A 144,179-nucleotide genomic window follows, 5' to 3' on the forward strand; every position below is an offset into this window, starting at 1 on the left:
ACCGAGGGGCAGTTTCGCTTCCAGTGACCAGTTCCTTTGCAGTAGAAGCACTCAGTCTCAGGCTTAGGTCCAGACTTGGGCTTCTTCACTTGAGCAGCAACTCGCTTGTCGTTCTTCTTGAAGTTCCCCTTCTTCCCTTTGCCCTTTTCTTGAAACTAGTGGTCTTGTCAACCATCAACACTTGATGTTTTTCTTGATTTCTACCTTCGTCGATTTCAGCATCGTGAAGAGCTTGGGAATCATTCCCGTTATCCCTTGCATATTATAGTTCATCATGAAATTCTAGTAACTTGGTGATAGTGACTAGAGAACTCTGTCAATCACTATCTTATCTGGAAGATTAACTCCCACTTGATTCATGTGATTGTAGTACTCAGACATTCTGAGCACATGCTCACTAGCTGAGCAATTCTCCTCCATCTTGTAGGCAAAGTACTGCCAGAGGTCTCATACCTCTCGACACGGGCATGAGTATGAAATACCAATTTCAACTCTTAGAACATCTTATATGCTCTGTGGCGTTCAAAACATTTTTGAAGTCCCGGTTCTAAGCCGTAAAGCATGGTGCACTAAACTATCAAGTAGTCATCATACCGAGCTTTTGTCTAAACGTTCATAACATCTGCATCTGCTCCTGCAATTGGTCTATCACCTAGCGGTGCATCAAGGACATAATTCTTCTGTGCAGCAATGAGGATAATCCTCAGATCACGGATCCAATCCGCATCTTTGCTACTAACAGCTTTCAACATAATTTTTCTCTAGGAACATATCAAAAGTAAACACAGGGAAGCAACAACGCGAGCTATTGATCTACAACATAATTTGCAAAATACTATCAGGACTAAGTTCATGATAAATTTAAGTTCAATTAATCATATTACTTAAGAACTCCCACTTAGATAGACATCCCTCTAATCCTCTAAGTGATCACGTGATCCATATCAACTAAACCATGTCTGATCATCACGTGAGATGGAGTAGTTTCAACGGTGAACATCACTATGTTGATCATATCTACTATATGATTCACGCTCGACCTTTCGGTCTCCGTGTTCCGAGGCCATATCTGTTATATGCTAGGCTCGTCAAGCTTAACCTGAGTATTCCGCGTGTGCAACTGTTTTGCACCCGTTGTATTTGAACGTAGAGCCTATCACACCCGATCATCACGTGGTGTCTCAGCACGAAGAACTTTCGCAACGGTGCATACTCAGGGAGAACACTTATACTTTGATAATTTAGTGAGGGATCATCTTATACTGCTACCGTCAATCAAAGCAAGATAAGATGCATAAAAGATAAACATCACATGCAATGAATATAAGTGATATGATATGGCCATCATCATCTTGTGCTTGTGTTCTCCACCTCCGAAGCACCGTCATGATCACCATCGTCACCGGCGCGACACCTTGATCTCCATCGTCGCATCATTGTCGTCTCGCCAATCTTATGCTTCTACGACTATCGCTACCGCTTAGTGATAAAGTAAAGCATTACAGGGCGATTGCATTGCATACAATAAAGCGACAACCATATGGCTCCTGCTAGTTGCCGATAACTCGGTTACAAAACATGATCATCTCATACAATAAAATTTAGCATCATGTCTTGACCATATCACATCACAACATGCCCTGCAAAAACAAGTTAGACGTCCTCTACTTTGTTGTTGCAAGTTTTACGTGGCTGCTACGGGCTTAGCAAGAACCGTTCTTACCTACGCATCAAAACCACAACGATAGTTTGTCAAGTTGGTGCTGTTTTAACCTTCGCAAGGACCGGGCGTAGCCACACTCGGTTCAACTAAAGTGAGAGACAGACACCCGCCGGTCACCTTTAAGCAACGAGTACTCGTAACGGTGAAACCAGTCTCGCGTAAGCTTACGCGTAATGTCGGTCCGGGCCGCTTCATCTCACAATACCGCTGAACCAAAGTATGACATGCTGGTAAGCAGTATGACTTATATTGCCCACAACTCACTTGTGTTCTACTCGTGCATATGACATCTACGCATAAAACCAGGCTCGGATGCCACTGTTGGGGAACGTAGTAATTTCAAAAAAATTCCTACGCACACGCAAGATCATGGTGATGCATAGGAACGAGAGGGGAGAGTGTTGTCCACGTACCCTCGTAGACCGAAAGCGGAAGCGTTAGCACAACGCGGTTGATGTAGTCGTACGTCTTCACGATCCGACCGATCAAGTACCGAACGCACGGCACCTCCGAGTTCAGCACACGTTTAGCTCGATGACGTCCCTCGAACTCCGATCCAGCCGAGCTTTGAGGGAGAGTTCCGTCAGCACGACGGCGTGGTGACGATGATGATGTTCTACCGACGCAGGGCTTCGCCTAAGCACCGCTACGATATTATCGAGGTGGATTATGATGGAGGGGGGCACCGCACACGGCTAAGAGATCAATTGTTGTGTCTTTGGGGTGCCCCCTGCCCCCGTATATAAAGGAGGAAGGGGGGAGGCGGCCGGCCTAGGAGGAGGGCGCGCCAAGAGAGGAGTCCTACTCCCACCGGGAGTAGGACTCCTCCTTTCCTTGTTGGAGTAGGAGAGAAGGAAAGAGGGGGAGAGGGAGAAGGAAAAGGGGGCTGCACCCCTTGTCCAATTCGGACCAGAGGGGGGTGCGCGCCTCCTTCCTTTTGGCCTCTCTCCTCTATTCCCGTATGGCCCAATAAGGCCCAATACTTAACCCCGGCGAATTCCCGTAACTCTCCGGTACTCCGATAAATACCCGAATCACTCGGAACCTTTCCGAAGTCTGAATATAGTCGTCCAATATATCGATCTTTACGTCTCGGCCATTTCGAGACTCCTCGTCATGTCCCTGATCTCATCCGGGACTCCGAACTCCTTCGGTACATCAAAACACATAAACTCATAATAAAACCGTCATCTAACTTTAAGCGTGCGGACCCTACGGGTTCGAGAACTATGTAGACATGACCGAGACACGTCTCCGGTCAATAACCAATAGCGGAACCTGGATGCTCATATTGGCTCCCACATATTCTACGAGGATCTTTTATCGGTCAAACCGCATAACAACATACGTTGTTCCCTTTGTCATCGGTATGTTACTTGCCCGAGATTCGATCGTCGGTATCTCAATACCTAGTTCAATCTCGTTACCGGCAAGTCTCTTTACTCGTTCCGTAATACATCATCCCGCAACTAGCTCATTAGTTGCAATGCTTGCAAGGCTTATAGTGATGTGCATTACCGAGTGGGCCCAGAGATACCTCTCCGACAATCAGAGTGACAAATCCTAATCTCGAAATACGCCAACCCAACAAGTACCTTCGGAGGCACCTGCAGAGCACCTTTATAATCACCCAGTTACGTTGTGACCTTTGGTAGCACACAAAGTGTTCCTCCGGTAAACGGGAGTTGCATAATCTCATAGTCATAGGAACATGTATAAGTCATGAAGAAAGCAATAGCAACATACTAAACGATCGAGTGCTAAGCTAACGGAATGGGTCAAATCAATCACATCATTCTCCTAATGATGTGATCCCATTAATCAAATGACAACTCATGTCTATGGCTAGGAAACATAACCATCTTTGATCAACGAGCTAGTCAAGTAGAGGCATACTAGTGACACTCTGTTTGTCTATGTATTCACACATGTATCAAGTTTCCGGTTAATACAATTCTAGCATGAATAATAAACATTTATCATGATATAAGGAAATAAATAATAACTTTATTATTGCCTCTAGGGCATATTTCCTTCAGAAAACCCTCCTGATAATGATAATGAAGTCTCTATCTCTGATGTTGAAACTCAATCTTGTAGTGAACACTCACCTTCTAATAATGAAAAAGATAATGATGAGGTTCATGAAGATACTCAAACAAATAATAAAGAACCAGACAATGATGTTGAGATAGAACTAGTAGTTGATCTTGATAACCCACAACCCAAGAATAAAAGATATGATAAAAGAGACTTTGTTGCTAGGAAACATGGTAAGGAAAGAGAACCATGCATGGGTTCAAAAATCTATGCCCTTTCCACCTAAGTCAACTAAAAAGAAAGATGATGAAGAATTTGAACGCTTTGCTGAAATGTTGAGGCCAGTCTTTTTGCGTACTCGCTTGACTGATATCTTAAAAATGCCTCCTTATGCAAAGTACATGAAAGACATCATCATCAATAAGAGAAAAATACTGGAAGCTGAAATCTCCACCATGCCTGCTAATTATACTTTTAAAGATGGAGTACCTAAAAAACTTGGAGATCCGGGAATACCAACTATACCTTGCTCCATCAAAAGAAATTATGTGAAAACTGCTTTATGTGATTTTTTTTTGAAAGGAAAGGGATGGGGACGCCCGCCACAGTGAGTTTTTTTAATAATAAGAACCCAAATTCGCGCCCGCGAGGACTTGAACCTGTGTGGCTGGGTTGTACATCCACTCCACTAGCCAAGTGAGCTACGCTCACTTCCTTACTGCTTTATGTGATTTGGGAGCTGGTGTTAGTGTTATGCCTTTCTCTTTATATAAAAGACTTGATTTGAATAAACTCACACCTACTGAAATATCTTTGCAAATGGCTGACAAATCAACTGCCATACCTATCGGTATTTGTGAGGATGTGTCCGTTGTTGTTGCTAATGTTACTATTTTGACTGACTTTGTTATACTTGAGATGCCCGAGGACGACAACATGTCGATCATCCTTGGTAGACCCTTCTTGAATACTGGAGGGGCTATTATTGATTGCAATAAAAGCAAGGTCACTTTTCATATCAATGGTAATGAGCATACGGTGCACTTTCCGAAGAAACAATTCCAAGTGAATGGTATCAATGTTATTGAAAAATCTCCGACAATCACTATTGGAAGTTTTCAGCTACCTCTACCTACTGTTAAAAAGAAATATGAAATGCTTATTGTTGGGGACATTCATATCCCCGTTGAGATAACTTAGTGATTTACGAAAGTTCTTCGGTTTCATGCTAATCGAAAGTGGTTGTTAATAAGACTTGATCAACCTTATTAATGAATCATTTTTTAGAGGTATGAAGTTGATGAATTTAGTGAGCACTACCTTCTATCCCTACCTTTTGTCTTCTGTTTTTATTAGTTAAATAAAGTAAAATGTCATGCTTTATCTGTTTTCTAAGTTTCCCGTACAATAAAAAATGACCCAAAAATAAAAGTTCTCAGAATGCTCTGAAAAATTAATATGATTTTTTTGAATATTTAAGATTTCAGGTGCAAATAACATCAGAGGGAGGTGCACTGATGTCGCTTGAAGCTACGTCGGTATTTCGCCAAAGAGGAAGGGATGATGCAGCACAATGGCGGTAGGTATTTCCCTCAGATATGAAACCAAGGTTATCGAACCAGTAGGAGAACCACGCAACACAACGTAAACAGCCCCTGCACACAGATAACAAATCCTCGCAACCTGACGTGTTAAAGGGGTTGTCAATCCCTTCCGGGGTACGGCGCCTCAAGATAGGCAAACGGACGTGAGATAAATATGTAGTAAATTGATAGATCGAACACCAAATAAAATAAATAAGAATAAATTGCGGCAAGGTATTTTTGTATTTTTGGTTTAATAGATCTGAAAATAAATGCAAGGAAAAAGTAGATCGCAAAGGCAAATATATGAGAAAGAGACCCGAGGGCCGTAGGTTTCACTAGTGGCTTCTCTCGAGAAAAATAGCAAACGGTGGGTGAACAAATTACTGTTGGGAAATTGATAGAACTTCAAATAGTCATGACGATATCCAGGCAATGATCATTATATAGGCATCACGTCCAAGATTAGTAGACCGACTCGTGCCTGCATCTACTACTATTACTCCACACATCGACCGCTATCCAGCATGCATCTAGTGTATTAAGTTCATGCAAAAACGGAGTAATGCAATAAGAACGATGACATGATGTAGACAAGATCTATCTATGTAGAGATAGACCCCATCGTTTTATCCTTAGTAGCAACGATACATACGTGCCGGCTCCCTTTCTGTCACTAGGATCAAGCACCGTAAGATCGAACCCACTATAAAGCACCTCTTCCCATTGCAAGATAAATAGATCAAGTTGGCAAAACAAAACCCAAATATCGGAGAATAAATATGAGGCTATAAGAGATCATGCATAGAAGAGATCAAATAACTCAAATACTTTCATGGATATAAAAAGATAGATCTGATCATAAACTCAAAGTTCATCGATCCCAACAAACACACCGCAAAAGAGTTACATCATATGGATCTCCAAGAGACCATTGTATTGAGAATTCAGAGAGAGAGAGAGAGATGAAGCCATCTAGCTACTAACTACGGACCCGAAGGTCTACAAAGAACTACTCACGCATCATCGGAGAGGCACCAATGGAGGTGGTGAACCCCATCCGAGATGGTGTCTAGATTGGATCTGGTGATTCTGGACTCTGTAGTGGATGGATGGATATTTCATCGATTGCTTTAGGGTTCTGGAAATATTGCGGTATTTATAGAGCAAAGAGGCGGTCTGGGGGAACCCGAGGTGGGCACAACCCACCAGGGCGCGCCTGGGCCTCCTGGCGCGCCCTGGTGGGTTGTGCCTCCCTCGGGGCACCCCCAGGCGCAGCTAGGGCCCATTACGTTCCTTCTGGTCCATAGAAAATCTCTGTAAAGTTTCGTTGCGTTTGGACTCCGTCTGATATTGATTTCCTGCGATGTAAAAACATGCAAAAAACATAAACTGGCACTTGGAACTATGTCAATAGGTTTGTACCAAAAAATGATATAAAATGACTATAAAATGATTATAAAACATCCCAGATTGATAATATAACAGCATGGAACAAGCAAAAATTATAGATACGTTGGAGACGTATCAGCATCCGCAAGCTTAACTCCTACTCGTCCTCGAGTAGGGAAGTGATGAAAACAGATTTTTTTTTTGATGTGGAATGTTGCCTATCATATCATATCATATTCTTTTTTTTATAGCATGAACATTTGGACTTTTATATTGTTCAAAGCAATAGTCTAGTTTTGACATGATAATTCAAATACTCAAGCATATCAACAAGCAACCATGTCTTTCAAAATATCAATGCTAAAATAAGTTATCCCTAGCCCATCATGCTCAACCATTGATCCATTCATGAAACACACTCGCATATTAGTTACACCCAATACTTAAGTACGATCATATTGCCTCCTAGTTGGTGCTTTTGTAGAAGAATATGGAGACTCAAATTGAAAAATAAAAATTGCATAAAGTAAAAGAAAGGCCCTTCACGCAGGGAAGTAGGGATTTGTAGAGGTGCCAGAGCTCAAAGCGAAAAACTTAGAGATAAAAACATTTTGGGAGGTGTATCCATCCCACCAATGAAAACGACTTAGAGTTCCCAACACCTTCCATGATAGATATATCATAAGCGGTTCCCAAACATAAAATAAAGTTTATTCCTTTTTCAACCATACTTTCACTTTCCATGGCTAGCCGTATCCACGGTTTCCCTCCATACCAACACTTTCCAAGGAATTTATTATTTGACAACATAAAGTAAATTCATTTTTCATTTTGGGACTGCGCATCCCTGATACCTTTGCCTTACTCTCGTGCAATGACATGTGAATAAACACTCATCTTGAGAATAACACATCTAGCATGGAAAATATTAGCCACTCCTCACCGCTCCGCGAGCGAAACGAACACACAAAAGAGAAGTTTATTTTGAAAATTAGAGATGACACATACAAATTTGCTTAGAACGGCAAAAGAATACCGCATATAAGTAGATATAGTGGACTCATGTGGCAAAACTGGTTTAAAGGATTTTGTATGCACAAGTAGAGATCATACATAGTGCAAAATGAAGGCTAGCAAAAGATTGAGAAGTGACTAACCAAGAAACGAATAATCTCATAAGCAAGCATTAAGCATAAATAACACTGAATAATGCACCACAAGTAGGATATAATTTCATTGCATGACTATTGACTTTCGTACTTGCATAGGGAATCACAAACCTTAACACCAATATTCTTACTAAAGCATAATTACTCATCAACATAACTCACATATCACATCATCATATCTCAAAACTATTACTAAGAATCAAGTTTATTTTGTCCAATGATCTTCATGGAAGTTTTTATTATATCCTTCTTGGGTATCTATCACTTTGGGACTAATTTTTATGTGTTGCTTTTGACAAGCTCAAACAAATATAAGTGAAGATCATGAGCATAATATTTCTTTCTTTCTCTCAAATTAATTTAAGTGAAGCAAGAGAGAATTTCTTGAAAATTTTACTAACTCTCAAATAAATCTAAGTGAATCAAGAGAGCATTTCTTCAAAAATACTAAGCACACCGTGATAAAAAATATATAAGTGAAGCACTAGAGCAGGTCCATTGCTCATAAATATTTAAGTGAAGCATAGAGAGCAATTATAACAAGTCATGACATAATTTTGTCTCTCTCAAATAGGTGTGTCCAGCAAGGGATCAAGACTTAAAACACAAAATAAAACAAGCAAAGACTCATATCATACAAGACACTCCAAGAAAAACACATATTATGTGACGAATAAAAATATAGCTTCGAGTAAAATACCGATGGTCGTTAGAAGAAAGAGGGGATGCCACTCGGGGGCATCCCCAAGCTTAGTTGGTTGCTCATTTTTGGATAATAGCTTGGGATGCCGGGGCATCCCCAAGCTTAGGCTCTTCTATCCTTTATTCCTTCATCCATCGTAAAATAACCCAAACCTTGAAAACTTCAATCACACAAAACTCAACAAAACCTTCGTGAGATCCGTTAGTGAAAGAAAGCAAATCACTACTATAAGTACTGTACCAAACCAATTCATATTTTGTTTTCGTATTATATCTACTGTATTCCAACTTTCCTATGGCAAAAAATCATCAAATAAAACCATAGAGCCATCAAAAGAAGCACACAACGCAAAGAAAACAGAATCTGTCAAAACAGAACAGTCTGTAGCAATATGACTATTTCGAAAACTTCTGGAACTCCAAAAATTCTAAAAAATTAGGACGACCTGGACAATGTGTACATTAATCTTCTGCAAAAAGAATTGGTATTTTATCACGCTCTGGTAGAAAAGGAGAATTGTTTTCGTGAGCGCAAAAGTTTCTATTTTTCAGCACGATCAAACAACTATCACCCAAGAAGATCCTAAAGGCTTTACTTGGCAGAAACACTAATTAAAACACGAAAAACACAATCATAACAGTAGCATAATTGTGTAAACACTCAAGAACAGAAAGCAAAAAGCAAAAATACATTTTATTCATTGGGTTGCCTCCCAACAAGCGCTATGGTTTTACGCCCTTAGCTAGGCATAAAGCAAGGATCTAAGTTTTATCATCCTTCTTCTTAATTTTCTTAGAGGTATTTTCATCATGGGGTTTTGTGAACACAACCTAAAACATATTATCCATAGAAACCTTAGAATTTCTAAGTTGGTGTTCATCATAACCTTTTTGGTTCCCCACAACAATCCAAGAGTAATATTGATTAACAACATTATTGAAAACTTGTTGGATTATATCTAAAACGGGGACTTCCTTTTTGAGATTCTCATCAAAAAAATTATTATCCCCAAGAAAATGTCTTAAAGCATAGTCACTATTGTAAAGAATTTCATCTATCACAAGTTTTTCATGATTCATACCATAAAAATCAAAGATTTCCCTAGCTTCCCATATTACGTAGTCAAACTCATTCATAAGAACAAGAGTGGCCAACTTTTTAGCCCTAGGATTCTTTATAACAGGAAGCTCAAAAAACAATCTTTGCAAAGTAGGATGGGTACGAATAAATTTACTTTCAAGTTTTAGAACTAGTGCTGAAATAGCATCCGCATAAGATCTAGCAGTTTTAAGTATAGGAGCATCATCAAGACTTAGATTCCCAACACAATTGAAAAATTCTTGGATACGTTCTTTTCCCATAATGTTCCCTTGCCCCAAGATAAAAGTTTTAGCATCCAGATTGCCCATACGTCCAATCTTAGGAGTAAGGCCATCATCTGTTGGTGCCATACCAAAATCACTCATGGTTGCAAACAAAAGATAGATCTGACAAGAAAATGGCAAACGAAAAAGAGAGGCGAATAAAATGGAAATTTTTTGTGAAATGGGGGAGAGGAAAACAAGAGGCAAATGGCAAATAATGTAAATTGCAAGGAGATGAGATTTGTGATTAGGAACCTGGTATATGTTGAAGATCCTCCCCGGCAACGGCGCCAGAAATTAGCGAGTTGACGGGAGACTATCTTGACTTGATCCTCCCCGACAACGGCGCCAGAAATTCCTTTTGATGTCGCTTGAAGCTACGTCGGTATTTCCCCAAAGAGGAAGGGATGATGCAGCACAGCGGCAGTAGGTATTTCCCTCAGATATGAAACCAAGTTTATCGAACCAATAGGAGAACCAAGCAACACAACGTAAACAGCCCCTGCACACAGATAACAAATGCTTGCAACCCGACCTGTTAAAGGGGTTGTCAATCCCTTCCGGGGTACGGTGCCTCAAGATAGGCAAACGGATGTGAGATAAATTTGTAGTAAATTGATAGATCAAAAGCCAAATAAAATAAATAAGAATAAATTGCAGCAAGGTATTTTTGTATTTTTGGTTTAATAGATATGAAAATAAATGCAAGGAAAAAGTAGATCGCAAAGGCAAATATATGAGAAAGTGACCCCGGGGCTGTAGGTTTCACTAGTGGCATCTCTCGAAAAAATAGCAAACGGTGGGTGAACAAATTACTGTTGGGCAATTGATAGAACTTAAAATACTCATGAAGATATCCAGGCAATGATCATTATATAGGCATCACGTCCAAGATTAGTAGGCCGACTCCTGCCTGCATCTACTACTATTACTCCACACATCGACCGCTATCCAGCATGCATCTAGTGTATTAAGTTCATGGAAAATGAAGTAATGCAATAAGAACGATGACATGATGTAGACAAAATCTATCTATGTAGAGATAGACCCCATCGTTTTATCCTTAGTAGCAACGATACATACGTGTCGGTTCCCTTTCTGTCACTGGGATCAAGCACCATAAGATCGAACCCAGTACAAAGCACCTCTTCCCATTGCAAGATAAATAGATCAAGTTGGCCAAACAAAACCCAAATATCGGAGAAGAAATATGAGGCTATAAGAGATCATGCATAAAAGAGATCAAAGAAACTCAAATACTTTCATGGATATAAAAAGATAGATCTGATCATAAACTCAAAGTTCATCGATCCCAACAAACACACCGCAAAAGAGTTACATCATATGGACCTCCAGGAGACCATTGTATTGAGAATTCAAAGAGAGAGAGAGATGAAGCCATCTAGCTACTAACTACGGACCCGAAGGTCTACAAAGAACTACTCACGCATCATCGGAGAGGCACCAATGGAGGTGGTGAACCCCATCCGAGATGGTGTCTAGATTGGATCTGGTGGTTCTAGACTCTGCGGCGGCTGGATGAATTTTCGTTGATTGCTATAGGGATATGGAAATATTGGGGTATTTATAGAGAAAAGAGGCGGTCCGGGGAGCACCCGAGGTGGGCACAACCCACCAGGGCGCGCATGGGCCTCCTGGCGCACCCTGGTGGGTTGTGCCTCCCTCGGGGCACTCCCCAGGCGCAACCAGGGCCCATTACGTTCCTTCTGGTCCAAAAACAATCTCCTTAAAGTTTTGGTGCGTTTGGACTCCGTCTGATATTGATTTCCTGCGATGTAAAAAACATGAAGAAAACAGCAACTGGCACTTGGCACTATGTCAATAGGTTAGTACCAAAAAATGATATAAAATGATTATAAAACATCCAAGATTGATAATATAACATCATGGAACAAGCAAAAATTATAGATACGTTGGAGACGTATCATGCACCAGGTGGGGACAACCCACCTGGGCGCGCCAGGACCCCCAGGCGCACCCTGGTGGATTGTGGTCCCCACGTGGGCCCCCTCACTTATCCCTTCATCCCACATCACCACCTACCTCCAGAAAAAAATCACCATTGCTCTCTCTCTCGTGTTCTTGCTCCCGAACCCGCGGATTTCAATCTCTTTGCTCGAAGCTCCATTTTCGAAACTGTTTCGGGGGATTGTTGCTTGGTATGTGACTCCTCCGTTGGTCCAATTAGTTTTTGCTTTAGTGGTTTATATTTTGAATAATTAGTTACTCTTGGTGGTGCTGTAGATGAGCTTGCATGTTGAATTCTTAGAGTTCTAAGTAGTCTGAATGCTTGCTATGGCCTCTATGCATCCTTATGAGTAGTTGCTTTCAATCTTGTGAAGTCTTATTGAGAAAATTTTGTGGACTAAAAATTTCAGAATTTTTTTCATAGGAAAAGGATGAGTATCTTTAGGAAGTTTGCTTCCAAGAAGAACTCCAACGGAATTATTGGGGAGTCATCTGACAATGATCTCCATACCCAGAGAATGGCGGAGGTACGGCCGTGCGAATGGCCGCATAACCGTTCATGGAAGGGGCCGGAATCCTTCAGGAGTTTGCACAATATGCTGCTAATGTCGGCCTCACCGATTTCATCGCAGCTGAGTATGAACAGCATCATCTCCTCACAAATTCCTTTGTGCAAAGTTTTAATTTCTTGAGTAGGAATAATCCCGTTGAGGTGCAGTTTAACTTATATGTTGAACCCCATCAGATACCTCTTACTAAATTTTGTGACATATGCTTGCTTCCTTCTGATGGTAGTTTAGTAGAGCCTAGGCCCGCGGAGTTTGATGGTTTTTACCGTACTCTGACAGTGGGGGATGAGAGAGGGGTATCGGGTGTCACTGCCACTAGTTTACACTTTCCGGCTATACATTATTTTGCTCTGTTTATTACGAAGTGTTTGCTTGCTAGAGAGAAGGTAGGTGCACTCAGTGCTCCAGACTTCGTTGTTTTATGCCGTGCACTTTACGGTGACAACACTTATAGCTTGGGAGCTATTGTGGCACGTCGCCTCCACATTAACGGATCCAAGGGCAAAATACATGGTGGTATTTACACTACTCGCTTGGCGACTCATTTTAATATTCACATATGCCAGCATGATTATCCTTTGCCCAAGGTTTACATAGATCGCGCGGCTATGGCACACCACCACTTTATTGATAGTGAGAACACCACTATGGATGTACCATATAACTTGGCCTTTAGTCAGATTACTCGTGATGTTATTCTGTTGCCTGCACCTGCTTTGTTTGATCCTATTGCAAGGGGCGGATACATGATCATGCCTGAGGACATCGTCGCCTACCAGAACAACCTAGTTGCGGCACAAGAGGAGCCTCAGGAGTGGGACCCTCAAGTGCCCGCTCCCCCGCACTTCAACATAGGACCCCATGATACGTCTCCAACGTATCTATAATTTTTGATTGTTCCATGCTATTATATTACCCCTTTTGGATGTTTATGGGCTTTATTTTACACATCTATATCATTTTTGGGACTAACCTACTAACCGGAGGCCCAGCCCGTATTGCTGTTTTTTTGCCTATTTCAGTATTTCGAAGAAAAGGAATATCAAACGGAGTCCAAACGGAATGAAACCTTCGGGAGCGTTATTTTTGGAACGAATCGGATCCAGAGGACTTGGAGTGCAAGTCAAGAAGCGAACGAGGCGGCCAGGAGGGTGGAGGGCGCGCCCCCCTACAGGGCGCACCCCCTGCCTCCTGGGCCCCACGTGCGGCCACCGACCTACTTCTTCCTCCTATATATACCTACGTACCCCGAAAACATCCAGGGAGCAACCGAAACACAATTTCCACCGACGTAACCTTCTGTATCCGCGAGATCCCATCTTGGAGCCTTCGCCGGCGCTCCGCCGGAGGGGGAATCGATCACGGAGGGCTTATACATCAACACCATAGCCCCTCCGATGAGTTGTGAGTAGTTTACCACAGACCTTCGGGTCCATAGTTATTAGCTAGATGGCTTCTTCTCTCTTTTTGGATCTCAATACAATGTTCTCCCCCTCTCTTGTGGAGATCTATTCGATGTAAACTCTTTTTGTGGTGTGTTTGTCGAGATCCGATGAATTGTGGGTTTATGATCAAGTTTATCTATGAGAAGTATTTGAATCTCTGAATTCTTTTATGTATGATTGGTTATCTTTGCAAGTCTCTTCGAATTATCAGTTTGGTTTGGCCTACTAGATTGATTTTTCTTGCCATGGGAGAAGTGCTTAGCTTTGGGTTCAAGCTTGCGGTGTCCTTACCCAGTGACAGAAAGGGTTGCAAGGCACGTATTGTATTGTTGCCATCGAGGATAAAAAGATGGGGTTTATATCATATTGCTTGAATTTATCCCTCTACATCATGTCATCTTGCTTAAGGCGTTACTCTGTTCTTATGAACTTAATACTCTAGATGCAGGCAGGAGTCGGTCGATGTGTGGAGTAATAGTAGTAGATGCAGGCAGGAGTCGGTCTACTTGTTGCGGACGTGATGCCTATATACATGATCATGCCTAGATAATCTCATAATTATTCGCTTTTCTATCAATTGCTCGACAATAATTTGTTCACCCACCGTAATACTTATGCTATCTTGAGAGAATCCTCTAGTGAAACCTATGGCCCCCGGGTCTATCTCTTATCATATTTGCTTCCGATCTACTTTTATTTGCATCTTTACTTTTTGCATCTATAATATAAAATACCAAAAATATATTTACTTTATCATATTATGTCTATTAGATCTCACTTTCGCAAGTGGCCGTGAAGGGATTGACAACCCCTTTATTGCGTTGGTTGCGAGTTCTTTGTTTGTTTGTGTAGGTACGAGGGACTTTTTGTGGAGCTTCCTACTGGATTGATACCTTGGTTCTCAAAAACTTAGGGAAATACTTACGCTACTGTGCTGCATCACCCTTTCCTCTTCAAGGAAAACCAACGCAAGCTCAAGACGTAGCAAGAAGGATTTCTGGCGCCGTTGCCGGGGAAGCTTTCATCAAGTCAAGACATACCAAGTACCCATCACAAACTCATCTCCCTCGTATTTACATTATTTGCCATTTGCCTCTCGTTTTCCTCTCCCCCATTTCACCCTTGCAGTTCTATTTGCCCTCTCTTTCCCAATCCTCTCTCTCTCTCTCTTTTTTGTTCGCCTTCTTCTTCCTCCTCGCTTTTATCCTCCGTTATGTCTGAAATTGGGGAGACTATCATCGATATGGACAACCATGATAACATGGAAAATTCTAATGCTCTTGCTGAAGAACCCCCCATCTTATATACTAAAAAGTTTCGAATCGGTAGTGGTAATATTATTGGAAAGGGGATTATTCAAGATTTCTTTACTTGTGCCGGTGCTTTACCTTCTATGGGTAGTTCTATTTTGCATAGGACTAGTAGTCTTGCGGATGCTATTGCCATGCTTATAGTTGAACTTGAAAGACAATTTATGCACATGCATCCTTGCATACAAAGAATCTTCCTAGAATTTTCTAATATTGAGCATTCTTCTGTTAAGCGCGCAACTACTATCTTTTTGGCACATGAATTTAGATTTATAATAAAAGAAGCCAAAGAAATCTTCGCTCACTATAGGGTGGACGCCGGTCGTCCTCCCATAGAGGCGATCCTCTTTGATCAAGAGGAAATCATGCGTTTTCAATCTTTGGACTATATTGCTTTTAATAAAAACCTTAGAAAAAAGGTTCCTACCAATGTTCTAGTTGATAAAATTTCCGAACTTAATAATGATTTTGCTATTCAAAACAATGAGTTAGGATACTCCCTTGAGTATAGGCTTACGAATTTCTGCCAAAAGAATGCTTATAATGATGAATTGATTGTGCAATATGAAGGGCCGAAGGAGGAACCTATACCTCCCGAGATTGATCTTGGGGATTTTTGTCCCGTTAAATTTAGCCCTTTTGATTACTTTTGCTTGCCTCAAAGAAAACTTTCTGCTGAACGTAGAGAATATGAAATGAGTTTCCGTGATCTATCTTATTACTATGGCACCACTTAGATCTATCTTCGCTTTTATGCCTAGCTAGGGGCGTTAAACGATAGCGCTAGTTGGGAGGCAACCCAATTTTCTTTATGTTTTTGTTTTTTGTTTCTGTTTAGTAATAAATTTATCATCTACCTTCTGTTTAGATGTGTTTTTATGTTTTAATTAGTGTTTGTGCCAAGTAGAACCTATAGGATAACTTATGGTGATAGTTGATTTGATTCTGCTGAAAAACAGAAACTTTGCGCGCACGAGAAACAATTTAGTAAATCACAGAAAAGTGATTTTGCGTTGATTCTTTTTGCTGCTGATCAATAGACAAATTTCCTAGGACGTCCTATTTTGGTAGAATTTTCGGGGTTCCAGAAAATTGCGTTAGTTACAGATTACTACAGACTGTTCTGTTTTTGACAGATTCTGTTTTTTCGTGTGTTGTTTGCTTATTTTGATGCATCTATGGCTAGTAAAATAGTTTATAAACCATAGAGAAGTTGGAATACAGTAGGTTTAACACAAATATAAATAAATAATGAGTTCATTACAGTACCTTATGTGGTGGTTTTGTTTTCTTTCACTAACGGAGCTTACGAGATTTCTGTTGAGTTTTGTGTTGTGAAGTTTTCAAGTTTTGGGTAAAGATTTGATGGACTATGGAATAAGGAGTGGCAAGAGCCTAAGCTTGGGGATGCCCAAGGCACCCCAAGATATTCAAGAATAGCCAAAAGCCTAAGCTTGGGGATGCCCCCGGAAGGCATCCCCTCTTTCGTCTTCGTTTATCGGTAACTTTACTTGGAGCTATATTTTTATTCACCACATGATATGTGTTTTGCTTGGAGCGTCGTGTTTTATATGAGTCTTTTATTTTTAGTTTACCACAATCATCCTTGCTGTACACACCTTTTGAGAGAAGCCTACTTGATTAAAATTTGCTAGAATACTCTATGTGCTTCACTTATATCTTTTGAGCTAGATAGTTTTTGCTCTAGTGCTTCACTTATATTTTTTAGAGCACGGTGGTGGATTAATTTTGAAGAAATTGTTGATCTCTCATGCTTCACTTATATTATTTTGAGAGTCTTTTAGAACAGCATGGTATTTGCTTTGGTTACAAATTTGGTCCTAGAATGATGAGCATCCAAGTTGGGTATAATAAAAACTATCATAGAAAGTGAATTGAATGCTATGATCAATTTGATGCTTGATAATTGTTTTGAGATATGGAGGTAGTGATATTAATGTCATGCTAGCTGGGTGATTATGAATTTAAAGAATACTTGTGTTGAAGTTTGTGATTCCCGTAGCATGCACGTATGGTGAACCGCTTTGTGATGAAGTCAGAGCACGATTTATTTATTGATTGTCTTCCTTATGAGTGGCGGTCGGGGACGAGCGATGGTGTTTTCCTATCAATCTATCCCACTAGGAGCATGCGCGTAGTACTTTGTTTTTGATGACTCCTAGATTTTTGCAATAAGTATATGAGTTCTTTTGATTAATGTTGAGTCCATGGATTATACGCACTCTCACCCTTCCACCATTGCTAGCATCTCTTGTGCCGCGCAACTTTCGCCGGTACCATACACCCACCATATACCTTCCTCAAAACAGCCACCATACCTACCTATCATGGCATTTCCATATCCATTCCGAGATATATTGCCATGCAACTTTCCACCATTCCGTTCATATGACACGCATTACTTTTGTCATATTGCTCTTTGCATGATCATGTAGTTGACATCGTATTTGTGGCAAGGCCACCTTCATAATTTTCATACATGTCGCTCTTGATTCATTGCATATCCTGGTACACCGCCGGAGGCATTCATATAGAGTCATATCTTGTTCTAGCTTTGAGTTATAAATCCATAAAAGTGTGATGATCTTCATTATTAGAGCATTGTCCCAGTGAGGAAAGGATAATGAAGACTATGATTCCCCCACAAGTCGGGATGAGACTTCGGACTTTATAAAAAAGAAAAAAAAAAGAAAAAAAGAGAAAAAGGCCAAAAGAAAAAAAAAGAGGCCAAAGAAAAAGAAAAAAGGAAAAGAAAAATAAAAAAATAAAAAAAATGAGAGAAAAAGAGAGAAGGGACAATGTTACTATCTCTTTTTCCACACTTGTGCTTCAAAGTAGCACCATGATCTTCATGATAGAGAGAGTCTCCTATGTTGTCACTTTCATATACTAGTGGGAATTTTTCATTATAGAACTTGGATTGTATATTCTAATGATGGGCTTCCTCAAATTGCCCTAGGTCTTCGTGAGCAAGCGAGTTGGATGCACACCCACTTAGTTTCTTTTGTTGAGCTTTCATATATTTATAGCTCTAGTGCATCCGTTGCATGGCAACCCCTACTCACTCACATTGATATCTATTAATGGGCACCTCCATAGCCCGTTGATACGCCTAGTTGATGTGAGACTATCTTCTTCTTTTTGTCTTCTCCACAACCACCATTCTACTCCACATATAGTGTTATGTCCATGGCTCACGCTCATGTATTGCGTGAAAGTTGAAAGAGTTTGAGATTATTAAAGTATGAAACAATTGCTTGGCTTGTCATCGGGGTTGTGCATGATTACATACTTTGTGTGATGAAGATAGAGCTTAGCCGGACTATATGATTTTGTAGGGATAACTTTCTTTGGCCATGCTATTTTGAGAAGACATGATTACTTTGATTATTATGCTTGAAGTATCATTATTTTTATGTCAATATGAACTTTTATTTTGAATCATTTGGATCTGAACATTCATGCCACAATAAAGAAAATTACATTGAGAATTATGCTAGGTAGCATTCCACATCAAAAAATTTGTTTTTATCATTTACCTACTCGAGGACGAGCAGGAATTAAGCTTGGGGATGCTTGATACGTCTCCAACGTATCTATAATTTTTCATTGTTCCATGCTATTATATTACCCCTTTTGGATGATTATGGGCTTTATTTTACACATTTATATCATTTTTGGGACTAACCTACTAACCGGAGGCCCAGCCCGTATTGCTGTTTTTTTGCCTATTTCAGTATTTCGAAGAAAAGGAATATCAAACGGAGTCCAAACGGAATGAAACCTTCGGGAGCGATCTTTTTGGAACAAACCGGATCCAGGGGACTTGGAGTGCAAGTCAAGAAGTGAACGCGGCGGCCAGGAGGGTGGAGGGCGCGCCCCTGCCTCCTGGGCCCCACGTGTGGCCACCGACCTACTTCTTCCTCCTATATATACCTACGTACCCCGAAAACATCCAGGGAGCCACCGAAACACAATTTCCACCACCGTAACCTTCTGTATCCGCGAGATCCCATCTTGGAGCCTTCGCCGGCGCTCCGCCGGAGGGGGAATCGATCACAGAGGGCTTCTACATCAACACCATAGCCCCTCCGATGAGTTGTGAGTAGTTTACCACAGACCTTCGGGTCCATAGTTATTAGCTAGATGGCTTCTTCTCTCTTTTTGGATCTCAATACAATGTTCTCCCCCTCTCTTGTGGAGATCTATTCGATGTAAACTCTTTTTGCGGTGTGTTTGTCGAGATCCGATGAATTGTGGGTTTATGATCAAGTTTATCTATGAGAAGTATTTGTATCTCTGAATTCTTTTATGTATGATTGGTTATCTTTGCAAGTCTCTTCGAATTATCAGTTTGGTTTGGCCTACTAGATTGATCTTTCTTGCCATGGGAGAAGTGCTTAGCTTTGGGTTCAAGCTTGCGGTGTCCTTACCTAGTGAAAGAAACGGTTGCAAGGCACGTATTGTATTGTTGCCATCGTGGATAAAAAGATGGGGTTTATATCATATTGCATGAATTTATCCCTCTACATCATGTCATCTTGCTTAAGGCGTTACTCTGTTCTTATGAACTTAATACTCTAGATGCAGGCAGGAGTCGGTCGATGTGTGGAGTAATAGTAGTAGATGCAGGCAGGAGTCGGTCTACTTGTTGCGGACATGATGCCTATATACATTATCATGCCTAGATAATCTCATAATTATTCGCTTTTCTATCAATTGCTCGACAGTAATTTGTTCACCCACCGTAATACTTATGCTATCTTGAGAGAATCCTCTAGTGAAACCTATGGCCCCCGGGTCTATCTCTTATCATATTTGCTTCCGATCTACTTTTATTTGCATCTTTACTTTTTGCGTCTATAATATAAAATACCAAAAATATATTTACTTTATCATATTATCTCTATTAGATCTCACTTTCGCAAGTGGCCGTGAAGGGATTGACAACCCCTTTATTGTGTTGGTTGCGAGTTCTTTGTTTGTTTGTGTAGGTACGAGGGACTTTTTGTGGAGCTTCCTATTGGATTGATACCTTGGTTCTGAAAAACTGTGGGCAATACTTACGCTACTGTGCTGCATCACCCTTTCCTCTTCAAGGAAAACCAACGCAAACTCAAGACGTAGCACCCCATGGCTTCTTCGAGTGGTGATTACCAAGTTAGGCCAAAAGCCTAAGCTTGTGGGATTACGTATTTCCACCGACATTACATTCATGTTCACAGATTTCATTCCAGTTGTCGGTGTCCACACTTTTTCATTGTATTATCCATGGATATTTATTTTCTCGCCTTCTTCTTGTGTGTTTGAAAAACTTTGAGAAAATACAAAAATATTTCCTGCTTCTTTTTATTTTTCTTTCTAGCGTAGTTAGTTGTAGTATTTAAAAAGAAAACTTGTTCTTCTTTTGCTTGTTGGGGGCTTTCCCGTGTAAATATTTTTTCTCGTTTTTGTTTTTCCCATTTATTTGCTCGTTCAAGAAAAACCAAAACTCCAAAAATATTTCAGTGTGTTTCTCTGAATTTCTTTTTCTTTCTTTTGAGTCATACCGAGGAGAAGACCATGATGAAAATGCTGAGTGGCTCTCATATGCATTATTGTTGATCTAATAAAGAGCCCATATTACCTTGTATTCTCCTTTTGAATAAAATGTTTGCAGATTCCAGCTTAGTCCACCGCACTCTTGCACTATTATTATTTTCATGTCATTCGGTCATGCAAGTGAAAGGCAATAATGATGACATTTGATGAACTGGCTGTGGGAGAAAGAAACGGGTATGAACTCGACTTGTTCTGTTTTTGTAAATATGTTTAACCTAGTATCCATGATTCAGCCTATTATGATCAAACATATTTGCAATGACAATTAGAGTTTATAGTTTCTCATGCCATGCATAAGTAGCTAGGAGTGGATAATGATTTATCTTGGATGTCAACATTGCGTTAAAATGATTGTGATGTAGTATGATGATATGGTATCCTCCTCTGTTCGAGTGGCTTGACTTGGCACTTGTTCATGCATGTAGTTGAATCAAAACCAAGATAGCCTCTATGATGTTTATGTTCATGGTGTTCATATCCTACTCATGCTAGTATCCAATGTTACTTATGCATAATGCATGTTCAAGACCATTTTCGCTCTCTAGCTGGCCGCTACTCAACCTAATTGGTAGCCTTCGCCTGTACTACGCGGGAATTCTGTTTGTGCATCAAAACCATGAAACCCAAGTTATTCCAGATGAGTCCACCATACCTACCTATATGCGGTATTACCCTGTCGTCCTAAGTAAATTTGCACATGCCACCTCTAAAAACTTCAAATAAATATCCTTTTGTGTGCCTGGATTGTTCATAGAGCGACAGGAGGTAGTCAGTATCTTCCATGCTAAGCAGGTTATTCTCATGATGAGTGTTTATTCACTCGTCCTTGCACAAGAGGGGCGGTCATAGGGATTCCCAGTCCCGAATTCAAATTGCAAATAATTAAACAAAACTCCCCCCGGACTATTGTTGGTATGGACGACACTCGTTGTTTCGGACAAGCCGTGGAGTGTGATTGTTGGTGGAGGGGGAGTAAACATTTACTTTTATCGCTTGGGAACCGCCACTAATGTGTTTAGCATGGAAGATATCGATAACTAATGGTCGTGAAGTAAACAAGAAGTGTGCATTTCTCAAAATTTCATTTACCTCTGTTTTAAAAACTGGAGCTCTGGCACCGCTGCAAATCACTGCTTCCCTCTGCGAAGGGACTATCTATTTACTTATATGTTGTGTCATCACCTTCTCAAATAAGCGCCAGAACCTGAGAGCACTATTGTCATCCTCATGCATTATGTGTAGCTAATGTTGGGTGCATCATGACTGGATCTTTTCTACCATCAATTACAATGTTTAGTCGCTGCTTGAACTTTGGAGGTGCTCTGCATTTATGTTTCGCGGTCTCAGAAAGGGCTAGCAAGATACCACTATTTTCATATTATATCATGGTTGTTTTGGCAACGAGTTGTTGTTTGAGATATCTTATTATTGCTCGCTAGCTGATTATGTCATTGATATGAGTTAATATAATTTTTAAGAGTTATTGTCAACATGGTTAGTTATAATCTTGGCTGAAAACCTGGGTGCTACTTAAGCTTATTTATGTAAACAAGAGCAAAAGAGTTCATAAAAGTTTTTCTTTTTCACTTTCAGTTTATCAATTGAATTGCTTGAGGACAAGCAAAGGTTTAAGCTTGGGGGAGTTGATACGTCTCCATCGTAGGTACTTTTCCTAATTCTTTTCCTCTTGAATGAAACTAACCTGGACTGACACTATTTTCAGCAGAACTACCATGGTGTTGTTTTGTGCACACTACAGAAAAAGACACATCCGTGACATTTTGGGCCGAACGAATTTTTTTCTATCATACTTATGACACTTCTATGACGATAATTGTGACAAAACCCGGTATCATCATAGATGTGGTGGGCTCCTACTTCTATGACAAAAAATCATGATAGAAAATGGGCTTTTCATCCTGGGCGGGCCGGAGACGCAGCTGCATGACATTCTTTGGGTCGTCCATGTGTAACATCCCAAATTTTCAATTTGAAATGTTATACATTCGATCATCATTTGCATATCATATTTCATTGCATTTTGGCTTGATCCTGGAAATTCTACGCAACTCAAGGACCCACGGAGAGAGTTGGGCATTTCGTTATTTTCATATTTGAGTTTTCTCAAATTTTGAAAAAGAGAATCGTTTGATTTTAATTATTTTCTCTTCGAATATTTCTTAAAAAAATAAAAGAGAGGGGATAAAATGACTTCCTCAAAATAAAGAAATATTGGAGATTTAATATTAAAATCAAATAAGATTTTTATTCTGAGTTTTATCGCTATTTTATTTAAATTAGGAAAAATAGGCGTTTTTCAAAATTGCATTAGCGGCCCAAATAAATGTTCACTTTGTCCGCTATATTTTTAGAGGACGGGAAAAATTTATTTCAGAATTTTTGGAGTCCGTTTAGTATTTCTTTTCTTTGTTTTCTGCTCGTGGAATTATTTAAAGAAAATGAACTGACCTAGACGGGCCGTGCCCGACTAGGACTCTAGCCCGGCCGGCCTTTATAAGCCGAAGGCCCGCCCGAGCCAAACCCTAGCCGCCGCCGCCAGCCTCCGCCGCCGCCCGCCCGCCCGCGCCGCCAGAGCCCCGCGCCGCCGATCCCCGCCACCACTCGACCCCGCCGCCGTCCATCGCCGCCTGCGGCCAACACCGAAGCCGCCGTCATTCCGCCGCCTGCCGTCCCGCCCGACCGAAGTAGCCGTCGAGTTTTGCTTCAAAAACCATTCGGTTTTTACTCGAAAACCTAGATGCGTTTTTTTTTCAGATCGGCTTTTTTTGATTTTCCGGTTTAGTTATTTAGCGGACGTTCATCCGTATGTTCGTTTTAACGAACGGTTTTCACCGTTTAGCCGCAGACAGCGAACGTTCGTTCGTTAGTCTGTTCGTCAGTTTTTCTTTTTCCAGGGTTTTTCCGCGATTATTTTCAATTGCGATTTCTGACCCGATTTTCGTTTTAGTGTAACTTTTCGCTCGTTTATCGGAATCAGGCGATTCAAGCGCCTAGAGTTTCGTCTCGAAGCCCTCTTTCTGTTTAACCAACTTGAACAAGATTTTGCTACTGTAAAATTTGACTTAAGTCCAAATTAGTAAACGGAGTTTCTTCCTTCGCAGTTTGAGTTTCGTTGCTTCGTTTGATTTGATTCTTTTTGCAAATCGGAGTTCTTAAGTTGAACTTTCTGGTTAGATCTCTTATTTGAGTTTTACCCGTGCTTCTAGTTGAGTGCTTATTGTATGCTTGTTTGTTTGCGATAGAGTACCCGGAATGCGAAGCGTGCTACTACGAGTCTCTAGGTTTCACGGATCATCAGCAAGGCAAGTAACACTTTGATCATACCTCTTCACTACCCAGTTTTATTGCATTAGATCAATCCTCAAACAATTGCATGATTAGGATGTGATTAATATGTGGGTTTTGGGATGTAGATGAGGTAGTACCTATTGCCCTGTTTTATTATCAAACCCTTGGGAGTTACTTCTACGTTGCTTTTATTGCTATGCTATGCTAGTAGACGTGGATTGGGTTTGAGTGATATCATGATAGACGTGAGATTGTTAATTAATGGTTTAACTTAAGGTGGCTACTTAAATACACATCTAGGTGGACTGAGGCACCTGGGGAACCCAGTGATTGCCTGTTTTTTTTGGAAATCCCGGGGTACCATGTGATTTTCCTATGGACCGCCACCCAGGCTCAAAGGGGTCATAAGATTATTCATGCTAGAAACTTCCGTGTGCAGCCACAAGCTTTATGGGCTCTAGCATAGTTGATCAAGTCATGTGAACTCTTACAGTGGTAGACTAGCAGATGTAGGGGAAAGTAGGTGTAACTGTCTACCCATCGTAAGGTGCTAACGCTTCTGAAAGACTGTGTCTCGGTCATCCGTTTCTCAAACACCCTGAAGTGCGAGAAATCCAACGGAGGAGATCGAGTCTTGTGGGGAAAAGTGTGCAAACCTCTGCAGAGTGTACAAACTAATCATGGTTAGCCGTGTCCCCGGTTATGGACATCTTGAGTATCTGGTTCTTGGATTATCATGTGGATCTCATCACTTTTAATTTAACTTGATTGGGTTTAATGATGATGCTTAATTGCGATTGAGTTGGGTGAACCTTCTCAATGTTTAACAACCACCATGATAGTTAAATAAAACTTATTCCTTTGTTGTAGGAAAAAATTGGCTTTACGCAAAACTATAACCATGGAGCTTTCCACCAGCCATATATGCATGTAGTTGATAGCATTATTATGTTCATTACTCTCTTGTGTTACATTGCCAGCATATTCCATGTGCTGACCCGTTTCGGGCTGCAACGTTCATGTTGCAGACTTTTCAGACGACGAGTAAGGTGCCATAGGTCGTGGTCTTATACTCAGTGGTGTTGTTGGTGTTGATGGACTCACTTTATCTTCCAAGCCTTCCGCTGTTATCGTATTTAGATGGCCTTAAGCCATATTTATTGTAATAAGTTCTCTTTTGAGACATTCGATGTAATAAGTGTGTGATTGCTACTCTATTATAAATCCTTCAAGTACTGTGCGTGTCAGCATTACCGATCCAGGGATGACACTGATGCACAGAGATCGGACTGTTTGAGGTCTGGTCGCTACAAGATGGTATCAGAGCACACGCTGACTGTAGGACACGACCACTAAGCTAAAACCCTAGAATCACTACTCTCTTCTCATTTTCTAACTCCTCCCCTTTTCTACTCATTAGGATGGCTGATGCAAGGAACAAGTTCACGCAACCGGATGAAGATACACCTCTTGGACGCCACTTGAAGGAAGTTACTAGATACCTGAACATCGGAATACCAAGTTTCACCGGGACCTACAACGCCACACTACCAGAAGAGGACCGTTGGATGATTCGAGTTCAAGTTCCGGGAAGGACGTTCATGCCAGTCACGGAGCCCATAGAGTTTTCCTTTGATGCACCAACCTGGAGTCTAGGAAAGAGCATGGCAGCCCACATCACCATGGGACGCATTGGAGAAGTTTACCACAAGGATCTCAAGGATACTATCTACCAGATGTGTGGGCGCCGAGATGAGCAATGGGAGATGATCAACACCAGGAAGGATAGATCTATTGCAGCTTTCATCCAGGAGTTAAACCAGCACATTCGTCGCCAGGAGAACCAAATGTGCGCCGGCATGACAGATCTAAAGAAGGCAATGACCAAGATCACGGAGCTGGAGGAAGAACTCAAGTTTACACGCGACGGATATGAGGAGGAAATAGCAACATTATTGGAGAAGAATGACGACCTGATAAAGAAGATCGGAGTATTCATGGGAGACCCCGCGCCAGGAGGAGAAGACGATGATTCCACTTGCTCGGAGAACTACATCATCATCGATGACACCGACTCGGACCCCAGTGATGATGATTTTGTTGATGAAGCTGGAGCAGATATCATGGAGTCTTCCACTGATCAAAATTTCTAGTAGACCACCATATCAGTAGTAGTATTTCCCCCATGTATATAGTATAGTCCGAGCACTTTTATAACGATAGTTAGATCGATTGTATGCCTTGTTTGAAATTGATTGGAGTGATATGTTTGTGTTTGTCTCATGTGCATATGGGTAGTGTTTTCCCTCTAGACCTCATTCTATTCTATTTTCTCATGTTTTCTAAACTCCTTAGATGCCTCCGAGACGCGACAATGGATTTGCTTTTCCACCGGAGCTCACCCAGTTGTTTTAGCAACAGAATGCATTGATGCCGTTACTAGTCCAGAATCAGAATCAGGGGAACAACAACAACAACCCACCACCACCACCTGTTGATCATTTAGCCCGTTTCCTAAGGCTGAATCCGCCGGTGTTCTCCAGTAGCACCGAGCCGATTGTTGCAGATGATTGGCTCCGCAAGGTTGGAAGGGAGCTGACCACTGCAGGATGCACAGATGCGGAGAGAGTGTGTTTTGCCGCACATCAGCTGGATGGACCCACATCATCATGGTGGGAGAATTACATAGCCACTCACCCCATCGACACTGTCACATGGGACCAATTTCAGCAAGCTTTCCGTACTGCCCATGTTTCAGCAGGAGCTATGGCCATGAAGAAGCGTGAGTTTCGCAACTTGCGCCAAGGAGGACGCACCGTTGGCTAGTATGTGGAAGATTTTAGTAAGTTAGCACGTTATGCCCCAGATGACGTTGCTACAGATGCAGCCAAGCAGGAGAAGTTTCTGGAAGGACTGAATGATGAGCTGAGCATGCAGTTGATGGTGGCAACCTTCAACAACTACCAGGAGTTGGTAGATAGAGCTCTCATGATTGAAGGGAAGCAGCAGCAGATTGACAGCCGTAAGAGGAAGTATGGACAAGGGAAGTACAATTCTGGAGCTCAACAGAGGCCCCGTTTTACCCCTAACTTAGGAGGACACCTTCAACATAACCATGGAGGTCACAACCACAATGGAGGAAGTTCGCACAACCATAGTGGCCCCAAGAACGGGAATGTTAATGGAGGAAGTAATGGCCAGAACTGTTCCAATCCAGCAACGCCTGCCAAAAGGGATCTAAGTCAGGTTACTTGTTACGAGTGCCAGAAGACTGGACATTATGCCAATGAATGTCTTGAAGCCAAGAATGGAAATGGCAATGGAAGCTCTGGGAAGAAGCCCAACCCTTTCAACAGGGGACAAGTGAACCACGTTAACGTGGAGGAGGTTGAAGCCCAGCCTGATGCAGTAATAGGTAAGTTTTTGGTTAAGTCATTTTCTGCAATCGTTCTTTTTTATACTGGTGCATCGCATTCATACATATCAAGGGGATTTGTGGATAAGTATAAACTGCCCACCAAAGTTCTTAGAACACCTATGTTAGTAAGCTCACCAGGAGCAGAGTATATGGCAAGCCAAGGATGTTTTCAGATGCCATTGGCCATAGGTAGGCATGTTTTCCCCTCAGACCTGATAATTTTGGAGTCGCAAGGTTTGGATGTTATTTTGGGTATGGATTGGCTATCGATGTATGGAAGAAACATCGATTGCGCCAGTAAGACGATTTTGCTCACCACCCCAGAAGGAAGAAGGATTAAGTATGTATCCCAGCATGTGCCGAAGAGGACTCAAGTGAATTCCTTATCAGGAGTTGTACAGGAGGAAGTACCAGTGGTGAGGGATTTCCCCGACGTATTTCCAGAAGAGTTGCCAGGCATGCCACCGGATAGAGACATTGAGTTTTTGATTGAGCTTTTGCCAGTCACAGGGCCAATATCTAAGAGACCGTACAGGATGCCCGCTAAGGATTTGGAGGAAATTAAGAAGCAGATTAAAGAGTTACTGGATAAAGGCTATATTTGCCCAAGTTCGTCACCTTGGGGATCACCAGTACTTCTAGTGGAGAAGAAGGATGGATCGTTGAGGATGGTTGTTGATTATCGTGGATTGAATGAAGTGACAATAAAGAACAAGTACCCACTGCCGATGATCAATGATTTGTTTGACCAGTTGCAAGGAGCTAAAGTATTTTCCAAGATCGATCTGCGATCAGGATACCACCAGCTGAAGATTCGAGAGCAGGATATACCTAAGACAGCTTTTACCACAAGGTACGGGCTATATGAGTATACCGTTATGTCATTTGGTCTGACTAACGCACATGCTTATTTCATGAACATGATGAACAAGGTGTTTATGGAGTTTTTGGATAAGTTCGTCGTGGTGTTCATTGATGACATATTAGTCTACTCGAAGAATGAAGAGGAGCATAAGGAGCATTTGCGTTTGGTACTTGGGAAGCTCAGAGAACATCAGTTGTATGCCAAGTTCAGCAAGTGTGAGTTTTGGTTGAAGGAAGTTGGATTCCTCGGACATGTTATATCAGGAGATGGAATAGCAGTAGATCCCACCAAGGTTGTCACTGTGACAAATTGGGAAGCACCCACGTCAGTTGGAGAGATCCGGAGTTTTCTTGGACTCGCAGGATACTACCGGAGGTTCATAGAGAACTTCTCGAAGATTGCAAAGACCATGACGGAGTTGTTGAAGAAGGACACCAAGTTCAATTGGACTGAGGAATGTGAGGCTAGTTTTCAGGAGTTGAAGAAATGCTTGGTTATAGCGCCAGTGTTGATTCTGCCAGATCAACGCAAGGATTATCAAGTGTATTGCAACGCTTCTCGTCGAGGAATTGGAGCGGTACTTATGCAGGAAGGAAGAGTTGTTTCCTATGCCTCACGACAGCTTAAACCCCATGAGTTGAATTATGCTACGCATGATTTGGAGTTAGCAGCCGTAGTGCATGCTTTGAAGACTTGGAGACATTTTCTCATCAAAAACCATTGTTGAGGATATAGACCTTGGAGTCACCCGCCAGGAGGGCCAGGTTACTTGTAGGGTCATTGCCAGAAGCCCGGAGCCAGGTTCCAAGATAATGGGCCAGAGATGGGCTGAGACCCGGATATGGCTTAAAGCCCGTAGTACAATCTTTATTGTTATAGGAGAACTTGTAGTATAAGGCAAGTATTGTTTAGAGTCCGAGCCGGACACTCTTATGAGCCGGCCGGGACTCTAAGGGCCACTGGGTGTCAACCTCCCTATATAAAGGGACGACCCGGCAGCGGTTTAGGGGCGACAACAATCTGATCGAGAGCCGGGCAAAGCTGTTTAGCTCCCTGGTTATCGAAACCCTGGTTAATATCACCTCAACTGGACGTAGGTTTTTACCTTCACCGTAAGGGGCCGAACCAGTATAAACCCTCGTGTTCCTTGTCCCACTTAACCCCTTCAAGCTTCCTAATTGCGATGGCTCCACGACTAAGTCCTAACTCGAGGACATCTGCCGTGACAATTCCACGACAGTTGGCGCCCACCGTGGGGCCGGCGCACGGTGGATTTGAGTTCTTGAAGGGCAGCTTCGAAGGGCTCAAGGGATACGCTGTGGGCCGGATGACCAAGAGTCGTCGCGGCAAGCTCTACATCGACGATGCGGACTGGGGCCCCGACGCCGGCTCAGTGCAGTACGGGTACCGGGTCCCCTTCGGTGGAATTCATGTCTTCATCGGCAAGATTGGTGAGCCGGGCCCCGAGCCGGATCCCCGCGCCGATCTCATCGAAACGGCTCAGCGCGCACGACCCGCCCGGGCCCGGCCTGCCTTAAGGCGCGCTTTTGTGGGATGCATCCACGGAGGGCCCTCTGATCCATCCGGGTCTGGTGATGAGGCGGCCGCCGGCTCTGACGGCGAGTCGGCCGCTGATGAGTCAAACTCGTTGTACCAACTTCAAGATGGCAGGCTCATGAGTTATTCCGATGGCAACAGTATTCCGGACCTTTTTGAGCCGCCAAGTCAGGTCGGAGTTTTTATGGCTGGTGCGCAGCCTGTTCAGAACCCCGTTGCCGGATCGGAAAACCCGGTGCCTTCCCCGGCTCAGGTGCTGATGGATCTCACGGATAAGATGACGGCCCTGTTAACCGCCACGGTCGACCCGGCGGATCAAGTTCAGCATGATGCGGCGGTGGCACAGCTAAAATTGGATCTGATAAAAGCTAAAGAGGACCTTGCAGCGGAAGGGATCAGGCTGGCTGCGGAGCGGGCGGCTCTCGATGCCCAGACCCAGCTGATTCAGGCGCAGTCCTTCCAACTCACGATGGATCAGAACGCGGCCAATGAGGTCATGAGAAGGAGGCATCAAAAGGCTCAATCTCGACTCCCGCCGGTCTACGATCCGCGCAACCTCTTCAACACGCCAGGTGCAGGGTCTAGTCACCCGCCAGGGGTCGTAGCACCCGGGTCTGGACCCCTTATTCAACCACGAGTGATGGGGCCTCCCCAGGGGCCCCCTGCCCCGCCTCAATATGTGCCAATACCCCCGGGCCATTATAATAACCCGCTGGAGAACATGGTCGCCGCGGCGGCACGGCTGGCGGCTCTGCCCGTTGATGGCGACTCTCCGACGGCTATTGAGACCCGCCGGGTCAGAGAACTCCTTCATACAGCACTGGCGCAACAAGAGGCGTACTCCTACAGCCGGGATAGGATCCACTCAACCCCTCGTCCAGGGCAGAGCCCGAGTTACAGCCGGCACATGGTCTCGGCGACCGGCTCAAGTAATGTCCGACGCCATGACCCGCCCCCTGGTCATGGCCCGGCTCATAATGGAGCCTTCTACGTAGCAGACCAAGCACGCCAGGAGGCGGAGCAGGCGCCTCAATTGACGGCTTACCAGACCCCCCCGGCTCATCCCCAGTCCAATGGTCAAGCTGGGAGAGCTAACCAGGAGATTCTGAAGGGCATCAAACCCCGGCTTTTGGTCCCTTTGCAACGGACGCCGGGTTGTTGGGTGGAGGAGTTGCCCTCCGTCTTATGGAGCATCAACACTACTCCTAACAGGTCTACTGGCTTCACGCCTTTCTTCATGGTTTATGGGGCCGAAGCGGTCCTCCCTAGCGACATCCGTCACGATTCACCTCGTGTGGCGGCTTATGTTGAAACGGACAATGAACAGGCGCGCCAAGTTGCTCTGGACTTGTTGGATGAACAGCGTGATGTGGCAGCAGCCCGTTCAGCGATTTACCAACAAGACCTGCGCCGTTATCATAGCCGCCGGGTCAAATCCCGGGTCTTCCAGGAAGGCGACCTTGTGCTCCGGCTCATCCAGGATCAAGCAGATGCACACAAATTATCCCCACCTTGGGAAGGGCCCTTTGTGGTCAGTAAGAACTTGCACAACGGGTCATATTACCTCATTGATGTTCGGGAGCGTAAAGATTCGCGTAAATCTGAGGAGGAGACCCGTCGGCCGTGGAATATCGCTCAGCTTCGGCCTTATTACACTTGAGCTACCGGCTCTTGTGGTGTACATATTTATCTCAGACATATATGTATTATGATAAGCAATAAAGCAGGACCTCTGTCCTTTTTTCTCCTCCAAATATACGTGTCATACTAATTTGAAAGGAGGATCCGGCTTATGATCGCATTCGAGTCTAGCCGTAAGCAGTAAGATCACTTGGGGGCTTCCTGTTCAAACATGGGTCGTATTCGAACCAAAGAGAACATAGCTGTCGATACCCATTTGATTGGCAAAATGCCGAGCTCATTGGGAGGTTGCCTTTGGTCACATTTGAATCATAGTGTAACCCCTCTGAGAACCGACGTGGATCGTATTCGAATCAGCGTCGTTAAACAATTTTCAGAATCACTTGGGGGCTTCCTGTTCAAACATGGGTCGTATTCGAACCCAAGAGAACATAGCTGTCGGTACCCTCTTGATTGGCATCGCCGCACCCATTGGGGGCTATATGATCGTATCCGAATCTTGGCTTAACCCCTTTCGGGCCGGGTCTCTGGTCGTATTCGAACTGGAAGCCCCTAAGTTCTGATTTATCACAAAGTCTACTCTGATTATGACAAAGTGTGCATGGCCGGATTTCGCTTGCCGGCTTAATTTTGGATTTATCTTGATAATTGAACATCATGGATGTCATCAAGACAAGTCAATTAGTTTTAAGATACCAACCGTGCTACCCGGATTATTTAATCCGGAAGTATGTTACAGGCCGTTAAGTGTGTTATCATGGCTATGTTCAGAGTGTCACTAAGGACCAGTCCTTTTTTTGAGTCATATTCCGGGTTATCCATCTCAAACACCTGATTCTCAGGGTGGTAAGCCGCCTTGAGACTTGTGATTTGCCTTTCTATGCAGATACTTAACGGCACCTGTTAAGGTTGAGAAGGACAAAGGGATAATTATGACCCGGAGGAACACCAAAAGGATAACATTAAGGGATTGCAGCATTCATTACATGCACGATGGCACGGCAGAGATAAATTGTTGCACCTATTCTATTACAAAATTCACCAAGTCTCAAGGACGGAGCGTTGTTCGGTGAACCGCCAGCCGTTTTATGACGCTTGTTGAGTTGAAGTCCCCGGCTCGTCTTCTGCTCCGGCTGATCCCAAGACTTCGAAGGTTGACGACTTCCAGTCGATGCCGCTGAGAGCCTCGAACTGGGCTTCTTCGTCAATTAACCCGGCCGGGTCAATTTCGGGGGCGAAGGTGTGCTGGCGAGCCGGAGGAATCAGACTGAGAGCTTCATAGCGAGCGGTTGGAATTCTCTGATTCTCCGCGTTGTACCCCGGCTGATACTTGGTTAAGTCGGTGTCGTTCCCGATGATGGTGGCCACCGGGCGTACAGCCTTCACACATGCCGCGAAATCCTTCTGGTCGAAGGCTAAGCCGTCTTCCTTCAGGCTCGGGTAACCCAGGGCGATGTCTGCCGGGTCTAGCTCCGGCAGGAATGCCTTGGCCCGGCTCAGCGCGGCAATTGCTCCGGATCTTGCGGAGGCTCGGCGTAGCTCCTGGATCCGTTGTGGCAGAACAGCAAGCCGGCGCAGGACTTCGGCCAGATGGGTTGGCACCTCATTGGATAGGGCCACCACGGCTAAGGCGCGCTGTGACCCGGTGTAGAGTTGTTCCACCAGGGTGTACACGGCCTTTAACTTGGTGACCACGCTCTGGTTCAGGTTGGCACTCCTGGGACCTGTTTAAATAAAGATCAGGTAAGCCGGTGACAAGGATGAATTATAACATATACAGACTTGATGAAAGCCGGCGAGGTGACTTACCAAAGATAGCAGCCACCATCTGGGAAACCTGGCGCTTTAGGCTGGAGAGCTCAGCGGTTTTTTCATTGAGGGCCTTCTCCGCCTGTTCTGCCCGGGTCACCAGTGCGGCTTTCTCCTCAGCCCAGGCCTTCCGCTCAGCGTCGAATTCAGTCTTCAATTTCTCCTGAGCGGCGATGCTGGAGACAAACTTGGCGTTCGCCTTCCGGGTCTCCATCTCTTGAGTTTTTAACCAGTTCTTGAGACCCACAAGGTCCGACTCAAATTTCTTGCCAGTAGCCTGCATATATTTCCGGGTTATTAAACAGTCATTATATAAGTCCCAAGCACTTTCCAAGCAAAGACACTTGGCACTTGGGGACTAGTGCATGTTGAACGTGTCTACGTACTGCCGGTTCAATTAAGTAAGCCGGACTCTAAGTCTACAACATATTCCAAGTATAAGTCATAGACTTGGGGGCTAGCGTGACAAGGATCACTATGCGGAAAGTAAGAAGACAGCAGAAGGTTACCTCAGACTTTTGATGGATCTGGTTGACCATGGCGATCTCGGCGTCCTGGCTCTTGTGAACCTGGCTGATGTAGCTAGAAACGAGCTCTCCAATGCTCAAATCGGTGTAGCCCGAGAGATCCAGATTCACCCGGTGGGGTTGCAGCAGCTCCCCCTTTGCGGAGCATTGGGCCAGTGCGGTCGGCCTCCCCGGCTCAACATACTCCGTCCGGGTAATTACCACGTCCGGGTCGTTAGCCGGTGGGGTTGAGCCGGAGGCCTCCGGATTAGCTGACGCTTCGGTCGTTGTCTTGGTGGTCGGGGCAGGGGCTTCAGGCACCGTATCCATGGGAATGGTGGCTTCGGAGGCAGTTGGCGGCTCTTGAGCCGTCGTCTCTGGCTCCGGCAAGTCTGGCACTCCGGCTGACCTGGTCTTCTTTGCTCTTTTGGTGAGCTTTGCTTGGGCACTGAAAAGACAGAAGTGTTAGGCATACAAAGAGTAAATACAGACAGATAATGTAAGGTGATTGTTATTACCCGGGTGCAGTCTTGAAGGCCGGCAGACTTGACTGCATGGAGTCACCTGAAGAGGGGGAGGTCTCCTGGTAATTGGAGTCAGAAGAATTAAGTGGTTGACGGATAACACCCGCCAACGGATGAAAAGGGTACAAGTGAGAAAAGACCTCGGTGCGACGCTTCCTTGTCGCGTCGGGTAACCCGGCGGAGAGGTCGGTGTCCTTGCGGGCCCGGGTGAGACGCCGGCTTTCGTGAACCTGCTGCTTCAAAAGAAATTGAGGGTCTTGATGAGCTAATGGATGAGAAAAGCTTACTTTCCGGGTTACCCTTCGGACTTTCAGCTGTGGCAAAGGCTCCGAGTCGGAGGAGAGTAATGTTACCTCTTCAATCATCGGGTTACTGGCGCCGGTGTCATCCTGTCAATAAACAAAATGATGGTAAAGTGGACAGCAGCAAACAACAAATATGGCAAGAGTTTAAAGGTTTAAGGGTTACCTCTGACTCGGAGCTATCGCTTAATTGCAGCAGCTCCGAAGCAGTTGGTCTGCTTCCCTTTTTGCGAGGGGCGGCTCTCTTGGCGGCTTTCTTCGCCTTCCTGGCCTTCTTGGCCGCCTCATGGTCATACTTGACCCGCCAGAATTTATCATCAGCCTGAGAAATACAGTAATGAATTCTTAGCAAGATGGCATGTAAAAGAAGTTGAAAGGTTAAAGGTCAGCGGTTTACCGCAGGGGCCGGATTGGTCATGCAGAACGGGGCTAGCCCGGTCCTTCCACAGTCTGCCAGGCTCTCGTTTAACAGAGCCTTGGTCTCTTCTTCAGCAACGTCTTCTGGAAGATCATTGCGACTGTGTCTCTGCGGGTCATCCTTTCGCCCGGTGTACTCACACATTAAGCTGGGGCGGCGGCTCAATGGGATCACCCGCCATGAGATCCAGACCCGGACCAGGTCTATTCCGTTCAGACCGTTGCCTAGCAGGGCCTTGATCTTGTTGATCGTTGGAAGCAGAGGCTGGCGTTCTGCGGCAGTCAGTTTGTCGGATAATGGATGAGTTGGCTCCAGGCGCGTTGGGCGAAAGCCGGGCAGCGGGCTCTCATCAGCCGGGGACGTGTCTTGGCAGTAGAACCAAGTCATGTTCCAGTCCTTGGGGTGACTTGGCGGTTCTGCGTAAGGAAATAGACAGTCCCTGCGCCGTTGGATGGAGATGCCGCCTAGCTCTAGACTTGGACCGTTTGCGCACTCATTTTGGCGGTTCAAATAAAACAGCTCTCTGAAGAGCAGCAGACTCGGCTCTTCTCCAAGATATACTTCACAAAAAACTTGGAAGTTGCAGATGTTGGATATGGAATTGGGTCCTATATCCTGAGGCCGAAGGTCAAAGAAGTTGAGCACGTCCCGAAAGAATTTTGAGCCGGGCGGTGCGAAGCCCCGGCTCATATGGTCTGCAAAGATCACTACCTCCCCGTCCCTTGGCTGTGGTCTTTCTTCTGACGGATCAGGGGCACGGTAGGACATCACTTCCTTCTTGGGCAGATATCCGGACTTAACAAAGTTGGCCAGGGTCTCATCAGTGACGTTGGATTTCATCCAGTTGCAAGTGATGGGAGTCTTGGGAGGCATGGTGACGGTTGGTGGTCTATGAGGAAGAGAAAAGTGTCTGGGTTAATTATAAGCCGGGGATTATCATTCAAACTACAGTGACGACTTATGAAGGGAACTAATGATATATATTGATACGATGAGTTATCTAAGCCGTCGGAGTTTTCAGGATAAGTTGGTCATCTACGGCTTACTGCAGTTAAGTCGGAGGATTCTACGGAGCATGGTTCTCTTTAAACCGGAAAGTTCTACGACGCGTGTTTTCTTTAAGTCGGAAGCATAAGCCGCCAAGATTCAAGGGTTGTAGTTTTTACTAAGTATGGTAAAACGGATTTCACATATTGCAGTAACTTTTTCGGATCAAAATGGTCGGGCGAGGTGAAAATTTTCTAGACCTAAAAAACAGAGGCAGAAGAAGTTCTTGAGGTTGAACACAGTTCTTATGCAGTAAAAAGAGGGTTTTCTTATAGATGAAATGGGTCTCAAACCTCTACCGCAGTGGTTCTACGCGAGGTTAAAGATCAACTAACTACAGTGGCAACAAGAACTACCGAGTCTGTGGGCAATGGTGATGAACACGAAGAACTGAAAGAACCCTACCGCAGATCTGTTCTAGCAAGGCAGAGGAGACTCACCAGAGTTGGAAGGAGCGGAGGTCGCCGCCGTGAGTCTGGTCCGAATCAGGGTGATGCAGCGGCCGGGTTGATGAAGACCAGGGGCGCGACGGCGGCGGCAGTGGCGGAGCTCGAGCAAAGGAGCAACGGCGCGAGGAGGAAGAGGGAGAGCGTGAGGAGAAAGTGCTGGGCCCGCCTATTTATAAGGCAAGTCATAAGTGGGCGCGATATTCAAGGAGACCACGGCGTGGTTAGCTCCCCCTCACGACGCCTCGATTTTCGGAAAGACAATAACAGCAGAGATCCGTTGCGGATCTGGCGGAGTAAAAAACGGACTTAATGGAGGATGACGTCACGGCGGATTATCCGGAGTTCGGAGAATGATGTCACACCGGGTTATGGCCTTCACACGAACGGTAAGCCGGAGATTTTTTCTGTCGGCAGAGTTGAAGATTGACACGAGCCGGCTCAAGTCAATCTGGGGCCTAATGTTGAGGATATAGACCTTGGAGTCACCCGCCAGGAGGGCCGGGTTACTTGTAGGGTCATTGCCAGAAGCCCGGAGCCAAGTTCCAAGATAATGGGCCAGAGATGGGCTGAGACCCGGATATGGCTTAAAGCCCGTAGTACAATCTTTATTGTTATAGGAGAACTTGTAGTATAAGGCAAGTATTGTTTAGAGTCCGAGCCGGACACTCTTATGAGCCGGCCGGGACTCTAAGGGCCGCTGGGTGTCAACCTCCCTATATAAAGGGACGACCCGGCAGCGGTTTAGGGGCGACAACAATCTGATCGAGAGCCGGGCAAAGCTGTTTAGCTCCCTGGTTATCGAAACCCTGGTTAATATCACCTCAACTGGACGTAGGTTTTTACCTTCACCGTAAGGGGCCGAACCAGTATAAACCCTCGTGTTCCTTGTCCCACTTAACCCCTTCAAGCTTCCTAATTGCGATGGCTCCACGACTAAGTCCTAACTCGAGGACATCTGCCGTGACAATTCCACGACAGTGAGGTGTACACGAATCACAAGAGTTTGAAGTATATCTTCATGTAGAAGGAGTTGAATCTCAGGCAAAGGAGATGGTTGGAGCTCATCAAGGATTATGATATGAGATTGCATTATCATCCCGGAAAGGCTAATGTAGTAGCTGATGCATTGAGTCGCAAGAGCCATGTCAATACACTCATGACCGGACAGTTACCCAGGAGTTTGCAGAGGATCTTCATGAGCTATGTTTGGAGATAGTCCCGAGAGGCTATGTAGCAGCTTTAGAGATTCAGTTTACCTTGATGGATAAGATCAGAAAAGCTCAGAAGACGGACAAGGAGATTGCCGAGATAAAGGAGAGGATGAGGAAAGGAAAAGCTAAGGGATTTCGTGAGGATGAGCACGATACCTTATGGTTTGAGGACCGCGTATATGTGCCTAATGACCAGGAGATCAGGAAGTTAATTCTGCAAAAAGCCCATGATTCACCGTATTCGACTCACCCAGGAAATACCAAGATGTATCTGGATTTGAAGGATAGTTTCTGGTGGACCAGAATGAAGAAGGATATTGCGGAGTATGTAGCAGTTTGTGATGTATGCCAGAGAGTAAAGGCAGAGCATCAGAAGCCAGCAGGATTGCTACAGCCATTGCCGATACCCGAATGGAAGTGGGATAAGCTAGGCATGGATTTTATCACGGGATTGCCCAGGACTCATTCAGGCTATGACTCGATATGGGTTGTAGTCGATCGTTTGACGAAGGTAGCTCATTTCATCCCAGTAAAGACCACTTATACCAGTGCTAAGTTGGCAAAGATATACATGACTAGGATCGTATGTCTGCATGGAGTTCCGAGGACCATTGTATCAGATAGAGGAACCCAGTTTACCTCAAAGTTCTGGAATCAGTTGCATGAAACTTTGGGTACCAGGCTAGAGTTCAGTACAGCTTTTCATCCACAGACAGATGGACAGACCGAGAGAGTCAATCAGATTCTGGAAGACATGTTGAGAGCTTGTGCGCTAGATTATGGATCTAGTTGGGATGACAATTTTCCATATGCAGAGTTCTCTTACAACAACAGTTATCAAGCAAGTCTGAAGATGGCCCCTTTTGAAGCTTTGTATGGAAGGAGGTGCAGGACACCGTTGTTGTGGGATGAAGTAGGAGATTGTCAGTTGTTCGGACCAGATTTGATTAAAGAGTCTGAAGAGAAGGTTAAGCTGATTCGCGATAGACTCAAGGTAGCCCAATCCAGGCAAAAGAGCTATGCGGATTCTAAAGGCAAGGAGACAGTTTACGAAGTCGGAGACAGAGTTTATCTTCGTGTGTCCCCACTTCGAGGAGTTAAGCGTTTTGGAATTAAGGGAAAGTTAGCACCACGTTTTGTGGGACCATACAAAGTTTTGGAACGTATGGGAGAAGTTGCTTACAAGTTGGAGTTGCCTGAAGGATTGTCAGGAGTACACGATGTGTTCCATGTTTCTCAGTTGAAGAAGTGCCACGCGAAGATGGCCGATATCCCTCTGAGAGATACAGTGCCGCTGGAAGCGATTCAGTTGGATAGCGATTTGACCTACGAGGAGAAACCAGTGAAGATTCTCGAGTTTGCCAGCCGAGTCACACGCAGCAAGGTTATCAAGTTCTGCAAAGTTCAGTGGAGCCACCACACTGAAGATGAAGCCACCTGGGAACGAGAGGAAGACCTACGGAAGGACCACCCTCACCTATTTTCTAGCCAACCCGAATCTCGAGGGCGAGATTCATCTTAAGGGGGTTAGGTTTGTAACATCCCAAATTTTCAATTTGGAATGTTATACATTAGATCATCATTTGCATATCATATTTCATTGCATTTTGGCTTGATCCTGGAAATTCTACGCAACTCAAGGACCCACGAAGAGAGTTGGGGATTTCGTTATTTTCATATTTGAGTTTTCTCAAATTTTGAAAAAGAGGATCGTTTGATTTTAATTATTTTCTCTTCGAATATTTCTTTTAAAAAAATAAAAGAGAGGGGATAAAATGACTTCCTCAAAATAAAGAAATATTGGAGATTTAATATTAAAATCAAATAAGATTTTTATTCTGAGTTTTATCGCTATTTTATTTAAATTAGGAAAAATAGGCGTTTTTCAAAATTGCATTAGAGGTCCATATAAATGTTCACTTTGTCCGCTATATTTTTAGAGGACGGGGAAATTTTATTTCAGGATTTTTAGAGTCAGTTTAGTATTTCTTTTCTTTGTTTTTCTGCTCGCGGAATTATTAAAAAAAATGAACCGACCTAGCCGGGCCGTGCCCGACTAGGATTCCAGCCCGGCCGGCCTTTATAAGCCGAAGGCCCGACCCGAGCCAAACCCTAGCCGCCGCTGCCGCCGCCTCCCACCCGCGCCGCCAGAGCCCCGCGCCGCCGATCCCCGCCACCACCCGACCCCGCCGCCGCCCTTCGCCGCCGCCGGCCATCATCGGAGCCTCCGCTGTTCCGCCGCCCGCCGTCCTGCCCTACCGAGGTAGACGCCGGGTTTTGCTTCAAAAACCGTTCGGTTTTTACTCGAAAACCTAGATGCGTTTTTTCAGATCGTTTTTTCAGTTTTTCGGTTTAGTTATTTAGCGGACGTACATCCGTACGTTCGTTTTAACGAACGGTTTTCACTATTTAGCCGCAGACAGCGAACGTTCGTTCGTTAGCCTGTTCGTCAGTTTTTCTTTTTCCAGGGTTTTTCCGCGATTATTTTCGATCGCGATTTCGGACCCGATGTTCGTTTTAGTGTAACTCTTCGCTCGTTTATCGGAATCAGGCGATTCAAGCGCCTAGAGTTTCGTCTCGAAGCCCTCTTTCTGTGTAACCAACTTGAACAAGATTTTTCTACTGTAAAATTTGACTTAAGTCCAGATTAGTAAACATAGTTTCTTTCTTTCGCAGTTTGAGTTTCGTTGCTTCGTTTGATTTGATTCTTTTTGCAAACCGGAGTTCTTAAGTTGAACTTTCTAGTTAGATCTCTTATTTGAGTTTTACCCGTGCTTCTAGTTGAGTGCTTATTGTATGCTTGTTTGTTTGCGATAGAGTACCCGGAGTGCGAAGCGTGCTACTACGAGTCTCTAGGTTTCACGGATCATCAGCAAGGCAAGTAACACTTTGATCATACCTCTTCACTACCCAGTTTTATTGCATTAGATCAATCCTCAAACAATTGCATGATTAGGTTCTAATTAATATGTGGGTTTTGGGATGTAGATGAGGTAGTACCTATTGCCCTGTTTTATTATCAAACCCTTGGGAGTTACTTCTACGTTGCTTTTATTGCTATGCTATGCTAGTAGACGTGGATTGGGTTTGAGTGATATCATGACAGATATGAGATTGTTAATTAATGGTTTAACTTAAGGTGGCTACTTAAATACACATCTGGGTGGATTGAGGCACCTGGGGAACCCAGTGAGTGCCTGTTTTTTTGGAAATCCCGGGGTACCGTGTGATTTTCCTATGGACCGCTGTCGGTGTCAAAACCGGCGGATCTCGGGTAGGGGGTCCCGAACTGTGCGTCTAAGGCTAATGGTAACAGGAGGCGGGGGACACGATGTTTACCCAGGTTCGGGCCCTCTCGATGGAGGTAATACCCTACTTCCTGCTTGATTGATCTTAATGATATGAGTATTACAAGAGTTGATCTACCACGAGATCGTAGAGGCTAAAACCCTAGAAGCTAGCCTATGATTATGATTGTTCTTGTCCTACAGACTAAACCCTCCGGTTTATATAGACACCGGAGGGGGCTAGGGTTACACATAGTCGGTTACAGAGAAGGAGATCTACATATCTGAATCGCCAAGCTTGCCTTCCACGCAAAGGAGAGTCCCATCCGGACACGGGACGAAGTCTTCAATCTTGTATCTTCATAGTCCAACAGTCCGGCCAAAGTATATAGTCCGGCTGTCCGAGGACCCCTTAATCCCGAACTCCCTCAGTAGCCCCTGAACCAGGCTTTAATGACGATGAGTCCGGCGCGCAGATTGTCTTCGGCATTGCAAGGCGGGTTCCTTCTCTGAATACTCCATAGAAGATTTTGAACACAAGAATCGTGTCCGGCTCTGCAAAACAAATTCCACATACCACTGTAGAGAGCACAATATTCCACAAATCTAATCTGCTGACAACTTTTCATAGCGTGACATCACGCCACGGCCCAGTCATTATTCGAACCGTTTTTCACAACTAGCTACTACACATATTGATAGGCAGTTTCCTTGACACGTCTTGTCGAAGCAGAGATTGTGTCCCCTTATCGCGGGATTCTCATCAATACGGGCATGGGTAACCCAACCGTGCCATCAATCATGGTGCTTGGGGAATAAGCGATTTTAACGGGCAAGTGGGGCGGCGCACAGTTTCTACCGCCTTTATAAAGAGATAGGGATTCCCCTTTTTCGCCCACACCTTCTTCCTCCTTCGCTCATCCATTCTCGCACTCTCGAGCTCCAGCACCCAAGTTCTCACCTTCTCCGTAAAGCCATTCCAGACATGTCTGGAGTGGGAGGCAAGTGGATGGCCTCCTCCATTACGGAGGAGGACATCACGAAGCTCCGGGAGGCCGGATACTTAGCCACACACATCGCGCACCGGCTCCCGAACGAAGGGAAGATCATCCCTACTCCGGAACCCCACGAGAGGGTTGTGTTTCTCGCCCACTTCGCCCACGGGCTGGGATTTCCCCTCCACCCATTTGTCCGTGGGATCGTGTTCTATTATGGGCTGGATTTCCCTGATCTAGCCCCCAACTTCATCCTCAACATCTCGGCGTTTATCGTCGTGTGCGAGGCTTTCCTCCGCATCAAGCCCCACTTCGGCCTGTGGCTGAAGATCTTCAACGTGAAGCCGAAGATAGTGGTCGGCCAGCAAGCGGAGTGCGGAGGCGCCATGGTGGGCAAGATGCCCAACGTCACCTGGCTTGAAGGCTCCTATGTGGAGACCGTGAAGGGGTGGCAATCGGGGCGGTTCTACATCACCGAGCCGCGCGACTCCAACTGGGCGGCGGCCCCCGATTTTCGGTCTGGCATCCCCATGCGGCTTACTTCTTGGAAAAGGAAGGGTTTAGCCTGGGGTGAGCCAGCAGAGCTGACCGGACTTCAGAACTGTGTCAAGAATATGATAAGCAAGAAAATCAAGCTTGTCAACGTGGTCCAGGTCATGCTCTTCCGCCGGATCCTCCCGTGCCAAAGACGAGCATTTAATATGTGGGAGTTCGACCCGGCCGTACACCAGACGTTGCGAGAGCTCTTTGACACGACGCACAAGGACGTCTGGAAGGTGTTGTTCAAGGCCGTCGAGGTACCTCCCCCCGTTACCGAAGATCGCGGGCTCAGCGCAAAGCGCCCCGCCAATCCGATAAGTTCTCCATGTTTTACAAGATGCTCCTCCCCCTAATATATTCGTGAAAGGAATTTAAGCCTTCCCACCAATCTTAACAGGACTGGGTGGCGACGGCGAAGCGGATTGACTGCCCAGCTCCACTACCCGAAGACACAGCGACGGCTCTCCTAATGGAGATGTTGTTTCCGGCGCCCTATGAGGTGCCGGAGAAGAAGGCCACGGGGGCCAGGAAAGGTCTCCGGCGCAAGGTGGTGTCGGACTCATCGTTCGAAGACACCGAGGCGCACTCCTCCAACGAAAACGAGGAGGAGGAAGAGGAAAACCCCCTCCCCCAAACCGAGGGGGAGAAGAAAAGGAAGGCCGCCCCATCTGGGGAGGCCGAAGGGTCCAAGAAGGGAAGGACCCTCCCTCCGGACCACTCCACAACAGCCGTCTACAGCGACGAGGAGTGGCTACCCAGGGACAAGCCCCTGGCGAAGTCGTAAGTATTCGGATACCATAATACTTCTGGCATGTTTAGCTTTATGGCTTCTTATCATGTTAAAATATGTTCGTGCAGTCCATCCAAAGCTCGCATCGACTTATCCTCCTCTACGGATGGGTCTTTGGGTGCGTCGGCGACGAACAACGACTCGCTTGCGATGGCCACCACCCCCCAGCCTGCGAATGACACCGAGGTGCTGTCTCAGAGGACACCGGGCCAGGGGGAGACAATTCTGGAGGCACCCCAAGGCGAAATCCCCAACACCGGGCACATGGGGGGGAAGACCACCATGGATTCTGATGAGGGGGGCCGCAGCAAGTTTGGCCCCCAGCCGGATACTGCGCCGGAACCTCCAGTGGTTCCGGATTCAGGCAGGCAGCCCCTTGCTGAGGGGGGCGAGCCGCCTATGCCGATGACCTCTGTCCATCCAGGGGCATCGGACAACTTGGTGGAAGCGCTTCAGGGCGCTTCCCTTGATGAAGAACACCGTACTCTTATGAGTACGGTGATTGTGAAGGTTCAGTCCGCCAAAAGCAGATTGACCGAAGCCTGCGCCAGCCTCCTGACAGGCTTTGAGGTAAGTAATTAAATTATGAGAAAATATCACAGTATAGACAGTAGCCCCTGATGCTCTGTTTGGAGTTCGGAAAGAAAGGCCGAACAGAGGATCAAATATTATCCCTAGGAGTCTAATCATATTATGTCTATGTGAATAAGCAGGCGTCGCTGCTGGCCGCCGCCGCCCTCACTGCGGAGGTCTCCAGACTGAAGCAGAACCTAGGGCGGGCCGAAGAAGAGCTCGGCCTCGTGAAGAGGCAGCTCGAGGAGAACAAAGGTAAGCGATACCCCGTCCGTGTGTTATATAAAGGCAAAATTGTTGATGCTAATAGAAGCATTATGAATTTTAATAGGGGCCACGACCGAAGTGGCGGCCCTTAAGAAGGCGCTGTCCGAGGCCGAAGACAAGGCGGCCAAGGAGCGCACCGAGCATGAGAAACAGGAGGCTCGGGTTAATGAGGTTCAGCAAGAGCTCCAGGACTTCGTCAAAAAATTCGAGTCCTTGGAGCGTGACTCCAAGACGCAAGAGTCCGAGCTTGCGAAGGCCCTCCAGGGCGCGCAAGACGCCAAGGCCGAAGCCCAGAAGGCTCTTTAGGAGATTCAGGTGGCCAAGAAGATAGCGGCGGGTAAGGCATTCATTATGCAAAGCAAGCATGTGAAGGAGACTTTCCTTTTACTTACCCAAATTCGGAGCTCTCTAGGAGCCTTCGCAGATTTGCCGCGCAGTGTCTCTGATGCCATAGAGTTCTACCGAGCTGAGGAAGGGAGCTCGATGGAGAAGTTGTTCTGGTCCCAGTATATTGGGGCCGAACATCTGATGCCTTTGAGCGACCAGCTGAAGCAACTGGTCAAACTTCACAAGGCGGCAGAACTAGCCATGAAGGATCTCATAGTACGGATGTGGCCTGGCGAGCTCCTGCCCAGCAGCTACTTTGGCCTGGTAAAGCGGCTTGTGAATGCCTGTCCGCGGCTTGAAGCCATTAAGCGGTCAGTCTTCATTGAAGGTGCGTGTAGAGCCTTCGCCCGTGCGAAAGTGCACTGGGCGAAGATGGATGCCGAGAAGCTGGTGACAGAGGGGCCGCCGGAGGGCAAGGAGCATTGCCGCCCCCAAAAATTATTATGACGGTGTCCTGAAGGGTGCCCGCCTTGTGGCGGATGAATGTGCTAAGGATGTAATGTTTGAATAAATGTACTCATGTGATCCTGTAATATGAAAATGAGTTCATGTGCGCTATATGGCGCTTGTTGATTTAAAATATTACCTTCTGTGCGGCCGTTTATAAAATCTGAGAGTTGGCCAGTTGTCGGCTTCTGCCCCCATGCAACTAGTATTGGGGTGTTCGGGATATATCTAAACACTCTTTATCCAAATTTTTGGTCCTTTAAGGAGGTGTTTAGCGCAGCGAACAAGGCAATCGGACTATACAGCATTATCACTCTCACTTAGCCATAGAAGTCTACAATTCTAAATTTTGGCGAAGCCCCTAGGTTTCGGAAGGCCGAACTGGGGGCACTATACACGCCTAAATCGGACAAGGCCGATTCCTCGCCCGAAGCGGAAAAAATCTTTAAGGATTTAAGACCTCTCGAACAGCGACCAGCTCTCGCCGCATCATGACATTCGGTTTTTGGCTTTCTCTACTGAGGTGCTCGTCCGGAAGAACCGGGACACAATCGCAGTAGTTCTCCCTGTGCTACCTTAGCCGATATAGCGGAACGTAAGGCACCAAAACATGGGAGCCGGGCAAACCCAACTATTGACCCAAGACATGATTCGGAGCTGATGCATATAATGCTATAAGTTCGGGGTGCCGCACTGTCGAAAGTGTTCGGACTTTTCTTGCCGTGTTATGGGGTACACTGAAGCCCCTGGCGAACTGAACGTACCAAAGTGTACGGGTGCAATTTGTAGTAAATAAGCAGTCAAGCAAAAAGATAAAGAAAATGTAATAATAAGCTGACGCTGTATATTTTTTCCATTGTTATTTAAATAATATGTCAAAGCGTATGTATACAAGTAGTGCGATAAGCAAAATAGGACTATTTGACATGTCCTAGCCAAGGGTAAGCTGCATGTGGGTATGTAAAACAGGTATAATGATCGTTATCAGAGACCACCTGGGTATTCCCTTATACGTCAAAGCTTCTTGCCTCCTTGGTTTTTCCTTCCCATGATGAGTCTGATAATCCGGCTATCTGAAAGGGCTTCCAGAAAGTAGGGTCCTGAAAGAAAGAAAATGATGAAGGTATACGGGTCCTGGGGCGGTTGAGCCGCATTGTGCACCGCGCCGTAGTCGTGCCTCCGCCTATGCCCATGGTATTTTGAGTGCGTAATTATGCACATGCGGCACAAATTTTGCTGCTTGACTGTGGCTAGGATGGAGGCCGAATTGCTAGTCGAGCTCTAGACGTGCCGGACGATCCTGTTGCAGTGTACTCCGGCCTTGCTTGACGGTGTCCGGGGGTTTCATCGCCGAGTTGGCGGTCTGCCTAAGAAGGCTGCTTTGTACTTCTGCTGCGAGGGCCGCGGTGTGCTCCTCCGTACGGAGCGAGCGTTCTGTGTTTCCATTGACTGTTATAACCCCGCGAGGTCCTGGCATCTTGAGCTTGAGGTATGCATAGTGTGGTACCGCATTGAATCGAGCAAATGCGGTTCGTCCTAGTAGGGCATGATAACCACTACGGAAGGGGACGATATCGAAGATTAACTCCTCGCTTCGGAAGTTGTCCGGAGATCCGAAGACTACTTCCAGTGTGATTGAGCCCGTACAATAGGCCTCTACACCTGGTATTACACCTTTAAAGGTGGTTTTGGTGGGTTTGATCCTTGAGGGATCGATGCCCATTTTGCGCACTGTATCCTGATAAAGCAGGTTCAGGCTGCTGCCACCGTCCATAAGGACTCGTGTGAGGTGAAATCCGTCAATGATGGGGTCGAGGACCAATGCGGCTGACCGCCATGACGGATACTGGTAGGATAGTCCTTGCGATCGAAAGTGATTGGACAAGAAGACCATGGGTTGAATTTTGGGGTGACTGGCTCCATCGCATAGACGCCCCTTAGTGCACGCTTCCGTTCCCGCTTGGGAATATGGGTTGCGTATATCATGTTCACCATTTTCACCTGGGGAGGAAATTTCTTCTGTCCTCTTGTGTTCGGCAGCCGGGGCTCCTCGTCGTCATTGCTATGCAGCCCCTTTTCCTTATTTTCGGCATTCACCTTGCCGGCCTGTTTGAACACCCAGCATTCTCTGTTGGTGTGGTTGGCTGGTTTATCGGGGGTGCCTTGAATTTGACAAGAGCAATCGAGTATGCGGTCTAGACTGGACGGGCCCGGATTGTTTCTTTTGAATGGCTTTTTCCACTGACCGGACTTAGGGCCACTGAATCTGGCATTGACTGTCGTGTCTTCGGTGTTGTCGCCATTGTTCCGACGCTTGTGTCTGTTGCGTCGTGGCTTGCCGTTGCTATCTCTGGCTTCTGAAGTGCCAGGATTTCTTGATGTGCTGTTGCTACGAGCCAGCCAGCTGTCCTTGCCGGCACAAAAGCAGGTCATGAGTGTCGTGAGGGCTGCCATGGACTTCGGCTTCTCTTGGCTGAGGTGTCGGGCAAGCCACTCGTCACGGATGTTATGCTTAAAGGCCGCTAGGGCTTCGGCATCCGGACAATCGACAATTTGGTTCTTTTTAGTTAGGAACCGAGTCCAAAATTTCCTGGCTGACTCTCCGGGCTATTGGGTTATGTGACTTAAATCATCAGCATCCGGTGGTCGCACATAAGTGCCCTGGAAGTTATCCAGGAATGCGTCTGCCAGGTTTTCCTAACTTCCAATGGAGTTTGCCGGCAAGCTATTCAGCCAATGCCGAGCCCGCCCCTTGAGTTTTAGTGGGAGGTACTTGATGGCGTGTAGATCATCCCCGCGGGCCATGTGAATGTTAAGGAAGAAATCTTCTATCCATACCGCGGGGTCTGTTGTCCCATCGTATGATTCAATGTTCACGGGCTTAAACCCTTCTGGGAACTCATGGTCCATTACTTCGTCAGTGAAGCATAGGGGGTGTGCGGTGCCTCTATGCCGGGCTATATCATGACGCAGTTCAAATGAGTCTGGTCAGTTGTATTCGGCCCAGCCGGATTTGTATTTGGTGTATCCGGCGTGGTAATCGTCGACACGCGTTGGGGCGCGCCCCCGTGATCCGTAGATCGATCTTGAATGCCCTGCTTTGTTTTCCAACACATCTCACAGGTCCTGCGTGTAGCCCCGGGCCTTTGTGTTTTTGTTTGATTGGCGACGGGGTGCGGGTTGGTGTTCGGGCCGATATGCTTTGTCCCGGCCACGTGGTGGCCGGTCAGCCGCATCCTGCCCTGGTGGTGTAGGCTCTAGTGCCTCCTCCTCAAATTGAGGTAACAACTTGCGCTTTGGGTAACTTTTGGTTGGGCGCTCGAGTCCATATTCCTCGGCTGCCAGGACCTCAGTCCATCTATCAGCTAGCAGACCTTGATCAGCTTGAAGCTGTTGCTGCTTTTTATTCAGGCTTTTTGCAGTGGCTATAAGCCGGTGCTTGAAGCGCTCCTGCTCGACGGGATCCTCAGGCACGATGAATTCATCGTTGCCGAGGCTCACCTCGTCCTCGGAGAGGGGCATGTAATTGTCGTCCTCCAAGTCTCCATCTGCGCTTGTTCATCGAGGCTAGCTTGCCCATCCTCCCGTTCGGCCTGCTCGAAGTCTGGCTGGGCGGGATTGTTTTCGTCTTCGGCATTATCCGGAGTGTTATTGTCTCCTGTGCCGGTATCACTATTTTTGCTATGGAGGGATTTAGAGCGGCGTCGCTGACGTCGGTGCTTACATTGCTTCTTCGAGGGGTTATCCTCTGTTTCCTCATCGCCATTGCTTTCCTTGGGGGTGTCCACCATATATATATCATACGATGAGGTGGCTGTCCAGTGCCCTGTGGGCGGTGGTTCCTGTTCTTCTCCGACATCGCCGTCCATACCGTCGATGTCTTCGGAGTCGAAGTCAAGCGTGTCATTTAAGTCATCGATAGTGGCTATTAAGTGGGTGGTGGGTGGGGAACGAATTTCTTCGTCGTCCGCTTCCCACTCAAGCTGGACATAGTTCGGCCAAGGGTCTCCTGACAGGGAGAGAGACCTTAATGAATTTAGCACGTCGCCCAGGGGTGAGTGCTAAAAGATATCCGCGGAGGTAAACTCCATGATCGGTGCCCAATCAGATTTTTGATAGGCACGGATGCACGCAGTTTGGAGCCTATGGCCGGAGACGAGTCCGAGGGTCCGATGACACAGACCTCATTGGAGGCAAAATCTGTGTTCGGCTCTACTGCCGATGAGTGTGCAGCCTCCGTGGCGGGGTCCATCCACCCATCCTCGGATGGCACGATCTGCTCTGGATTAAGGGCCGGGGCAACAGCAGGTGTGATCTCCTGAACACCGTCCGATGGCAGATCTAGGTCATGCTCCCCGAGACTGTTCAGCGCACCTGTCATGGGCTCGAATCCGTCGAAGATCAAGTCTCCGCGGATGTCGGCGGTGTAGTTCAGGCTTCCAAACCTGACCTGATGGCCAGAGGCGTAGCTATCGATCTGCTCCAGATGGCCGAGCGAATTGGCCCGCAGTGCGAAGCCGCCGAATACGAAGATCTGTCCGGGGAGGAAAACCTCACCCTGGACCGCATCGTTGAAGATGATTGAAGGAGCCATCAAGCCTTATCGCGACGACACAGTGGAACTCTCAATGAAAGCACCAATGTCGGTGTCAAAACTGGCAGATCTCGGGTAGGGGGTCCCGAACTGTGCGTCTAAGGCTAATGGTAACAGGAGGCGGGGACATGATGTTTACCCAGGTTCGGGCCCTCTCGATGAAGGTAATACCCTACTTCCTGCTTGATTGATCTTAATGATATGAGTATTACAAGAGTTGATCTACCACGAGATCGTAGAGGCCAAAACCCTAGAAGCTAGCCTATGATTATGATTGTTCTTGTCCTACGGACTAAACCCTCCAGTTTATATAGACACCGGAGGGGGCTAGGGTTACACAGAGTCAGTTACAGAGAAGGAGATCTACATATCCGAATTCCCAAGCTTGCCTTCCACGCAAAGGAGAGTCCCATCCGGACATGGGATGAAGTCTTCAATCTTGTATCTTCATAGTCCAACAGTCCAGCCAAAGTATATAGTCCGGCTATCCGAGGACCCCTTAATCCCGGACTCCCTCAACCCCCACCCAGGCTCAAAGGGATCATAAGATTATTCATGCTAGAAACTTCCGTGTGCACCCACAAGCTATTATGGGCTATGGCATAGTTGATTAAGTCGTGTGAACTCTTACAGTGGTAGACTAGCAGATGTAGCGGAAAGTAGGTGTAACTGTCTACCCATCGTAAGGTGCTAACGCTTCTGAAAGACTGTGTCTCGGTCATCCGTTTCTCAAACACCCCGAAGTGCGAGAAATCCAATGGAGGAGATCGAGTCTTGTGGGGAAAAGTGCGCAAACCTCTATAGAGTGTACAAACTAATCATGGTTAGCCGTGTCCTCGGTTATGGACATCTTGAGTATCTGGTTCTTGGATTATCATGTGGATCTCATCACTCTTAATTTAACTTGATTGGGTTTAATGATGATGCTTAATTGGGATTGGGTTGGGTGAACCTTCTCAATGTTTAACAACCACCATGATATTTAAATAAAACTTATTCCTTTGTTGTAGGGAAAAATTGGCTTTACGCAAAACTGTAACCATAGAGCTTTCCACCAGCCATATATGCATGTAGTTGATAGCATTATTCTGTTCATTACTCTCTTGTGTTACATTGCCAGCATATTCCATGTGCTGACCCGTTTCGGGCTGCAACGTTCATGTTGCAGACTTTTCAGACGACGAGTAAGGTGCCATAGGTCGTGGTCTTATACTCAGTGATGCCGTTGGAGTTGATGGACTCACTTTATCTTCCAAGCCTTCCGTTGTTATCATATTTAGATGGCCTTAAGCCATATTTATTGTAATAAGTTCTCTTTTGAGACATTCGATGTAATAAGTGTGTGATTGCTACTCTGTTATAAATCCTTCAAGTACTGTGGGTGTCAGCATTACCGATCCAGGGATGACACTGATGCACAGAGATAGGACTGTTTGAGGTCTGGTCGCTACACCATGACGGAAAAAACCGTGGTAGAAGCAAGGGCGAGGAAAATTTCGGCGAGTTCCCGGTTACGGTGGGTGGTCGGGGGCCGAGCGATGCGAGTTTCTCTCGTACACGTACGCGCGTGTGTGCGAGGCGTTGGCTCTAACTGAACCCGAGCGAGGCGTTGGGCTCTAACTGAACCCGAGCGATTGCACTACAGGCTACGCGTTACTGAACCCGAGTGATCGATCGATGGCTGTTAACTGAACCCAATTGAGCGATTCCTTCGCTACTGCTGCTAACTGAAGACGATCGATGCTGCCTCTGGATGAACAATGAGCGCTGCGGGGGGGTTGGATGAACAGTGAGCGGTGGGGTGGATGAACAGGACCCCGTGGCGTTTCCTCTGGATGAACAGGACCCCGATCGGTCGAGCCGGTTGGGGCTGGATGAACAGGACCCCATGGAGGGCTGGATGAACAGGACGACCCCGTGAAGGGCTGGATGAACAGTAGATGGTGGAGGGGTGGATGAACAGTAGCCCATGGAGGGGTGGTTGAACAGGAGCCCGTGGAGAGGGGTGGTTGAACAGTAGCAGGTGGAGTAGCGCGCGGTGGAGGCTGGATGAACAGGAGCCCGTGGATGAGCAGTCGCAGGTGGAGGCTGGAGGAGGTCGACGGTGGATGAACAATAGCCCGTGGAGGCTGGAGGAGGTCGACGGTGGAGATGAACAGTATCCCGTGGAGTCCCGTTTTGCGGTACGCCACACCCCTCCCGATGAACAGGGCCCCCGTTTTGACCGTAGCGCTCCAACACAAGTCCATTTCGTCCGTTTTGCGGTACGCCACACCCCTCCCGATCAACAGGACCCCCGTTTCAACTGTAGGAGGTCCGTTTCCTCAGTTTTGCGGTACGCGAGAGCCCTCCCGATGAACACGATCCCGTTTCGAACGTGGCCAGTTGAACACAAGGCCGTTTCCTCCATTCTGCGGTACGCCAGGCCTCGTTTCCATCGCCTGTTCCGTCCAAGCCCTCCCGATGAACACGACGACGCATTCCGTTCCGACCCAGCCGGTTGGCTCCCCATGAACACGACGACGACGCTGTTTCTCCGTTCTGACCCAGCCATGTACACGAGCCCTGGCCGTACGTATGCGCGAGTAGGCGTTCGAGACCCTGCCCGTATGTACACGTACGTGGCCGTATTTTCTTTCTTACACACTGGCCGCTATACGTACGTGTACATGCTACGTGCGTGCCTCTACATCCACCAGTATGTATGTACACGTTCGCGACCAGAATGACAATGCTACGTACGCTTCGACCAGGTGGGTCCCGACTGCCAGGCACTTCCTTGCTTGCGAAGATGTAGCTGGTGGGTCCCAGCAGTCAGGGGGGCGAATCGTTTTTTTTCGGACGCACTTCCTTGCGTGCGAAGATGTAGCTGGTGGGTCCCAGCAGTCAGGGGGGAAACGTTTTTTTCATGAAATAGAGTGGCCCGTCCGGTGGGTCCCTGCTGTCAGGTGGAGGTATCATTATTTTCCGTGTAATAAGGAGGCACTTCCTTGCTGCGGCCGTGGACCCAGCTGTCAGCCTCTCCATGTACAGTCCACGTCCGATGGAAGTCGTTCCTTGACCAGGTTGACCACGCCGCGCCGAGAGCACCAGGGCGGTGGACGACGGCGAGGCCTAGGAAGGGGACGACGCGGAGCCGGGGAAGACGCGGCAGTGGATGCCCACGCGTAGAGGAGTATGAGGGTTCACTGGTTCGGCTGCGGTGTGAGGCTGCCGTCGCCGCAGAATAATAGGGGGTGTGGGTGAGTAGAGGGATGGCCTGGCCAGCGGTGGGAGTAGTAGGGGGCAGTGAGGCCTACGCGGCATCACAGCCGGCCACGGGAGGCAGGAGCATGCAGCACGACCGGCGCTGCTTTGGGCGGCTGGAGCAAGAAGACCAGAGGTTGAAGAAGCACTACGGCCATTGGATGGACATCATATGGTCACTGGATCTAGAATCGTTCATATATTGACTAAGTTGACAAAGCCCTCCGTCCCCGTCAACTTAGTAGGCCCACAAGTCAGCCTCCCACTATGGTGGGTCCCAGCTGGCAGGGGGTATTCATTTTTTTGTGCACAATAAGAAGGCACTTCCTTGCGTGCGAAGATATAGTTGGTGGGTCTGACCTGTCAGCGGAGGGTACTTTTTTTCGTGAAATACAGAGGCCCTTCCGGCGGGTCCCAGATGTCAGGTGGAGGAATCATTATTTTGCGCGTAATAAGGAGGCATTTCCTTGTGTGCGGTCGTGGACCCAGTTGTCAGCCTCTCCACGTACAGTCCACTTCCGATGGATGTCGTTCGTTGACACGGTTGACCACGCCGTGCCGAGAGAACCAGGGCGGTGGACGACGGTGAGGCCTACGAAGGGAACGACATGGAGCCGGGGAAGACACGGCAGTGGCTGCCCACGCGGTGGAGAGTACAAGGGTTGACTGGTTCGGCTACCGTCGCCGGAAAATAGCAGGAGGTGTGGGTGAGTAGAGGGATAGACAGGCCAGGGATGCGAGTATGATGGGGCCGTGAGGCCTACCCAGTAGCACAGCCGGCCACGGGAGGTGGGAGCAGGCGGTTCCGACGGCGCTGGTTTGGGCGGCTAGGGAAGGAAGTCAGAGACTGAAGAAGCACGATAAACGTTAGATTGACATCTAACGGTCTGACGCTGGTAGAGTCGATTGTTGACTAAGTTTCTTTTTTGAGAACCATGTGTACGCATGAACTTAGTAGGCCCACAAGTCAGCCTCCAAATCTGTGGCAGACAACATAAAGCCCATTTGCTATTTTTTATAATTTGCAGCCCATTTGCTAATTCTTAAGTAATTTATTACAGCCCATTTTCTGCCCAGGACCACGATAAAAAAGTTCAACTTTATTTTGCATATTTTGGTGGAGTCCGAACTGTTGTAATCCTGAAATGATAAACATTTTTTAAGAACTTTTTGATTTGCCAAAAAATCGTTTTGTTTTTGTAAGCAAATAAGACGTGGGACAATTGAGTTGGTTTAAGAGAAAACTGGTGGTAAAAAATCAGCGCTGGGTGGGAAAAAACAAAAAAATAAGGATGTAAATATGAAAAGGGAATTTTATGTGTTTTCAATATAATGATATGTGTATATGAACTAGTAAAACTATAGGTAGAGATTAGAAAACGGATGTAGGACATGCATTTCAAGAGGAAAATAGAACTGGGCTGTGTGTTTGATTCAGTAAAAAAACTGCCTGCGGATGTTGTAAGACAAAATATAACTAATGCTGGTGGGCCAGAGGCTAGTAGATACCTGCTGGATCTTTGTGCCCCGTTGTCGTCATGGGCTGGGCCTGTTAAAAACAAAACCAAGCCTGTGCAGTCTACAGCCCAGTTGAAACTTGCTCGACCTGAAAAAACAATATACGTGCTCAATAAACGAGAGAATTCTGCAAGTACAGACTGATAACTTGGATGCAGCAGGATATTGTTTTTTCATCGTGATAATAAGTGCATGCACTTGTTTCGAAAAAATTGGAGAACTGGGAATTCGAACAGCAGGTGCTTATGCTACCCATCAAATAAAAATCAGGTGCCTGAAAATTCGTTTTGAAACAAATGATTCAGCTTTATATCCACGTCGACCCTCGGCATGATGGTTGGAAGCAAATGCAAGTTCATACCAAAAGATCGCTAACAACAATACCAACTTGCGGACGACAAGGTAGTACAACTACCAATACCAAACTAACTTATAATCTTTTTACTCCTGGCCCTAGTGTTCGTCTGGTACAAAATCTTGCAGAGGACCAGCTCCCGCTCCTTCTCTTGCTCCAGGTCCCTGAGGTGGTACTGGTGCATCACCCAGTTGGTCCTCTGCCGGTCGAAGTTCTTGTTGGTGTGCAGCACCAGAACCTTTGTGCTGCCCGTCTGCCGGCCGTTGACCATCACCGGCAAGGTATTGCCGGTCTTGTGCCACATCGCATGCAGGCCGCACTCCGACTGTATCTTGCGACGCGTCCACGTGCCCCTTTTGAACGCCCTAGAATTGCGCTGGAAGATATGCTTCCTTAGGCCACTCTGTGTGATACCTGCAGTATTGTCGAATACAGGTTTTAGTGTACGTAGTTGGCATTTTCATAACATCTTTGGCATGTTGCAGTCACTTGTTTCACTTTTTATTAACTGTCAAATTGTAATTGCTTCACCAGGTCTGCGTCTAAAAATAAAAATAGAGCTATAAACAAAGGAATATGTTTGTGCAAGTAGACGGCCGATCGGTGTCTTACCTGGAAGTTTCTCAGGTTGGGTGTAGCATATGTCGTGCTTGTTGTCGATGGTTGGTATGAACAAATCGATGAGAGGGTGAGATCTCACGCTGTCAGCACTCACTTTGGCCTCAAGGTGCTCGATCAGCTCCTGATCCGTGGGATCGAACTTGACGCCAGCCGGTAGCACCAGCCAATCCTTCTTCAACTTGCATCGGTAATTCCAGTTATATGGTACTCAATGTATGATCAATCGACTGTTTTAAGTGAATGATGAAAGATTTCGACAGATAAGTGGTACTCCAAATCTGAAGTCCAGAATACCCGAACACGCCGCCGGGATTCTTGTGTCACCTCACGCGCAGCATGTTGTCACGTCAATTCAATGTGTGGACGTGATGAATATTTTTTTTGAAACTAGACATGATGAATAATTGGACCGACGTATACTAGTACTACTACTGTACTACTTACTAGTCGTATTTAGTGTCACAATTTATACATAGGTTTAACTAACAAGTACACACTTGAAGCCTAATTGATATATATATATATATATGGCTTCTGCACAGCATCTCCATCATCATTATCAGTACATCCTACGTAGGTGAGTTAGGATGCACTTGATCCCAGGAAGGTATCTATCCTTCAAACCAGAGGAGTGCTTCAAACTAACAACAGTACATAATATCCAACAAAAGAGGGTCGTGCTACAGCAGCAGAATACATGGCTCAGTCTAGATATCAGTACGAATCAAGTTGTGCATATTTGCTGTTGGCATGAACCACATCGCCGCATGTTGGGTTTGCAAAAGCCATCCATCGCATGGAAGCTTGATGCCTTTCACACACTGAAGATTATCTGGCAACAAGCTGTGTCGACGAATCTCTGGATATGGTGATTCATGAAACCCATGGTATGATGTGTAAACATAGTCCCCCCTGGCGAATGGAAGTTGCATAGCACGGTAATCATCGCCGGTGATATGATCGATGATTGGTTGGATGATCGGATAATTGAGCCCGAGGAACAAGGAGTGGTTGCCGAGGCTGTAAACCCGCCTCCAGTTGAATACGCCTGGCCCAACGGAGCTGGGATCTTTCTCGAACACGAAGCAGCCATAGCCATCAATGTCACGAATGCCCCATGCATTGTACTGCATGTGGTTTGATGTAATGGTTTGGTCAATTTGGTACGTGGAATGAGCATCAAATGACCGCCGTCAGCTGAAGGAGCGATAAACCACCACCCATCGGCTGGTATGATTCCAGGTCCTGGAATCATGAAGGCCAGCGCATTTGCGCCTGGTGCAACAATTCAAATTGGAGACCAAAAGGACAAAAATAAACAATCATGTTCAGAGTATGTGTGGAATTAAGATTATTATAATAGTGACACATATCATAGACAGAGAATTGCAATGTCGTGGTCATAATCATACCCCAAGTTAAAAAAATAAGCCAATGGCTTTCATATTCTAGCAATATGTCATGGTTCAAACATCATGTAACAATGAGAGGAAAACAGCTATGACAGAGCCTACTCATATTCTACCATAGCACTTACTAATACTGTTCTCATATCAACTCTAAGCAATAACATGCGTTGTTATAAAAATCTTGGAAACGAGGGTAACATATAGCAATCATGATGTTATGCTCATAATATGTATTCTAACAATCATTAGATGCCAATTGTTCTCATATCAACTCTAACAATAACATGTGTGGTCATAAAAATCTAGGAAATGAGAGGAACATATACTCCCTCCGTCCCAAAATAACTGTCTTAAGCTTAGTACAACTTTGTACTAGAGCTAGTACAAATTTGAGACACTTATTTTGGGACGGAGGGAGTAGCAATGATGTGGTTATAGACATACTATCTATTCTAAATTTGTAGCAATGAACAGACAGTCATATTCATAAGGTAAAGATGAGATGAGATGAGATAGAACAATTACAGGACGATAGATTCCACCAGTATAGGCAGCCAATCTGTGCGTCGACCGCGTAAACGATGCCATCGTGAACTACAGCATCAGACAAAAATGTTGCCTCGACAGGATTGATGATGAGCCATAACCATGTATGGCGACCGGATTCCAGATAGACTAATCCCATGTTGAACAATGCAATGAGCTTGTAATCCATGTAGTCTTCTGATGGTGTGGGCACTTCGCAGATTACAACTTTCAGCAAACAGAGGTCGGGCCAAAAGCTTGACGCGTCTCCTGCGTAGTAGGCAGGAGTGTTCGGCGGGCTGCGAGGCTCGATGGCGGTGGTATCCAACGATGGAAGGGTGATCTCTTGCTGGGTGTAGATATCCACGAGACGCCACAGACTACTGGATTGGTGGATGAGGACGATCCAGTTGGCCTTCATGCCCGCCCAGTAGTGGTCGCGCGTGAAGGACAGGTGGACGGGTAGTGGTAGCATGTCGAGGGGCACCACGGCAACCTCCGTAGGATCGTCAAGTCAGTGTCTGGGCCACCTGCGAGGATGGGCATCAGCAAGCAGGGTGTCTTGAAAAGAGCTGGCCGGTTGCGGACGAGTAGACGGTACAAAGACACCGAGCATGCGGCCAGACGGACGGTGCTGAGTACGTCCATACGATTACAGATCTGCTCCAAGAGAACATCAGGGAGGGAATTCCAATCGCAGCTCTGCGTGTCAGTCAGTTCTGCCATTGGGGTTTTCGGTGCCTGCGAGCCAGCAGGGAAGTGGATTTGGGCGGGCGAGCAAAGAAGCTTCTCCTCGTGTGGCCGAGCAGTGAGCGGGGGGATATGGTACGCGCGAGCTACCAAGGAAGATGGCGCGGACGGGCGAGCAGTGAGCGGGGGTAAATGGTGTGCGGCCGACGATGGGGAAGAGAGGAGGAAGAAGAAGAGAGGAGGAAGAAGAGTGGAAGACGGGGAAGAAAGTACATTAAATCTCAATTCTACTAGTACTACTACCAGGATATACCGTTCTTCGGAGTGTAAATAGTTACACCGATGACATGTGGGTCTACCACAAGAGGGCCCATATGTCAGTTAATGGAGGACAGAGGTGCGTAGGCGTATTTGCGGAAGCGTGCTCTACTGGCAAACATGATGGCAGTACTGGGTAAGGCTGATTTAGTAACACCAACACGCTGGTTCAGCTTATTAATTACGTGTCCCATCTGCTGCAGCGTGTATTGTCACTTCACTGCGAAGAGTAGTTGAATAGTTCTCTCTGACCGAGATGGGGAATAATGGATCGTGAAGACTTCCTTTCTACAGTATCCCTATGCCTCTACGCTCACTTCACTCATTTTGCTCCATACCTAGTCACTTGTTGAAATCTGTAGAAAGACAAATACTCCGTATTTGAGAACAGAGGGAGGCTTTTACTCTGTATTTGGGAACAGAGGGAGTATCACCATATGGAGGGAACAGAGGAAGCTTGAAATATGAACATGTCAATGGGAGGGAGTAAGCCCCATGCATGCATGCAACATGCAACACTCACACGTACACATGGACGCACGCAACACTCACGCACCCATGCGGCACACAGCACACGACGCAACACACACACTCACGCTCAAGTGCTCAACCTACTCCCTACGTCCGTGAAAGACTGTACATTTAGAGATTTACACATTGACTAGGGCATAATTAATGCCCAAAAGTAGCAGACTTATGTGTGCATGCGACCATTGAGAGAATAAGATTAAATGAAGGTCGTTGCATGCTGTAATTAAGGATAGACATGTAGCCTATACCTAGAGCACAAGTTGGTGCATTAGTCAATCAATATCGGTTTAGATTAAAGGCTAAATGCATTGGAAGTGTAGATGTACATCATGTACTACACTCTTTGTTTTTTAGCTGATGTACACTCTTTGTTGGAAGATCGAGGGAGTACACGTGCATGCACTCACATACACAGCCAGGGTGGTTCGCGCGCAAGGGTTGGACTCCTGTCGTGCCTGTGTAAAGTTTTGTTTAACTGATTTCTTTGCTCTGCCAACTGACAGGTGGGACCCAGAAACCAGGTGACAATTTAACCAGTCAACAAAGTGCCACGTCGACTATGTGGCCGGTCAGTAGGGTGCAATACGGTGCTCTACGATGAGCTAGTGATCGTATAATCACCGCAAAACTATAAGGTGCTCTATATACGTTGACCACCAGTGTATTTTTCTTGTTTCAAATTAAGCCATATTAATCGGAAAGGACGCAGTATGGACTACTAGTACTAGTATTGCTTTGATGTGTCCCGTCAACTCGCCAAACGAGGAGAAGCTTGCTTACTGCGCCTCTCCCTCGCCCACGCGCGCGGTGGTTCGCAGGACGAGGAGAGGGTTTTGACTACAATGCCCTCTCCCTCTCCCTCTCCCTCGCCCTCGCCCTCGCGGTGGATGTGCAGCAGTTCAATCGGTGTCAGATTGCCAGAAGCATATTGTACTGTAGTATCATCATTGTTGGACCTTCCAAAGAGGCGAAGAGCCAAGTGCAAGGTTCACACGAGTATGAACTGTTGAACCTCCCGAAGAGGAAAAGAGCCAAGCGCAAGGTTTTATAAGAGTTGCCGTCCTAGTAGGAGTGTACTACAACTATAGCGAACGATGCTACTGTATGATGCCGCCACGTCACGTATATCCAAAGCTGTGCCACCTTTTTTCTCAAAGAGCATGTTGGAGCCCGTGCAACAACCACACAAGTTGCACGTACACATAACACATTTACTGGTAATAAATTCTAAAGGACAAATGCTAGTATGCCACACAAGTTCATCTCCAATTCATGTGATAAATTTATGCATGACTAGTCTACATATATTCACAGCGCTACCGTTCACAATTACCGTACTCCACTTACACGTTATAGATGGGCTACATGTCCTCCTCCAGGTTCCAGTCCCAGGTGTTCTTCATGGATGGCACGATCCATAGCGGTGGGCAACGGGAATCATTGTCGCAGCTTTCTAGTTCGGTTCCACACGATGGAGACACATCCAAGCTGAAGCGGCATAAATCAGGGATAGCGTGTCCCAGCATGTCGTTCATCCGGCGGTGCGCACTGAGGACACAACCATGCTTCATGAACGGCATGCCTTCCGTGTCGTGCACGGAAGGTGGCATCCGCTTCACAATGGGGTAGATGTCCCCGATGAAAAGCGAGTACTCTCCAAGAGTGTTCCTCGGCACCCACGTAGCATCACGGAGGTCGAACTCGGCACCGTTCATCTGGTACACGCGGCATCTCAGATCTGGACACATGGTGACGTACATAGTCAAGGTCCATGCATAATAATGTTGTGCTCAAATATGGCGGTCACTAATACTGTGCAGCAAATAGTAATACTCCGGTATAGAGGAAGTAAAATAACCGGCTTATTATATATAGCCACTCTTGGCTACATGGATGAGATAGTAAGACATGGAAAAACAAAAATGGTGGCAGCTAGTGGGTTCAAGTCTTCGAGGGCCTAGCTAGCTATACGCGTCCTCCAAGGTAAAAAGTACTCCTACTAGTACTACTAAGTATACTACTAGTACAACAATGAAAGAGAAGGCGAGAGGGTTAAAAAATGGAATACCTGGGTAGATGGTGACGGTCCGATCGTGGTAGATTGTGTGACCATGTTGCACATCAGTGGTACCATGGTTAACGACTGCTAAGATAGTTGATCCCAATATGCCAAAGTCAGCTACAAGGTTCCAGGTTATACCGAATCGCGGATGCAAATGCACATCTAGGATCGGCGATCTTATTTTGATCGGGGGATGACTGGTCCCTGCAAAATAATGGAGTACCGTTAGGGATGCAAATGATGGTTTGTGCATTCCGTTTGTAATCTCCCGTACCATAGGATGGCAACCAGATGAAACAAGTCCCCTGGCTTGTCACCGCGAAGATGCGGCCTAGATGGCGCACGGCGTCTTCGAACGTGTAGGGGTACAAATCTGCCACCGCCAACATGCGCCAGCCTCTGTCGTTACTGCCTCTTGCATTGATGGCAATCCTTATGTCAAACACCGCGATGAGATAGTAATCGTCGTAGCCGCGTCGCTTTGTCGGCGGGTCCGCAATTGCTATCTTCTTCAATCTCATGTAGGCATCATCATACGTATTCAAGGCCAGCCAGTCCGGAAGGCCGATCCCAATGGTGGAGAAGGGGTCTACCGGAACGGTCGCACTGTTGTGGATGTTGTGCAAAATGATGGTGGTATCCGGAGGTATGCAAGCAAATCTTCGTTGGCACCGACCTAGACCTATATATAAGACGGTGGGCAGCGGAGAAATTACGGGATGGAAATGGAATAACTAAGTACTACATGATCAAACTCCATTACTGACCTGCTCATCGGACAAAATCCGACTACCTCTCAACGTCGGCAACTCTAGCGGAGTCAACGTGCAACCATGGCCAGGGAGCGGTGGACTGTTCGAAGGATTGTCCCATAGAAGAACCTTCTCCTTGAGGACGCATGGAATACCAACAAGCATGGCCTTTTCCCAAGCCTGTTTAAGCACCGTCTTGAAAAAGTTGGTGCAGGAAGCACCGAGGCTTGCGGCGGTGAGGACGTCGGAGCGGCGTGCGATTTCTCCCAGAGGATCGTCGTCCAAGGTCTCCCAGCCCCGACGAGGAGGAGAACCGCCTGGCGAATCCATGGGAGCAGCGACGAACTGCCTTCTCTTCGGGGGGAGGGGAACTGGCGAGGAGGAGATAAGAGCGTAGTAACCGCAGGGCCTCATCCCTTCCAACTGTAGATCGTTCCTTAGCAAAGGGGTGAGGCTACTATTTACTACTAGTACTAGCATTATGGAACATTATGGGATTGCATTATACTGTAAATAATAGCACTAGTAAGAAATTTTTGGCACTAGGTAGTAGTTTTTGGCGTGGATTAAGAAATTTTGGGTATGTTTTTGCTATTTTTGTACACGCCAACTAGTGTCAAAAAACGTCTTACATTATGTGACGGAGGAGTACGTACTCGTACTGTAGCAGTACTAGTACTACTTTTTCTCAACTAGTAGTGCGATGTACTGTACTTCTAGTCTAGTCTAGTATAGTGCATCAGTTTTGGACTCTTGAATCTCAGGGACAAGGAGCTACAGTTGGAAGTGGAGGATACTACTGTTCTCTAGAACCATCGATGTACTATCAATGCAGGGAAAGTACACCTGCGTAGTGGCCTAGCGGGTACTCTCGGTGCTCTATTCAGCCGCTCCTCTCACGTAGCTGGCCTACTCAGCCGCTCCTCTCACGCACACACTAGCAGCCTGTTTATCAGCGATGGTTACTGCGGGGGCAGAACATTTGAGTTATTTGATATAGCGAGACTAGGCTTTTCGCTTCCATTTGTGGAGGTGTAATGGATCTCGTCGAACTTTGTTAGTAGTCCCTTCTTTATGAATGAGATGAAGCAAAGCTTTTGCCTCCGTTTGAAAAAACATGTCAAGAGGAATTTCTTTTATAGTAGAGCCGATAATGGAGTGAAGTCCATGCATGCAACGCCACAAGCTACAGAGTAGTAGTAGAGCACTTTACGTACAGAGCCATATTGCACAGTTCCCAATGCCCCGCCAGGCTTTTCCGGCTCCTCGGGCTTAATTAGGAGGCGCTAGTTTAAATATGCTACTAGCTGATGAGGAAGCTGCAAGCGAGGTGCGGCTAGGGCGAGCACGCGAGCCACGGGATGCTGGGAAGGAAAACCCGTTCACGTGGCTAGGCTATCCAGTGCACCCAGATTGTGGTGTCGCACGTCCGTTTGACTTCAAAACTCAAACTACCTGTGTAAAATATTGGCTCGCAGCGAAGTTACTATTTAAAAAAAAAGGCCGTCGTGCGTTCGGCCGGGATCGAACCCACAAAACGAGGTATACACTCCCGCGACCACTAGTAGTACTCGTTGGAGTACTTCGCAACCTAGAATCGCCTTTTGTCGCTAATAGTACGTACATTGTTCCTTACAAGAAACCCCTAATAATGCAAGAAACCACTAAATTGCCAAGAAACTACTACCACTTGCATACGTGGCAGACTTAAGATAAGACTACCTTATCAACCATTGTACATGCTCTTACCAACCAGCCCTACCAAGAAGCGACTACTCTACAAAGTGCCGTTATAGGCACGTTTTAATCCATGGCCTTGTTTGGATACATTTGTTGTCAATCTAACCCTGCCATCCAAACACCACTTTGGTTAGAGTTAGTTCAGGGTTAGAATCTAACTCTAACCTCTGACAGGGCCCATGTCGCCCATTAAGTCAACTCCTTCTATTCGACCGGGGCGTTATGACTTGTGAGACCTACATGTCAGTCTGCACAAAAATCCCCGAGTGGCCTCCTACCTCCGGCCCGTCCACCTAGTCATCCTCGGCCATGGGACGCAGCTACCGCCGCCGGCAGAAGGCGAGGTCAAAACCGCCGGCGGTGCGGAGCCCATGTTGTGGCAGCCCGGATGCCAGCTCCGTCCGGCGCTCGCGGCCGCTAGCTAGCCAAGATAGCTCCGTCCAGCTGCTTGTCTGCAAAGGTTTGCTAGCTAGATTGGCACGGCAGCGTGGTGGCTTGCTCGTGCACGCCGCGCTAAGGCCAGCCATCTGGCTCGAGCGAAGGCCAGCGCGGCGTATTGCTCGCTCATGAGTCACGCTCGGGCTAGCCTGCCAACCCGTGCGGAGGCCAGCGCGGCGTCCGGCCCGTCCGGCGGAGCGGCGGCCAACTCGCTCATCACCGGCGCCACCGACGAACATGCATCAGTACTGTTTGAAGTAATGTTCAGGAAAAATAATGATTTGAGGGGGAATAATAGGATAGAAGGTCAGATGTGGGTCCCTCGTGTCAACGGTCAAACAAAATGTGTTGGTTTAAGCTGCCTCATCAGCACGGACGTGTGGGCCAACCCTGTCATAAATGGGTTTAAACGAACCTAATCGGTAGGAGTACTAGGTAGTAGTTTTTGGCGTGGATTAAGAAATTTTGGGTATGTTTTTGCTATTTTTTGTACAATAGATTCTTCCTAGGGCTGGTTGAAAGTGGCAGTTTTTTGTTAAATACTCTACATATTGTAAATAGGAGTGAAAGTTAAGCTTTGGAAGCCAATAAGCAAGGCTAGTTACATAGTGCATATGTGTACATGATTGAAAGTAAATATCAACCATGAGTGACTAATATCTTGATGGAAAACTCGAAACTATGGAATACTAGGAAAAAAATGCATGGTTGGAAATACTAGCAATGTTCATATGCGTCGCAACGAATCATAATTAGAATAATACTTATTCACAAACTTCATACAAAACACTCTAATTTTGATATACATATGTCACTAGAGATATATTATGTTTAAATTAGAATATATTCCTTGGGCTGTTTTGGTGAGGTCAGGGAGGGATGTGGTTGGTTTTAAGATACTAATTATGGGTTTTTCTGCAAATTGGTAGACAAGTGGGATGTTGGTGAGAAAAGGCAACAACTTACCTCACAGTCGTTAGATGTAGATCTAATGGTCAGAAACGACGGATGGCAGACACACCATCATCACCAACTTAGTCTTCTGTAGGAGTAACATCAAGATGCATTTTTTTATAAAACACTTGTTGTGATTGACCCTTGCAGGAGTAATCCCATGTGTAAAAACTAATGATATCTCGATAAATATGAGATAAGGTGAAGAGGAGTCGGGTGTGGTGGTGATTTGTGGTCAGACTGAGCGGAGGCATGGGGATTGACGACGCCGGCAGCGGCCACCAGGCCAGTTTGTTCCAGAGGCTTCCTTTCTTAATTGCTCAACAATGAGGTTTGTTGGAGATAAGGATGAACGAGGGAAGGCCTGGTCTGCAAATGTGGAGAGAGGTGCGGGTATCTTTTAGTTTAATTTCCATCTGTCAGATATAGATCGGACGGTCTATATTGCAAGATGGCACACGTACCATCATCACCAACTTGGTTTTTTATTAGAGAAGAAATATAAGTATGGAGATACAAACGTATTATCGATACTTGCTTCCGTAAACTAGCATCTACATTCTATTCAACGCCTCGGCATGTGGGGCCTTAGCACAATGACTTCTTGACTGTGTAAAACAAAGATTTTCCCGTCGCCGATAAGGAGGGGGTGACAGCGGCGCGCTTTCTGGCTTGCTCTAGTCCTAGTAGTCATACTAGGTGGTCTAAGCACGTGTAGAATTATTCTTTTTCACGTCTCTTGTTCGCCGTACTGCCACGACTGTTGATGAATAGATGGTAAGTTATTCACGGGGAAACCCTTGTTGAGCGTGTTTGCAAGAGAGAGAGACAGTGTGCGTGTGTGATATGTTAGAGACTGAGGCAATGATAACAGATTCTTTGTGTCTATGTGTGTGGAGGATAGAGAGAGACATGTACATGGGGCTTTGTGTTGTGTAACGTGGAGACACATATACATAATTAGAGAGTGAGTGTGTGAGATACACATGCGGACATGGGGAGAGATGAGGATCCAGATAAATGGGTGTTTGTGCGTGTCTGTGTGTTTGTGCACGCGTTTGTGTGTGAGAGGGAGTGTGTGTATGTGGAGTAGAGAGACCACTAATGATGTAAACCTAGTATAAGGGAAGGGGGAATGGTGTGACATGTGTAGTAGCGGGATAGCATGGGTGCGGGCGGGGGGAGCAGACTATTTGGAAGAGACATCGAGTGTGTGTGTGGGAGAGGGGTGTGAGAGCGAGAGAGAGCTAGCAACGGAGAGATAGAGAGGAAGAGAGGGGGCGAGAGGGGTCGTTTGTGTCCATAAATGGCGTATAGATAGGGAGACAATGTTGATGTTGTTCGAAATTGGCCTATGTACGGAGATGCAAGGGAAGCGAGTCATCGTGTGTGTGATAGGGACTTCATGAGAGATCTAGAATAGATGGTGTAGAGAACAATGTGCGAAATCGAGAACGATGATACATTAGGGAGCTATGGAAAGAGTCACGACATATATGTATACAGGGAAGGAGCTGGGGCGGGTCCGCATGTGGGAGAGATAGAAAGAGGAGAGTGGTGCACAAGGAGACAAAGTGTGCTTGTTTGCAGTGGGGGTGATGTGTGAGGTGAGTGCGCGAGAACCACATAACTAGGGAGATAGACGTTTGGGGTGACGTTTTGTGTGTATGGGAAATATACACTCTACATAGTGCGTGTGCTTGGGAAAGAGAGATAGCGGGAGACCTAGAGAGTGAGGGAAGAGATGTGTGCATGCCCGAGAGACAAAGAGATAGAGACCTATATTGGGGTCCGGACTTTAGAAGAGAGAGGGGTGTTAATGTGCTCGTGTGTTGGTGTTTTGGGGAGAGAATGACTTCTCTATGTGTGTGGGGGGACGAGGGGGGTTGGCTTCAGATAAAGAATGAGGTGTCTATATTTGAGGGACTTTAGCGTAATTGAGATATTGTGCACTCATGGTTGATCAATTTGTTTCACAGTTTGGACTATGAGATAACGATACTTTTGAACATGCGTGATATACCTTGATGTACCAGAATTACAAACCTAAGGTTGGAATTTTGGAATTCGACTCCATCATTAGCTTTTGTAATTCATTTAAACGGAGGTACATTTTTTATGATTCAAATTCAAATTCATATATCAAACCTAGAGATATACACATACGGGCATGTTCAAACTTTATAATCATCCACTTTATTCATACACCTACACATTTTTGCTTTTGTCATCATATTTAGGATAAACACATTTGGAATTTCATTTGAATTGGACCGTATGATGGTATTTGCTTGTAGTATCTCAATGATCCATATTTGAATTGAATGGACAATCTAAGCTTCGAGTTGGAGACATTGATTTTCAAAACTTGCACTTTTTTTTGCGTGCAAAACAAACAAATTGTCGGCCATGATATCATAGTCGGTCGTACAAGAGCAAAACACTTAAAATTTTAGGCGCCAAAAGCTTTCAAACTTCCCGCTCACATCGAAATATCACGCGCCCGAAAGTTTAGCCCTGCGATATTTCTGTTTTACCCCTGCCACATGAACGGAAAAGGGCTGCTTTGGTAACTCCATTGTTTTCCCCTCTTTGCCCCCAACATTCTTCCCCAGAGCCCCTCCCCTCCCCGACCCCCCAACCACGGCAAGCCGCCGAATCTAGTCCTCCACCGCAGCGGTGGACCTCACACCCCGCCGGATCTACCTTCCGCACCTTGGAACCCCCAACTGCCAACTCACCACTTCACCGGAGCCGCTTCAGTGACTGGCTTGTCCACCGCTCCAGATCTCCTTGACCGCCATCATGGTCCACCGCACCGGATCTGCTTAACCGGCACCCTCGTCCACCATAGTATAGGCCCTTCACTGACTCCCCCGTCCGCCCCTTCGCTGGCCCTTCATACAAGCCCTCGTCCGCCGCAACAGATCCGCCTCACCGAAAGCACTGTACAACGCGCCCGCCGAAGCCTTCGTCCACTGCACCGGACCCGCTCCACGGACGCCATATTCAACTCCACCGGCCCTGCTTTACCGACGCTGTAGCCTCATCAGGTTATTTCGATTTGTACTCCTTCGGTTTTTCTCTTTATCGTGCAACTGTTCACTTACCACAGATGAGCTTTCTTGTATGTCGACAGGCGCCGCAACCGTAGCACCGGAGCCGCCGACGGCGACACCCGGCCCAAACTCAACCGCAACACGAGCACCATCGACGATCCTTAGCTATCAAGTATGACAACTATACCCATACGCCACCGAGAATCAGGTACTATTATCCAACGGCCGGTGCCTACGTTCACTTTCCTAGCATAAGCACTGCACCTTTGAATTTCTTTAGGGCATCATTCAGTTTTTCATGAGACGCGTTATTCTGCTTGCACCTGTAGGGCCATACTTCTGGCAGTGAACATGTTATATGTGCTAAATTACATACCAGTGCACATATAGTTAATATGCTTTAGTTTTGTCCTAAGTACTCCCTCCGTTCCAAAATAGATGACCCAACTTTGTACTAACTTTGTACTGAACTTAGTACAAAGTTGAGTCATCTATTTTGGAACGGAGGGAGTATTACTGTACTTCCTAGATATCACTGCCTACTATTTTACTTCTTGAATGCTATATTTATGATAATGGTGTTGTTCTGATGCCACCTGTTGGTTCCATCAGATTGCTTAATGTTCTCTATGCTTAATTACACATCAGCAAACTAGCATGTGGTTCCGCTGCTTTTTGTTCGTTTTACCCTACATTTTCTGATGCTAGCTATTACATCACTGCTTCGAGCCTCTGTTCATTACTTGTTTGTGTGTTCTTGATCTTCCCAAGTTGCATGACTAATTTGATGCTTCTATTAATTATGGAGCTGCCAACCCCATCAAGCAAAATATTTGTTCTTTTGGGGCTGGCACCTCGAACAAGCATAAAAATAGAGGGAAGCAGATATATTGTTGTGTATGCACACACCCTTCTTTCATTAGTTTAGATGAACCATTGATGATCAATTCGGACCAGTGCATGTGATTAAAATTAATTTTACCTAAATACAGAGTGCAGAATAAACTACAACAACTAGATTTGCAATCACAGGATGCTGACGGTATCTTTTTTTTTTGACTGGGAACTGTAGGGGAAACCCCCACCGCATATCAAAACTTTATTGAGAAAAAGAGATACAGTACAAGTACAAAGGGGGATTACAAGAGGTAATCAAAGTATCTAGGGGAAGAAGGAGAAAAAACAAGTTAAAAGGAACAGACTAATGGGCTGACGATATCTTCAAAGAACATTGCAACAGCAGCGAGGCTTCACAGCAACATATGGTAAGCCAGTGTGTTTTAGTACATGTGAAATGTAATGTGAGTGGGCTGCTTTCTTGGCTTGTGCCCTCAACCTGTAATCCTACCGAATTACAAATAGTTTAGTTGTCTGCTTTGCTGTATTGCTTGGTTCGAATGCTTGTTTGTTGTTACGCTATACCTGAGTTGGCCAATATGTCAGCAGTGCCTGCTGTACTATCGTAAAGAAATGCATGCCTATTTCATTTGAGTCCTTAACTTTTTCTCTCAACTTAATCACAAGACTGTCTTTGTAGTTTATATGAGGCCACACTGTTAAGTGCTTTCTCAGATTATTTCAACTGCTTAGATGCCTTGGCAACTTAAATATAGCGGTGGTACACTCCCTTTCAACTAGGGATGTCAACTGGGTTCCGTTTAATCCCGATTAAAGTCCACTAGTGGTATGATAGTTCAAAAGAGTTTTTGTTTTTTGAGGAAAATGAACTAGGGAGCTAGCAAAAACTAACTAGATGGGACTGGCGGATGTCGTTTATTTGCCACTTACATCCCTAGTTTCATCTTACCATTTTAATTTCTTTTCGGCTGATGCTGCTTCGAACCATTTAAATATAGCTTGCCATGCTCGGCAATAATTCGTCTGTCGTTTACCATGTAAGCTTACTGCCTGGATCATACGATAACTATCTCTTACTTATGTCCAGCGGAAACCTTTCAGGATGTCGTTGATGACCCACAAGTGTAAGGGATCTATCGTAGTCCTTTAGATAAGTAAGAGTGTCGAACCCAATGAGGAGCAGAAGGAAATGATAAGCGGTTTTCAGTAAGGTTTTCTCTGCAAGCACTGAAATTGTAGGTAATAGATAGTTTTGTGATAAGATAAATTGTAACGAGTAACAAGCAATGAAAGTAAATAAGGTGCAGCAAGGTGGCCCAATCCTTTATGTAGCAAACGATAAGCCTGGACAATTTCTAATAATGAGAAAGGAGCTCCCGAGGACACATGTGAATTATCGTCAAGCTAGTTTTCATCACGTTCATATGATTCGCGTTCGGTACTTTGATAATTTGATATGTGGGTGGACCGGTGCTTGGGTACTGCCCTTACTTGGACAAGAATCCCACTTATGATTAACCCCTATTGCAAGCATCCGCAACTACAAAAGAAGTATTAAGGTAAACCTAACCATAGCATTAAACTAGTGGATCCAAATCAGCCCCTTACGAAGCAACACATAAACTAGGGTTTAAGCTTCTGTCACTCTAGCAACCCATCATCTACTTATTACTTCCCAATGCCTTCCTCTAGGCCCAAATAATGGTGAAGTGTCATGTAGTCGACGTTCACATAACACCACTAGAGGAAAAGACAACATACATCTCATCAAAATATCGAACGAATACCAAATTCACATGACTACTAATAGCAAGACTTCACCCATGTCCTCAGGAACAAACGTAACTACTCACAAAGCATATTCATGTTCATAATCATAGGGGTATTAATATGTATTAAGGATCTGAACATATGACCTTCCACCAAGTAAACCAACTAGCATCAACTACAAGGAGTAATCAACACTACTAGCAACCCACAGGTACCAATTTGTGGTTTTGATACAAGATTGGATACAAGAGATGAACTAGGGTTTTGAGAGGAGATGGTGCTGGTGAAGATGTTGATGGAGATTGACCCCCTCCCGATGAGAGGATCGTTGGTGATGGCGTTGGTGATGATTTCCCCCTCCCGTTGGGAAGTTTCCCCGGCAGAACAGCTCTGCCGGAGCTCTAGATTGATTCCGCCAAGGTTCCACCTCGTGGCGGCGGAGTTTCGTCCCGTAAGCTTGCCCACGATTTTTTCCAGGGTAAAAGCCATCATATAGCAGAAGATGGACACCGGGGGCCACCAGGGGGCCCAAGAGACAGGGGGGCGCCCCCCACCCTCCTGGCCAGGGTGTGGGCCCCCTGAGGTGTTTCTTTTGCTCAATAATTCTTATAAATTCCAAAAATAGGTTTCGTGGAGTTTCAGGACTTATGGAGCTGTGCAGAATAGGTTTCCAATATTTGCTCCTTTTCCAGCCAGAATTCCAGCTGCTGGCATTCCCCCTCTTCATGATAAACCTTGTAAAATAAGAGAGAATAGCCATAAGTATTGAGATATAATGTGTAATAACAGCCCATAATGCAATAAATATTGATATAAAAGCATGATGCAAAATGGACGTATCAGTCGTTCACACTAGGACACAATGTACAACCCCAGAATTTATTTGTGGAAGCAGTGCGCCATCCATGTTACCAGATGGTAGCAGTTCAGAGGAAACACCGCCGGAGAGCAGTCTGAGCACAGATATGATAGTGCTTGAGGCTCTACTAGAGGCAGAAAGAGATGGTGTGGCTGCCATGAATGAGGTAATCTTTATCTTGAGGCTGAAAATTACGGAATTAGCGGCACGCATCATGCAAGCAACCCAAGAATTGGAGGAAGTAAGAATGTTGCATTTGAAGACGGAGGAGGTCCTGCTGTTTCTGCTATCTGAAGCCCAGAGTAATCCCGGTTCTTCTTTAGATACCAGTTGAAATTGTCATTAGATTATTGTACTTGCATGTTGTGTCATGTCTCTGAATGGATTATGTTGCAAGACCCCCTATGTTGTCCATGTGTTGTAATGATCCGAATTTTTTAGGCGAGGTAATCCTCAGTACTTGTATGATTGACATAAGGTGAAGTGTTTTTCGTGTGAGCATATTGTATTGGATGAAATAACTGTTTGACTCAGAGTGTATCCAACCTACTGAATTCCAAGATCACGACATTTCTAAATCATAATCATATAAAAAGGTGGAATAAATCTTTGTTGTGGTTTTGAAGAAATATATAACAAAACGTAGAATTATCTGTGGATATTCGTAATCGAATACAAATTGGATTTGAATTTAGTTTGCCAGGGCCCAGGGCAAACGTGAATGCTAATTCTCCCATGTTTTGAACGAAGCGGCTAAACACCCACTATAATTTGTGGGCTGCCCGAAGCAAGTGTTTGCGAGATGGAAATTACTATCTACCCCTGACACTTGACATCCTTATCAACCAGATTTACACTGCTGTCGATAGGGGTAGACTAGTAACTTCAATCAGACGTGACACAACGGCCTCTGAGCCCATTCAGACACGGTGGGCGCCAAACATGGGCGGCAAAACACATTTGATTCAAGCTCGTCCGAAAGACATGTGTCTCTTCCTCCATTTCCCCATTCATACACGGTGGGCGGCAAAACAAACTCTCCTTGTCCGAAATCAATGTAGGCTAATATTTTAAATAGGGGCAGATGTGTAACTTCCCTCAGATGTGACACAACCGCCCTACCTGTCATCCCCATTCATACACCGTGGGCGCCAACCGTGGGGGGCAAAACACCCTCTCCTCGCCTGAAATAGTTACCGGCAAATATTTGGGAGATGCGAGATTACCGTCCTATCCCCAACCGACGCGATGTCCGAAATTTTAAACGGGGGATAAGTTCATAACTTTCCCACATTTCAGATAAGCGTGTCCCAAAGTTTGAGATCCCCCCTCCCCTCCATTTCCCCATTCATACACCATCGGCAGCACGACAACCTCCACACTGCGGCCGGCCTCCTCCGTCCGCCACCCCATCCTCCACCTTGCCGGAGCCGCTACCCCTACCCCGTCGTCCACTTCAAGAGATGGACGTCTCTCATCCACGGCGCTGGACCAGGATCCTTTCATCGCCTCCTCTCACTTCATCGGCGCCGTCGTCCACCTTGTCGTTGCCGCTCCTACGACCGCCTCGTCCACGGCAACAGGATTTATCCCCCGAACCGGCTGTCTGCCGTCTAAAGTCTTCTTCCCCGCCGCCGACAGCCATCGCACCCACAACACCCTCAACGTATCAGCATAGGCCTACACGGCGTCGCAAGAGAGGTGGTACTCTTCCATATGTGCTTAAGTTATTGATCTCACCCGGAAAATAGATTGTAATTTGTTTACTGTACTTTTCTTGTCCGTACCAAATCGTAGTGGCTACTTGAAAGCAAACATTGGTTGCGAAGTAGCTTTGTCCGGTTTGCACCTTCAGATCTGCCATGGCACGGGCACTATACTCGTAAAGCTTATGGTTTCCCCCCTTTATATTCATTACCATCATCGTAGGTGCTTCATGTCATGTTAGCACTGCTCCTCAAGACCTCAACCCAAAGCTTACGTGTTGAAATACGAATCTGATATGATGCTCATATCACTAAAATAGAGAACGTTTAATTGGTCACCTAATGTTCCTATATTCGTTTCAAAAAGCAGGTGCGCTACCCGCTGGTCCAGCTAGTTCCACTTTCCTAATTTTTTTTCTTGATGCTTAGGGTTTTCCCCTTTTATCTACTCTACTATGATCTACGTAGGTGCTTTCTGTCGTACTAGCATTACTCCACCCTTCAAGCTAAACAACACAACACTCAGAATTCGAAAGCTTAGTTGTTCAAATATGATTGTGATATGATACTGATATTAGTTAACCGGCACATTTAATTGGTTAGGTAAAGGTCCCACTTGAGTTTCCAAATGCATGTCGCGACATATAGAGAGACAGCATAATTGCATTTCTTTGTCACTTGTTGACCGTACTTTCTTGTCCATACCAAATCTTAGTTGTTATTTCAAAGCAAACATCGGTTGCTAACTACCCTTTGCGCGGTTTGCAGCTTCATATCTGCCATCCCACTGCCACGGTCAACACTGTACTCATCATGCTTATGGTTTCCCCATTTTATGATGACCACAATTAGCCTACGTGGTTCGTGTCGTAATAGCACTGCTCCACCCATCGAGCTAAACAAGCTTAGTTGTACAAATTCATATCTGATATTATTGCTGATATTGGTAAAACTGAGAGATGTTTAATTGGTTAGCTAAATGTTCCTACTTTAGTTTCGAAATGCATGTGAGCCACATATGGAGAGACCGGAAAGAATAGTATTTCTCTGTGCGCTCTGGTTCATCATGGGTGGCCAACCGACATCGTATTGAAAGACTTGTAATATCTTCAATCTGCTTGCTCTTCTGCTCTTCTTTAAGATGATCCTCTTCTCTTGCGGTCGACTGGTCAGGTCGAGTTGTTCTCCCTTAGTATATTTTGAATCTGTCAGGTCAGGTTGACTTGTTCTTCTTTACTATATGTCGAAGCTGTCATCTGCGAAGTGTCATCACTTCTGGAGCTCTCATATTTTGAGTAGTAGGCCACATTATATTAATGCACACACCAAATTACAGCATGCATGGCATCTCTTAAAAGAATTGAAGAGATAGCACAAAGGGGTTTACAGGGAGGCAGTATTGGATTAGAATCACTTCTGCATTACAAAGAAAATCTCCTTGTTTTTATGTTTTCATGCATGTCAGATATTGAACATTATCAAAATGAATATGAGAATGGGCGCACGAGAGGAATATGACGGAACAATCCACTGGCTAACAAACTTGGCATGGTGGAGGATGGCCTATCTTATTCACCCATCAAGGTGCTTGCTCTAACTTTCCAAAGTTGTATTGGTCGCACATATTTTGCATCTGACCTCTTGCATTACTTCTACTTCGTTACACCATCTGCTTAGTTTAAGCATCATATATGAGTATATGCCATACCTATCCATTTTCTGTACCTATTCCATGTGTCGTCACACTATGTTTTTCCAGTCAAATGTTGTTCTTTCGTAATAGATGTCCAAAAGGAAGAGGGTGAGTGTTGATCCTCAAGGAGTACAAACTAGGTATTTGGAAAAGGTAGTGATACCTGTTAAATCAGATAGATCAACAGCCACAGAAAACACAGGCCCAACTGTACCATACTTTACCCCTACTCCAGTGGCCAAACCCCTATTAGAACTGCTGAGAGCCCAGCGTCAGGTACTGTCTATGATATCAATTCAAAATTTGAACTCCTAAATTTCTGCATGTGCCTTACCTTCTCTCTTGTATGAAAACTAATTTCAGATGAATCTCCTTGCTCAAAGGATCATACGATCTCACAACAATACTGGGCTCTGCATTGCTCTTGTCAGTACCTCTCTCCCTTTTGCCTTGTAACGCTGTACTTAATTAATTGCTATTTGATTATGTATCATCAGTCTGCACCTGAGCTTCATTATCCTCTATTTCTTCCAATATTATTTGATCTATATTTACTCTTTGCAAAATGTAGAATAATGGCAACGCTTATAAAGAATTTTCTTTGGGGAATTTATTGAATTATCCTTCCGTCAACCTGGAGAAGGGCTTTGTCCAGCCCGTGTTAACATGTAATGTAAGTTCATCCTTCTCAAGCCTTCAAACTTTGTTCTAGTATAGATTTGGATAGGCATCATTTCCTCCACGGCTGTTTGCTTTGCTGTTTACATCCGATTGGATGTTTGCAACAACTACCATTTCAAATTGTAGTTGTAAAAACATGTTCCTTATGCAGAACAGATCCATTTATTTGCTTATATAATTGTGAAACCTGTTACGTGTCTCCTTGTTTCTCTTTCAGAGTCATATCTCTTATGCCAGGCAGAACTTTAGGGAAGATAGTGAGCCAAACCATCTTGAGGACAGCGAGATGACCCCAAGGTCCTGTCTTGATGAAGACAGTGAGTTGAAGCTACTCACCAGCAGGTGTGAGACAACCTCTGTGCAGTCGCTGCCTCAATCAGTTCGACTTCTTCAGTCTCAACTTAAAGCGGAAAGGCTTGCTTCAGCTCAGCTCCGACTTGAAGTCAAAGATGCAATGAAGATGTCAGAGGACTGCCATGCGCACCATCATGCCATACATCTACTGTTGATGCATCTATCGTTGACACAACTGAGGTCTACTCAGCTTCTTCGGCTGTTTGGGGGGCCCGACCTGGCCAGGCCTAGTGCCTTCTGAAGTGCTCTCAGTTTTGTATATTCTTTTATCGGCGCGTTTATTTGCACTGGTGGCGAACTTTGATGCCCAGTGGATGTAATATGTGTGATAGCCATGATAGCCTAGCGTAAGTTGCTTGCTTATTTATTTCCTTGTTGTCTTGTTTATTTGTTTGCTTGTAGTCATTGCAGTTCTTTTTCCGCGGTTTGCTAGTGGCTGCAATAACCTATTTTTTAAAACTAGGCCACAATAACCATGGGCTAATATTTACTGTAGTGACACTGGGCCTCCTACGGGCCGTAGAAACACTGGGCCTTCTACGGGCTGTAGAAACAATGGGCCTTCTACGGGCCGTAGAAACAATGGGCCTTCTACGGGCCGTAGAAACAATGGGCCTTCTACGGGCCGTAGAAACAATGGGCCTTCTACGGGCCGTATGATCGATTGGGCAAACATGGGCCAATAACAGACCGCATTATGGCCGTAAACGGGCTAGAGTTGGAATCGTCCGTTCATGGGCCGACCATAATGGGCCATCGTTAATAGGCCGTATTTGATGACACTATGAAAACGGCCCAACGTATTAACCGACCACAAATGGGCCGACTGTAACCACGGGCTAAATTTGGCCCATAAGCAGAAAATGACAGTAACGGGCCATAAGTAAACGAACTGGAAATGAGCCCAAGAATAAACGGGCTCTGAGAAGGCTGAAAGATAACATGGGCTGGAAACGGCCCAACGGAATAACGGGCCGTTAATGGGTATAAAGTGATACACTGTTCATTACGGGCTAGTTTCACCACGGGCCGTTAATGGGTGTAAAGTGATACACTGTTCATTACGGGCCAGTTTCACCATGGGTCGTTAATGGGCCAAGAGTTACAAAGGGCCTCATATGGGCCGAAAGATGTCATGGGCCATACATGGGCCAGAAGTGAAAACGGGCTGGAATCATATTGGATGGCCCAGATGACGCTACTGGGCCTAATTTGGATAGGGCGTAACGGGCCTTGGGTTAGCGGGCTGTAAATGGGCTATATGCGAACAGGCCATTAACAGGCTTTCCATGGGCCGGCCCGCCACCTTTTGACCAAGTCAAACGGGCCGGCCTTTTCACAGGAATGGGCCTCTGTTGGGCCGTGCCATGTGTCGACGTATCATAGGCGCCTTCTGTCCAATGAGTGGATGACATCTGTCCCAACGATGAGCCGACACGTGTTTCCTCCAGCCAATGATGATTTTACACGTGGAAAATCCCCATTGGTCGGGGCTGTTAACGGGTTATCAGATCCAAAACCCGACCCGATAGCTTAACGGCGTTTCGTTACGGTGGATGCCACGTGTCGGTCACCCTTGACGAAAGCACTTCTGTGACGCGCGATTTATCGTCATGGAAGTGGACACTTCCGTGATGATAATTTTGGTAATGTCATGGAACACTTCTACGACAGCACAGGTATGACTATCTTGATTCTGTCATAAATCGTCATGGATGTACATGCATGACAAAAAACACGACCTACTGTGACAAACACGTATAATCACGTAAGTGTATTTTTTGTAGTGGCAGAAATAAAAGTTCTCGGATTGGAACGAAAATTTGCTTGGAACTTTTATACAAATAAAGATAATTTCTGGAACCAAGAACCACCGGAGGGGGGCACCTGGGTGGGCACAACCCACCAGGGCGTGCCACCCCCTCCAGGCGTGCCTAGGTGGGTTGTCCCCACCTGGTGGCCCCGCAGACCCTGAAACCGACGCTATAAAATCACATATTTCTAGAAAAAATCAGGAAGAAAGAATTATTGCATTTCACGAGATGGAGCCGCCGCCACCTCCTGTTCTTCATCAGGAGGCCAGATCTGGAGTTCGTTTAGGGCTCCAGAGAGGGGGATCTTCGATCTTCGTCATCACCAACCCTTCTCCATTGCCAATTCCATGATCCTCCCCACCGGGAGTGAGTAGTTCCTTCATAGGCTCATTGGTCGGTGAGGAGTTGGATGAGATTCATCATGTAATCGAGTTAGTTTTGTTAGGGCTTGATCCCTAGTATCCATTATGTTCTGAGATTGATGTTGCTATGACTTTTCCATGCTTAATGCTTGTCACTTTGGGCCCGGGTGCCATGATTTCAGATCTGAACCTTTTATTTTATCATCATTATATCTATGTTCTAGATCCGATCTTGCAAGTTATAGTCACCTACTACGTGTTATGATCTAGCAACTCCGGAGTGACAATAGTCGGGACACTTCCCGGTGATGACCGTAGTTTGAGGAGTTCATGTATTCACCGTGTGCTAATGCTTTGTTCTGGTTCTCTATTAAAAGGAGGCCTTAATATCCCTTAATTTCCAATAGGACCCCTCTGCCATGGGAGGGTAGGACAAAAGATGTCATGCAAGTTCTTTCCATAAGCACGTATAACTATTTACAGAATACATGCCTACATTATATTTATGAACTGGAGCTAGTGCCGCATCGCCCTAGGTTATGACTGTTATATGATGAATATCATCCAACAAATTGCTGATCCAATGCCTACAAATTTCTCTTATATTGTTCTTTCTAAGTTACTACTGCTGCTGTTACTATCGTTACTACTACAAAACTATTACTATCACTGTTACTGTTACTACTGTTGTTGCGGGTACTATCAAAACTATCATATTACTGTGCTACTAATCACTTTGCTGCAGATAATTAATCTCCAGGTGTGGTTGAATTGACAACTCAACTGCTAATACTTGCAAATATTCTTTGGCTCCCCTTGTGTCGAATCTATAAATTTGGGTTGAATACTCTACCCTCGAAAACTGTTGTGATCCCCTATACTTGTGGGTTATCATGAAGATGTCCGCTAGTTGCTCTTGAGTGTTGATGTAGATGATATCATTATCTCCCCGCTTGATGTGATCCCTAATGAAATGATGGCAAATCTCAATATGCTTCGGCTTGCTATGTTGCACCAGATTGTGAGAGATCTTGATAGCACTTTCATTGTCACATAGAAGAGGCACTTTGTCACAAGTGACACTGTAATCCTTTAAAGTTTGCCTCATCCATAGCAATTGTGCACAACAACTTGCGGCGGCTACATATTCAGCCTCGGTGGACGAGAGAGACACACAATTTTGCTTCTTTGAAGTCCAACTCACCGAAGAGTGACCAAGGAATTGGCACCCTTCGGAAGTTGACTTCCTCTCCACACAATCTCCCGCCCATTCGGAGTCCGAGGAACCCATGAGATCGAAGCTTGCTCCTTTGGGGTACCATAAGCCAAAGTTTGTGGTATGAGCCAAATATCTAAAGGTTCACTTGACAGCCACATAGTGACTTTCCTTAGGTGCAGCTTGGAGCCGTGCACAAATTCCCACACTCAACATGATATCCGGTCTAGATGCACAAAGGTAAAGCAAGGATCCAATCATGGAGCGATATACCTTTTGATCCACCGCTTTACCATTGGGATCACTGTCAAGCTTGCACTTGGTGGGCATTGGAAACTTGACCGGCTTGACATCATCTAGCTTCAATCTCTTGAGCATATCTTGGGTATACTTGGCTTGGTTGATGAATGTTCCTTCTCTTCTTTTCTTTACTTTGAACCCAAGAAAGAACTTCAACTCTCCCATCATAGACATCTCAAACTTCTTGGTCATTAGTGCGGCAAACTCATCATTGAAAGATTTGTTAGGAGAACCAAAAATGATATCATCAACATATAGTTGGCATATGAACAAGTCCCCTTTAACCCTCTTAGTAAAAAGAGTGGGATCGATTTTCCCAATTTCAAACCCACGATCTTGCAACAACTCGGTAAGGTGCTTATACCATGCACGTGGGGGCTTGTTTAAGGACATAGAGCGCCTTTTGAGTTTGTATACATGAGTAGGGAGCTTGGGATCCTCGAATCCCGGAGGTTGTTTGACATACACCAACTCATCCAAAGGACCATTAAGAAATGCACTTTTCACATCCATTTGTTGCAATTTAAAATCATGATGAGAAGCATATGCAAGCAACATGCGAATAGATTCAAGACGAGCAACGGGGGCAAAGGTTTCACCGTAGTCGATACCCTCGACTTGGGAGTAGCCTTGTGCCACCAATCTTGCCTTGTTTTGAACTACCACACCGTTCGCATCTTGCTTGTTCTTGAAGATCCACTTGGTCCCGATGACATTATGCTCCTCCGTTGGCCTTGGCACTAATTCCCAAACTTGATTGCGCTCAAAGTTGTTGAGTTCATCATGCATGGCTTCAAGCCAATCATCATCATCAAGCGCCTCATGTACCTTTTGGGGTTCAACACACGAAACAAACGCGTGATGCTCACAAAAATTTGACAATTGTTTATGAGTAGTTACCCCTTTTCTCAAGCATCCAAGCACATTCTCCATGACATGTTGTTGACGCTCGAGCTTGGAATCCACCTTGGCGGCACGGCGCTCCAAAAGTTCCTCGATAGGCATTTGAGGATTATCTTGAGCACCATCTTGAGTTTGCTCTTGATCTTGAGCACCATCTTGAGCTTGCTCTTGAACTTGAGCTTGCTCTTGATCTTGAGCAAGCTCGGAGACATGAACTTGATCTGGGGCATCATTTGGTGCATTGCCATCTTCATGAGGTTGATCTTGCCCTTGATCTTGTTCATTGAGTTGAGGGCCTTCACTTTGTTCTTCGGAAGCATGTGGGTCTCGCGTAGGTGATGGCTCTACTTGAGTAGAGCATTGTCCTTCTCCTTCGGCCACAAGGGGTTCCTCAATGGCGGGAGTATTTGACCAATCCCCATTCTTCTTATGGCTTGCGGAGGAATTTCATCACCTACATCACAAAGACCACTTTGCTCCACTTGGGAGCCATTATTTTCATCAAACTCAACATTACACATCTCCTCAATGAGTCCGGTGGACTTGTTGAGGACACGGTAAGCATGAGAGTTTGTAGCATAACCAACAAATATGCCCTCTTGAGCTCTAGGTTCAAATTTAGACAAACGGACACCTTTCTTGAGAATGAAACACTTACAACCGAACACCCGGAAGTACTTGAGGTTGGGCTTGTTGCCGGTAAGAATCAAATATGGAGTCTTGTTCAAGCCTTTGTGGAGGTAGAACCTATTGGATGCATGACATGCGGTGTTGATGGCTTCGGCCCAAAAGTTGCACAGAGATTTGAATTCCTCCATCATGGTCCTTGCCGCGTCCATCAACGTCCGGTTCTTCCTCTCCGCCACACCATTTTGTTGAGGGGTATAGCTAGGGTGAGGCATATTGGTGCTTGATCCCCTCATCACTAAAAAACTCATCCAAGGTGTAGTTCTTGAACTCGGTGCCATTGTCACTTCTAATCATCAAAATATTTGCTTCATGTTGGCGTTGAGCTTCATTTGCAAAGTTGATGACTGTTTGTTGAGTCTCACTCTTCCTCTTGAAGAAATATACCCATGTATATCTTGAGTAGTCATCCACAATCACCAAGCAATACTTTCTTCCACCAAGACTATCAAAGGATGGAGGTCCAAAGAGATCCATGTGAAGGAGCTCCAAGGGCCTCTTCGAGTAGATGATAGTTGAAGGACGGTGAGCTGTTTCATGAAGCTTCCCTTCGATACAAGCACTAAAAACACGGTCTTTGGCAAAGCTCACATTTATTAGTCCACGAACGTGATCCCCTTTGAGGAGACTTTGCAAAGATCTCATATTGACATGGCCTAGTCGGCGATGCCAAAGCCAACCCACATCAACTTTAGCCATTAGGCAAGTCGCGGTCTTAGTGGGTCGCTTCGAAAAGGTCACCACATAGAGACCGTTCTCGACATGCCCAACAAAGGCTACTTTAAGAGTCTTGCTCCACAAAAGGGCCACGGTATCAAGATCAAAGAAAGTAGAAAAGCCCATGAGTGCAAGTTGATGAACGAAAAGCAAATTGTATGCAAGGGACTCAACAAGCATGACCTTCTCAATAGATAAATCTTGAGAGATGACCACCTTGCCAAGTCCCACTACCTTAGAGGTTGAAGCGTCACTGAATTGGACATGGGTGGGCATAGATGGAATTGGATGCACATCCACCACCAAGTCCTTGCTCCCGGTCGTATGATTTGTTGCTCCACTATCGAGCAACCATGACACCCCACCGGAAGCAAACTCCTACAAGCGATAAATGCTTGGATTTAGGTACCCATTTTTGAATGGGATCCTCTGATGTTAGCAACAAGGGTCTTAGGAACCCAAATAGACCATTCAATGTACTCATAAGAAGAACCAACAAATTTGGCATAAACATGCCCATCACTAGCACGACACAAAACATAAGAGGGGTTAAAGTCGCTGATTTTGTTACTCGGGGCAGTTTTGCCCTTCTTGGCATTACCACCCACTTCCTTGGTCTTCTTCTTCTCATGAGTACTCTCACTCGCCTTGAAAAAGGTGTCCTTGAGCGGGAGAGGTTGCTTGGTCTTGTTCTTCTTCTTCTTCTTCTTTGACTTGGGTGCAAACCCGAGTCCTTCCTTTCCTACAACTTCCTTTTGATTGTTCAAAAGGTCATTGAGGTTCTTCTCGCCTTGTATGCAAGTCACAAGGCCCTTCGCAAGTTGCTCTTTCAACTTAGCATTTTCCTCCACAAGATGCACATGCTCACAACAAGGGTTAGTAGCATGGGCATTATCAATTAGAACAAAAGGAGGGCAAGTGGAAATCTCCTTAGTTAGTTTCACTTGGAGTTGATCATGAGACTCCTTGAGAGAAGCATGAGCACCCTTCAAGACCTTGGGAGCCTTGTCAATTGTATCAAACTCTTCCTTGAGTCTATCATGGCCAACCCCAAGTGCAACTTTCTCGGATTTAAGCACACGAGTAAGAACAATAGCATGATCAAGATATTTTTTTAATTTAGCATGATCAACATTGTGTGACTCCTCAAGAGTCAAACGAAGATCTCGCTCTTCCTCTAGAGCAATGGAAAGATCCGCAATCTCATCGCCATAGTCACGACTATGCCCCTCCAACTTGGATACAGTATCCTCATGCGACTCAATGATATCATTGGCCTCACCAAGTTGTTCCAAGAGAGCACCAAAGTGCTTCTTGGTGCTACCGGACTGTCCAGTAGTGCAATTTCTGCACAGACCAAAACTGCTCTCTAGATGGACCGGACAGTCCGATTGGGCGACCAGACAGTCCGATAGTGCAAATTTTGCATTGTCTTCTTCCGTCGTCACTTCCAAGCTTCCCTCACGGATGGTGTAGGCGTACACTTGCGCTTGCACTCCTCCTCCTCATATGTGCCTTGAGCTTGATCACAAACTTGGTGAACTCATTCTCATCAATTTTCTCCACCTCACTATCATCAACACAATCTAACAATGAAGGAGTAGTAATGATGGTGGTTTTGATGTTAGGAGTTACCTTGTTGATACCTTTGGCCATGAGACACTTGGCAATGGTGTTTTCGTTGGGGGCGCCGAAGAGAGACACCTTAGAGGGGGAAGATGTAGCAATGGCAATGGTTGTCATTGCCATTCCTTCTCCACTTGTATCTTCCTCATCATCATCGGAGGGGTACTCTTCATGTGCTACCAAGCCCTTTGAGGAGGCTTCTTGGTGAAGTTGTTCTTGCTAGGGAAAGACTTGGCTTTGTCTTTGCGAATGAGTTTGCCACCATTGTCTTCCCTCTTCTCGTACGGGCAATCCACCACAAAGTGACTCACGTTGCCACAATTGTAGCAAGTCCTTACTCGTTGCTTGTTCTTCAACCCACTTGAGTTGTTCTTGGTGAAGTTGGGCCTTGAGTTCCTCTTGTTGCTCCAAAATTGCCTTGACGCAAGAGCCATGTGCTCATGGTAGGCATATTTGGTGTCCTCGGGGCCACACTCCTCTTCTTCTTCCTCTTCTTCTTCCGGAATGGCCTTGGCCTTCAAGGCAAAGGTGGGAGTGATTTTCTTTGACCGGACACGAGCAAGAGCATTGTCAGCGGTCTTGTTCATGATGTTCATGGCAATAAACTCATCCAACACTTCACTTGAGGTTAAGGAGTGAAAATTGACGAATCATGGAAGACATGGCCTTGTTGAATGGCATGATGGCCTTGAGGAACTTGCGCTTGATCCAAGTGTCATCCGTATGCTTGCTTCCATGATCTTGGAGAGCAACCGCAAGAGTTGTCACCCTCCGGTAGAGATCACGTGAATCCTCATCTTCTAGCATCACGAATTCATCGGCCTCATCAAGGACCACTTCAAAGTTGGACCGTTGGATGCTTGAGCTTCCCTTGTACATAGACACAATGTGCTCCCAACAATCCTTTGCACGAGTGAATGGTCGCAAGTGTGATAGATCTTCGGGTGGGACCGCATCTTGAAGGATGAACAAAGCGGAGTGATTGTATTGGTTGTCCACTTCTTCTCTTGGGGTGAAGTTGTTTGGATCATGTGGGTAGAAGCCTTGCTCAATGATTCCCCAAAGGTTAGTTGAGCAATGATTCAAATGAGACTTAATGCGAAAGACCCAATTAGCAAAATCACCCTTAACAAGCTTGGGAGGGGGACCATAATTATTAATGCGAGGTGTGGGGACCGGTCCTCCATACACCAGGGGAGGGGGAACCGAGGCAAAGGTTCCCGTCCCATTCTTGTCATGAGGGGAAGGACCATGAGTATCTTTACCCGTTTCCATGCCGGAATTGGCCTCCGACTCCGATGCCGTGGGATTAACCACAACCAAGGGATTGGGAGTGGATTTCATCCCCTCAAGTAATTCTTTAAGGCTGGACTTGACTTCGGTCGTCATGGACATCTTAAGTGAAGCCATAGCTTCATTTAAGTCGTCTCGAGTGATCGAAGTCAACTCCACGGCCTCGGGCACTTCCTCCCCGGTGTCAACCATACTCTTCAGGTGGTGAAACCCTTAATAAAGAGACGAGGCTCTAATACCAATTGAAAGGATCGATATGGTTGACTAGAGGGGGGCTGAATAGGCAACTACCAATTTTTAGCTTTTCTTATCAAATTAGGTTTAGCAACAAATAGGTTGTCTAGATGTGCAACTAGGTGAGCAATCTATATGATGCAAACAACAACAACAACAAGTGCAAGATGAGATACAACACAATAATAGCTTGCACAAAGTAAAGGGAAGAGATAACCACAAGTGGAGACGGTGGAGACGAGGATGTGTTACCGAAGTTCCTTCCCTTTGGGGGAAGTACGTCTCCGTTGGAGCGGTGTGGAGGCACAATGCTCCCTAAGAAGCCACTATGGCCACTGTATTCTCCTCACACCCTCACACAATGCGAGATGCCGTGATTCCACTAGTGGTGCCCTTGAAGGCGGCGACAGAACCTTTACAAACAAGTTTGGGGCTATCTCCACAACTTGATTGGAGGCTCCCATCGATACCACGGAGCTTCACCACAATGGAATGTGGCTCCAAGGTGACCTCAACCATCTAGGGTGCTCAAACACCCAAGAGTAACAAGATCCGCAAGGGATTAGTGGCGGAGAATCAAGTTTCTCTTGGTGGAAGTGTAGATTCGGGCCTTCTCAACCAATCCCTAGAAAATCAACAAGTTTGATTGGCTAGGGAGAGAGATCGGGCGAAAAGGAGCTTTGGAGCAACAATGGAGTTTTAGAAGAGAAGAGGTAGTCTTCTTGGGAAAGAAGACCCCCTTTATATAGTGGGGGAAAGAATCCACCCGTTACCCCACTTTCAGCCCGTGCACTGCAGTACTACCGCACCACGATGTGGTACTACCGCAAGAGGTTGTGGTACTATCGTTGCCTGGTGCGGTACTACAGCACGCACGGTAGTGACCATAGGATGGACTACTACACGAGGCAACATGCAGTAGAACCGCTGGAGCGGTACTATCGCAAATCCTTACGGTACTACCGTAGGGTAGTTTCCAACGGCCACAGGAGGTACACGAAAGTAAAAAATTTACTTCCGTGTCTACCTCCGCCGAAGCAGAGACTATGTAGAAATTCGGCACGGTAGTACCGGACGTAGTTTTGCGGTACTACCGCTCGAGAGCGGTAGTAAAAAACTACATCTGCAACTACTACTGTAGGCACATGCAACAGGTGTTGGCGATAGCGGTACTACCGCTCCTTGGAGCGGTACTACCGCTGGCACCTGTGGTACTACCGCTCCCTTGAGCGGTACTACCGCTAGCCACTAAAAACTAGCAACTTGTTTCCTTCAATGTGCACAGACATGGAAAACGGACATGAGCTCCAATGAAGCGAAGGAAAGGTGGTGCAAAAGAACATATGTGTACGTGTTGATTCCACCCTAACCTTTCCGAAGCGGACCCCCTCTTAATAGTACGGCTTTCCTACGACTCAAATCCACAGAAAAGAAACGTAGAAGGCAACAGTATTCGATAGTCTCCGAGGGGCACCGAATCGTCTTGTGCCTAGACATGAGATATCTGAAATGCTCAATGCACACGATTAGTCCGCAAAAGCATTGTCATCAATCACCAAAACTACTTAGGGAGAAATATGCCCTTACAATCTCCCCCTTTTTGGTGGGTCGATGACAATACGTGATTTGCTCATAAGGATATGTAATTAACCAATGCAAACCCAAAGTCTAAAAAATATAGACAGGCTCCCCCTAGATGTGTGCATTCTTTATATATGGTTTGGACTGCAAATCACACAAACTAGGATCAACACTCCCCCTAAATTTTATAGACGAGGCATTCCTTGCAACAAACTAAATATCACTAAGCATGGAGGCAAGGCATAGCATGTGAGCATGAAGATAAGGGCACATAACAAATAGACTCACAAGCTACTTAACAAACTGGACAATAATGAGATAAGAGTGATAGCATATGTCTCACACCATATGATAGAATAAGTCTCCTGGTCTCACACACAAATAAAACCAACCAAAGCAACGACGAAGGTTCAACGAAAGCAAAGAGACAACAAAAATGAGGTCACTCGCAAATCCTACACTCTCTCCCCCTTTGGCATGGAGACACCAAAAAGACAGAGATGACACCTAAGACATAGGTGGTAGCTCCCACAGCAGAGAGTTCATCCAACAAACTCCTCCTCTGATGCGGCTGGAAGAGACTCCTCATCAGAATCAACCCACTGAAAGTTCTTCTTCTTCATCCAAGCATCTTCAGGTGTAATGTTCTTCTCCGACCCACTCGAGATGGTCTCGCCAAGCTTCCTCAGAATACGCTTGTCGCTCTGACGACTCTCCTTCCGAGCAACATGTGTCAGATACTGCCCCTTAGCCTGCATGCAAAACAGAGTCTTCATCTTATTCTTGAGCTTCCCGGCCCAAGATGGCTCAGCAGAGGAGGGCTCATACATCTCGGGACTGTCCTCATCCTCATCCTCAAACCCAACCTCATTAACATCCATGTTGGCAGCAGCAGGCTTAGTGGTAGTGTTAGCCCACTTGTCCTTGAGACGCAGCCGAATGGGCTCATAACGGATCCAGTTGGGAGCCTGAAAATTCACACCGGGAAAGGTCTCCCCCACTTCTCCCGGATCAAGTAAAACAAGTGAGATCCATAGATGGGGACCTTACGGTGAAACACAGCCGACTGAAGCTCACTCCACATGACGTGGGGAACATCAAGTGGTCCAGGGATGTGAATCCGCCCTTTCTCACAAAAGAGAAGCATATCCACCAGATAGGAGTGCACCTGGTCCTTGTTTCCCATACGAGGAAAGAGAGTGTTGCAAAATATTCTGTGCATGACATCAAGAAATGGGTTCAGTACATGAGATACCTCGCCAGAGGCAGACACCTTCTCAACAAGGTATGGCAGCAGCTTCTCCTTGGGGGCAGCTTGAGGATTTTCGTGCGGGCGAAAATCAATGAGCTTCTCAAGCCCCTCATCGCGAATGTGCTATCCATGAACTCCTTCCAGGTAGCAGACATCCTCTCACCATTGGTCATCCAAGTCATTGTTTGCTCCTCGTTAGTGTGGAAGTGGACGGAAGCAAAGAACTGAGCTACAATCTCAGGATCATAGTCAAGGTGAAAAGAGATGATTTCCTCGAGGTTAAGCTGCTCCACCATGTCCAGAATTCACCAAAATATGCCTGGTCCTTCCTCAGATGATCCATGTCAATCCACTGAACAAGTACATAGATATTCTTCTTTGCCTTGATCACATCTAGGAAGATGAGAGTCTGTTGTTGCTTGGTCCAGAATAAGTCATTGCCCTTGACATGAAACCTAGGGTTGACATAGGGGTTGATCTTCCAGCGAATCTAAAACTCTGCTTGAGGCAGCCCATCCCAAATGACATTGGGCTCCTTGGACTTGGTTGCGGTCCTCTTGAAGTTGGACCCCTCGGGTGCAGCTTGATTGTGAAGTCGCTTGGAACTCATATCACGAGAGGGATTCAAGCATCTGGAACCGGAACCGGAGCCACCACCTATGACACACAACGCAAACACAAGAGAATAACGAAAGAAGTCATTGCAAAGACCAAAGCAAACAAGAGAACCACATAGAAGTGAGTAATTGGTAGGATAAAACAGGGCAATTTAGAGTGAGCGGTAGTACCACAGGTCATGCGGTAGTAAAATTACTTCCGTGTCTACCTCCGCTGAAGCAGAGACTGTGCAAAATCCGGCACGGTAGTACCAGATGCAGTTTTGCGGTACTACCGCTCAAGAGCGGTAGTAAAAAACTACATCCGCAACTAGTATCGTAGGCGCATGCAACAGGTGCTAGCGACAGCGGTACTACCGCTCCTTGGAGTTGTACTACCACTGGCACCTGTGGTACTACCGCTCCCTTGAGCGGTACTACCGCTAGCCACTGGAAACTAGCACCTTGCTGCCTTCAATGTGCACAAACATGGAAAACGGACAGGAGCTCCAATGAAGCGAAGGAAAGGTGGTGCAAAAGAACAGATGTGTATGTGTAGATTCCACCCTAACCTTTCTGAAGCAGACCCCCTCTTAATAGTACGGTTTTCCTATGACTCAAATCCACCGAAAAGAAACGTAGAAGGCAACTGTCTTCGATAGACTCCGAGGGGCACTGAATCGTCTTATGCCTAGACATGAGATATCTGAAATGCTCAATGCACATGATTAGTCCGCAAAAGCATTGTCATCAATCACCAAAACTACTTAGGGAGAAATATGCCCTTACACCGCTCGAGGGGGGAACAATTTTTTTGCAAATAAAATCAATTTCCAAAACTAGAGAAAGACAAAGTAAAAAAGACAAGATGCATTTATGGACCAAAAGGAACTATGGGCCAAAGTCAGGGCCTGGGGGTGTGTGCTGGTCCCAGGCCCAACAATCCTCCCTAGGTGCCCTCTTCGATGCACATTTCCCTCTCTTAGAGAAAAGCAAAGACAAGTTTTTTTTTGAGATTTTCCCGTCGCCGTCTCGAAGTGGAACCATGCTATTCTTCCCGGACGGTTGTTTCTACACATATCTACCACCTCTGATTGTGCAATCTCGAAGCAATCACCGTCACTAGTGCATCAAGGGGAGCATCTTCATCCAAGTAATCTTCACCATCTACATCAGTAGCACCATCTCCCCATCTATCTCTGTCCCATCTATGACCAGTTTGTGTAGATCAGTTGTTGTTATTATCTCTCAGTGTTATTTGTTGTTATAGTGGTTGATGTTGTGTGTTTTATTGGTGAATGGTTCATATTTTCAGATTGTCATATTTATCCATGCCCACTAAATATGTTCACCATGATGTCTTGTGAGTAGCAGTTGGAAATATGCCCTAGAGGCAATAATATTGTATTATTATTTTTCGGTTTCATAATTAAGAGTTTATATTTCATGTTATAACTGTTATGATCCTGGAATATGCGATTCCGTGGAAACCTCATATGCACGTATGGAATGATAAACAGTAAAGAATATATTCCTAGTCTTGCCTCTAAGACTGGCTCAAGTGTTGTTGGTGATCATGTTTTCTGAATTTTAGGATATTGTTAAGTGTAATGGTAGTCCTAAAACAACATTGAGAGTATGACGTTAGAAGAACAATCATATTGAGTCGACCCAAACTTGTTTGTTATACTTTGAGATAATATCATCTGAAATCAATTATTGTAACACAGAGTGTTAACATGTGTTTTTAGTTCCTCGGACCATGAGAGTATCGTAGTCGCTTCCTACCATATGGTTGCTCAAATGTCATCTATAACTAGGTGATCATAACGACAACTTACAGGTTCATTGGAAAGTTTGACAAGCGACTAGATAGCTCGAGAGTGGGATTTGCTCCTCTGACGATGGAGAGATATTCTTAGGGCCCTCTCGGTATGATGGCATCGATCATCGTCTCGACAGACACATGTGACTATGTCACAGGGATGCCGGAACACATAACGAGAAAGAAGAACAAAACCGGTAACAAGGGGAACAGTATAGTGAGCATGTGGATGACTCAGGAGGATATGGGCACTCCTCGGGGTTTTAAAGTATTGTGAAGCAAAGGGAACATCACATGATAACCAAAGGTTCACTCGAATGTCATTTGTACATAGGGATCGATATGGACGTCCACGGTTTCGCTATCTGTCATTGAACGAAGGGGTTTCGTTCATGTCTATAATTTACTGAAACTACAGGTTACAAGCTTAAGTTAATCATGATATGCTGAGTGTTAGTAGGATGAGAGTATCGAGGATTTATTTGTGAAATTATGTTATTAATATTCGTAATATTTTTTAGAGGAACCGAAAGCGTTTCGGGATCACCAGAAGGGTTTCAGAGTTTATCGGGCAGTACCAGGTATTATCGATAAATAATATATATGTGAAAAATGTTTCTGGAGGTGTTAAATTATATATAATATGCTCTAGTAATTGTTAGAGGGCTTTTATATTTAATTTAATATCAACAGGTCTTAAAAGGCCAGGTGGTGGAAGGATAATTGGGCCACGAGGGCCCAATAGGGGAGGCACCACCCCTTTGCCTTTTTTGAGGCTAAGGGGAGGCCGAATTGGAGTGGAAAACTCCTTCCTTGGCCGGCCTAAGGTGGAGGTTTTCTCCCCCCTGTGGCGCCCCTCTCCCCTCCTCCAACCTATATATACTAGAGGTTTTGGGCACTTTTGAACGCATAAGTTTTGGAGCCTCCTCTAGTTCATCTAGTTCTAGTTTTAGTTGGTCCTAATTGACTAATTAGAGCTAGACCTAGTTCCTCTAGTCCTCATAATTAGAAACCCAGTGTGGTTCTAATCTCCTCCCTCTAATTCTCCGACGACGACTAACTCTGGACGGTGAAGCGCTGCCGGATCATGAAGACCGTACACTTGCAACCAAGTAGAGATGTCGTGCGGTTCACGGGATTGTCATCAACGGTTCGAGGGACTCCAAGTACGATATACACCGTCTCGTCTACTTCTTCTGCACTCCGGAGTCGGTAACAATCGTTATGCTTCCCTGTGTTGCTTCAGTTCAATTCATTGATGTCATGATGTAGCTTTGTACAAAGTTCCAACAATCGGTCAACTCTGGCTGTTGACAATATGCTAACAGTTATTTGGACTTCGTCATAGTCAAGAATAGTGAACTGTCGTGTACATAATAGGGCAATGAAGATGAACGATCTTTTAGGGGTCATGCGTATTAAACGAAGTTTAGTGTGGGGCTAGAGATATTTAATTAAGTCTCTTCTCTCATACACCCTGAAAGTTAATCTAGCAACAAGAATTATCGCCTTGATTTTGCACATAGGTAGTTAGTGTTATCCAGAAACCCTAGCAACCACATAAATAAATTTTGCCAAACCGTTAGAGGATGTCTAACTTGGTTTTGCACGTTTGCATATGATGTGGTATAGTCTTTATCATGATAATAAGTTTATTTATGGGATGGTTATATGATACAACATTAAGTGTAATGAGGAGTACTATGTTACCATGTAAGGAGGAGTACTATGTTACCACATGTTTAAGTACGTGAGATGGTTATATGATGCAACGTTATGAGGAGTACTATGTTACCACATGTCTCTCTTTCCCATTAATTACTTGCCATATCATCTATTTTGCCTAAATATATGTGATGTTATCACTTATACTACTTCCACTGTGGGTAGTCCATGGATGCAATCTTCGTGTTTACTCCATGGCCCTGTAATAACCAACCAAGTGAGGCCACATCATTCATAACTATCAATTCTGTTAGACTAGTCACAGTGGAGAGTAACTTACACTATTAACATACACGCTACCTTAGGCTATGTTACTACCTTCATAGTGGGTAGTAACATATGTGCGGTGTCATGTAAAGTTTCATTTATTATGTTATAGACTCATATTGTCTTGGGATATGTGATGTTATGGTAAATAGCTAAGTTACTCACTACCACATAGGCAAATTTGCTGAGTTGAACCCAATGTTACTCTTGAAGTTAGGCCAACTCCAGCGCACGACCCCAAATGGACGTCCGTTTCGTCCGTTTGGGGTGGCAATGGGTCGTGTCCGCCCGGATTTGTGGATGCGCCGGCCGTGCGCCCAATGCACGGCTCCATTTCGGTCGCATCTCATCCGTTCGAGAATATAACAAATATCTGAAATTAAACATGGCAATAGTTGCACGTCCGAAATAGTCTTATTACAACCCAATCGAATTAAAATTAATATCGAATAGTCAAATTGGATTTGCACGCAAAGAAATTAAACCGATAGATAGATCTATTGGTTTGCCAATGTGAGTCCACATGTGCTTAACCAAGTTATCCTGGAGTTGGACATGAGTATGAAAATCATGCAATTCCCAATGAAACTCGACAAACGTTTCAAAGGTTGCAGGAGGTGCATGCTCAGGCTCAACATGTTCACCCTGAAAATCAAACCCTTGGTCGTAGATGCTATCATCGCGCTCATCCTCCACGATCATGTTCTGCATGATCACACAAGCAGTCATCACCTCCCAAAGCTTCTTCGTGCACCATGTCAATGCGGGGTTGCGAACGATACCCCACCGAGACTTAAGCACACCAACACCGAAAGCCCGTTCCACATCCTTCCTAGCACTCTCCTCCATTTGGGCAAACCTCTATCTCTTCTCTCCTTGCGGATTGGGTATGTTCTTCACAAGAGTGGACCACTGAGGATAGATACCATCAGCTAGGTAATATCCCTTGTTGTAATGGTGGCCATTGACCTCAAAGTTGACCTCCAGGGAGTGGCCTTCTGCAAGCCTTGCAAACACCAGAGACCGCTGAAGAACACTAATATCATTCTGAGAACCAGCCATGTCGAAGAAAGAATGCCATATCTAGAGATCTTGTGAAGCCACAACTTCAAGTATAATAGTGGCACCTTTCACATGCCCCTTGTACTGCCCCTGCCAAGCAAATGGACAGTGTAACACCCCGGATGTAACTTTCCATATTTGTAACTCCAACTCTTGCCATTTTCGGCTATGTGTTATGATATTCCCTCCATGGTCGGGTTTTGTCTTTCGGTTTGCATTTTGTTCATGTCATGCATATCATATCATGTCATCATGTGCATTGCATTTGCATACGTGTTCGCCTCATGCATCCGAGCATTTTCCCCGTTGTCCGTTTTGCAATCCGGCGCTCCCATCTCCTCCGGCGCACCCCTCTTGTTTTCTTTCGTGAGCGGGTGTCAAACGTTCTCCAAATGGAACGAAACTTGACCTTTTCTTTCGTGAGCGGGTGTCAAACGTTCTCCAAATGGAACGAAACTTGACCGGTCAAGTTTCGTTCCATTTGGAGAACGTTTGACACCCGCTCACGAAAGAAAACAAGAGGGGTGCGCCGGAGGAGATGGGAGCGCCGGATTGCAAAACGGACAACGGGGAAAATGCTCGGATGCATGAGACGAACACGTATGCAAATGCAATGCACATGATGACATGATATGATATGCATGACATGAACAAAATGCAAACCGAAAGACAAAACCCGACCATGGAGGGAATATCATAACACATAGCCGAAAATGGCAAGAGTTGGAGTTACAAATATGGAAAGTTACATCCGGGGTGTTACAACACTCCACCACTACGAGATGATCTCGTCCCGAGATCTAGGACTGAAAGAACTCCGGATATTCGGAACGGAGATGGTCCTCGCGTTCCCAGGTGGCTTCTCGGTCGGAATGGTGCGACCACTTCACTTTAAGGAATTTGATTGACTTGTTGCAAGTCTTGGGCTCAGTTTCTTCAAGAATAGCAACGGGGTGCTCATGATAAGACAAATCTTCTTGGAGGTCAATCTCTTCGAAGTTGATAGTGCGCTCAGGCGTCTTGAAGCACTTGCGGAGCTGTGACACATGGAACACACCGTGCACGTTCGCGAAGTTGGAAGGAAGCTCAAGTTGATAGGCGAGGTCGCCTCTTTTGCCAATGATCTTGAAAGGACCCACGTATCTAGAGGCAAGCTTCCCTTTGATACCGAAGCGACGAGTGCCTTTCATTGGAGAGACGCGGAGGTAGACATGGTCTCCGATCTCGAAAACCACATGACGGTGCTTACTATCATAGTAACTCTTCTGGCGCGATTGCGCGGCTTTGAGATTATCACGGATGACTTTACACATTTCTTCAGCTTCAGTGATTAAGTCATTGCCAAGAAGTTGGCGTTCACCATTCTCTGACCAATTGAGAGGAGTACGGCACTTTCTGCCATAGAGAATCTCGAATGGGGCCTTGCCCGAACTTGCTTGGAAGCTGTTGTTGTAGGAGAATTCGGCATATGGAAGACAATCTTCCCATTTCATGCCAAAGGAAATGACACAAGCCCTGAGCATATCTTCAAGAATTTGATTGACTCGCTCGACTTGGCCACTAGTTTGAGGATGGAAAGCTATGCTGAAGCTAATGTTTGTGCCCATGGCCTTCTGGAAGGAGTCCCAGAACTTAGAGGTGAAGATGCTTCCACGATCAGAAGAAATCAATTGTGGAGTGCCGTGCAAGGAGACAATTCTGGAGGTGTATAGCTCTGCCAACTGAGCTGCTGTGATGGATTCTTTGATTGGAAGGAAATGAGCCACTTTAGAAAGCTTGTCGATGACAACGAAGATAGCATCATTTCCGCGCTTGGACTTTGGAATACCAGTCACGAAGTCCATTTCGATATGATCAAACTTCCACTCTGGGATAGCAAGAGGTTGAAGGAGACCAGCTGGTCGTTGGTGTTCTGCTTTCACTCTTCGACAGACATCACATTCATTCATGAATTGAGCAATTTCTCGCTTCATTCAAGTCCACCAATACGACTGCTTGAGGTCATGGTACATCTTCATACTTCCAGGATGAATGGAAAGAAGAGAATTGTGCGCCTCGTTCATAATGACTTTCCTTAGATCACCTTTAGGAACCACAATCCGGTCCTCGAAGAATAAAGTGTCTCTGTCATCAATGCGATAGCACTTGTATTTGGAAAGACCCTTGTCGATACCACGTTTCACCTTCTTCACCATGGTATCAAGAAGTTGTGCCTCACGAATTTGATCTTCCAAAGTAGGAGAGACTATGAGGTTGGCAAGAAAGCCTTGAGGAACACTTGGAGATTTAGCTTGCGGAAAGCTTCACAAAGATCCGGTTGGAAAGGCTTGAGAATTAAGCTGTTGCAATAAGCCTTCCTGCTTAAAGCATCTGCAATGACATTGGCCTTTCCTGGAGTATATTCAATACTCGGATTGTACTCTTGAATCATTTCGACCCATCGAGTCTGCCTGAGGTTGAGGTTGGGCTGAGTGAAGATGTACTTGAGACTCTTGTGATCGGTGAATATGTCCACTTGTCTTCCCAACAAGAGATGTCTCCACGTTATTAAAGCATGGACAACTGCCGCCAACTCAAGATCGTGAGTGGGGTAGTTCTTCTCATTTGGCTTCAACTAACGAGAGGTATAGGCCACAACTTTCTTCTCTTGCATTAACACGGCACCGAGACCTTGGAGAGAAGCATCACAGAAAACTTCGAATGGCTTGGATTCATCAGGAGGAGTTAAGACAGGAGCTGTGACTAGTTTCTCTTTGAGAGTGTTGAAAGCAACGTCACACTCAGGAGACCAAACATACTTCACATGCTTCTGGAGGAGGTTGGAAAGAGGCTTTGCAATCTTAGAGAAATTCTCAACGAATCTTCGGCAATAGCTTGCAAGACCAAGAAAACTGCGGAGCTGCTTGACATTCTGAGGAGGTTCCCAATTCACAATTGCGGACACCTTCTCGGGGTTAACAGCGATGCCCTTGGCAGAGATGATGTGACCAAGGTAAAGAACTTCATCAAGCCAAAACTCACATTTGGAAAACTTCGCATAGAATTGATACTCTCTGAGCTTGTCGAGCACCAATCCCAAATGTTTGGCATGATCCTTCTTATTCTTGGAGAAGACCAATATATCATCGAGATACACTGTCATGGAATTGTCACGGCAGATGTCCTTAGCGTGAGGACTTAGTCGTGAGGCCAGCGCATCTATGTAGTAGCTTGAGATGGGTTGATTGGGATGAGAGACGCAGGGGGAATCAACGCACAAGACAAGGGTTTAGACAGCTTCGGGCCCCGGGAAACATCATCCGGTAACAACCCTACGTGTTGTTTGAGGCTAGGTCTCATTATGATCACGGGAGAGTCGCCGGCTCCGGCTCTCGGTGTTTAGCCCTAGAGATTATTTCTTGTTGCCCTGTCCCCCTTTGGGGTGCCCTGCCCCTCCTTATATAAGTTAGAGGGGCGGGTTACATGCGGAGTCCTAGTAGGACTAGGACTAGTCTGTCTTCTCTTACAAGTTAATTACAAGTCCGGGTCTTGCTTCCTCGTAAAGGAAATATTCGTCATCCCTTTCTTCTTAAGCCGGCCCATCATAAACGTGAGCCGGCCTTCTGGGCCTTGGGCCTTGTCTTCTATCTGACCCGCCGTCGGGGCCATCCATGAGTCGTCTGGTTCATGAGCTGTCTGACCAATGAGCCGCCAGACCCATGAGTCGCTAGTCCTCCGCCGGGTCATCAGCGAAATGCCAAGTCTGGTCGGGTCATACCGCGGGGTATATCCCCGACATACACTAGGACGAATTCATTGGTATAGGGGTTGAAGATGAAATTCATCATCCGAGAGAATACTGGAGGAGCATTGACAAGGCCGAAAGACATGACAGTATATTCATAAGAACCAAAGCTTGTTCTGAATGCTGTCTTGGGAATATCTTCTTCACGAATGCGAATCTGATGATAACCCATACGAAGGTCAAGCTTGGAGAATACTTTAGCACCTTTGAGTTGCTCGAATAGCTCATTGATGTTGGGAAGTGGATACTTGTTCTTGATTGTCTTCTTGTTCAATGGACGGTAGTCGACACAAAGTCGGTCCGTGCCATCCTTCTTCTGGACAAAAAGAACACCACAACCCCATGGAGATGAACTTGGTCTGATCAAACCCAGACGCTCTTGTTCATCGAGTTGTTTCTTCAATTCCTTTAGCTCCTTGGGTCCAAGCTTGTATGGACGCTTGCAAACGGGTTCAGTTCCCGGCTCAAGATCGATAACGAACTCAACTGGCCGGTGAGGAGGCATACCCGAAAGCTCTTCTGGAAAGACATCTTGATACTCACAAACGACTGGAATTTGAGAGATGGCATTTAATTCGCCCTTCTCATTGAGAGAAAACAACCGAATGGTTTCATCACGAGCGGCATAAATAATCACATCCTCAGAAGAGTGTGTCAACTGAATTTCCCTGGCAGCACAATCAAGTTGAGCCTTGTGCTTAGAAAGCCAGTCCATCCCGAGAATTAGATCAATATCCGAGTCACCAAGAACAACTGGAGAAGACAGAAATTTATAGTTTCCCATCTTGATGGAAACATCGAGAGCAACCAAACTAGAAGTCAAAAGCTTTCCCGGAGAAACAACTTGCATAACTTTGGATAAAATCTCTGTGTCAACATTGTGCTTCGATGCAAATGGGTATGACAAGAAAGAATGCGATGCACCAGTATCAAATAAGACTTTTGCAGGAATATCATTAACTGAGAGATTACCCATTATCACATCAGTAGATTCCTCTGCTTGAGCTGCATTCATCATGTTCACCTTTGCAGACTTTGGATTATGCTTGACCACTGCATTGCTGGAAGATCTGACAGGAGGAGGAGGCGGAAGACGCCTTTGGTTGAAGCATTTGTTAGCATAGTGACCTTTCTGCTGACACTTGTTGCAAGTCACCTCTGAGAGTGGACGATGATAAGGAGCATTGGACTTTGGGGCTTGATTCTGAGACTTGTTCTGATAGCCAGAGTTGGAAGAACCATGGCCACCTTTGTTCTTCTGCTGGTAAGGCTGACGAAACGGAGGAGGAGGAGGCAACCAGAACTTTTGTTGCTTAGCTGCCACAAGTGAGGAAGAAGAAGACTGCACTGCGTCCCTGACTCTCTTCTTAGAAGCCTCACACTTGAGCTGAGCAGCCTCTTGCTTCAGTGCCATATTGTAGAATTGATCAAACTGAGTAGGCTCAACAAGAACGAGAGCTAACTGCAGATCCTCTCTAAGGCCACCTCTGAAGTGATAGATCATGCTCTTTTCATCAGGAACGTCTTGTATAGCGAAGCGAGCAAGTTTCTGAAACTGGATGTTGAATTGATACACTGACATGTTGCCTTGCTTGAGATTGCGGAACTCCTCACGCTTGCTCTCAACAACACTTTGTGGAATGTGGTGAGCTTTGAAGTCCCGACAGAAGTCAGTCCAAGTGATCACACGACCTCCTCTGGAATCTTTGTATTGTTGATACCAATCAGCAGCTTGGTCCTTGAGCTGAAAAGAAGCGAACTTGACATAGTCCTCAGGCCTGATATTGCTACATTCAAAATGCTTGTTGATGTCCACGAGCCAATCATCGGCATCCGTGGCCTCGGCACAGTAGCTGAAAGACTTGGGCTGATTTGCGAGAAACTGTTTGAGTGTAGCAAAGTTAGGCTGATTGTTGCCTTGACCTTGATTGCCTTGATTGCCTTGCCCTTGGGTGCGTTCTTGCAAGAATTGCAGAATCGTCTGAGCATTGGCGTTGGTGGCTGCCATGATAGCTTGCCATGCCTCCGGAGGCGGAGGTGGTGGCGGAGGGTTCGCTTGACTCCCTTCATTGCGATCTGGATTCTGACGTGTTGGCGGAGCCATCCTGAAGAGGGTGACATCCGTTAGCATCTTGATAGACAAATAGACAAGTAGAATCAACGGATAGAAATTTGCAACATATAGTCTTCACAAAAAAACATTCGAACGAGGATGAACGAATGAATTCCATAGTAAATCATCACACTTCCATAAGTTGAGAAGCCACTTGAAAAAGATATGGAATCCACATATGACTTCGAAGCAACTTGAATACCACAATTCAAAACAAAACAAAGTATTGGCTTGCAGAATAAGCCGGAACAAACATATGATAGATATTTCGTCCGAAGTTTTCGTGGTGGGGCCCACACGGGCTCAATCGTACAGCACCATCATGTGCAAGGCAGTGCACATGACATACGAAGCGTCCCCGAGTCGGCATAGCCAAGGACTCTTTAAGACACTATGAGACCACTGTAAAACCAACCGTGTACAGGCGGACCACTAGACGTCGAACCCCAATCTCATATCATCCGTCTGTCGGAAAGATATCCTAAGAGCTACTTGAATTCCCACTTATAAACTCCCGAAACTTTCTGGTTATGCAATCTGGTATTGGGGATACAGGGGACACAAAATATATCACCCAAACTAGCAATCCCTAGATCCGGCTGTATCCATCCGTCAACACATAACCAAGAAACCTTTGGAAATCGTGTACCTCAACCTTCGAAAAACATCCGTTATACGAGTTATGGCAATACTCCCGAACTCCCGCCCCAGTACTGGGTGGCGTCGAGGTGATCTCACCAACAACTGCATAAAAGAGATTTCGATGTCGGCGAAACTCAGGTATTCCAGAACTGCAACGATAAAATTGTGACGACAACACCTCAGAGCTCAACTCCCCGGGACACTGCCACAACCCCTAAATGACAGGAGGCACCAAGAACAATGTTCTCGTCACAAAACCATCGGAACGATTCTAAGATACCCGCGTGATCCTAAAATTTTTTTTAGTGAAAATCGAGGAGAGAATAGTCAAAACTTCTAAGTCAGGGGACCTCACCAGAGCGACGAAAGGACTGAGGAGTAAAAAGAATCCTACTCTCCGATATATATAGTCCTAAGACTCAAAACATTTTTGCTCTAGACTCAGCAACGCTAGCGATTCGATCAAGCAAGGGGCTCCTAAGTCGGGGATGGCTCTGATTACCAACTTGTAACGCCCACGATGAGGCTTGTCAAGTGGCCTTGGTATACCACCGGGAGACCACCGGTCAAGTTTCGTTCCATTTGAAGGTCGTTTGGTACTCTAACGGTTAACCGGGTAACCGCAAAGTCCATTTGTGTGTGCAGCAAACCCCCCCCCCTCAAAACAGCCCAAAACCCACCAAACTCTCTTTCATGCTCTAGGTCGTTCGATCACGATCGTGTGGGCGAAAACCGCACGTCATTTGGACTCTCCTAGCTCCCTCTAGCTATATATATGCACCTCTCCCGAAATACATTCGCAGTCCAACCCTAAAAATCGCCCTCCGGCGCCGCCGGACAAATCCGCCGCCGCCCCGCAGCCACTCCACGTCCGCCACGTGGCGCGTCCGCCGCCCCCGCGACGCCGGCCCGCCAGGCCCGCCGCGGGCCCGCCCGAGCCCAGTCGCCACCACCCCGCGCCCGCGCTCGCCCGCCGCCTCCTGCGCTAGCGCCGCCGCCGCCCGACCTCTGCCTGCACGCGCCGTCGTCGACCTCCGCCGCGTCGCCTGTCCGGCCACCCCTCCGCCGCGCCGCCCGTCCGGCGACCCCGCCGCCGCGCCGCCCTCGGCCGCCACCGGATCCGGCGGGCCCCCGCGGCCCCGATCCCGCCGGCGCCTCCCCTCGTCGCTCCGGCCTCCTCCTTCCTCTCCTCCGCCGTCTCCCCCGCGAACTCCGGCGAGAGCCATCAGGCCGATCCGATCTGGAAGACCGAAGGTTGACCCGAAATCCCTTCGAAATTTCTTCCAAGTCCTATGCATTTTGACATTACATGCACCTGTTCATCATGGCATAACTCTCCGTATATAGCTTCGTTTCGCGCGTGTAATATGACAAATTGTTCGTCTCGTGATACTCTACATTTTGTTCAATTGCACCATGTTCATTAGAGGCCATCTTGATGCCAAATCTTTGGTGCAAGAGTGCTACTTGCTGTTGTCTGCTGTTACTTAGCAGAACTTGGAGATTTGTTATTTTTGTTGCATTTAATCTGTGCATCTTATGGGTATGAGCTCTACATGTGTTTTGTTGTATGCCATGCCATATTACCAGTGGTTTATGCCATGTATTTTTGTGATCTCTGTGGTGACTAGCACAAGCATGCAAACTAGGCCCCGTAATGTTTCTGATTTCAGGGACTTAGTAATTTCTCTAAGTCTTTGTCTGCTGTTATTTTGTTGCCATGTAAACTTGATGCTACAGAGAGATTCATGCATATTTTGGAGATGTTCAGTAAGGATGTTTTGTAGATATTATTGTAATTGATCCATTCCTGCCCTTATTTACAATTATGGAGTGCCATAGCATGACTCAATCTTGCTCTACTTTTGCTATAAAATATTTCTGGCAGATTGTTTACGTGTTATTCAATTTTGCCAAGCTTGTTGTAGTTGATACATACATGCTATGTATTTGCTCTTGCCATGGATAGCTTAATAAACATGCCATCTTACTGTAGGTATGCTTTTTTTGTCATGCATTGCTTTGTGGTGAGTGCATCAAGTTCACCAAGATGCCTTCATATTATTGTTTCTGCCATGCTCTGTTTTCTGCTAAGTCTGAAACCTGTTAACGAAACTTGCTATGTTTGCATGGTTTCCATCATATCTTCTGGTCCTTTTTGGCTTATGGTCAGTAAGGGAAGTTTGTCATATGCATTTAGTAGAATACTTTCAAGCCTTTCTTCGCCATGTTAAGTTCCTGTATCATGTTGATTTCGTGCTCTGAACATTGCTACCTGATGCTGTTTCAGGCATGTCCAGTAATTTCACCGAGTCTGTGAACTTGATATCTTTTGCACTTTTGCTATGCTCGTTTGAGCTTGTTATGTTGTGATCTAGCCGTAGCTCACTGTTCATCTTTTGTCAAGCATCTCCTGTAGATTACTTCCATATGCTTTTTTGCTACGTTGGAGTGTTGTAGCTTTGTTACTTGTTGCATTTTAAGTGCTATCATGCTGTTAATCGCAGATTCGTGTCATTCTTGTTTTGCTTGCCATTTACAAACCGTGCATCCGTTTCCGGTGATCTTTATATCGATTTCGACCGAAATCATCTCATCTTTCCAGTGGCATGCTTGGTTTGCCAAGTTACTGCCTTGTTTATCATTTTCCTTCCGGAGCACGCATATGCATTGCATATCGTATCTCGCATATCATACATGTTTTGCATCATGTTGCTTGTGCATTTCCCGTGATTGATTGTGGTTCCATTGCTTGTGTTCTTGTCTTTGGGTAGATCCGGGAGACGAGTTCGTGAACGAGGAACCTGTTGAGTACGCTTACGAGGATCAAGCTTTCGACAACTCTGAGAACCTTGCAGGCAAGATGACCACCCCTCGAAATCACTTCTATCTTTGCTTTGCTAGTTGTTCGCTCTATTGCCATGCTGCACTACCTACCACTTGCCATATCATGCCTCCCATATTGCCATGTCAGCCTCTAACCATCCTTTCCTAGCAAACCGTTGTTTGGCTAAGTTACCGCTTTTGCTCAGGCCTTCTTATAGCTTGCTAGTTGCAGGTGAAGTTGAAGTTTGTTCCATGTCGGAACATGGATATGTTGGGATATCACAATATCTCTTATTATATTAATGCATCTATATATTTGGTAAAGGGTGGAAGGCTCGGCCTTATGCCTGGTGTTTTGTTCCACTCTTGCCGCCTAGTTTCCGTCATACCGGTATTATGTTCCTTGAGTTTGCGTTCCTTACGCGGTTGGGTGATTTATGGGACCCCCTTGACAGTTCGCCTTGAATAAAACTCCTCCAGCAAGGCCCAACCTTGGTTTTACCATTTGCCACCTAAGCCTTTCCCCCGGGTTTTCGCGAGCCCGAGGGTCATCTTATTTTAACCCCCCCCCCCCCCCGGGGCCAGTGCCCTTCGAGTGTTGGTCCGAACTGAGTAGACTGCAGGGCCCCCTTGTGCAAACTCGAGGTCTGGTTTTACTCGTAGGATGTCTCATCCGGTGTGCCCTAAGAACGAGATATGTGCAGCTCCTATCGGGATTTGTCGGCGCATCGGGCGGCTTTGCTGGTCTTGTTTTACCATTGTCGAAATGTCTTGTAAACCGGGATTCCAAGACTGATCGGGTCTTTTCGGGAGAAGGTTTATCCTTCGTTGACCGTGAGAGCTTATGATGGGCTAAGTTGGGACACCCCTACAGGGTAATATCTTTCGAAAGCCGTGCCCGCGGTTATGAGGCAGATGGGAATTTTGTTAATGTCCGGATGTAGAGAACTTTTCACTTGACCTCAGTTAAAATACATCAACTGTGGGTGTAGCCGTGATGGTCTCTTCGGGCGGAGTCCGGGAAGTGAACACGGTTTGAGTTATGAATGACGTAAGTAGGAGTTCAGGATCACTTCTTGGTCATTGCTAGATGACGACAGTTCCGTTGCTTCTCTTCTCGCTCTCTTTTGCGTATGTTAGCCACCATATATGCTTAATGCCTACTGCAGCTCCACCTCATTACACCATCCTTTCCTATAAGCTTAAATAGTATTGATCTCGCGGGTGTGAGATTGTTGAGTCCTCGTGACTCATGGATTCTACCAAAACAGTTGCAGGTGCCGACGATGCCAGTGCAGATGATGGGATCGATCTCAAGTGGGAGTTCGATGAGGAACGTGGTCGTTACTATGTGTCTTCTCCTGATGATCAGTAGTGGAGCCCAGTTGGGACGATCGGGGATCTAGCATTTGGGGTTATCTTATTTTCATTTGGATCTTGACCGTAGTCGGTCTATGTGTGTATTTTGGATGATGTATGAATTATATTTATGTATTGTGTGAAGTTGCGATTGTAAGCCAACTCTCGTTATCCCATTCTTGTTCATTACATGGGATTGTGTGAAGATGACCCTTCTTGCGACAAAACCACAATGCGGTTATGCCTCTAAGTCGTGCCTCGACACGTGGGAGATATAGCCGCATCGTGGGCGTTACCGACAGTTCTTCCACTTTCAGTGCATACAATCTATACTACCAAGCATGCCCGGAAAGCCCCTCTCGACATTGATCACCAACAACCTCTCTGTATCAGCGGCAGTTGGTTCTCTGAGGTACTCAGGGCCGAACACTTCCACCACGGCCGCGCAAAAACTATACACTAAGAATAGACATGTGGACTCACTCATACGAACATACTCATCCACAAGACCACCAGGAATTCCATATACAAGCATGCAGTGCATTTTTGGTATGAAGAGAAACCAAGCTTGCCCAGGGCATCCTCTTTGCACTCGAAGTATGGGTCATGCGTGCCCACTCCCTCATGAATACGATTGAACACATGTCTTCTCATTCGGAATCGGCGACGAAATTGATGTGGTCTGAAGGGTGCACCATCCTTAAAGTAATCGGCATAGAGAAGGGTGTGGCCTTTCTCCCTATTGCGGTTCAAGGCCGGAGCATGGCCGGGGATTGATCCCCTGAACCGAGGCCCCTGAACTCATCATATTTACAAAAACAAAAGAGGTCGAGTTCATACCAGCTTTTCTCATCTCAATCAGTCCATCATATATCGTCATTATTGCCTTTCACTTGCACGACCGAACGATGTGTATAATAATAATAGTGCACGTGCATTGGATTAAGCTGGGATCTGCAAGCATTCAACTCAAAAGAGAAGACAAGATAATATGGGCACTAAGTTAAATAAACAATCATGCATATGAGAGCCACTAAACATTTTCAATATGGTCTTCTCGACCCCCAAAGGAAAGAAAAGAAAATAAAACTATTTACACGGGAAAGCTCCCAACAAGTAAAAGAAGAACGGGAAATCTTTTTGGGTTTTCATTTTAATTCTACTACAATCATGGAAATTAAACTAACTAATTTTTTGGTTTTTCTTAAGGTTTATCAAACACACAAGAAGAAAGCGAAAAAAGAAAATTAAACTAGCATGGATAATACAATGAACGAGTATGAGCACCGACAACTAGAATAGTGTGTGAACATGAATGTAAAGTCGGTGAGAAATACGTACTCCCCCAAGCTTAGGCTTTTGGCCTAAGTTGGTCTAATACCAAGGACCGCCTGGCTGATGTCCGTAGTTGTAGCTGGGGTCGTACTGAGATGCAGCAGCAACCGCCTCCTGAGCTGCGGCATGCTGGCGAGCAGCCTCCGCTCTCCCCTCGTGTTCAGCTGCTTCCTCCCTGGTGACAACATATCTTCCTTTTGCCTGATAATCAAAAAGGAGAGGAGCATGAAGAGTAACATGGACGATGTTGCGTCTGTTATAGATTAGTCGATAATGGAGGAATTGTTCATTCCTCCTAAGAAAATGATGATTAACCATAGCGTCACGATCTAAATAAGTAGGAGGTATCATCATGCCCCCCTCTTGTGGGGCTATATTTAGATAATTAGCCACACGGGTTGCATAAATTCCTCCAAATAAATCTCCAGTTCTACTATTATTCTGCAACCTACGTGCAACTATTGCCCCCAAGTTATAACCTTTATAACCTAACACAACACTCTTGAGGACACAAAGATCAGGGACACACATATGACATGCTTCATCTTTACCATTAATGCATCTACCAATGAAGAGAGCAAAATAATGTATAGCAGGAAAATGAATGCTCCCTATGGTAGCTTGTGCTATGTCCCTGGATTCTCCCATAGTAATACTAGCAAGGAAATCTCTAAATTCAGATTTGGGAGGATCATTAATATTACCCCACTGCGGGAGTTTGCAAGCAGTTGTAAAATCCTCTAAGTCCATGGTATAAGATGTATCATAAATATCAAATAGGACACTAGGAGTGTTACGCGTACAGTTATATTTGAACCTCCGCACAAAGGAATCAGTCAATTGATAGTACTGAGGACACTTATATTGCAAGAAGTCCTCCAGTTCAGCATTACGCACATACGCGTCAAATTCCTCCTTAAAGCTTGCTTCAACCATAAAATCATCGGATGGCCACTCACAAGCTCGTACATTCGCGTCCCTCGGTAATTCGACATCTTGCTCACGCATAGCAATTCTGGGCCCTTTCTTCACCGAGGAACCACCTTGGTACATTCTCCTAAACATAATTTTTTTCTGAAAAATTTCTGAAATTTTAGTAACTTCAAAATAAAAGTGAATAAAACTAAACAAGATTGGTAGCAACTACTCCTACAAGTGCCTAGAGCCTATATCATGCATTAGAATTGCTTGGGACCTCATAAATTTAACATGCAAGCTCAAGAACATGGTCACCTATGCAGCAAAAATTTGCAATGAATAAAGCACTAGAACAAAAACTAATTGGACCAATGAAGGAGTCACATACCAAGCAACAATCTCCCAAAGCAGTTTTGTGAATGGAGCTTTGAGCAAGGAGATTGAAAATCGCAGCAAAATGAGCTAGAACTCGTGCTTGAGCTGGATGGGGATTTTTTTGGGAAGAAGATGGAGTGTGTGGGTGCTGGCATAAATGGAGGGGGGCCACCATGGGCCCAGGAGGCAGGGGGCGCGCCCGATAGGTGTGGGCGCGCCCTGGACCCTCCTGGCCAGGTGCTTGCCCCTCCTGCAGTGTTCTCGGTGCCTAAAATCCTCAAATATTCCAGAAAAAATCAGACTAAATTGGCAGGGCATTTGGAGCACTTTTATTTTTGGGATATTTTTTAATGCATGGATAATTCAGAAAACAGACAGATAATACTATTTTTGCTTTATTTATTCTAAATAACAGAAAGTAAAAAGAGGGTACAGAAGGTTGTGCCTTCTAGTTTCATCCATCTCATGATCATCAAAATGAATCCACTAACAAGGCTGATCAAGTCTTGTTAACAAACTCATTCCGAATAACACGAAACCGGAGAAATTTCGAATAACACTAAGTTACCTCAACGGGGATATGAACATCCCCAATAATAAGAATATCATACTTTTTCTTGACAGTAGGGAGAGGAAATTCAAAACCCCCAATAATGATAGTTGGAACTTTTCCAATAGAATTGATGCTATGGACTTGAGATTGTTTCCTCGAAAAGTGTATCGTATGCTCATTACCATTAACATGAAAAGTGACATTGCCTTTGTTGCAATCAATAACAGCCCCTGCAGTATTCAAAAAAGGTCTACCAAGGATAATCGACATACTATCGTTCTCGGGAATATCAAGAATAACAAAGTCTGTTAAGATAGTGACATTTGCAACCACAACATGCACATCCTCACAAATACCGACAGGTATAGCAGTTGATTTATCGGCCATTTGCAAAGATATTTCAGTAGGTGTCAACTTATTCAATTCAAGTCTATGATATAAAGAGAGAGGCATAACACTAACACCGGCTCCAAGATCACATAAAGCAGTTCTAACATAATTTCTTTTAATGGAGCATGATATAGTTGGTACCCCCGGATCTCCAAGTTTCTTTGGTATTCCACCCTTAAAAGTGTAATTAGCAAGCATGGTGGAAATTTCAGCTTCCGGTATCTTTCTTTTATTTGTGATGATATCCTTCATATACTTGGCATAAGGATTTACTTTTAGCATATCAGTTAAGCGCATACGTAAGAAAATAGGTCTAATCATTTCAGCAAAGCGCTCAAAATCCTCATCATCCTTTGTCTTGGATGGTTTAGGAGGAAAGGGCATGGGTTTCTGAACCCATGGTTCTCTTTCTTTACCGTGTTTCCTAGCAACGAAGTCTCTCTTATCATAACGTTGATTCTTTGATTGTGGGTTATCAAGATCAACAGCAGGTTCAATCTCTACATCATTATTTTTGCTAGGTTGAGCATCAACATGAACATTATCATTAACATTATCACTAGGTTCATGTTCATCACCTGATTGTGTTTCAGCATCAGAAATAGAAATATCATTGGGATTCTCAGGTGTGTCTACAGTAGGTTCACTAGAAGCATGCAAAGTCATATCATTTTTCTTTTTCTTCTTTTTGGAAGAACTAGGTGCCTCTAAATTATTTCTCTGAGAATCTTGCTCGATTCTCTTAGGGTGGCCTTCAGGATACAAAGGTTCCCGAGTCATTCTACCAGTTCTAGTAGCCACTCTAACAGCAAAGTCATTTTTATTATTTAATTCATCAAGCAAATCATTTTGAGCTTTAAGTACTTGCTCAGCTTGAGTAGCAACCATAGAAGCATATTTGCTAATGAGTTTGAGTTCACTTTTAACTCTAGCCATATTATCGTTTACGCGTCCTATCTCGAAAGTATTATTCTTTAACTCTCTACCAACATAAGCATTAAAACTTTCTTGCCTAGCCATAAAGTCATCAAATTCATCTAAGCATGAGCTATGGAATTTAGTAGAGGGGATTTCAACTTTATCATATCTATAGAGAGAATTTACCTTTACTACCTGTGTCGGGTTATCAAGACAATGTGGTTCTTCATCAGGCGGTATATTAAGACCATGTATTTCTTCAATAGGTGGTAAATTCTTAACATCTTCAGCTTTAATACCTTTTTCTTTCATTGATTTCTTTGCCTCTTGCATATCTTCAGGACTGAGGAATAAAACACCTCTCTTCTTCGGAGTGGGTTTAGGAATAGGCTCAGGAGCTGGCTTAATCGGTTCAGCAATTTCCTCAGGAATTGGCTCAGGAAGAGTCCAATTATTTTCATTAGTCAACATATTGTTCAATAGTACTTCAGCTTCGTCGACTGTTCTTTCCCTGAAAACACAACCAGCACAACTATCCAAGTAATCCTTGGAAGCATCGGTTAGTCCATTATAAAAGATATCAAGTATTTCATTTTTCTTAAGTGGATGATCAGGCAAAGCATTAAGTAATCGGAGAAGCCTCCCCCAAGCTTGTGGGAGACTCTCTTCTTTGATTTGCACAAAATTATATATTTCCCGCAAGGCAGCTTGTTTCTTATGAGCAGGGAAATATTTAGCAGAGAAGTAATAAATCATATCCTGGGGACTACGCACACAACCAGGAGCAAGAGAATTATACCAAGTCTTAGCATCACCCTTTAATGAGAATGGAAATATCTTAAGGATATAATAATAGCGAGATTTCTCATCATGAGTAAACAGGGTAGCTATATCATTCAACTTGGTAAGATGTGCCACAACAGTTTCAGATTCAAGGCCATAAAAAGGATCAGATTCAACTAAAGTAATAATTTCAGGGTCAACAGAGAATTCATAATCCTTATCAGTAACACAAATAGGTGAAGTAGCAAAAGCAGGGTCATGTTTCATTCTAGCATTAAGAGACTGCTGCTTCCATTTAGCTAATAATTTCTTTAGATCATATCTATCCTTGCAAGCAGAGATAGCTCTAGCAGCTTCTTCATTCATAACATAACCCTCAGGAACAACAGGCAATTCATAATCATTAGGAGAACTTTCATCATCACTATCATCAATAATAGCATCTTCAATAATTTCATTCTCTCTAGCCCTAGCAAGTTGTTCATCAAGAAATTCACCTAATGGCACAGTAGTAGTTTCATCATAAGTATCATGCATAGCAGAAGTGGCATCATCAATAACATGCAACATATCAGAATTCATAGCAGTAGCAGGTTTAGGTGTCGCAAGCTTACTAATAACGGAAGGAGAATCTAGTGCAGAGCTAGATGGCAGTTCCTTACCTCCCCTCGTAGATTAGGGCAAAATCTTGGTTCTGTCGTCTTTCAAGTTCCTCATAGTGATCAACAGATATAAATCCCAAGTGACTCAGAGAATAGAGTTATGCTCCCCGGCAACGGCGCCAGAAATTAGTCTTGATAACCCACAAGTGTAGGGGATCGCAACAACTTTCGAGGGTAAAGTATTCAACCCAAATTTATTGATTCGACACAAGGGGAGCCAAAGAATATTCTTAAGTATTAGCAGTTGAGTTGTCAATTCAACCACACCTGGATAACTTAGTATCTGCGGCAAAGCATTTAGTAGCAAAAGTGGTATGATAATAAAGGTAACAGTAGCAAAAGTAATGTTTTTGGGTTTTTGTAGTGATTGTAACAGTAGCAACGGAAAAGTAAATAAGCGAAGAACAATATGTGAAAAGCTCGTAGGCAATGGATCAGTGATGGATAATTATGTCGGATGCGATTCCTCATGTAATAGCTATAACATAGGGTGACACAGAACTAGCTCCAGTTCATCAATGTAATGTAGGCATGTATTCCGTAAATAGTCATACGTGCTTATGGAAAAGAACTTGCATGACATCTTTTGTCCTACCCTCCCGTGGCAGCGGGGTCCTAGCGGAAACTAAGGGATATTAAGGCCTCCTTTTAATAGAGAACCGGAACAAAGCATTAACACATAGTGAATACATGAACTCCTCAAACTACGGTCATCACCGAGAAGTATCCCGATTATTGTCACTTCGGGGTTGTCGGATCATAACACATAATAGGTGACTATAGACTTGCAAGATAGGATCAAGAACACACATATATTCATGAAAACATAATAGGTTCAGATCTGAAATCATGGCACTCGGGCCCTAGTGACAAGCATTAAGCATAGCAAAGTCATAGCAACATCAATCTCGGAACATAGTGGATACTAGGGATCAAACCCTAACAAAACTAACTTGATTACATGGTAAATCTCATCCAACCCATCACCATCCAGCAAGCCTACGATGGAATTACTCACGCACGGCGGTGAGCATCATGAAATTGGTGATGGAGGATGGTTGATGATGACGACAGCGACAAATCCCCCTCTCTGGAGCCCCGAACGGACTCCAGATCAGCCTTCCCGAGAGAGATTAGGGCTTGGCGGCGGCTCCGTATCGTAAAACGTGATGAAACTTTCTCTCTGATTTTTTTCTCCGCGAAACGGAATAAATAGCGTTGGAGTTGAGGTTGGTGGAGCTCCAGGGGGCCCAGGAGGCAGGGGGCGCGCCCCCCACCCTCCTGGATAGGGTGTGGGCCCCCTGGCCTTGATTCTTTCGCCAGTATTTTTTATATTTCCAAAAAGTGCCTCCGTGGATTTCCAGGTCATTCCGAGAACTTTTGTTTTCTACACATGAAACAACATCATGGCAATTCTGCTGAAAACAGCGTTAGTCCGGGTTAGTTCCATTCAAATCATGCAAATTAGAGTCCAAAACAAGGGCAAAAGTGTTTGGAAAAGTAGATACGTTGGAGACGTATCAGCTAACGTCAATGTGAGATTGGACCGCGCGGTAGCTACAAATGATTGGCGTAATCTGTTCGCCTTTGCTGCTATGGAGCACATACCGTCTCCATGTTCAGACCACCTCGTTGTGTTTCTTAAAGGAGAACCGGACCCGGGACCGGTGAAGGATAAGTGAAGAAGGTATGAGGTTTTTTGGGAGAGGGACTCGGCGCTGCCACAGGTGGTGGAAGATGCATGGGCAGCGGTAGGGGAGATTCATAGCCTCCCGCAGCTGAAAGAAGCCTTGTCTAAAACGATGACTGCACTACGGTCATGGAGCAAGAAATTTGGCAATGTGACACGAGAACTTGCCAAGTCGAGAAGCCAGCTGGAGGAGCTTATGAATATGAACGCGGACATGGAAGATATAAGGAGAGTGATGGATAAAATGAATGAGTTGTTGTATCAGGAAGTGATGATGTGGATGCAAAGATCGAGAATTGCTTGGCTTAAGGAAGGAGATCGTAATAGAAAATATTTTCAAAGTAAAGCAGTTTGGAGGGCGAGGAAGAATAAGATCAGGGAGTTAATGGACAGCATTGGAATCGTTCATACGGAGTTTACAGCAATGAGCCAGATTGCAAATGAGTATTTCCATAATATTTTTGCTGCGGACACTACCCTGAATGCATCCGAAGTAGTAAGCTTGTTTGAACGAGTGATCACACCGGCGGATAATGACAGGTTGTGTGCACCGTTTACTGATAAGGAGATATCCGATGCCTTGTTCCAGATTGGGCCATTGAAGGCGCCAGGCCCAGACGGGTTTCCCGCTCGTTTCTTCCAACGGAATTGGAGCACGGTGAAGGAGGGTGTGCTGGCTGCAGTCTGGGATTTCTTCAGTACGGGTGTCATGCCTGAGGGTGCTAATGATACATCCATTGTGCTTATCCCAAAAACATCTAACCCCTCAAGGATGGCGGACTATAGGCCTATAAGTCTTTGTAATGTCACATACAAGATAATTTCAAAATGCCTTGTTAACAGATTAAGACCCTTGCTGGATGATATAAAATTTGATTGAACAAAGTGCATTTATACCAGGCAGGATGATTATAGACAATGCGTTGGTTGCCTTTGAGTGTTTACATTATATTAAACAGGAGAAGGATCCTTCAAGGAGTTTTTGTGCGTATAAGCTGGACTTGTCCAAGGCTTATGATAGAGTGGATTGGGCTTTCTTGAAGCAGGTGATGCAAAGGTTAGGGTTCTCTCATCGATGGATTGACTGGATAATGGCGTGTATCACATCGGTGAGGTATTCAATAAAATTAAATGGAACTCTCCTGGATTCATTTGCACCGTCGCGTGGGCTACGGAAAGGAGACCCACTCTCTTCGTTCTTATTCTTATTTGTGGCAGATGGACTTTCAGCTATTTTGAAGAGTAAAGTGCAAGTTGGCGATATTGCTCCAGTAAAAATTTGCAGGAGAGCTCCGGGCATATCCCACTTGCTTTTTGCAGATGATACCATGCTGTTTTTCCAGGCATCGAGGGACCAGGCGGAGCAGGTTAAAGCAGCCTTGGATCTCTACAGCACGGCCACGGGACAAAGTTTGAACTATGAAAAGTGTTCGATATTTTTTGGTGAGGCGTGCCCGGTCACGAATCAAGAGCAGGTCAAAGACGTTCTAAACGTCACAAGTTTGGTTTTGGAGGAGAAGTATTTGGGTCTTCCCACGCCTGAAGGACGAATGTCGAAAGGTAAGTTTCAGAATTTGCAAACAAGCCTTACCAAAAGACTTGTCCAGTTGGGAGATGGATTTTTGGCACAGCCTGGTAGAGAGGTGCTTATCAAGTCTGTCGCGCAAGCTTTACCCACGTATATAATGGGTGTGTTCAAGTTACCGTTTTCGGTGTGTGACGATCTCACGAGAATGGTAAGGAATTTTTATTGGGGATCGGAGAAGGGGAAGAGGAAGGTTCATTGGAAGGGATGGGATCATCTTATGCAGCCAAAGTAAAGAGGTGGGATTGGTTTCCGAGATTTTCGAGTATTTAACCAAGCCCTTCTGGCTCGTCAGGCGTGGAGATTAATCACTAGGCCGGAGAGTTTGTGTGCTCGCTTACTCAAAGCCAAATATTACCCGGCTGGTAAGTTGGAAGATACTGTGTTTGCTGGTAATGCCTCATCGTCCTGGTCGGCTGTTAGTCATGGTTTGGAGCTATTGAAGAAAGGTTTAATTTGGAGAATAGGCAATGGGAGAAGTATTCGGGTGTGGCGGGATAGCTGGATTCCATGTCCCTTCTCGTATAAACCGATCACACGGCAGGGTGTTTGCTGCATTCGATATGTCTCTGACCTTCTGAACGACAACGGCTCCTGGAAAATTCAAATTCCGAACCAATATTTCATGCAAGCTGATGTGGCCGAGATCTTAAAGATCAGAGTTTCACCCAGGCAGAGCGAAGATGTCATTGCATGGGGGCCAGATAAGTTGGGGTCTTCTCAGTAAAGAGTGCGTACCATTTGGCGTTTGATGAGGCACATAGGTCCAATGCAGCGTCCTCTAGTTCGTCGCCATCCGATGCGAGAAACTGTTGGAAGTTCATATGGAACTGTGGCATGCCGCCAACGGTGGCAAATTTTGCATGGAGAGTTGCGACCGATGGGTTGCCAACGTGGAAAAATATGCATAAGATTGGATTGGAGACCACAAGTATTTGTCCAGTCTGTGGAGGGACGCGGATTTATAAAGCTCAGGCTTCTGGACACCTATCCATACCCTACAATGTTGCTTTAAGATCCGTGCTACACAACTAACTTCTTACATCAGATTTTTCTCTTTTTTGTTTCTTCAAAACGAAACAATATATGAACTTCAAACTTTGCAAGACACCAAAACATTCTAACTAGAATGTGAGAAAAAACTTTTAGATTTTTTTGTTGAACATAAATATACGAAATTAGATTTTTTGTATTAAAAATGTACTTTTTAGTATTTATATTGCACGAAAAATTCTGAAAGTTTTTTCCAACATTCTAGTTAGAATGTTTTGTTGAGCTGCCAAGTTTGAAGTTCATATGTTGTTTTATTTGGGAGAAACAAAAAAGAGAAAAGTGCTCGCATGAATCTTGATGCAGAAATGAATGGCTAGATAAGAGGGTGTAGGAAAGCCTATGCTTTCTCAAATGTTAACCGTCTGTGGAGTAGGCACGGAGGACAATTTTCACCCGTTCTTGAGGTGTCAACTAGGAAGAGATCTATATTTGAGAATGGCAAAAATCTGGAGCTTACCCCGGCTTCAGACAATTGTCAACTGTGGAAAGGAGTGGCTTTTGCAACTGCTAGCTCCTAGAAGTGATATGGAACGGTGTATGATTCTGCTTGTTTTCTGGAGAGCTTGGTATACTCGCAATGAAGTGGTGCATTATAAACCGGCGCCGCAGATGGATGTATCCGTAAGATATCTGCAGAGTTATCTTGCATCTTTGATGGCCATCAAGAATGACAGTGGTGCCGACCCAGTGAATGAAAGGAAAGACATATATTACGATGGAGAAAAGAGGTCAAAGTGATATGCACACGGCCAAGCTGCCTGGCTGGGAGAAGCCAAAGCATGGGTGGATAAAACTAAACACAGATGGAGCTTTTGTGGCATGTGATAATGCGGGTGCTGGCATGATCTTGAGGGATGAGTTTGGCAAAATAATCTTTTCTGCTTGCAGGGCAATACTGTTTTGCCGAGACGCCCTGGAGGCTGAACTTTATGCGTGCTTGGAGGGGCTATCTTCGGCGGTCCAACGTACTTCTTTACCGATACAAGTTGAGATGGACTCCTTTGTTGCCGTAGCTATGATCACTTGTGGTGATACTGATCGATCACTTTATTCGTCGTTGGTTAATGAGATTAGGGGTTTACTAAACCTTCATCAAGCTTGTATTACTCATATTGCTCGTTCACAGAATAAGGCGAGTGATAAGCTAGCGTCTTTTGGTCGTTCTAATAATAGAACTATGACTTGGTTAGGGTCAGGTCCTCCTGAAGTTTTGGAGGTAGTTGCTGAGGATTGTATTGATACTGTGATTGAGTAATACAAGTGTTTGAGTTCACAAACAAAGATGACCATCTACAACAAACTTAAATAAAACAACCTGAACCTTTCGATCAGGTTTTAGTCACAATGAACAGATGGAACATATATACTTGAAAAATTTCAACTGAAAATATATACTTGAAATTGTGCACTACTTTGTCATTTTTTTCCTTTTGTATAAAAGGAGTCTTGTTCAAGACTTCAAGCATGTAATAAATGAAAACTGTAACATCCCAAATTTTCAATTTGGTATGTTATACATAGATCATCATTGCATATCATGTTTTATTGCATTTTGACAAATCCTCGATAAATCCTAAGCAACTCAAGGACCCTCGGAGAGAGTTGGGGATTTTCTCGAATTTTCATATTTGATTTTTTCATCAAATAATAAGACGAGGATTTTGGTTTTAATTATTTTTCTCTCCGGAAAAATATTTCATTAAACAAAATAAATGAGAGGAGAAAATATGACTTCTCCAAAACAATTGAAATACTGGAGGAAAAATGTTAAAATCATTTATTGGAATTTATTTGGATTTTATTTGCAATTTTCATTGCATTAAAAATATTGCATTTTTACAAAAAATTATTTTTGTGTCAAAAAAATGTTCACCCTATTCTAGATTTTCTAACTAGACGGGGAAAATTTATTTTATATTTTTTGGACTTTTATTTATTTTTCTACGAGTATTTTTCCGCGGAACGTATTTAAAAAAAAAACTGTGCGCGCCTGCCGGGCCGAAGCCCAGCCGCCCGCGCCCCGTCTCCTCTCCGCGCACGGGAGCGCCGCCGCCGCTCGCCGAGTCCGGCACCCGCACGCCTCCCCGGCCGCCCCCTCCTCCAAGCCATCGCCGCCCCCCCTCTTCTACTCATCCCGCCGCCGCCGCACTTGCCCGCCCCGTCGCCGCCTGAGCCGAGCTCAAAGCCGCCGCCGCCGTTTGCCGCCCCTCGCCGCCCCCCCCCCCCCCGAGCACCCCCGCACCCCGCCGCCCTCACCACCTCTCGCCGGAGCCGGCCAAGCCCCGCCGGAGCCCGCCCCCGACGAGGTACCTCGCCGCAGTTCGTTGCCGGTTTTTGTTTTAAAAAAACGTTCGTTTAAAAAAAACCTAGATCGGTTTTTTTTCGGTTTTGTTATTTTGTGAACGTTCACCGAACCGTTCGTTTTAACGAACGCGTTCGTCGGTTTTTCTCTGTTAACGAACGTCCGTTCTTTAACCGTTCGTCCGTTTTCTTTTTCGTCGGATTTTTCCGCGATTATCTCAGATTCGATTTCTGATCGAATCTTCGTTTCTGTTTAACTTTTCGCTCGTTTATCGGAATCAGGCGATTCAAGCGCCTAGAGTTTCGTCTCGAAATTCTCTTTCCGTTTAACCTACTCAAACAAGTTTTTGCTACTGTAAAATTTGACCTAGATCCAGATTAGTAAACGAAGCTTCTTTCTTTCGCAGTTTGACTTTCGTTGCTTCTTTCGAGTTGATTCTTTTTGCAAACCGGAGTTCTTAAGTTGAACTTTCTGGTTGGATCTTTCATTCGAGTTTTACCTGTGCATTAGATGAGTACTTATTGTTTGCTTGTTTGTTTGCGATAGAGTACCCGGAGTGTGCCGCTTGTTACTTCGAATCGCTAGGTTTTGCGGATCACCAGCAAGGCAAGTAACACTTTGATCATATTTTCCATACCCAGTTTTATTGCATTAGATCTATTCCTCAAACACTTGCATGGTTAGGATCAAATTAAACTGTGGGAATTGGGAAGGAGTGAGGTAGTACCTATTACCTGTTTTCTTATCAAACCCTTGGGAGTTACTTCTACGTTTGCTTATATTGCTATCCTATGCTCGTAGACGTGGATTGGGTTTGAGTGAGTTTTCCATGACAGATGTGAGATTGTTAATTAATGGTTCAACTTAAGGTGGCAACTAAAACTCACATCTGGTGGATTGAGGCACCTGAAGAATCCAGTGTTGTCTGCTTGTATAAGGACCGCCACCCAGGATCAAAGGGATCATAAGATTATTCATGCTAGAAACTTCCGTGTGCAGCCACAAGCTATTATGGGCTCTAGCATAGTTGAGTAGGTTACATGATCTCTTGAAGAGGTGGGTTAGCAGATGTAGGGGAAAGTAGGTGTACCGGTCCACCCGGAGTAAAGAGTGATTGTTCCTGAAAGAAGGTGTCTCGGTCATCCGTTTCTCAAACATCATGCAGTGCGAGAATCAAGCGGAGGCGATCGAGTCTTGTGGGGAAAAGTGCGCAAACCTCTGCAGAGTGTACAAACTAATCATGGTTAGCCGTGTCCCCGGTTGTGGACAAATTGAGTATCTAGTACCTGGATTATCATTTGAATCTCATCACCATGTTACTTTCAATTAATTTTGTTGGGTTATTGATGACACTTAATTGGGATTGAGATGCTGTCAACCATCTCAATGTTTCACAACCACCATGATAGTTAAATAAAATTTATTCCTTTGAAGTAGGGAAAAATTGGCTTTTCGCAAAAACTGTAACCATAGAGCTTTCCACCAGCCATAAATGCATGTAGTATAGCATTATTATTGTTCATTATTCTCTATGTGTTACTTTGCCAACATATTCTATGTGCTGACCCGTTTTCGGGCTGCAATGTTTCATGTTGCAGACTTTTCAGACGACGAGTAAGGTGCCTTAGGTCGTGGTCTTATACTCAGTGATGCCGCTGGAGTTGATGGACTCACTTATCTTCCAAGTCTTCCGCTGTTATCGTTTTAGATGGCCTTAAGCCATATTTATCATACTTTATCTCCTTGGAGATATTCGATGTAATAAGTGTGTGATTGCTACTCTGTTATAAATCCTCCATTTGTACTGTGCGTGTCAGCATTACTGATCCAGGGATGACACTGGTGCACAGCAGCACAGACCATTTGAGGTCTGGTCGCTACAAAGGTGGTATCAGAGCACACGCTGACTGTAGGACACGACCACTAAGCTTAAGCCCTAGAAAGCTTCTCTCTTCTCATTTCTGACCCCTCTCCTTTTTCTACTCTTTTAGGAATGGCGGATACAAGGAGCAAGTTCATGCAACCAGATGAAGACACGCCTTTTGGTCGACACTTGAAGGAAGTCACCAAGTACTTGAACATAGGAATACCAAGCATCACCAGAACCTACAACGCCACATTACCCGAAGAGGAGAGCTGGAAGATTCAAGTTCACATTCTAAGAAGGACGTTTGTGCCAGTTACTGAACCCATAAGATTGGTTTTCGAAGCTCCCACCTGGATTTTAGGGAAGAGCATGGCCGCACACATCGTCATGGGACGCATTGGAGAAGTCTACCACCAGGAGCTTAAGGATACAATTTATCAGATTTGTGGACGCCGAGACGCGCAATGGGAGATGATCAGAACCAAGAAGGATGGATCCATTGCAGCTTTCATCCAGGAGCAAAACCAACATATTCGTCGCCAGGAGAACCAGATGTGCACGGACAAGGAAGAACTGAAGAAGGCATTAACCAAGATCAAGGAGCTCCAAGAAGAACTCAAGGCTACACGCGAGGATTATATGGAGGAAATCATCACACTAGTAGGGAAGAATGACGACCTGGAGAAGAAGATTGGAGTATTCATGGGAAATCCAGTGCCAAAAGCAGAAGTTGACGACTGCACTTGCCCAGATAACTACATCATCATCGACGACACCAACTCGGAACCAAGTGAAGATGACTTTGTTGATGAAGCTGGAGCAGACATCATGGAGTCTTCAACGGATCAGAATTTCTAGTAGACCACCATATCAGTAGTAGTTTCCCCCCATTTAATAGTATAGTCCAAGCACTTTGTAACGCTAGTTAGATCGATTGTTTTGCCTTGTTTGAATTGATTGAGTGATATTGATTGTATTTGTCTCATGAGCATATGGGTAGTGTTTTCCCTCTAGACCTCATTCTATTCTTAACTCTCATCTTTTCTAAACCCATCAGATGCCTCCGAGACGCGACACCGGATTTGTTTTCCCACCGGAGATCACCCAGTTGATTCAGCAACAGAATGCCCTGATGCAAGTGTTAGTGCAGAACCAAGGCAACAACAACAACAACCCACCGCCACCACCACCCGTTGATCACCTAGCCCGTTTCTTGAGGCTAAACCCGCCGGTGTTTTCCAGTAGCACCGAGCCGATTGTTGCAGATGATTGGCTCCGCAAAGTTGGAAGGGAGTTGACCACTGCAGGATGCACAGATGCGGAAAGAGTACATTTTGCCGCACATCAGCTTGATGGACCCGCAGCATCATGGTGGGAGAATTATACAGCCACGCACCCCATTGACACTGTCACATGGGATCAGTTTCAGCAAGCTTTCCGTACAGCTCATGTTTCAGCAGGAGCTATGGCTATGAAGAAGCGCGAGTTTCGCAACCTACGCCAAGGAGGACGCACCGTAGGCCAGTATGTGGAGGATTTCAGTAAGTTAGCACGTTATGCACCAGATGACGTTGCTACAGATGCAGCCAACCAGGAGAAATTTTTGGAAGGACTGAATGATGAACTGAGTATGCAGTTGATGGTAGCAACCTTCAACAATTACCAGGAGCTGGTAGATAGAGCTCTCATGATTGAAGGGAAGCAACAGCAGATTGAAAATCGTAAGAGGAAGTATGGACAAGGGAAGTACAATTCTGGAGCTCAGCAGAAGCCACGATTTGCCCCGAAACCGGGAGGACAGTTTCAGCATACCCATGGAGGAGGTAGTTCGCACAACCATAATGGCTCCAAGAATGGTAATGGGAATGGAGGAAGCAACGGACAGAACCGCACCAACCCATCTACCCCAGCCAAGAGGGATCTAAGTCACGTTACTTGTTTCAAGTGCCAGAAGACTGGACACTATGCAACTGATTGTCCTGAAGCCCAAAATGGAAATGGCAATGGAAGCTCTAGGAAGAAGCCGAACCCGTTCAACAAAGGACATGTGAACCACGTGAGCGTGGAGGAGGCTGAAGCTCAGCCTGATGCAGTAATAGGTAAGTTTTTGGTTAAGTCATTTACTGCAACCGTTCTTTTCGATACTGGTGCATCGCATTCATACATATCAAGGGGATTTGTGAATAAGTTTAAGATGTCCACCCAAGTTCTCAAAACCCCTATGTTAGTAACCTCGCCAGGAGCAGAGTATATGGCAAGCCAAGGATGTTTTCAGATACCATTGGCCATTGGTAGGCATGTTTTCCCCTCAGACCTCATAGTTTTGGAGTCGCAAGGTTTGGATGTGATTTTGGGAATGGATTGGCTATCGTTGTATGGAGGAAACATCGATTGTGCCAGCAAGACGATTTTGCTTACCACCCCAGAAGGAAAAAGGATCAAGTATGTATCCCGGCATATGCCGAAAAGGACTCAAGTAAATTCCTTATCAGGAGTTGTACAGGAGGAAGTACCAGTGGTGAAGGATTACCCGGATGTATTTCCAGAAGAGTTGCCAGGCATGCCACCAGATAGAGACATTGAGTTCTTGATTGAACTTTTGCCAGGCACAGGGCCAATATCTAAGAGACCGTACAGGATGCCCGCAAAAGATTTGGAGGAAATTAAGAAGCAGATCAAGGAGTTACTGGATAAAGGCTATATTCGCCCAAGTTCGTCACCTTGGGGATCACCAGTACTTTTAGTGGAAAAGAAAGATGGATCGCTGAGGATGGTTGTTGATTACCGCGGATTGAATGAAGTGACCATCAAAAACAAGTACCCACTGCCGATGATCAATGATTTGTTTGACTGCCTACAAGGAGCTAAAGTATTTTCCAAGATCGATCTACGATCAGGATACCATCAGCTAAAGATTCGAGAGCAGGATATACCTAAGACGGCATTTACCACCAGATATGGATTGTATGAGTATACCGTTATGTCATTTGGTTTGACTAACGCACCTGCCTATTTCATGAACCTGATGAACAAAGTGTTTATGGAGTTTTTGGATAAGTTCGTCGTGGTGTTCATTGATGATATTTTAATCTTTTCCAAGGATGAGGAAGAACATGAGGAGAATTTACGATTGGTGCTTGAGAAGCTCAGAGAACATCAGTTATACGCCAAGTTCAGCAAATGTGAATTTTGGCTGAAGGAAGTTGGATTCCTTGGACATGTTATTTCTGGAGAAGGAATAGCAGTGGACCCTGCCAAGGTTGACACAGTGACAAGTTGGGAATCACCCACGACAGTTGGAGAAATCTGGAGTTTTCTTGGACTTGCAGGATACTACCGGAGATTCATCGAGAATTTCTCGAAGATTGCTAAGCCCATGACTAAGCTATTGAAGAAGGACACCAAATTCAATTGGACTGAGGAATGTGAAACTACTTTCCAAGAGTTGAAGAAACGATTGGTTACATCACCAGTGTTGATTCTGCCAGATCAACGCAAGGACTATGAAGTTTATTGCGACGCTTCTCGTCGAGGACTTGGAGCAGTGCTTATGCAGGAAGGAAGAGTTGTGTCATATGCTTCACGACAACTTAAACCCCATGAGAAGAATTATGCTACGCATGATTTGGAGTTAGCAGCCGTGGTGCATGCGTTGAAGACATGGAGACATTTCCTCATCGGAAACCATTGTGAGGTGTATACGGATCACAAGAGTTTGAAGTATATTTTCACGCAGAAGGAGTTAAATCTCAGACAGAGGAGATGGTTGGAGCTCATTAAGGACTATGATATGAGATTGCATTATCACCTAGGAAAGGCTAACGTAGTAGCAGACGCGTTGAGCCACAAGAGTCATGTCAACACCCTCATGACAGGAGAGTTACCTCAGGAGTTAGCCTAGGACCTTCGCGAGCTATGTTTGGAGATAGTCCCAAGAGGCTATTTAGCGACATTGGAGATTCAGTCTACCTTGATGGAAAGGATCAGAGAAGCTCAGAAGACAGACAAGGAGATTGAAGAGATAAAGGAGAAGATGAGCAAAGGAAAAGCCAAGGGATTTCGTGAGGATGAGCACGATACCTTATGGTTTGAGGACCGCGTATACGTGCCAAATGATCCGGAGATCAGGAAGTTGATTTTGCAAGAAGCCCATGATTCACCATACTCGATTCACCCAGGGAATACCAAGATGTATTTGGATCTGAAGAATACTTTCTGGTGGACCGGAATGAAGAAGGATATTGCAGAGTATGTAGCAGTTTGTGATGTGTGTCAGAGAGTGAAGGAAGAGCATCAGAAGCCAGCAGGATTGCTACAACCATTGCCGATACCCGAATGGAAGTGGGATAAAATAGGCATGGATTTTATCACAGGATTACCCAGGACTCGTTCAGGCTATGACTCAATATGGGTTGTAGTCGACCGTTTGACGAAAGTGGCTCATTTCATTCCAGTGAAGACCACTTACACCAGTGCAAAGTTGGCAAAGATATACATGACCAGGATCGTATGTTTGCATGGAGTTCCGAGGACCATTGTATCAGACAGAGGAACCCAATTTACCTCGAAGTTTTGGAAGCAGTTACATGAAACATTGGGAACCAGGCTGGAATTTAGTACAGCTTTTCACCCGCAGACAGATGGACAGACCGAGAGAGTCAACCAGATTTTGGAGGACATGTTGAGAGCTTGTGCACTAGATTATGGATCTAGTTGGGACGACAATTTGCCATATGCGGAGTTTTCGTATAACAACAGTTATCAAACCAGTTTGAAGATGGCCCCTTTCGAAGCTTTGTACGGAAGGAGGTGTAGAACACCGTTGTTATGGGACGAAGTTGGAGACCGTCAGTTGTTTGGACCAGATTTGATTAAGGAGTCTGAACAGAAAGTGAGGTTGATTCGCGATAGGCTCAAGGTAGCCCAATCCAGGCAGAAGAGTTATGCTGATTCTAAACGAAAGGAGACAGTCCACGAAGTCGGAGACAGAGTGTATCTTCGAGTATCACCACTTCGAGGAGTGAAGCGCTTTGGAGTTAAGGGAAAATTAGCACCCCGTTTTATTGGACCATACAGAGTTGTGGAACGTATGGGAGAGGTTGCCTACAAGCTGGAATTGCCCGAAGGATTGTCTGGAGTTCATGATGTATTTCACGTTTCCCAGTTGAAGAAGTGCCACGCAGAGATGGCTGAGATACCACTGAGAGATACTGTGCCACTGGAAGCGATTCAGCTGGAAAGTGATTTGACCTATGAGGAGAAACCAGTTAAGATTCTTGAGTATGCCAGCCGAGTTACCCGCAGCAAGGTTATCAAGTTTTGCAAAGTCCAGTGGAGTCACCACTCAGAAGATGAAGCCACTTGGGAGCGAGAGGAAGATCTACGGAAGGACCACTCCCACCTGTTTTCTAGCCAACCCGAATCTCGAGGGCGAGATTCATCTTAAGGGGGGTAGGTTTGTAACATCCCAAATTTTCAATTTGGTATGTTATACATAGATCATCATTGCATATCATGTTTTATTGCATTTTGACAAATCCTCGATAAATCCTAAGCAACTGAAGGACCCTCGGAGAGAGTTGGGGATTTTCTCGAATTTTCATATTTGATTTTTTTCATCAAATAATAAGACGAGGATTTTGGTTTTAATTATTTTTCTCTCCGGAAAAATATTTCATTAAACAAAATAAACGAGAGGAGAAAATATGACTTCTCCAAAACAATTGAAATACTGGAGGAAAAATGTTAAAATCATTTATTGGAATTTATTTGGATTTTATTTGCAATTTTCATTGCATTAAAAATATTGCATGTTTTCAAAAAATTATTTTTGTGTCAAAAAACTCTTCACCCTATTCTAGATTTTCTAACTAGACGGGGAAAATTTATTTTATCTTTTTTGGACTGTTATTTATTTTTCTACGAGTATTTTTCCGCGGAACGTATTTAAAAAAAACTGCGCGCGCCCGCCGGGCCGAAGCCCAGCCGAGGCCCACCCCGCCCGCGCCCCGTCTCCTCTCCGCGCACGGGAGCGCCGCCGCCGCTCGCCGAGTCCGGCACCCGCACGCCTCCCCGGCCGCCCCCTCCTCCAAGCCATCGCCGCCCCCCTCCTATTTATACCGCCCCCCTCTTCTACTCATCCCGCCGCCGCCGCACTTGCCCGCCCCGCCGCCGCCGGAGCCGAGCTCGAAGCCGCCGCCGCCGCCGTTTGCCGCCCCTCGCCGCCCCCCCCCCCCCGAGCACCCCCGCACCCCGCCGCCCTCGCCGCCTCTCGCCGGAGCCGGCCAAGCCCCGCCGGAGCCCGCCCCCGACGAGGTACCTCGCCGCCGTTCGTTGCCGGTTTTTGTTTAAAAAAAAACGTTCGTTTAAAAAAAAACCTAGATCGGTTTTTTTTCGGTTTTGTTATTTTGTGAACGTTCACCGAACCGTTCGTTTTAACGAACGCGTTCGTCGGTTTTTCTCTGTTAACGAACGTCCGTTCTTTAACCGTTCGTCCGTTTTCTTTTTCGTCGGATTTTTCCGCGATTATCTCAGATTCGATTTCTGATCGAAACTTCGTTTCTGTTTAACTTTTCGCTCGTTTATCGAAATCAGGCGATTCAAGCGCCTAGAGTTTCGTCTCGAAATTCTCTTTCCGTTTAACCTACTCAAACAAGTTTTTGCTACTGTAAAATTTGACCTAGATCCAGATTAGTAAACGAAGCTTCTTTCTTTCGCAGTTTGACTTTTGTTGCTTCTTTCGAGTTGATTCTTTTTGCAAACCGGAGTTCTTAAGTTGAACTTTCTGGTTGGATCTTTCATTCGAGTTTTACCTGTGCATTAGATGAGTACTTATTGTTTGCTTGTTTGTTTGCGATAGAGTACCCGGAGTGTGCCGCTTGTTACTTCGAATCGCTAGGTTTTGCGGATCATCAGCAAGGCAAGTAACACTTTGATCATATTTTCCATACCCAGTTTTATTGCATTAGATCTATTCCTCAAACACTTGCATGGTTAGGATCAAATTAAACTGTGGGAATTGGGAAGGAGTGAGGTAGTACCTATTACCTGTTTTCTTATCAAACCCTTGGGAGTTACTTCTACGTTTGCTTATATTGCTATGCTATGCTCGTAGACGTGGATTGGGTTTGAGTGAGTTTTCCATGATAGATGTGAGATTGTTAATTAATGGTTCAACTTAAGGTGGCAACTAAAACTCACATCTGGGTGGATTGAGGCACCTGGAGAATCCAGTGTTGTCTGCTTGTATAAGGACCGCCACCCAGGCTCAAAGGGATCATAAGATTATTCATGCTAGAAACTTCCGTGTGCAGCCACAAGCTATTATGGGCTCTAGCATAGTTGAGTAGGTTACATGATCTCTTGAAGAGGTGGGCTAGCAGATGTAGGGGAAAGTAGGTGTACCGGTCCACCCGGAGTAAAGAGTGATTGTTCCTGAAAGACTGTGTCTCGGTCATCCGTTTCTCAAACATCATGCAGTGTGAGAATCAAGCGGAGGCGATCGAGTCTTGTAGGGAAAAATGCGCAAACCTCTGCAGAATGTACAAACTAATCATGCTTAGCCGTGTCCCCGGTTATGGACAAATTGAGTATCTAGTACCTGGATTATCATTTGAATCTCATCACCATGTTACTTTTAATTAATTTTGTTGGGTTATTGATGACACTTAATTGGGATTGAGATGCTGTCAACCATCTCAATGTTTCACAACCACCATGATAGTTAAATAAAATTTATTCCTTTGAAGTAGGGAAAAATTGGCTTTTCGCAAAAACTGTAACCATAGAGCTTTCCACCAGCCATAAATGCATGTAGTATAGCATTATTATTGTTCATTATTCTCTATGTGTTACTTTGCCAGCATATTCTATGTGCTGACCCGTTTTCGGGCTGCAACGTTTCATGTTGCAGACTTTTCAGACGACGAGTAAGGTGCCTTAGGTCGTGGTCTTATACTCAGTGATGCCGCTGGAGTTGATGGACTCACTTATCTTCCAAGTCTTCCGCTGTTATCGTTTTAGATGGCCTTAAGCCATATTTATCATACTTTATCTCTTTGGAGATATGCGATGTAATAAGTGTGTGATTGCTACTCTGTTATAAATCCTCCATTTGTACTGTGCGTGTCAGCATTACTAATCCAGGGATGACACTAGTGCACAACAGCACAGACCATTTGAGGTCTGGTCGCTACAAAAACTAAACTGCTAGGAAGGCTGACCACACGATTGCCACTTAAGATCAACCAGAAGATTTTATTAGTTGCCTGATTACATACATGTGAAAAGTTCACTTGGAAACATAATCATTCTCTAATGTGGTTTCAAAAGAAGAGCTCGGCTCTTATCCTTTTCGTTTTTATGTTTTTTTAAGGGGAATATATTAATATCAAGAAGATACCAATTACACCCAGCCTCTGCACCATCAAGATGCGTAAAAACATCCAGGATGGACACAGCCAAAAGTGAAAAAAGAAAGATAAAAAAAGACCCTGCCACGGTGATCAATCACCTGCAGTAGCAGCACTCTAATCACCACCAAAGACAGCACCCGGACTAGAAAGAAGGTTCTCCAAAAGCAATGGTAGCTTCATTCATACATGTACCCCGCAAAAAAGAACTCAAAGAAGGGCATTTTGTCAAAAGGATTTAAGGTACTTTCATCATTATGTCCCTTTTAAATTTTCTATCTATTTGTCCATTTAGTACAGAATATTTTGAGAAACACGTCTGATCTGGATGTATGAGGAAGTATCACTTCTTCAGAAAAGTGTCGATGTATAACAAACGAGAATTGTTTTTTGTTCAACTGCTTAGGCTGGTCAGTTATGTTGTTTGTCTTGCAGGATTATCTGGTGCAGTTTCACGTGCTAATACTTTCACATTTTATGTTCATTCCCAATTGGAAGAGACAAGAAGCCATTTGATTTCCAAGGGAATTAGCATCTGTACAGCATTTCACCACTATGAAAAATAAACTTACTTGCATAGCTAGACCAAAGCCATAATTAGTTATGCCTTCTCTAGCTTTAGTTCACTGTTCACGTATAAAAATCTAAATAAATTGGTAGTTTTAGTAAAAAAACTTCATTTCAGTGCTTAAAATTACAAATAGCATGCTCCTTCGGTGGAAGCTAAAAGTGTATATTGTGTAATCCTGCAGCATGGACTGAAGTGCCATGAGTGTTGTGTAAGAAATACTACAGCCATCCAAAGTTAATTGAACCGTTCTCTGTTTCAAAGTTAATTAAATCGCCCTCTGTTTCAAATTGTTTCGTATTAATTAGCTGAATTTGTATATGCCTGATTGTTGATCTACCGGATGTACAGTGACTTTTTTATATACTCTGAATGGTATTAAGTTCTACCCAAGCAGAAGTGCTGTTACAATTGGACGGCCATCATTGCTGCAAAAACTGCAAGTTAGTCTATTCATTTCATATGATTTGTTTTACTAAGGTTAGTGAAACATATAATAAAGATGTTAAACGTACGTGACAAGGAGGCCTCGACCCCTTGGAGTACCGAAGGTAGCTAGGTTGTTAGGATTTGAGCTTATCTCTTTGTAACCTCCTAGTCTATCCCTTGCACTACAAGTTGTAATCTGAACCAACTCATGTACGCGATCAGGTAGTAGCGACCCTACTATATAACATGCAGCCGTCGCCCAGAACAGGGTACGACGTTCCAACCATTGTGTTTCACATGGTATCAGAGCCTAACTCCTCCATCGCATCTAGCCACCAGAAAAGCTTCCGCCATGGCGTCGTCCTCCACCACCACCTCCGGCCTCTCTGGCTAGATCACCGAGAAGCTTACCCACACCAACTACATCCTCTGGCGGACACAGATCACACCTCAGCTCCGTGGTGCTGGCTTCTTCGGCTATGTGGATGGCAACACGCCGGAGCCGCCCAAGGTCGTCGTCAACAAGGACAGGGAAGGAGGACATCACACCCAATCCCCTTCATCCGATCTTGTTCCGGGAAGATCAGCAGGTACTAGGTTACCTTCTGAATAATCTTTCCAAGGAGGTGCTCGTGCAGGTGATTTCGATCTCCCATGCTCATGAGGTGTGGACAGCACTAGCGAACATGTTTTCGTCCCAGTCGCTGTCACGCGTCAACAACATCCGCGTCGCGCTGTCCAATGCACAGAAGGGGACCCAGTCCGTCGCGGCGTTCTTTGCGCACATGCACTCCCTCGCCGACGAACTGGCCGCGGCGAGCAAGCCGCTCGACGACGACGAGCTCATCTCCTACATCCTCGCCGGCTTGGACATGGAGTACCAGCCCCTCGTCTCCGCCCTCGACGCCCGCACCATGCCTGTCACCCTCGACGAACTGTATGCTCAGATGAGTAACTTCGATCAGAGGGTGGCCTTGTTCCAGGGTGCCAATGGTGGCTTCAAGTCTTCTGCCAGTGCCGCCATGCGTGCTCGCAATGGTGGCTCACACTACTGCGGGCTGCCGCGGGAAGGGCAAGAGTGCAGGTGGCACCAACTACAACAACACCCGCAGCGATGCTTGCGGGAACAGCAGCAACAGCAGCGGCCGACCCTCCTCCAAGAACAACAGGGGCCGCCGCAACAACTCCACCAAGCGCCCCAACGCCGTCCGCTGTCAGATCTGCGGCAAACTTGGACATTCTGCCAAGGACTGCTGGTACAAGTTTGATGAAGATGAGGATTCATCTCAAGTTGAGAAGATGGCGGGTGCGACAGATGGATCATATGGCGTGGACACAAACTGGTATGTGGATAGTGGAGTCACGAACCACATCATCGGTGAACTCGAGAAGGTGACCATGCGGGAAAAATACCGCGGGCAAGATCGCATCCACACCGCTAGTGGAGAAGGTATGAAGGTCAGTCACATTGGTCACTCAATTATTAAAACCCCTCGTAGAAAAATTCATCTTCAAATTTTTTTGCATGTTCCTAGTGCCTTAGTGAATCTTCTCTCTGCTCATCGTATCGCTATTGATAATCATGTATTCCTTGAGTTTCACCCCTTCTTGTTTTGGATCAAGGATAGGCAACGAGGAAGGTGTTGTATCGAGGTAGATGCGTTCGTGGGCTTTACCCTTTGATCCAGGAGATTCGAAGATTCAATAAACAAGTTTTTAGTGCCACCAAACTTTCGTCTACACGATGTCATGAACGTTTAGGACATGCATATTTTTCTTTATTTGAGAAATTGCTTAGGAAAAATAAGCTCCCATTTGTTCGAGTGCTCAATGTTGAAACGATTTGTGATTCATGTCAGAAAGCTAAGAGTCATCAACTACCTGATCTCGTGTCTACTAGTATCTCTACCATGTTGGGGAACGTAGTATTTCAAAAAAATTCCTACGATCACGCAAGATCTATCTAGGAGAAGCATAGCAACGAGCGGGGAGAATGTGTCCACGTACCCTCGTAGACCGAAAGCGGAAGCGTTTTATCAACGCGGTTGATGTAGTCGTACGTCTTCACGATCCGACCGATCCTAGCACCGAACGTACGGCGCCTCCGTGTTCAGCACACGTTCAGCTCGATGACGCCCCTTGTACTCTTGATCCAGATGAGGCCGAGGGATAGTTCCGTCTGCATGATGACGTGGCGACGGTGATGATGAAGTTACCGGCGCAGGGCTTCGCCTAAGCACTACGACGATATGACCGAGGTGTGTAACTGTGGAGGGGGGCACCACACACGGCTAAAAGATCAACTTGTGTGTTCTAGGGTGCCCCCTCCCCACGTATATAAAGGAGGGAGGGAGAGGCCGGCCGGCCCTAGGGGGCGCGCCCAAGGATGGGGAGTCCTACTAGGACTACTTTTCCTAGTAGGATTCCACCACAAGGGAGAGAGGGGGGAGGAAGGAGAGGGAGAGGGACTAGGAAAGGGGGGCGCCGCCCCCCTTCCCTTGTTCAATTCATACTACAAGGGGGCCTGCCCTGGCTGCCCTCCTCTCTCTCCAACAAGGCCCATGGTGGGCCATTAGTTCCCCCGGGGGGTTCTGGTAACCCCTCTGGCACTCCGGTTTTACCTCAAACTATCCGGAACACTTCCGGTGTCCGAATAACATGGTACAATATATCAATCTTTATGTCTCAACCATTTTGAGACTCCTCGTCATGTTCGTGATCTCATCCGGGACTCCGAACAACCTTCGGTCATCAAATCACATAAACTCATAATACAATCGTCATCGAACGTTAAGCGTGCGGACCCTACGGATTCGAGAACTATGTAGACATGACCGAGACACATCTCCGATCAATAACCAATAGGGGAACCTGGATGCTCATATTGGCTCCTACATACTCTACGAAGATCTTTATCGGTCAAACCGCATAACAACATACGTTGTTCCCTTTGTCATCGGTATGTTACTTGCCCGAGATTCGATCGTCGGTATCATCATACCTAGTTCAATCTCGTTACCGGCAAGTCTCTTTACTCGTTTCGTAATGCATCATCCCGCAACTAACTCATTAGTGACATTGCTTGCAAGGCTTATAGTGATGAGCATTACCGAGAGGGCCTAGAGATACCTCTCTGATACACGGAGTGACAAATCCTAATCTCGATCTATGCTAACTCAACAAACACCATCGGAGACACCTGTAGAGCATCTTTATAATCACCCAGTTATGTTGTGACGTTTGATATCACACTAAGTGTTCCTCCGGGATTCGGGAGTTGCATAATCTCATAGTCTGAGGAACATGTATAAGTCATGAAGAAAGCAATAGCAATAAAACTAAACGATCATAATGCTAAGCTAACAGATGGGTCTTGTCCATCACATCGATCTCCTAATGATGTGATCTCATTCATCAAATGACAACACATGTCTATGGTTAGGAAACATAACCATCTTTGATGAACAAGCTAGTCAAGTAGAGGCATACTAGGGACACTCTGTCTTGTCTATGTATTCACACATGTACTAAGTTTCCGGTTAATACAATTCTAGCATGAATAATAAACATTTATCATGATGTAAGGAAATATAAATAACAACTTTATTATTGCCTCTAGGGCATATTTCCTTCAGTCTCCCACTTGCACTAGAGTCAATAATCTAGTTCACTTCGCCATGTGATGTAACACCAATAGTTCACATCACCATGTGATTAACACCCATAGTTCACATCGCTATGTGACCAACACCCAAAGGGTTTACTAGAGTCAGTAATCTAGTTCACATCGCGATGTGATTAACACCCAAAGAGTAATAAGGTGTGATCATGTTTTTATTGTGAGAGAGGTTTAGTCAATGGGTCTGCCACATTCAGATCGTATGTATTTTGCAAATTTCTATGTCTACAATGCTCTGCACGGAGCTGCTCTAGCTTAATGCTCCCACTTTCAATATGTATCCAGATCGAGACTCACAGTCATCCAGATCGGTGTCAAAGATTGCATCGACGTAACTCTTTACGACGAACTCTTTATCACCTCCATAACCGAGAAATATTTCCTTAGTCCTCTAAGGATAATTTTGACCGCTGCCCAGTGATCTACTCCTAGATCACTATTGTACTCCCTTTGCCAAACTCATGGCAAGGTACACAATAGGTCTGGTATACAACATGGCATACTTTATAGAACCTATGGCTGAGGAATTGGGAATGACTTTCATTCTCTCTCTATCTTCTACCGTGGTCGGGTTTTGAGTCCTACTCAAGTTCATACCTTACAACTCAGGCAAGAACTCCTTCTTTGACAGATCCATTTTGAACTCCTTCAAAATCTTATCAAGGTATGTACTCATTGAAAAAAATTTATCAAACGTCTTGATCTATCTCTATAGATCTTGATGCTCAATATGTAAGCAACTTTACCGAGGTTTTCTTTGAAAAACTCCTTTCAAACACTCCTTTATGCTTTCCAGAAAATTCTACATCATTTCTGATCAACAATATGTCATTCACATATACTTATCAGAAAAGGTGTAGTGCTCCCACTCACTTTCTTGTAAATATAGGCTTCACCGCAAGTCCATATAAAACTATATGCTTTGATCAACTCATCAAAGCGTATATTCCAACTCCGAGATGCTTGCACCGGTCCGTAGATGGATCACTGGAGCTTGCACACTTTGTTAGCACCTTTAGGATCGACAAAACCTTCTGGTTGCATCATATACAACTCAACTTCAAGAAATCCATTAAGGAATGCAGTTTTGACATCCATTTGCCAAATTTCATAAAATGTGGCAATTGCTAACATGATTCGGACAGACTTATAAGCATCAATACAAGTGAGAAAATCTCATTGTAGTCAACACCTTGAACTTGTCGAAAACATTTTTTTCGACAATTTGAGCTTTGTAGATAGTAACACTACCATCATCGTCCGTCTTCCTCTTGAAGATCCATTTATTCTCAATGGCTCGCCGATCATCGGGCAAGTCAACCAAAGTCCATACTTTGTTCTCATATATGGATCCTATCTCAGATTTCATGACCTTAAGCCATTTCACAGAATCTGGGCTCATCATCACTTCCTCATATTTCGTAGGTTCGTCATGGTCAAGTAACATGACCTCCAGAACAGGATTATCGTATCACTTTGGTGCAGACCTTACTCTGGTTGACCTACAAGGTTTGGTAGTAACTTGATCTAAAGTTTCATGATCATCATCATTAACTTCCTCACTAATTCGTGTAGGAATCACAGGAACTGATTTGTGTGAAGAACTACTTTCCAATTCGGGAGAAGGTACAATTACCTTATCAAGTTCTACTTTCCTCCCACTCACTTCTTTCGAGAGAAACTCCTTCTCTAGAAAGGATCAATTCTTAGCAAAAAATATCTTGCCTTCGGATCTGTGATAGAAGGTGTACCCAACAGTTACTTTTGGGTATCCTATGAAGATGCACTTCTCCGATTTGGGTTTGAGCTTATCAGGCTGAAACTTTTCACATAAGCATCGCAACCCCTAACTTTAAGAAATGACAGCTTAGGTTTCTTGCCAAACCGCAGTTCATATGGTGTTGTCTCAACAGATTAAGATGGTGCCCTATTTAACGTGAATGCAACTGTCTCTATTCATAACCCCCAAAACGGTAGTGGTAAATCGGTAAGAGACATCATAGATCGCACCATATCTAATAAAGTACGGTTATGATGCTCGGACACACCATTACGCTGTGGTGTTCCAGGTGGCGTGAGTTGCAAAACTATTCCACATTGTTTCAAATGAAGACCAAACTCGTAACTCAAATATTCGTCTCCGTGATCAGATCGTAGAAAATTTATTTTTTTGTTACGATGATTTTCCACTTCACTCTAAAATTCTTTGAACTTTTCAAATGTTTCAGACTTATGTTTCATCAAGTAGATATACCAATATCTGCTCAAATCATCTGTGAAGGTCAGAAAATAATGATACCCGCCGCGAGCATCAATACTCATCGGACTGCATACATCAGTATGTATTATTTCCAATAAGTCAGTTGCTCGCTCCATTGTTCCGGAAAACGGAGTCTTAGTCATCTTGCCCATGAGGCATGGTTTGCAAGCATCAAGTGATTCCAAAAGCCCATCAGCATGTAGTTTCTTCATGCGCTTTACACCAATATGACCTAAACGGCAGTGCCGCAAATAAGTTGCACTATCATTATTAACTTTGCATCTTTTGGCTTCAATATTATGAATATGTGTATTATGCTACGTCTTGAGCTTGCGTTGGTTTTCCTTGAAGAGGAAAGGGTGATGCAATAATAGTAGCGTAAGTATTTCCCTCAGTTTTTGAGAACCAAGGTATCAATCCAGTAGGAGGCTCCTCAGAAGTCCCACGCACCTACACAAACAAACAAAGAACTCGCAACCAACGCAATAAAGGGGTTGTCAATCCCTTCACGGCCACTTGCGAAAGTGAGATCTGATAGAGATAGTATGATAAGATAAATATATTTTTGGTATTTTATAATATAGATTGGAAAAGTAAAGATGCAAATAAAAGTAGATTGAAAGCTTATATGATAAAAGATAGACCCGGGGCCATAGGTTTCACTAGTGGCTTCTCTCAAGATAGCATAAGTATTACGGTGGGTGAACAAATTACTGTCAAGCAATTGATAGAAAAGCGAATAATTATGAGATTATCTAGGCATGATCATGTATATAGGCATCACGTCCGTGACAAGTAGACCAACTCCTGCCTGCATCTACTACTATTACTCCACACATCGACCGCTATCCAGCATGCATCTAGAGTATTAAGTTCATAAGAACAGAGTAACGCATTAAGAAAGATGACATGATGTAGAGGGATAAACTCATGCAATATGATATAAACCCCATCTTTTTATCCTCGATGGCAACAATACAATATGTGCCTTGCAACCCCTATTGTCACTGGGTAAGGACACCGCAAGATTGAACCCAAAGCTAAGCACTTCGCCCATTGCCAGAAAGATCAATCTAGTAGGCCAAACCAAACTGATAATTCGAAGAGACTTGCAAAGATAACTCAATCATACATAAAAGAATTCAGAGGAGATTCAAATATTTCTCATAGATAAACTTGATCATAAACCCACAATTCATCGGATCTCGACAAACACACCGCAAAAAGAGTTACATCGAATAGATCTCCACAAGAGAGGGGGAGAACATGGTATTGAGATCCTAAAAGAGAGAAGAAGCCATCTATCTAATAACTATGGACCCGAAGGTCTGTGGTAAACTACTCACAACTCATCGGAGGGGCTATGGTGTTGATGTAGAAGCCCTCCATGGTTGATTCCCTCTCCGGCGGAGCGCCGGCGAAGGCTCCAAGATGGGATCTCACGGATACAGAAGGTTACGGCGGTGGAAATTGTTTTTCGTTGGCTCCCTGGATGTTTTCGGGGTACGTGGGTATATATAGGAGGAAGAAGTAGGTCGGTGGCCGCCCGAGGGGCCCACGAGACAGGGGGCACGCCCTCCACCGTCGTGGCCGCCTCGGCCGCTTCTTGACTTGCACTCCAAGTCCTCTGGATCACGTTCGTTCCAAAAATCACGCTCCCGAAGGTTTCATTCCGTTTGGACTCCGTTTGATATTCCTTTTCTTCGAAATACTGAAATAGGCAAAAAATAGCAATACGGGCTGGGCCTCCGGTTAGTAGGTTAGTCCCAAAAATGATATAAATGTGTAAAATAAAGCCCATAAACATCCAAAACGGGTAATATAATAGCATGGAACAATCAAAAATTATAGATATGTGGGAGACGTATCAAGCATCCCCAAGCTTAATTCCTGCTCGTCCTCGAGTAGGTAAATGATAAAAACAGAATTTTTGATGTGGAATGCTACCTAGCATAATTCTCAATGTAATATTCTTTATTGTGGCATGAATGTTCAGATCCAAATGATTCAAAATAAAAGTTCATATTGACATAAGAAATAGTAATACTTCAAGCATACTAATAAAAGCAATCATGTCTTCTCAAAATAACATGGCTAAAGAAAGTTCATCCCTACAAAATCATATAGTTAGGCTATGCTTCATTTTCGTCACACAAAAATGCTCCCAAATTCTACACCCCCGATGACAAGCCAAGCAATTGTTTAGTACTTAAATAATCTCAAACTTTTTCAACCTTCACGCAATACATGAGCGTGAGCCATGGATATAGCACTATGGGTGGAATAGAATATGATACTGGGGATTGTGTGGAGAAGACAAAAAAAACAGAAAGTCTCACATTGACGAGGATAATCAACGGGCTATGGAGATGCCCATCAACTGATGTCAACATGAGGAGTAGGGATTGCCATGCAACGGATGCACTAGAGCTATAAATGAATGAAAGCTCAACAAAAGAAACTAAGTGGGTGTGCATCCAACTTGCTTGCTCACGAAGACCTAGGGCATTTTGAGGAAGCCCATCGTAGGAATATACAAGCCAAGTTCTATAATGAAAAATTCCCACTAGTATATGAAAGTGACAACATATGAGACTCACTATATGAAGAACATGGTGCTACTTTGAAGCACAAGTGTGGAAAAGAGATAGTAACATTGCCCCTTTTTATATTTTTTATATTTTTTTTCTTTTTTCTTTTTTTTGGGCCTTTCTTTTTTTTCTTTTTCTTTTGGCCTTTTTTTTCTTTTTTTGGGGACAATGCTCTAATAATGATGATCATCACACTTTTATGGATTTACAACTCATGAATTACAACTCAAAACTAGAACAAGATATGACTCTATAGGAATGCCTCCGGCGGTGTACCGGGATGGGCAATGAATCAAGAGTGACATGTATGAAAAATTATGCATGGTGGCTTTGCCACAAATACGATGTCAACTACATGATCATGCAATGGCAATATGACAAAAGTAATGCGTGTCATGATGATAAACGGAACGGTGGAAAGTTGCATGGCAATATATCTCGGAATGGCTATGGAAATGCCATAATAGGTAGGTATGGTGGCTGTTTTGAGGAAGATATAAGGAGGTTTATGTGTGATAGAGCGTATCATATCATGGGGTTTGGATGCACAGGCGAAGTTCGCACCAACTCTCAAGGTGAGAAAGGGCAATGCACGGTACCGAAGAGGCTAGCAATGATGGAAAGGTAAAAGTGCGTATAATCCATGGACTCAACATTAGTCAAAAGAACTCATATACTTATTGCAAAAATTTAGAAGTCATCAAAAACCAAGCACTACGCGCATGCTCCTAGAGGGATAGATTGGTAGGAAAAGACCATCGCTCGTCCCCGACCGCCACTCATAAGGATGCACAATCCAAGGACACTTCATGTTTCAAATTTGTTACACAACTTTAACCATACGTGCATGCTAAGGGACTTGCTAACTTCAACACAAGTATTCTTTAAATTCATAATCACCCAACTAGCATGACTTTAATATCACTACCTCCATATCCCAAAACAATTATCAAGTATCAAATTGATCATAGCATCCAATTCACTTCCTATGATAGTTTTTATTATACCCAACTTGGATGCCTACCATTATAGGACCAATTTTATAACCATAGCAAATACCATGCTGTTCTAAGAGACTCTCAAAATAATATAAGTGAAGCATGAGAGACTAGCAATTTCTAAAAAATTAAGCCACCGCCGTGCTCTAAAAGATATAAGTGAAGCACATAGCATATTCTAATACATTCTAATCAACTGGGCTTCTCCCAAAAGGAGTGTACAGCAAGGATGATTGTGGTAAACTAAAAATCAAATACTAATATCATACACGACGCTCCAAGCAAAACACATATCATGTGGCGAATAAAAATATAGCTCCAAGTAAAGTTACCGATAAACGAAGACGAAAGAGGGGATGCCTTCCGGGGCATCCCCAAGCTTAGGCGTTTGGCTATTCTTGAATATCTTGGGTGCCTTGGGCATCCCCAAGCTTAGGCTCTTGTCACTCCTTATTCCATAGTCCATCAAATCTTTACCCAAAACTTGAAAACTTCACAACACAAAACTCAACAGAAATCTCGTAAGCTCCGTTAGTGAAAGAAAGCAAAACCACCACATAAGGTAATGTAATGAACTCATTCTTTATTTATATTGGTGTTAAACCTACTGTATTCCAACTTCTCTATGGTTTATAAACTATTTTACTAGCCATAGATGCATCAAAATAAGCAAACACACACGAAAAACAGAATCTGTCAAAAACAGAACAGTCTGTAGCAATCTGTAACTAACGCAATTTTCTGGAACTCCAAAAATTCTACCAAAATAGGAAGTCCTGGACAATTTGTCTATTGATCTACAGCAAAAAGAATCAACGCAAAAGCACTTTTATTTGATTTACTAAAAAAATTCTCGTGCGCGCAAAGTTTCTGTTTTTCAACAGAATCAAATTAACTATCACCATAGGTTATCCTATAGGTTCTACTTGGCACAAACACTAATGAAAACATAAAAACAGATCTAAACAGAAGGTAGATGCAAAATTTATTACTAAACAGAAACAAAAACAAAAACACAAATAAAATTGGGTTGCCTCCCAACTAGTGCTATCGTTTAACGCCCCTAGCTAGGCATAAAAGCGAAGATAGATCTAAGTAGTGCCATCCTTGGCACTTAATTCATAAGTAGCTCGCATGATAGATTCATAAGGTAATTTAATTTTCTTTCTTGGAAAGTGCTCCATGCCCTTCCTTAATGGAAATTGGAATCTAATATTCCCTTCCTTCATATCAATAATCGCGCCAATCGTTCTAAGGAAAGGTCTACCAAGAATAATAGGGCAAGAAAGACTGCAATCTATATCAAGAACGATAAAATTCACAGGCACCAAATTTCTATTTGCAACAATGAGAACATCATTGTTCCTTCCCATTGGCTTTTTAATGGTGGAATCCGCAAGGTGCAAATTTAAAGAGCAATCATCAAGATCATGGAAACCTAGAATAGCACATAAAGTTTTCGGAATCGTGGAAACACTAGCACCCAAATCACACAAAGCATAACACTCATGATCTTTAATTTTAATCTTTATAGTAGGTTCCCACTCATCATTAAGTTTTCTAGGTATAGAAACTTCCAAATTAAGTTTTTCATCATAAGATTGCATCAAGGCACAACAATATGTTTGGTGAAAGCTTTATTTTGACTATAAGCATGAGGAGAATTAACAACGGATTGCAACAAGGCAATACAAACTTCTAAAGAACAATTATCATAATCAAATTCCTTGAAATCCGAGATAGTGGGTTCAATGCTATTTAAAGTCATGACCTCACCAATCCCACTTTTACCAAATTTAGCATCAAGAACTAAAAACTCTGAATTATTGGGACGCCTTCTAACTAAAGTTGACTCATCTCCAGTCCCATTATTATTAAGATTCATATTGCAAAACAAAGATCTAATAGGGGACACATCAGTAACTTTAAGATCTTCATCATTATTTTCATGGAAACTAGAAGAGCACGCTTTCACAAAGCAATCTTTCTTAGCACGCAATCTAGCGGTTCTTTCTTTGCACTCATCAATGGAAATTCTCATGGATTTGAGAGACTCATTGATATCATGCTTAGGAGGAGTAGATCTAAGGTTAATAGAATCAACATCAAGCGAAAGTATATCAACGTTCCTAGCCAAATCATCAACTTCGAGTAATTTTTCTTCAAGCAAGGCATTAAAATTCTTTTGAGAGATCATAAATTCTTTCACACTATTCTAAAAATCAGAGGGCATCTTATTAAAATTACCATAAGAATTATTGTAGAAATTTCCATAATTATTAGAGGAATTACTAGGGAACGGTCTAGGATTAAAGTTTCCTCTATAAGCATTGTTTCCGAAACTATTCCTACCAACAAAATTCACATCCATAGATTCATTATTATTCTCAATCAAAGTAGACAAAGGCATATCATTGGGATCAAGAGGAGCATTTTTAGTGGCAAACAATTTCATAAGTTCATCCATCTTTCCACTCAAAACATTAATTTCTTCTATAGCATGCACTTTTTTACTAGTAGATCTTTCGTTGTGCCATTGAGAATAATTAGCCATAATATTATCAAGAAGTTTTGTAGCATCTCCTAACGTGATTTCCATAAACGTGCCTCCCACGGCCGAATCTAAAAGATTTCTAGAAGCAAAGTTCAAACCGGCATAAAAATTTTGTATGATCATCCATAAATTCAAACCATGAGTAGGGCAATTGCGAATCATTAATTTCATTCTTTCCCAAGATTGGGCAACATGCTCATGATCCAGTTGTTTAAAATTCATAATATCGTTCCTAAGAGTGATGATCTTAGCGGGAGGAAAATACTTAGAGATAAAAGCATCTTTGCACTTGTTCCAAGAATCAATACTATTTTTAGGCAAAGACGAAAACCAAACTTTAGCGCGATCTCTAAGTGAAAACGGAAATAACTTCAATTTAACAATATCATTATCCGTATCTTTCTTCTTTTGCATGTCACACAAATCAACAAAGTTGTTTAGATGAGTAGCGGCATCTTCACTAGGAAGGCCGGCGAATTGATCTTTCATAACAAGATTCAGCAAAGCGGTATTGATTTCACAAGACTCAACATCATTAAGAGGAGCAATCGGAGTACTAAGGAAATCATTATTATTGGTATTGGAGAAATCACACAATTTGGTATTATCCTGCGCCATGGCAACAAGTAATCCAACACACAAGTAAACAGACAAAGGCAAGCGAGAGAGAGAGGAGAAGATAGGGAAAGAGAGGGCGAATAAAGCGGCAAGGGTGAAGTGGGGGAGAGGAAAACAAGAGGCAAATGGTAAATAATATAAATGCGAGGGAGATGGGTTTGTGATGGGTACTTGGTATGTCTTGACTTGAGCGAAGACCTCCCCGGCAAAGGCGCCGGAAATCCTTCTTGCTACGTCTTGAGCTTGCGTTGGTTTTCCTTGAAGAGGAAAGGGTGATGCAGCAATAGTAGCGTAAGTATTTCCCTCAGTTTTTGAGAACCAAGGTATCAATCATGTAGGAGGCTCCTCAGAAGTCCCACGCACCTACACAAACAAACAAAGAACTCGCAACCAACGCAATAAAGGGGTTGTCAATCCCTTCACGGCCACTTGCGAAAGTGAGATCTGATAGAGATAGTATGATAAGATGAATATATTTTTGGTATTTTATAATATAGATTGGAAAAGTAAAGATGCAAATAAAAGTAGATTGAAAGCTTATATGATAAAAGATAGACCCGGGGGCCATAGGTTTCACTAGTGGCTTCTCAAGATAGCATAAGTATTACGGTGGGTGAACAAATTACTGTCGAGCAATTGATAGAAAAGCGAATAATTATGAGATTATCTAGGCATGATCATGTATATAGGCATCACGTCCATGACAAGTAGACCGACTCCTGCCTGCATCTACTACTATTACTCCACACATCGACCGCTATCCAGCATGCATCTAGAGTATTAAGTTCATAAGAACAGAGTAGCGCATTAAGAAAAGATGACATGATGTAGAGGGATAAACTCATGCAATATGATATAAACCCCATCTTTTTATCCTCTATGGCAACAATACAATACGTGCCTTGCAACCCCTATTGTCACTGGGTAAGGACACCACAAGATTGTGTTGGGTAACGTAGTAATTTCAAAAAAAAAAATCCTACGCACACGCAAGATCATGGTGATGCATAGCAACGAGAGGGGAGAGTGTTGTCCACGTACCCTCGTAGACCGAAAGCGGAAGCGTTAACACAACGCGGTTGATGTAGTCGTACGTCTTCACGATCCGACCGATCAAGTACCGAACGCACGGCACCTCCGAGTTCAGCACACGTTCAGCTCGATGACGTCCCTCGAACTCCGATCCAGCCGAGTGTTGAGGGAGAGTTTCGTCAGCACGACGGCGTGGTGACGATGATGGTGTTCTACCGACGCAGGGCTTCGCTAAGCTCCGGTACGATATTATCGAGGTGTAATCTGGTGGAGAGGGGCACCGCACACGGCTAAAATATCGTATATTAATTGTGTGTCAAGAGGTGCCCCCCTGCCCCCGTATATAAAGGTGCAAGGGGGAGGCCGCCGGCCTAGGAGGTAGAGGCGCGCCAGGAGGAGTCTGACTCCTACCGGGAGTAGGACTCCCCCCCTTTCCATGTTGGACTAGGAGTGGAAGGGGGAAGAGGTGGAGGGGAGGAAGGAAGGGGGGCGCCGCCCCCCTCTTTTTGTCCTATTCGGACTGGGGGGGAAGGGGCGCGGCCCTGCCCTAGCCTCCTCTCCTCTCTTCCACCTAGGCCCAATAAGGCCCATTAAGTTACCGGGGGGTTCCGGTAACCTCCCGGTACTCCGGAAAAATCCCGATTTCACCCGGAACACTTCCGATGTCCAAACATAGGCTTCCAATATATCAATCTTTATGTCTCGACCATTTCGAGACTCCTCGTCATGTCCGTGATGACATCCGGGACTCCGAACAACCTTCGGTACATCAAAACATATAAACTCATAATATAACTGTCATCGTAACGTTAAGCGTGCGGACCCTACGGGTTCATGAACTATGTAGACATGACCGAGACACCTCTCCGGTCAATAACCAATAGCGGAACCTGGATGCTCATATTGGTTCCTACATATTCTACGAAGATCTTTATCGGTCAGACCACATAACAACATACGTTGTTCCCTTTGTCATCGGTATGTTACTTGCCCGAGATTCGATCGTCGGTATCTCGATACCTAGTTCAATCTCGTTACCGGCAAGTCTCTTTACTCGTTCCGTAATACATCATCCCGCAACTAACTCATTAGTCACAATGCTTGCAAGGCTTAAAGTGATGTGTATTACTGAGTGGGCCCAGAGATACCTCTCCGACAATCGGAGTGACAAATCCTAATCTCGAAATACGCCAACCCAACAAGTACCTTTGGAGACACCTGTAGAGCACCTTTATAATCGCCCAGTTACGTTGTGACGTTTGGTAGCACACAAAGTGTTCCTCCGGTAAACGGGAGTTCCATAATCGCATAGTCATAGGAACATGTATAAGTCATGAAGAAAGCAATAGCAACATACTAAACGATCGAGTGCTAAGCTAACGGAATGGGTCAAGTCAATCACGTCATTCTCCTAATGAGGTGATCCCGTTAATCAAATGACAACTCATGTCTATGGCTAGGAAACATAACCATCTTTGATTAACGAGCTAGTCAAGTAGAGGCATACTAGTGACACTCTGTTTGTCTATGTATTCACACATGTATTATGTTTACGGTTAATACAATTCTAGCATGAATAATAAACATTATCATGATATAAGGAAATAAATAATACTTTATTATTGCCTCTAGGGCATATTTCCTTCAGTCTGCCACTTGCACTAGAGTCAATAATCTAGTTCACATCGCCATGTGGTTTAGCATCAATAGTTCACTTCACCATGTGATTAACACCCTTAGTTCAGATCGTCATGTGACCAACATCCAAAGGGTTTACTAGAGTCAGTAATCTAGTTCACATCGCTATGTGATTAACACCCAAAGAGTACTAAGGTGTGATCATGTTTTGCTTGTGAGATAATTTTAGTCAACGGGTTTGTCACATTCAGATCCGTAAGTATTTTGCAAATTTCTATGTCTACAATGCTCTGCACGGAGCTACTCTAGCTAATTGCTCCCACTTTCAATATGTATCTAGACCGAGACTTAGAGTCATCTAGATTAGTGTCAAAACTTGCATCGACGTAACCCTTTACGACGAACCTTTTGTCACTTTCATAATCGAGAAACATATCCTTATTCCACTAAGGATAATTTTGACCGCTGTCCAGTGATCTACTCCTAGATCACTATTGTACTCCCTTGCCAAAATCAGTGTAGGGTATACAATAGATCTGGTACACAGCATGGCATACTTTATAGAACCTATGGCCAAAGCATAGGGAATGACTTTCATTCTCTTTCTATCTTCTGCCGTGGTCGGGCTTTGAGTCTTACTCAATTTCACACCTTGTAACACAGGCAAGAACTCTTTTTTTGACTGTTCTATTTTGAACTACTTCAAAATCTTGTTAAGGTATGTACTCATTGAAAAAACTTATCAAGCGTCTTGATATATCTCTATAGATCTTGATGCTCAATATGTAAGCAGCTTCACCGA

General features: G+C 44.9%; 1 non-coding gene across 1 annotated transcript; it reads left to right on the top strand.

Annotated features, from left to right (window-relative positions):
* The first annotated feature begins 128,831 nt into the window (after nt 1-128,831).
* On the top strand, nt 128,832-128,970 carry LOC120972994 (small nucleolar RNA Z247). The gene has a single exon (XR_005767123.1). It is a non-coding gene; the product is annotated as a small nucleolar RNA Z247 (small nucleolar RNA).
* The last annotated feature ends 15,209 nt before the right edge of the window (nt 128,971-144,179 follow it).

The sequence above is a fragment of the Aegilops tauschii genome, chromosome 1 (assembly GCF_002575655.3).
Source record: "Aegilops tauschii subsp. strangulata cultivar AL8/78 chromosome 1, Aet v6.0, whole genome shotgun sequence".
Taxonomy (NCBI): Eukaryota; Viridiplantae; Streptophyta; class Magnoliopsida; order Poales; family Poaceae; genus Aegilops; species Aegilops tauschii.